General features: G+C 42.5%; 1 protein-coding gene across 6 annotated transcripts; it reads left to right on the top strand.

Moving 5' to 3' along the window:
* Positions 1-46877: 46877 nt before the first annotated feature.
* Positions 46878-120878, top strand: RMDN2 (regulator of microtubule dynamics 2). Of its 6 annotated transcripts, XR_012158182.2 has the most exons (12): positions 46878-47293; positions 48793-49245; positions 55747-55942; positions 58221-58323; positions 60574-60634; positions 80669-80744; positions 83464-83541; positions 89551-89649; positions 98222-98275; positions 98375-98455; positions 110131-110302; positions 117831-120878. XR_012158182.2 is itself a non-coding variant. In XM_073338402.1 (11 exons), exons 2-11 carry the CDS (start codon positions 48803-48805, stop codon positions 117882-117884), a joined length of 1245 nt encoding a protein of 414 aa, XP_073194503.1. In that variant the 5' UTR covers positions 46879-47293; positions 48793-48802; the 3' UTR covers positions 117885-120878. The 6 variants fall into 6 exon arrangements, 4 of the variants coding, with proteins under 4 accessions (XP_073194501.1, XP_073194505.1, XP_073194503.1 ...); XR_012158181.2 differs by lacking the exons at positions 98375-98455; positions 110131-110302; positions 117831-120878 and adding exons at positions 91799-91883; positions 92337-94085; XM_073338402.1 differs by lacking the exon at positions 110131-110302 and having other exon boundaries at positions 46879-47293.
* The last annotated feature ends 23301 nt before the right edge of the window (positions 120879-144179 follow it).

Genomic DNA, 144179 nt, shown 5'->3' with positions numbered 1-144179 from the left:
CTGGGAGTTCATCTTCACCAGTGAAGCATCCATTGTTTCCTCTGTTCCATTAACTTCTTGGCAGGTAGGTCCTTCCACTGTTCTCCTGTCTCCAGCTCTCTAGCCTGGAGACATCAGCAGGTAACTCCTCTGCTGGTCTCCCACCTTCAGTCTTCCCCCAGGAACCACTAACACCTTTCTTCAGGGACCTCCTACAGTTTCCTAGTCTCTGGAAGCTTTCACCTGTCAATTTCTCACTCCCGGGCAGCCTTCATGTGTCTTTTTCCTGACTACTCTTCTGCCATCTCGGTCTCTCCCCCAGTGCCTTCTTTTAAGCCCATTTGGGGTCAGCTGACCACTCTCATGTGAACTAACCTCTCCCTCTTAAAAGGGCCTCTGACATTGTCACCCTCTGACAATGGGCCATCTCATTAAACAAAAAACCCAGCCTAATTAGACAATAGCATTCATGTAACAATAGTGCTTTAAGCACTCTAGATCAGTGTTTCCCAATGACCAGTCTGTGGACCAAGGCCAGTCCCTGAAATCTTCCTGAGACAGTTTAAGAAAGGCAGCAAGCTGGTCTCTGGTATCAAAAAGGTTGAGAAACCTTCTGGATCACAGGCAACACTTTAAGGCCAGTATTAGAAAAGAGGGCCCACAACTGCATTGTGACATCTCTGTAAAAACAAGTGGAATCGCAACAACGGAACCACATATCACACCTTTCTTATACCTAGTAATGCTGTGGTCGTGAGTAGCAATGTCAAGCCTGGCACAAGCAGCATGTCTCTGATTCTAGGCATGTAAAATAATACATGCCAACGGACTACTCAGCAATGTACTGGTAAGTAGAACTGCTTGGGAATTTTTTATATTTATTTATTTATTTATTTATTTATTTTTAAATCAGAAAATGCCATTTTGTCAAACCCAAAACTATTTGTGGGAAAGGGTCGGCTTAGACTAATCTAATTTGAAAAAAGCTATTACATCTTTTTTTAAATGATCACAATGGCACGTTTTGACAATTTCCAAAAGTTTTATTTTTCTAATTTGGAACAACTTTTTGTTTTAAGACTTCATTTATATTGAAAAAGGTTAATTTAAAAATATTCAAGTGGAATGTTTCGATTGACCCAATCCACAAAAAATTTGGATTACTGGCTCATGAAAAATTTTAACTGTTTGTCCCAATTTGGGACAGGAAAAATATTCAAAAACTTTTGCAGTTTGGAAAAACTGTTTTTTGCCCTTTTCTTCTAGTAAACCACATGGTCCCAAATATGGCTGTTCTTTAAGGTATTGGATATTAGCTCAGGTTCTCAAACACATGGGACAGTTCTTCTGCAGATGTAAACTGGTGTTGCTCCATCAAAGCCAAAGTTTGAACATTTTTTGCCTAAACCTCTACAATTATTACATTTAGTAGAAAGTTCACTGAAGTACATTAAGGCTAGAAAAATGGATTTATGCTTTTGGTAACTTAGTATTCCAACTGGCCAAGGACATGTAAAACAGATTCCACCCTGAGGCCCAATTCCCTTCATCAGTATAAGTAAAATTATTTTAATAATCAATTAGTTTTGTAGTTCTCAGCTAAACTATCATTCTGAGGGATAATAGAAGAAAGAATCCCCTAGCAATTGTACCTTTACTAAAGAAGACACGTGCCACTAGATAGACACAGGTGTAGTACACCAACCCATTAAGGCAAATTACACATTCTTTGAAAATGTGAGACCTTTTATTCTTTAGTCCAAACTTTAAAACCAAATGTCAGAAGTACAAGCCAGAGAGTCAAGTAAACCAAAGTCTGCAGAAAAGTTGTTTTGGCAAAATTGGCAAAGAATAATTGGGGGGGGGGGGAAGAGACATAGCTCAGTGGTTTGAGCAGTTGCCTGCTAAACCCAGGGTTGTGAGTTCAATCCTTGAGGGGGCCATTTAGGGATCTGGGGCAAAAATTGGGGATTGGTCCTTCTTTGAGCAGGGGGTTGGACTAGATGACCTCCTGAGGTCCCTTCCAAACCTGATATTCTATGAATACAGAGCAAAATGCAAGGGATGGGGAGGGTATCCTAAGAAATATAAAGGCATTCACAGTAAAGTTTTACTTTTTTAAAACAGGATTTTTACTAAAAAGCACTACATAAACTGAAAACTTATAACCTGAAAGGGCTCAGTGGACAGGGCTTTTGTTTATTAGGTGGGTCTGTGATGTAAGTCCAGGTGGAGGCTATAATGAAAACAGTTACATGATTTCAATTCAGTTTCTTTGAAGGTTAACCAGCATCCCAGCGCTAGTTGGCAAGACTGGACTCAGTTCCATCTAAAAAGCCCTAGATTCTGGAGAGTATGTAAACTTAACTACAAATCACTTGTGGGAGAGCGGCTCAGTAAATGTAACTTAAAATCTTTTGATGATTATTATAATTTGTAAAATATTATGGCCCAAATTTTCAACAACATGCTTACGTCTGTCTTCTATATGGAAAACACTGACTGCATGTGAATGAGTTCAGGGCTTGCACATCCACATACCAAGTGCACACATAACCCTGAGTTGCGAGCAAGCCCTGGGTGTTGTGTACACTCGAGTCAGGGACAATTCTAGACCATTTAAAAGGTAAAACAAATAAAAATTGCTCTTCAGAAATCTATTATAGGGCCAGGGATAAGTCATCTGCAAGGATGACTGAGCCGCGTGCAGAGGGGAGTAAATTCCACTACAGACCGGGAAATCAACCCAAACATCCTTTGAGGTTGGTAGCAGAATTTTCTCAAAGAGCTGATGAGAGGCTCCAAGACCCGCCGCTCCAGCATGTCAAAGAGGTTATGTCTACAGTACAGCTGGAGAAGTGAATGGCAGCCTGTGTAGATGTATTCACAGTAGCTGTACTCTAGCCAGCTCACTAACAATAGAAGCTGCACAAGTGGGTACGTATCCAGGGTGCCAGGTGGACTTGTGTAGCTGGTGCTGAAGCCCATGCCACCACGTCCTCTCTCCTGTTTTTTTGGAGAGCTAGCTAGAGTACAGCTAACATGGGCACATCCACGCGAGCTGCAAATCACAACCCTTACTGCAGTGCAAATGCACCCTGAGTTAGCTTGTACCAGAACACAGGATCCAACTGCCCTGCAACCTGGGAAAGTTTAGCTTGGATCCAAACTTCTGGGTGTGAGGTTATTTCAAATAAAGATATAGGGGGAAGGAGGAATTCTTGGCTGTAGGCTGAAAAAGCGAGTAAGATGAATATATCTCTACTCCACAGAAAGGTAATAAAGTTCTGCCTGCAGCTACTCTGTGAAAACCACACAGGGCAGATCCTCAGTTACTGTCAATCACCGTAGCTCCATTGGTCAGGCTGAGGGACGAACTTAATAGAAAGAGTGCAGGGCAGTCAGAGCGGGGAGGCCCGGGTGAGAGGATGGGTGTGGAAGGCCTCTTCTGGGAGGAGAGGCTGGGTAAGGAAAGGTGAAAAGAGATATAGCTGCAGGAGCTACGGTTACACTGTAGTGGGCCCTGCAACGGGGCAGGACTTGAGGAGAGGAGCCTGTGAATCCGTGTCCTAAGGAAAGGATGGAGAGGCTGAAACCTCAAACCCATCAGGAGAGAGAGAGCCAGGGGTATTTATGTTTTGGATGCTTCCATTGTTTCAGAGGCAGACTGAAAGCAAGTCCCAGAAGGGGCAGAAGACCTTTGGGAGTTTTCTGTTTGCTTTAGTACTGGGGGAAGATGTTATCTGGAACCTGAAGAACATCATTAGCGCTGGAAGAGGCAAGACTCCAGAGGAATCTGGCTGGAGGGCCAGGACCTTAACAGGAAACCATCAGAAAAAGCCACAATGGGTTGCTCAGGGATAGTAAGTCTGCTAAACTAGACTATATTGCCCTCCTGTCATAGGGTAGCTGGTCCTCTGTGGATAGACTAGGCCCAGCTCCCCTGGACCAAAGTAAGTGATTCCAAGGTAGCCAGTTAAAGAGGACTGGGTTACACCTTGGCCTATAAAGGGCTGCTAGGAGGCAGGAACAGTGGGGATTGACTGAGACAACTGGGAGAGGGATAAAATGTGATAGTGGAGTGACGACAACTCCTGCGGTGAGTCCCCTGGAGCAAAGGCGACCAGGTGCTCAGGGAAACGGTCCTGAGGTTGCTGTCCCGAAGCAGGAGCAGAGCTGCCCAGAACTGGGAACCTGCCAGAGGCCTCTGAGAGGGGTGGAGCTGACACCTGCAGATAAGGCCTGAGTTAAGACTGTTTTTCTGTTTACTTGCTTTTATTAAGGAAACAAACCTCCTTGGAAGAGAAGGGGTGTTGCAGCACATACTCAGGTGCTGGGGAGGAGCCCAGCCCAGTGACATTCCACATTTCCAATCTAATGCCATTTGAGGTGGCAAAGGCAGACATACCAAGCAGTACATTTCTGTGTTTGGACCTGATGTTTGGACGCTGGTGAATGTTTGTGGTTTTTATCAAACATTTAAAACTTTTGACAACTGTTGTTTTAAAAAAAAATCCAAATATTTCAACCCGTTCTCTAGTTTTGTAGTGATGGGGGCAGCTCGGTAATAGGAGTGCACCAAAGCAGCGTACCAGCTGCTGGTAGCGTGCTAAGTCTACCAGGGCTCCAAGGCAAGTGCTGGCGATGCTTCAGCAGCTAATCATTGTGGCTGCTGCTAACCCTTGCGGGTTCCAGTGACCGCGCCGGGTGTGTCTACGCGGGAGCTGGAAGTGTGCTTCCTTGCTTGGTTGACAGACATGAGGTAATTCCGCTTGAACTAGCGTGAAAGAACCAGCAGTGCAGCTGGTGCAGTACAGGCAGTGGCTCAGGCTAGCCAGGGGTGTGTGGCTGGGTTTGTAGTCAGGCCAGAAGCCTGTGCAGAGCTAGTACCTGCCTGTCTACCTGAACTGGGAAGCATGCTCACAGCTGCACTGTAGACCCTCAGACACATGGCTAAGGGAAAGGGTTTTTTTCCAGGGATGGCAGGAAAGGGAAAGGTTGCAAATACCTTAGGAACAGAGGTTTAAACAGTTCTAGTTCAACGCAAGCAATGGTGGTAAATGTTTAGGCCCCTGGTGGAAGTCCCGTCAAGAGCTAGGACTCATCAGGCCTAGTGCCTGGGGTTCCCTCTCCAGCCCAATCTCTATTCTAGCAAACAAGAACTTGTTGGTTTTCCAAGACAGACTCAGACAGTGTCTCTTAGTAGGACCCCTCTGCACTGGCTCCCTGCCTACCTGCGGTTGCTCCCGCATCGGTCCACACAGACCTGTACTCATCTGTGATGTGTGGCAGTCCCCCCTGTTCCATACACAGCTCTGCATGTAGTTAGTGGGAATTTTGATCTCTACCTGGCTTCTCTGCAGCTCCTGGCTAGCCATGCAGCCACTGCTTCCAGATGGAGCCAGGCCACTTCCTGGAACAGGCCCTTTCCCTGCCCTGGCCAGGAGGAAGCGGATTGCAGCGGGGAGGAGGCTGATGGGAGTTGTAGTCCCCTGCTTAGCAGATCCATCAATTGTTCAAAAATCGGAAAAATATAATGGAAGTGTCATTGACATTTCTTTATTTACTGAAATTTAGAATTCCTACAAACCCTTTTTTTGGGGGGGGGGGGTGAGGAGAAGGGAACCCTCCACAACTTGTATCAGGGGGTAGCCGTGTTAGTCTGTATCCACAAAAACAACGAGGAGTCTGGTGGCACCTTAAAGACTAACAGATTTATTTGGGCATAAGCTTTCGTGCATAAAAAACACACTTCTTCAGATACAACATTGGAAAATGTTGCCCAGCTGTAATTATATATAAGAATAATGCCCAAAGCCAGTGGACTCTCGCCCTTGCCATGTGACAGAGTTAAAACTTCTTGTAATCATGTCTTTGGTCATGTGATTGGGCCAAGAAATAAAGAGGTTTTGTTTTACCAGCACTTCTGTGCCACCTTCATTACATTGTGGACCTAATTGAGCTGATGTGATTTTGGACTTTGTTCCTTTTTGACACTACAGAAACTGACCAGAAATCCACTGCTTGCCACAGCTTACTGTTTAATTCAAAAAACAAAACAACAACAAAAAACTGTAACTAGAAGAACATACTTCCCTTTATTCAGTCTATTGAAATATAATTTGATAGCCATTAAACAAGCTTCTTGTTTCATAACTGTCCATGTTACGTAGATGTAGTGTTACTGTAGACATTTTGGCCTCAGGATATGAGAGACAAGGTGAGTGAGTTAATATCTTTTATTGGACCAACTTCTATTGGTGAGAGACACAAGCTTGTGTAAGCTCAAAAGCTTGTCTCTCTCACCAACAGAAATTGGTCCAATAAAAGATATTACCTCACCCACCTGGTCTCTAATGTTAGATATAATTGGTTCTGGAATAAATGTGATACATTGTTTTATAAAAATGTATAAGCCTTTCTGTTTTCCCTTGACCTCAGTCTATTTTTAAGGCTATTAGTGTTGAAATGGAAATTAGTCCCTGAATATATACAAGCTACTATTATAAAGCTTCACTTCTCTTCTCATAGGGCCCTACTTTGGCTCACTACAAGCAAACCTATTAAAAATGACCATATCGTCACCTATATTAAAATGAAATTGCTTGGCTGCCAGACCGTTTCTAGAGAGTTTATTGTGCACTTTTCACTCTGTATTAAAAATGTTCCAAATCAGACCATGACATCATCTTGATCTGAATGTTGCCTTACTGCCTTAGGTCATGAATGTTCAACTTACCCCACTTGCCCATGCTTACACTAGTTTGAACTCTTCTAGCAGCTTGTTGGTTCAGAGGCATAATTTTTGACTCACTATTTCCTCCCAAGTCTAAAAGATAGTGTGAGGGAAGGGGGTTATTTGCAAGATTCTGATTCCCCAGAGACCAATTTATTGGCCTGTTTGAAAAGCTGAGGATGTTTTTGTAGCATAAGCGCCAAGCTGACCTTGTTAAAAACCTTTTGGGGGTGCAACACCAGGTTGTTTTCTGCCGTTGGTTAAACCTGAATATTTGGGACTAACTTAAAATGTTGATTGTTTTATTAAAGATTTGCAATTCTCTCTTCTCAAGAGGCTTGTGAACACTAGTTTCTTCCTAGGTATAGCCTGTCAGTAACCCACAGGGAATTAGCCACACTTACACGGTATATTTCACCATATGATCCCGTATATTTCTAGCATGAACCCAAACAAAGGAGAAACTGCTGTGGTAACACTGTCAGAAAACATAACTCTAAAAACCAGATGCAGATTCCAGAACCAATGAAATCAATGGCAGAGAGGGAGGAATACATGTGTTTACAACACGTCCCAAGGAAAATATTAACCCCTTGCCAACAACAGCTGTGGCAGCACCAGCAGCATGAGTGCAGAGAGACATAATCACCTAGTCACAAGGGGCTAAGGCCAGTACCTCAAAGCAAACTAGACGTCTAACTCCCATCCCCAAGATGTTTAAGGACCTAACTCACAATTTCAATAGCAGTTAGGTGCCTAAATACTGTTGAGTATCTGGGCCTAAAAAGTATGAATGTAACAGACAACTTTTTAAATTATTCAAACTATATAAATGCGAACATCTTTGCACTGTATGTGCAAACAGATAACATTGGCTATTTCATTTAATATCATCATAAGAAACAACCTGCTCTGAGTAAAATTGCTTTTTTTCCTCTCCAGTAAACAGCACTAGCACTTCGTGCCTGTAGGAAAAATTATGAGACACTCTTAGGCCTGAAGGAGGGAAAAGACCACCCCGGAGAGCTATTGCTAACCTAGTGTTTCTTTGTTCTGAAGACTCCATATTCCATAGTGCAGTGTCCAGTGTTATAGCTACAGCCAGGGTCTGTCTCAGATGGTGTTAAGTACTGGCAGTGCAGTGTCATTAATTACTGCTGCATTATAGCCTGCCTAAGCTTTGTTTAAAACTAGCAAATGGGGAAATCACTCCGATCGGGTCCCAAGCAATGTATTAAATAATGATTTGCAGGTGATTACAAATAAGCACTGAGAATCAGAATCATGGTGCCCCATGTATGTAGTTAGGCCTTTGCCATGATATTAGAGCTGAAGCTTGTATTAAGGCATGCCAGCACACCACACACCAGTCACTCTGTAACCAGCACTCACCCTAGCTACTCTTGACCTTCTGTGTCTGGCTCCTTTCCTTCAGTGGACAAACATGCTTTGTATCACCAGTGCTAAAGAAATCCTCACCATCAGCCCCATCACTCTTTCTAAATAGTGTTCTTCTATTCACTTGTAAGCTTCCCCAATAGGCTATTTACAATCACTGCCTTGGGTCCTCTCTTAACGCTGTCCTGGATTTCCACAACCTACTTTCCACCCGCTCCACAGAAACTACACCCACCAAGGTCACTAATCACTTCATTGTGGTTAAGCCTGTTGGCCAATACTCCTTTGTCATCCGCCTTGATCTTTCTGTAGCCTTAGATCGTTCCCTCCCCATTGCCATTTTCTCCTCCCTTGGCTTTCATGACCCTGTTTTCTTTCAGCATCCACTTTGGCAGTTCCTCCTCTTTTCTGCACCCCTCACTCCCAATCTCTGCAGGAATCCTTCAAATCCTTCAACACTTTCTCTTTTTCCTCTTACTTGACACCTTATTTCCATGTCTTCAGTCTCTTTGCTGATGACTTCCAAATCTGCCTCTTCTCATCTGTCACCTTCTCTCTCTCTCTCTCTCTCTCTCTCTCTCTCTGTGGCCAGGGTGTGATGTGCTCTGGCTATCCACAGCTGGCGGACAGTCCTTTTGGACTTTGGCAGAAATCATAGGGTGAGGGTCTATGTGCCCTTATATAGAAGATCAGACTAAATAATTATAATGGCCCATTCCGGCCTTAAAATTGATGTATCTGGTGTATGTTGGAACAGCCCACAAGGTGTTCTAACCCGTGCCAGGACTAAGCAGATAACCAAGAAGCTGTAACAGGCTCCCTGATTGTCCCCCACCCTTTCCTGCCTGCTGTATTGAAAGAGGTCTGGCACAGCTGAGAATTTTGGCCATTATTTCTAAACCAACACATTACATTTCTTATACCTCCTACACTGTAATCTCTGAGGCAACGGCTGTCTTTATCTGTCGGCACTAAGATCATCAGTGCTTACAAGTAATAAAAAGTAAATGTTAGCTCAACTCTGGTTCTGTATATCCATGATTACAGATAAAACTTCGTTAGTTTATAAGGTCAGGTTACTACTTAGATTTCAGTTTTTTTCTTCCAGTCTCCAATCATGATTATCATGGAGAGATTAAAATCATACATCAGGCATAACCAAACTCTGCTGTTTCTCCTCCCAATATGTGGAAGAGGATTGCGCACAGATAGATTAATTATATAGAAATATGACAGTTGATCTAAGAAAGCAGAGGCACCGTAGCTCCTGAAGAGAAATTTATATATAAGGAATAATGTCCCTATTCGTTGCAGGAACACTGCTTTGATGACACTAAAAAGACCCTGCAACTTTGAACTATTTTGACTCTGTAATTCAGATTGACCTCATTTGCATCTAGGAGTATGTCTACACTATGAAATTCGGTCGATATTATAGAAGTCAATTTTTATAAATCGATTTTATACAGTCGATTGCATATGTCCCCACTAAGTGCATTAAGTCAGTGGAATGCATCCTCACTACCATGGCTAGCATCAACTTACGGAGTGGTGCACTGTGGGTAGCTATCCCACAGTTCCCGCAGTCTCCACCGCCCATTGGAATTCTGGGTTAAGCTCCCAATGCCTGATGGGGCAAAAATATAGTCGCGTGTGGTTTTGGGTACATGTTGTCAGTGAAAGCAACGGCAGACAATCGTTTCATGCCTTTTTTCCGTGCAGACGCTATACCACGGCAAGCGTGCAGCCCGCTCAACTCAGCTCACCAACACTGCCATTGTTGTATCCTGGGTGCTGCTGGCAGCAGACGGTGCAGTAGGTCTGCTAACCATCATCATCCACTGCTTCCGCTGCAACTCTTCTCTCCTGCAGCTCAGGGGATCCATTCTGGTCCTCCTGGGTGCTGCTACCCATCGTCAGACACCGCTTCCGCTGCAACTCTGCTCTCCTGAATCCACCTCGCAGGTCCTCTCGTTGTTCTGTATAAATATCTATTCTTGTGGCATCCATCTTTAGTCACCGCTTCCACTGCAACTCTGCTCTCCTGCAGACACCATACCACGGCAAGCATGGAGCCCACTGAGATCACCACGGCAGTTATGAGCATTATAAACACCTCGCGCATTATCCTGCAGTATGTGCAGAACCAGAACCTGCAAAAACAGGCGAGGAGGCGACAGCAGTGCGGTGATAGTGATGAGGACATGGATATAGACTTCTCTCAAAGCACGGGCCTCAGCAATTTGGACATCCTGGTGGCAATGGGGCAGGCTCATGCAATGGATTGCTGATTATGGGCCTGGGAAACAAGCACAGACTGGTGGGACCGCATAGTTTTGCGGGTCTGGAATAATTCCCAGTGGCTGCAAAACTTTAGCACGTGTAAGGGCACTTTCATGGAACTTTGTGACTTGCTTCCCCTGCCCTGAAGCACAAGAATACCAAGATGAGAGCAGCCCTCACAGTTGAGAAGCGAGTGGCGATAGCCCCCTGGAAGCTTGCAACGCCAGACAGCTACCGGTCAGTCGGGAATCAATTTGGAGTGGGCAAATCTACATGTGGGCTGCTGTGATTGAAGTAGCCAACACAATCACTGAGCTGCTGCTATCAAGAGTAGTGACTCTGAAAAATGTGCAGGTCATAGTGGATGACTTTGCTGCAATGGTATTCCCTAACTGTGGTGGGGCCATAGATGGAATGCACACCCCTATCTTGGAACCGGACCACCTTGGCAGCAAGGGGTACTTTTCAATGGTGCTGCAAGCACTGGTGGATCACAAGAGACGTTTCACCGACATCAACATGAGATGGCTGGGAAAGGTACATGATGCTCGCATCTTCAGGAACTCTGGTCTGTTTGAAAAGCTGCAGGAAGGGGACTTACTTTCCAGACCAGAAAATAACCATTGGGGACGTTGAAATGCCAATAGTTATCCTCGGGGACCCAGCCTACCCCTTAATGCCATGGCTCATGAAGCCGTACCCAGGCACCCAGAACAGTAGTAAGGAGCTGTTCAGCTATAGGCTGAGCAAATGCAGAATGGTGGTAGAATGTGCTTTTGGATGTTTAAAAGCGCACTGGCACAGTTTACTGACTCGGTTAGACCTCAGCGAACCAATATTTCCATTGTTATGGCTGTTTGCTCCACAATATCTGTGAGAGTAAGGGGGAAGACATTTATGGCTGGATGGGAGGTTGAGGCAAATGGCCTGGCCGCTGATTATGTGCAGCCAGACACCAGCATGATTAGAAGAGCACAGCAGGGCATGCTGTACATCAGAGAAGCTTTGAAAACCAGTTTCATGACTGGCCAGGCTACAATGTGACAGTTCTGTTTGTTTCTCCTTGATGAAAACCCACCCCCTTGGTTCACTCTACTTCCCTGTAAGCCAACCACTGCTTGTAGAGGCAATAAAGTCATGGTTTCAAAATCATGCATTCTTTATTAAATTCATCACACAAATAGGGGGGATAACTGCCAAGGTTGCCCAGGAGGGGAGGGAGAGGAGGGAAGCACTGGGTGGGGTGGTGGATGAGGGGAGGAGGGAAGGACAAGGCCACACTGCACTTCAAAACTTATTGAATGCCAGCCTTCTGTTGCTTGGGCACCTGGGTGAGGAGGCTCTGGAACTTCGGTAGGAGTGCAGGCGGTACACAGGGGTTCCTGCTGCCTTTCCTGAAGCTCCACCAGATGCCAGAGCATATCAGTTTGATCCCCCAGTAGCCTCAGCATTGCATTCGGCCTCCTCTCATCGTGCTCCCCCCACCTCATCTGTGCTCGCATTCATTTTCTGCTTTCCTGGACTGACATTATTTGCCTCCACGCATTCTGCTAAGCTCTTTCAGTGCGGGAGGACTGTATGAGCTCAGAATATTTCATCACGAGTGTAGTTTTTTTCGCCTTCTTATCTGTGTTAGCCTCTGGGATTGAGAGGCTAGCAGGAGCGTTGAAACATTTGCAGCTGCGGGAGGAAAAAAGGGAGAGTAGTATTTAAAAAGACATTTTAGAGAACAATGGGTAGACTCTTTCACGGTGAACCAAGCTGTTAACATTACATAGCAGATGTGCTTTCAGTACAAGGTTGCTTTTTGCCTCTTAAATTGAGGGTCTGCCGGTCTGGTGTGAGAGATCTCACACACACAGTGCCAAGCACCAGAATTCAGCTTGCAGGCAGCCATGGTAAGCCACACTCTCTCTGCTTCTTCAACCTTCATAACATGTGGAAATGGTTTCAAACAGCAGCACCCTTCTTTCCCATACCAAGCACCCGTTGGGTTGGCCATTTGAAAAAGAGGGGCTGTACTGGCCATAAATGCATCCCAAGTCTTCAGGGCAAATCAATCATTTAACACACTTGCTTTTAAACCCTGTATTATATTTACAAATGTACACTCACCAGAGGTGCCTTCTTCAGCTTCATGGTCTGGGAGCCTGCCTTGGGAGGGTATTGGCTCCAGGGTGATAAACAGTTCCTGGCTGTCGGGGAGAATGGTTTCTCCTCTTGCCTGCTGTGTGCTATCCTCATCCTCAAAATCCTCATGCCTGTTGCAGGAGACTCCCCCCCTTGCAGGAGTCCACATACAGGGGTGGGGCAGTGGGAGGGGGACCCCCTAGAATTGCATGCAGCTCATCATAGAAGCAGCATGTCTGGGGCTTTGACCCAGAGCAGCCGTTTCCCTCTTTGGTAGGCTTGCCTGAGCTTCTTAATTTTCATGTGGCACTGCTGCAGGTCCCTGTTGTAGCCTCTGTCCATCATGCCCTTGGAGATTTTGGCAAATATACTGGCATTTTGTCTTTTGGAATGGAGTTCTGCCTGCACAGATTCTTCTCCCCATACAGTGAAGGATCTGGTACCTCCCGTTCGGTCTGTGCTGGAGCTCTTTTGCTATTCTGGGACTGCATGGTCACCTGTGCTCATGAGCTTGCCATGCTGGCCAAACAGGAAATGAAATTCAAAAGTTCCTGGGGCTTTTCCTGTGTACCTGGCTAGTGCATCAGAGTTCAAAGTGCTGTCCAGAGCAGTCACGATGGAGCACTCTGGGATAGCGCCCGGAGGCCAGTACTGTTGAATTGCGTCCACACTACCCCAAATTCGACCAGGTGATGTCAATTTCAGCGCTAATCCCCTCGTTGGGGAGGAGTACAGAAATCGATTTTAAGAGCCCTTTAAGTCGACAGAAATGGCTGTGTCATGTGGACGGGTGCAGGGTTAAATTGATCTAACGCTGCTAAATTCGACCTAAATTTGTCGTGTAGACCAGGGCTAAGTCAGTTAAGTTGATAAACATGAGTTTAAACAACTAAAATATATAATAAAGCAAATATATCAAGAGAATTCACTTTCCTCTCCAGATAGAAAAGACAGACAAGTCTAATGGAAAAAAAGGGTTTTTAATAAATGAAGTATAATGTTACTAACAGGCACCCTTTGTTTGTTAAAAACAATGATCAAGCTGCCTGTAGTATTTCAATAGCTACATGGCATTGAGTGAGCATATCTAATTTTGGATGGGCAACCTTACATTGTTAAAAGTATATTCAGGGCTGGATTAAGGCAAGCCAGGATGCGAGGCACACCATACAGCAAGGCCCCTCATAGCCCCCCCATACCCCATGATCCTGCCTTACACTATGGCTCTTTCTTTCCCACGTTAGGTATGGTAGTGATGAAGGCTTGAGCTGGGTGGAAGTTTTCCAGTGGAATGTTTTTCCCATCAGAAAATGCAGATTCATCCAAAACTGTGGGAATGTGTTGATTTCAACAAAACTTTGGATAGAAACTTGCCTGGTTTCCTGCCACTTCCGCAGCCTACCTCAGCAGCCTTCAGGGCTCCCAAGCTCCTCAGAAGTTTGCCAGGCAGTGTACTAGAGAGCTGGGAGCCCAAGATGATGGGACCAGAAATTTTTGAAATTTCCATTTCAGCTCTCCTGTGAAAGGTTTTTACATAGCTGACCTTTTGTTCCAATTTGGAATGGATGTATTTTTTTAAATGTGAAATTTTCTGCAGGAGAAAAATTCCAGTTCCTGCACAGCTCTCTCACAGATGCATGCGCAAGGGCAGCAGCAAGGGGCATCCTTCTTCATTCCAGGAGCCGCACGAAGTGTACCCTGCTCTTGGGTCCTCTCTCACCCTTGGAGACAGGCAGAAGTGGGGAGTGCACTACTTACTCCAGCAGCAAAGGGTGTCCGCTTAGTTGGGGGACCGGGGCTGCTGTATTTTTAGCCTTCTGGCACACAGTGCTCTGCTGGGCTGGTGTTGATGGACCTCCCCTGACCCCACACTCTGAACAGTGGGTCTTGGAGTTGACAGTCCATTGAGTTACATGGGGCAGTTCACCACATTCAGAGCTGTTATTTCAGGCTGACTGCAGACTGGACACACATAGCTGCATCTATTATGCTCAGATCATGTTTCAAACTTTTCTTCAGTCATGAGTGCTAGATGCTTGCATTTTTTTTTAAATGAAAGCTGAGATTCTGAATTAATCATGACACAAGGAGTTTAGGCCCTATTCCTATATAGTATCTATGCCTCAATCCATCTTTGAGCATATTTATTTTCTTCACAATAAAGACACTGGAATGAATTAGCATGCCAAAGCAGGACAAATGGCAGTTATCTTACAGTAAAGTTTAGTTTTGCCCAAACCCCTGAATCATATAAAATCAGATTCAGCCAAATCCTAAAGTCCTTATTCAGGCCCTGATTCAGCAAACCCCTTAAGCACATGTTTAACCCCCATTGACATAAGTGCTTTGCTGAACTGGGACATCACTTCATACTCAGGAGAAGCTTTTATTCAAGTTAATGGAAATTTTTTCTGGGTGAAAACTGGGTTTCAACTTTTCACCATTGTTTGAAGTTTCAGGAACATTGCACCTGCAAATAAAAAAAACTCATCTCTTTTTATCCCATTTAGCTTTTTTCTTCAATCTACCCCTAATTTATTTTACCACTTATGAGTATTTGTACAAGCATAAGCTGAGCAGTACAGCCTTGTAAGGCATCTGGTCAAGAGGCAGAATTAAACTTGTCATGATTAAGAGATTTGCCATAAAAAGCAAGCAAAGAGCTCATTCCTCTTTCATTGATTCCATTTTAGGTTGTAAACCAAGAAGTGAATATTTTGTTAAAAAACCTGTGTTGTACACAATACCAGAAGGTTAAACATGATTTTTTTTTTTTTTTTAAGCAAGTGCAAGCTTTTGGCTACAACCCAGCAGACGTTTTTCTTTGTCCATTAAGATCTCCTACACAATGTTCCAGGGGAGGATGAAATTCCTTGGGTCATGTTGTTATAAACATTCGTCACTGCAAACACACTCCTAATAGAAAGAACAGGAGACAAAATGTGACAAAAATTCCTCCACTTGACTCCTGCATCTCTTCTTCCTTCACAGCATCCCTCAGCTTAACTATCCCCTTTCAAGATATATCTACACAGTGAGCTGCAGCAAGTCTCAGAGTCTGGGTTGACAGACTGTGATGCTAGAAACCTCAGGGTCCTACCACACTCTGTTCCTGAAAGAAGCAGAAGAAAAGTCCTTCAAGCAGCCTCTAGTGGTTGTGGGGAAGCTGCCAACGAGAGAGGCTGCAGGGAGCAGCCAATCAGGGCCCAGCAGACTCACATAAAAGGAGCTGCAGAGGCAGAGTCAATTAGTGATTGCCTGAATCTGAAGGAATGTGGATGGTGTTTCTGTCTGGTTGAAAATGCAACAGGACCACAGACAGATCAGTTGCTGATAGGGACTCGGGGAGCAAGAGAGAGCTCCTGGCTAGCTGCTAGAACTGAAGATAGAACAGCTAGGGCCAGAAAGGATGAAGAGTCTCCAGGGAGGAAGCCCTGGGAGCATGGCTCTCATACTAGGGTTGAGGGACTATCTGAACTGGATAAAGACTGCAGACTCACCTGACCAGAATGGGGTGCTTATGAGAGGTGGGTGCCATGCTGTTACACAGACTCAGTTGGGCTCGCAGTGTTGGGCTACTCCCCTCCCCCAGGCTTCAGAGCTGTAGCTCTAGTCTGAGCTTCACTGTCTAAACAGCTGTTGATAGCATGGTAGCCTGAGCCCTGTGAGCCTGACCGAGTCTGTCAACCCAGGTTTTGAGACTCACTGCCACAAGCTCTTTAGACATACCCTCAGATGTCTATTCCATTATGTCTCTGTTCTTTCCTCCTGCCACCCTGTAGTGGAATGCTCAACTGTATTATACTGTTCAGCCACTAGGTTTCTCTGGGTGTAACAGCTTAAATAAGGTAACTTCAGCAGTACCTGGGAGAGCATTAAAGGATCTTACAATGAACACATCTGGTGTGTATCTTGCTCAGTAAGAAGCTCTGTGACTAGCTCATATCTGGTACAGGAACATGACCCACCCAGTTCCTCTCTTCTCCATCATTCTGTCTTTGTTCTCTTCTGTTCCAAACCTCTCTTTTCAAACATCTCTTCTCCTTTTTCAATCCTCTTCCTAGAAAAACTAATAATAGCCGAATCAAAAAAATAAAAATACTGTAAGTTGTTCAGTTCAGCAACCAAAACTTTATGCAAAATGTCTAAGCCTGTTAGAACCAAGATTTTAAAAACTGGGTGCCTAACGTTAGACTCCTATGTTCATATTAAAGCACCTAAATAAGTGGACTGATTTTCAAAAGTGCTCAGCACCTCACAGTTTCCAGTGAAGTCAATCAGACATTTCTATCAGTGTCTAACTATGGATTCTGATGTCACATTTTAGGCCTCCCATTCAAACAAACAAAAAAACCCCCAAACCTATCTTAGCCCAGCTCTATAGGCTTTCACTGAGAATCCCACAGAGGCTTTTACGTGAGCCTTCCTGTTTATTGACACAAGAACATGTAGCAAGACCTTGTAGCATTTCAACATTTCCATGCGAAGTCCTAAGTGGTATCATAAAGTACAAAGCAACTGGTGAAAAATTGGGGTTGGGGAAGGGACTACATATTTTTTAATTTTATAAAAGTTCCTTTCAAGAGATGGAGCAAAAGTTCAGCGCAATTCTTATTTTTATGTAAAATGTGCCTTTCCCTAGTTAATATAATTAATAAACTAGAAGAAAGAAATCCTGGAATGTCATATGCACTGAGAAGTGTTTGTGTTGATATGAATCCTAGGTTCCGACTTCCCCGCTAGCCAGGGGGTGCTCAACTCCCCGTCCCCCAGGTCCTGCCCCCACTCCACCCCAGACCACCCCGCCCCACCTCTTCCCACCCCTGTTCTGCCCCTGTCCTACCTGTTTCCCTCCTCTTACCGCCCCCTCCCCTGCGATCGCCCCATCCCCGCTCCTCCCCCTTCCTCCCGGAGCCTCAGGCACACCGTGAAACAGCTGTTCTTCGTGGTGGGCGGGAGGCGCTGGGAGGGAGGGGCAGGAGTAGATCCACGGGGTTGCGGGTGGGCGAGAGGTGCTGGGGAGTTGGGAGGGGAGCTTGGCTGTCGGTGGGTGCTGAACACCCTCTAATTTTTCTCCGTGGGTGCTCCAGCCCCAGAGCACCCACAGAGTCAGAGCCTATGATACGAATAGTGTGCAAGAGAACAGGGCTGAGATGTGCTAGGATAAATGAGGACCTTACACATGCCTCTGTGATCCAGAAGATGCTGTGCAACTCTGGAAAGGCGCCAAAAAATATTGAAGTCAGTGGGAGTAAAAGGGACTCAGGCCCTCACAGGATCAGGCCTGGGGTCAGTCCAAATGTTGGGGACTGCTTTGTTTTAGCACTGATATTCATGAGGAAGAGGGGGGGTACTTTCAGACTCCAACGAGAGATGGCTGAATTGGAATTAATTTGCAAACTGGATACAATTAACTTAGGCTCGAATAGAGACTGGGAGTGGATGTGTCATTACACAAAGTAAAACTATTTCCCCATGTTTATTTCCCCCACCCCCCACTGCTCCTCGGACGTTCCTGTTAACTGCTGGAAATGGCCCACCTTGATTATCACTACAAAAGGTTTTCTCCCCTCCACTCTCCTGCTGGTAATAGCTCATCTTAAGTGATCACTCTCCTTACAGTGTGTATGATAACACCCATTGTTTCATGTTCTGTGTGTATATAAATCTCCTCACTGTATTTTCCACTGAATGCATCCGATGAAGTGAGCTGTAGCTCACGAAAGCTTATGCTCAAATAAATTGGTTAGTCTCTAAGCTGCCACTAGTACTCCTTTTCTTTTTGCGAATACAGACTAACACGGCTGCTACTCTGAAACATCCCTTAAATAGTTATGCTTCATCAATTGCTTTACAGAGATCTGCCTGACAGCAAGTTACATTCTAGCCCCCCCTAGTGGATGATCACAAATATGAGCCTGAGATGACATGAAGGTGATGTAAGGAGACCTAACGGATAACCTAGATTTTTTCTAAAGTTAAAACAAACCCTGTTAATATTAGGAGGGCCCTGGGCCACAGGAACTGAGGGTGACCCTTCCTTCTCCTAGAGTCAGCCCAAGAGCAGCCAAATATCAGACATTTTCATATGTGTGGCTGAAGGTGGAAGAAGTCATAGCTAGCATTTCCAAATGCTCACCTTTTAACCTGCAGGGGATTAACATATGGTGCAGCTGCTTTCAAAAAGTAATGAAGGCCGCCTGCTTGCATTGCAATATCATGCTGGGGATTTTTTTTAAAGGCTTGCTGCTTTATGATGTGATTTTTGTGCCATAATTGTTTCAGTGCTGAATTAGGTACTTCCGATGTCAACTGTGCTTGTCCAGTGCTGTTGGATGTGCCTGTGATCAGTACCTTTTACTTGGACCAAAACCCAACTACAGAGGTTCCATTCCCTTTCCATATCCCCGTTGCCTCACCCAAGGATGTAAAAAAATACTCAGCAGCCTGAACATAAAGTAATGTGAACCACTAAGGTCTGTTGAAGGATGGGTCCAGGAAGGCCATTCACAGGCCAGGGCCAGCTCCGAAAGCAGATTCTTAGTGAGATGACATTCAGCACCTGGTTTTCTGCATCAGAGGAATCAGGAACCCTGGAGAGACCAACCAGAGCTCTTCGTCCTATCAGAAGCAGCTAGGTCATGTAGAGTCAGTGTTACTGGAAGATTTAAAAACAATTGCATTAGGCCAATGATATTGCCTACAAATGTTGCTCTTAATTAAAAACCTTTATTTGTAATTTATATTTAATTTATCGATTCTGGTAATTAAGGTTGTGGCCTGCCCTAAAGGAGGTTCCAGGGAAAGCCATGGCTGGCTAACTTTCTCTTGAAAGGACATGGATACAGCCCTCCAATCAAGAATAGACAGTCAAGCAGTAAATCTTTGAAAACAAAAGTAATATTTATTTAGAAGTGAGTGGTTATAGTAAAAGAGTACAGATAGATAAAATAAGGTTACAATTAAAAAGGGAATGAAGAGGCACGACAAATAAAAACACAACACTACAATAACAATTTCAATTTAACTCTGGCACACAGCTCCTCCTTGCTTAATGTCATCGTTACATTTTTGAAATATGCGACTAAGCAAAATATTGTTAAGAGAATCCAATTTCCCAATAAGAATGAATGTAAACAGGGAGGGTTAGGTTCCAGAGAAATTTTTTTTGCCAGACAAAAGACATTATATACATATACAGTATACGTTTTAAATAACTTTAAACAAACAATTTAATACTGTACTCACCAATGATGATTGTGAAGCTTGGTTGAGGTGGTGAAGTCATAGGGTAGAAGACGGTGGATTGTCTGGCTGCTCCTCTTGCTGAACTTTCCCAACTTGAAAAAACACATCTAGAGATTGTTGTTTTGCTTTCCTTTTTTTTCTTCTTTCTTTATAGCAATTTGTTACATCACCAACTCCCCTAATCACTCTGGAGTTGCGTTTCCTGTTAGGATAGTCATCACTAAGGATTTGCAAGCCAGCTTCAATCATTTGGAAAGCTTCAGAAAGACGTTTAGTAGTCAAAATTCAATGGGTTGGTTCCTCTACTTCTTGGCCCTCTTCTTCCATTGCTCTCATCACCTCTAGTAGTAGCTTTTCTCTGTGTGATTGCAGAAGTTGTGTAACATCGGCTTCTTCCACCTCATCAAAACCCACTTTCTTGGCCAAGCCGAGGATATCTTTTTTCATAGCAGGGACATCTTTAAATCCTTTTAAGTCATTGACACATTCAGGCCACAACTTCCCCCACGCACCATTCATGCCTGCCTGAGTAACTTCAGCCCAGGACTCACCAATGCTATCGATGCATTTGAGGGTGTTGTAGTCACGCCAAAATTGCCAAAATGTAGGCTTGTTTCCCCATTGGTGCCTATGATGACTGAGCTGGCCTAAAGTACTGCATAAGTAATATGCCTTAAATGCAGCGATGGCTCCTTGGTCCATGGGTTGGATGAGTGATGTGGTGTTAGGTGGCAGAAAGACAACTTTGACATTTTCGCACAGGTTGTCCAGGTTGATTGGATGAGCCGGTGCATTATCAATAAGTAATAAAATCTTGAAATCAAGATTTTCCTTGGCACATTATTTCTTCCATGCAGGGACGGCAGAGAGAGTCAGCCATTCTGAAAAAATAGCTCCAGTTATCCATGCCATCTTATTGGATTTCCAAATGACCCAAAGGTGTTCCTTTGAAAATTCCTTGAGCGCTCATGGTGTTTCAGAGTGGTACACTGTCAGGGGTTTCATCTTCATGTCTCCAGCAACATTACAACCTAGAAGCAAGGTTAGGTGGTCTTTAGCTGCTTTAAATCCGGAAGCTGTCTTCTCCTCTCGGGAAAATGAAACTCTGTTCAGGCATTCTTTTCCAGGAGAGGCCTGTTTCATCAACATTGTAGACTTGCTTAGGTGAATAGACGCCTTCCTCGATTATTTTCTTGAGATAGTTGGGGAATGTTTTAGTTACTGCAGTATCGGCACTATTGGCCTCACCGGACATCTTGATGTTATGCAGGTGGAAGCACCTCTTGAACCGATCAAACCATCCCTGACTTGCCATGAACATCCCTGTCTATGATCTTTCACCTTGGTCTCTCTTCAAATTGTCATACAAACTTTTTGCCTTAGCTTGTATCACTAGCAAACTTAGAGGTATGTTCTGCTGGTTGTGGTCCTCTATCCACACTGCGAGAAGATGCTCCATGTTTTCCATCAAACTGCTTCTTGATCAACTTATTTTAGTAGCACTAAGTGGTGTTACACACTGAGCACTAGCCCTGATCTTGTTGGCATTACTCCGAATTGTTCTCACAGTGGTCAGAGTAAGACCTAGAGCGATGCCAATGTCTACTGCACACTCACCTGCATCAAAACACCTTAAAACATCTCATTTAATACCCAAACTAATGGTTTTCCTGGTTTTCTTACTGCTACTGCTAGGCACTCCACTATCACTTGCTGGGCGTTTTTGACTCATGATACTGGGTGATACAATCACAATGGGTTAGAAATGTTCAGGGAATACTGACACAACGTAAACAATGGCTGCCACACTGAAGCAGGAGTGTCGCTTGGCTTACGTCACAAAGTAGTTACCTACTAGCAGGGGGTGGCCAAACTACATTATAACAGAACATTGTATGACTTTAAACGAGTATGTTCTCTAATAGATCAGCGACATAATAACGAAACAACATTAACCAGGATGACGTTAAGTGAGGAGTTACTGTATAACAATATAATCATTAACTTAATATTCTATAACTTATAACAATATAATAATTGAACAGGTAACCATATATTAAACATTCAATATTAAATACTTAAAACTAAGCATCTAGTAAGCACTGGCCTGGCAATTACTAAATGGGTAGGAGAAGAACTCAGACCACAGGCATTCAGCTTTATTTACAGTTGAAACCCATATGCTCTAGGACAGTGGTGGGCACCTGTGGCCCGCGGGCTGCATGTGGCTCATCAGGGTTATCTGACTGTGGGTGGCGAGACATTTTGCTGACATTGACTGTCTGCAGGCACGGTCCCCCGCAGCTCCCAGTGGCCACAGTTCACCGTTTCCAGACAATGGGAGCTGTGGGAGGCGGCGGCCAGCATGTCCCTGCAGCCCGCTGCTTCCCGTGGCTCCCATAGGCTGGGAACAGTGAACTGCAGCCATTGGGAGCTGCGGGGGGCTGTGCCGGTGGATGGTCAACGTCAGCAAAATGTCTCGCCGCCCACAGTCAGATTACCCTGATGAGCCACATGCGGGCCACAGGTTGCCCACCACTGCTCTAGGATGTTAAAATAGAAGAAAATTCAACTTACAAATTCAGAAGTCCCTCTGAACTGTCTTACAAGGTCCTTCTGCTCTGTCTCAATTAGGGATCGTTTGTAAATTTAGGGAGCGCAGGTTCTCTGGTGAGTTCACCGCAAGCTGCTGCTGAGGTAAATGCTGCTCCGTGGTGGCAGGGACTGAAGCCGGTTGGTAGCTGCTGTGGTGGCTGCTGCAGTGGCCTCCTTGGAACCCGGGGAGGGCTGCTGTTACTGCAACGGCAAGAGCTGCTCGGGAACCAGGCTAGCGAGCGTGCGTTGCAGTGCTATTGTGCGGCGTGGCTGGGATGCCAGTGCTGTGGCTTGTGGTGCTGCTGCAGTAGAAGCTGCTTTGTGAGCGATGGCCTCCAGTGAGCATTGTCTGAGGCTAGCGAGCGTTGTGGATGCTTCTGATAGTGGGTAGCTAGCTTCTTTGCTGCTTGCTGTAAGGAAATCGTTAGCTTTCTTCCCCAGCAGGGTTCCGCTGGTGTGGTTGCTGCAGCTCTGTGAGTGTCTTCTTTCTTCCGGGTGTCCTGCAGCGTTCCGCTCTCCTGCAGGTCCCTGTCCCCTAAAAGGGTTTAGCCTGCTGGCTGTCACCTTTATATATGATTTGCAGCTCATTAGCGATAATTTGGCTGAATTACGATAATAATCCGCTTTCAGGGATTTGCATATGCTAATTTATGTCGTGTACCAACATGACACTCAAGCTCAGCCAATCAGCTCCCAGTTAGTCACATGTACTTGTCGGTCCTCCTCCCATAGACTTCTATGGGCTCAATGTATTCCTATTCAGTTTTTCAGTTGACCTGTGGATGAACCCTAGCTACTTCCTGTTTGAAAGTCCTATGTATTCCTATGGGCTACAATGTATCTGTCTGGGATTTTGCTGAGTCATTCCCCACAGGAAGTGGAATTCACCGTTGCATCACAGAAAGTGAAGTTATTACATCATATGCAATGGACCCCTATGTGCCCTAGAAACTACAGTATTCTTAATTTTTATTTAATTAAAGACTTATTCCTAAAACAAATTACTATCCGAAGCATTCCAAAGGGTCCTGATACTATTATCACTCATTTTATGTCCAATTAATCAGTTTATAATTTTTCCGAATTTAAACCCTTTCCGAGGTTTTTCTGCAAATTTCCAATTTAAAGGTTTTTTGCCCACACTACTCCTTTGGAAGGCTATTCCAGAACTCCATTCCTCTGATGGTTAGAAACCTTTGTCTAATTTCAAGCCTAAACTTGTTGAGGGCCAGTTTATGTGCATTTGCTCTTGTGACAGTGTTGCACCTTAACTTAAATAACTCTTCTCCCTCCCTGTTCTTTATTCCTCTGATGTTTTTAGAGAGAACAACTGTATCTTCCCTCATCCTTTGTTCTGTTAGGCTAAACAAGCCAAGCTCCTTAAGTCTCCTCTTGTATGGCAGGTTCTCCATTTCTCTGATCATCCTCGTAGCCCCCCTCTGCACCTGTTCCAGTTTGAATTAATCTTTCTTAAACATAGGATGCCAGAATTGCACACCGTATTCCAGATGAGGTTTCACCAGTATCTTCTACAATGGTAATAATACTTCCCTACCTCTACTGGAAATACTTTGCCTGATGCATCCTAGGATTACATTAGCCCTTTTCATGGTCGCATCACATTGGTGGCTCATAATCATTCTGTGATTCACCAATACATCCAGGTCTTTCTTATCCTTTATCACTTCCACCTGATACAGCCCCAGCTTACAGCAAACATTTTTGTTGTTAGTCCCTAAATGCATGACTTTGCACTATTAAATTTCATCCCATTTCTATTACTCCAGTTTCCAAGGACATCCAAATCTTCTTGTATGATATTCCTGTCCTCCTCTTTAGTGGCCATACCTCCAAACTTTACCTCATCTGTGAATTTTATTAGCACACGCCCACTTTTTGTGAAAATGTTAAATAATACTGGTCCCAAGACCAATCCTTGAGGAACTCCACTAGTGACGTCCCTTCTGCCTGACAGCTCACCTTTCAGCATGACCTATTGTAGTCTCACCTTTAACCAGTTCCTTACTTTCCTTTCAATTCTAGTATTCATCCCCATCTTCTCTAATTTAACTTCTGTTGAAAAAAGAGACAAGCTTCTGAACTCCACAACACTCTTCAGGCTCCCTGAAAGCTTGTCTCTCTCACCAACAGAAATTGGTCCAATAAAATACATTACCTCATTCACCTTGTCTCTTAAGTATATTTCAGATCACTTCGTACTGTCCATAACCACACTGACCTTCACACCTCCTGAGGCACTCTTCATGGCTTTCATTTCTGTTTGGAAATTGTGTCTCTCACTGTGGGTACTATCACAAATGAAATGTGTAATAAAATTTAGGTAGCAGGAACGCAAACTTCTCCATGCCCTAGGTCTTGTTTTCCCCTCTATTCCCTTCTCCTGTTTCTGCCTCCCCAGAATTTGGATGCTCTCTCCAAAGTGCATATCAACTACTGACTCAGCTAACAGTTATGAGAACTATTTCAGACTCTCTTAAACAAAATAATATTTGGTAGTATTTCTTGGCAATTTACTTGAAATAGAGTTAAATCGTAAAATGAAAAAAAGGTGTAAAAATATTCTAGCCTGGCCAAACTCGATGGAAAATGTTACGTACAAAGTATTGAAACATCTTCTTGGACCTAAATTTCTGTGTCATCTTGACCTTTTCTCCCACTCTTGTCAGGAAACACTGCGCCAGCCTCCAAAAGGAAAATTTCTCTTAGAGCCAAATTTAGCCTGGGAGTTAGTAGGTGCAATTCATACTGAAGTCCATGAGAGTTGTGCCTTCTTATTGAAGCAAAGAAAGCCTACCAGATGCTTCACCAGGTATGTGTTTGTCTGCCTCCATTGTGACTGAAGAACCTCTAGATGCCCCATAACCTCAGAACCTGCGCCAGTGAGGTGGTGAGTATCCTCAGCTCGCTGTAATGTCAATGGAAGTTGATATATGCAGTGTTGTAGTACACATGTTGGTCCCAGGATATTAGGGAGACCAACCGAAGTTGGTCCAATAAACGATATTACTTCCCCCACTTTGTCTTTCTGATGGAAGTTGACATTTACCACCTCTCAAGAGGAGCTCATCCCTTTGCAGAATTGGGCCCCAACTGTTAGCATTTGGCAGTGCCACATCTCCAGTCAATGAATGACCATCACTACCCTTTTGTTTTACAAACCTGTTTTCTTTTCATTTATCAGCAAACTCAGTTATAAGACTTCTTGGGCATGAGCAGAGATAATCTGTTCTTCTCCTGTTAATGTCTGTAAAGCTTAGAGCTAATTGAAATTTTTAAAATGTAAAAAGTCCATTGAAAAATGGCCTTTTTAAAAAAAGAAAAATTGTTGCAAAAACACTGTTGACAGGAGTTCCCCTGCATAAGGACCCCAAAGTACAAGAATCCACCCCTTAATTAAGGAGCCAGTAGTCAAGCTCAGGAAACAACCAATGCTTTGTGGGTATGGAGTTGAGCTCCATTTAGTCTTAAATCAGTGGTAACTAAACTTTTCCTGTCATGCCCCCCATTATCAATAATGGAATCTGTCCAACCCCCCTTTCCCCCCCACCATTACTGCATAGTTGGCTCAGCTCAGCAGAGGAGCTTGGGCTGAAGGTGGATCTGGGGGCAGCATTGGGGATGGGGGAGGAGCTGGGGCTAGAAGCAAAGCTGGGCTGGGGGCGGAGAGGGAATGAGGGCAGAGCAGGGACGGAGTGGACCTGCAGCTGGTACCAGAGCCAGGGTGGGGGTGGAGCAGGTGGCGGAGTGGTGCTGTGACTGGGTGGCAGAACAGGGCTGGGTGGCATTCCCTCCCTGCTTCTTGTGGGGCAGGGAGGGACCCTGCTGTGTGCATCCGCAAACATTCTTCCACTCCTTCCTAGGGGGACACACCCCACAACTTGGGGACCACTGCCTTAAGTGTTTTGATCAGACTAGTGCACATTGTACCAAGAAGCCACTTGGAGCTAAATGTCCTGTACAGAAAAACTACATGAAAAGAATGCAAAAAGAAAAGGAGTACTTGTGGCACCTTAGAGACTAACCAATTTATTTGAGCATGAGCTTTCGTGAGCTACAGTCATGCTCAAATAAATTGGTTAATCTCTAAGGTGCCACAAGTACTCCTTTTCTTTTTGCAAATACAGACTAACACGGCTGTTACTCTGAAACATGAAAAGAATGGTAAGGTTGCAAAATGAAGTGTTCAGGTGTTAGGAAAAGAAAAGAGGTAAAGCTGGTCAGGCCACCTGAATCCGGCCCTCTTCCCCATATGTGTTTTGATGCAGTCTTTCATTACACAGAATCTGATTATCCACTATACCCAAGACGGGCAGCTGCAGGGAGCTAGTTATGGCTCCATGGTTCAGAGCTGGCATTCTCTGGTGTCAGTTGTGGCTGCACCGGGGCAGCTGTAAATTATGCCATCAGAGGCTTGAGCATCGCAGAGCTCTCCCACACCACCTCCTCCCTGTTCCACCCATGTCCTGAATCCAGAATGCCCGCAATAGGCCTAGGGTTGCCAATTTGGATTGGATGTTTTCCTGGAGGTTTCATCACATGACATAGTCTTTAATTAAAGATTCATCTTTAATTCCTGGAGACTCCAGGACACTCCTTGAGGGTTGGCAACCCTAAACAGGCCTCTTTTCCACCTTACATCCAGAGTGGAGGGGGTAGGTAGATTTAGGATAGTTTGCCAGATTATTATCAACAGAGAGTTCCCCTGCACAACGGCCATTGTCAGCTTCTTTAAAGTCACTTTGCGCTGCGTATGATATATTGAATAGATTCCCCCACCACATCTAGCCACCCCCACACACGCAGTTACACCTAAATATACACAGACTGTCAGACAGCCAGGCGACTGGTCGTGGCTTTAGCAGGAATAGGAGAAGGCACAGTCTGTCAGAACTACCAGGCAGATGGGACTATCCCCAGCAAGGTAGCAATCAGGGTTGTCCTTACACATATGCAAAGTATGCAGCTGCGTAGGGCACCAGGAAATTTGGGGCACCAAATTTCCTGGTGCCCTGTGTAGCTGTGTGCTGCTCCAGGCCCTGCTCCGGCTCTTCCCCAAGGCCCATGCCCTGCTCCACCTCTGCCCCTTTCCTGCCCCAGCCCTGCCTTTTCCCGCCCTGGCTCCGCTCCCGCCCCACCCCCACTCCCCTGAGCTCTGCAGCAGGGCCGGGCCTGCACTCACCGGCGGCGGCAAGTGCAGCGACCGGGCTTGAGCTGCACCACCGGTGAGTGCTGGGGGGTGGTTCCTCCCTGCCCCCCAAGCCAGCCACCCGTCCCCCCCCTGCGGAGGCCTGCCTCCCCACAGGGGGGCTGCAAAGGCCCCAGAATTGCTAGGGACAGTCCTGGTAGCAATGTTGACCAAGCTGGGGTGACTGCTTTCATTAGGAGCCTATATACCTGCCTCAGAGTGACCTGGTTGGACGCTTGCTTATGGATTGGCTGGACTGTTAGGACTCGCAGGGAGTTACTTCAGATGACTCATCAGGCTCAGAGCACATCAGGCTCACACTCATCACACAGACTATTGTATAATTTAGTAGGAGGGATGCAAATTATAAACCTAAAATTTATCTCAGATCCCATTTAAATATAGCAGCAGTTCTGTCTGCCTCATTGGGAACTACTTGTTTTACTGGTTTTTGTTGTTTCCCTCATGTTGGTTGATTCCAATTCCACAGGTCAAAATGCTGATTTTAAGCTTTGGCAAGTACATTGGGCCACAAACAGGAGATACTCTGGTTTTAATTTAGAATCCGCTCTGCAGAAGCTATCGAACCAAAGAGGACTCAGTTTATTTAAAAAAACAACAGAAAAAATGTATGGGAAAAAATACCTTCATAGTAAACCCTTATATCCCTTCTAGCTGTCCTTACACAACACTTAACTTAGAATTATGTAATGAAGTTGTCTAGAACTGAGTACTTTCTCAGATGGAGAAAGCAGTAACACTCTTCTAATAGCCGGAGGTGACAGAAGCTTTGGGAAGATACTGATATACATTCATTATATTGCTTTTACAGGCTTCAAAATTTCTTCAGGGCATTTCCTGCTCTCAAAGGTGAATTCAATTGAATAATACTGAATCCCTGCTTAAAAAAACACCCCAGACACTCCTTTCCTGTAGAACAATTGGAAATTAAAAGGCCCAGGATTATACAGAAAGGGCACTGGCAGTTATGAATGTAATGCTTTAGGAGATGAGATGGGTTCTCTTGTACAAAATTGAAGAAGAAGTTGCAGCTGGTTGAAAGGCAGGTGGTAGCGTAAAGTAAATGGTAGAGGGGACAGAAATCTACACACACACCGCCCCTTCCTCTGTTCAAAGTACAAACTGATTGAAAGGGGTCCTGTAGTAGCGGTGGGAGAATGAAATCCTTACCCATGAGCTATGTTAAAGAGACGTACTCGAAGTGTATCAGGGGAAAATAAATTACTGGACATTTATTAATATACAGTGTTTGCCATAGAATGCATATAAATTAAATTAATTTAAAAATTATAGGGTGGCTTTAGATTCACAGTGGCAACTTTAAAATATGCAATAATTTTATAACTTTTTGTCCTGTATCAAATATACTGTACATATATTCTGTTTTCTTTTCCCCTTTGTAATCAGGCAAAATTCAGAAACTGTAAATTTCCCCACTCACTCAGAACATGCCAGAGGAAAGAAATGTCTATATATGTGCTAGCTGGTTAACATCGAGTATTGAGCCACTACTCATTAACTCTTACTCAGGATTTGTGTAACTTTCTGGTAATGACAGTATTCTAGGATGGCATTTGTGTAAATTGCTGGATATTATGTAGCGACATTCCCCAGGTGTTATCCAGTCTGGTGGTCTGCTACGTCACTCCAATCCTTGACTCTGGGAGCCACTGCCTCTGGCATGTAAGCTGCTCCTTGGATTGTGCAACCAAGTGACACTAGCCAATATCTCCGGTCCCAGAGGCTACCCTAGGACAGCTTCTGTTATGCTTATGACAACCCTAGGAGCCTCCGCCTTGCAGTGTCCAGGTATGCCCACTGGATACTGCAAGCTTATATGAGTTCGTCAATTTAACAAAGAAATTGATATGCACCAGGCTTGTTATCCCAAGGGGAGTCTCTGACATGCTTCAAACCAAATGCACTGCTTCAGGTAGAATAAACAAACAAATTTATTAACTACAAAGATAGGTAGGCAAAAAGTCAGAGTGGTTACCAAAATAAAATAAAATATAAGCACGCAGTCTAAACTCTCAACCCTATTAGACTGGGCAGCATCTATATTAAGCAGTTTTTGTCACCCCACTGGACATTACAGTCCTTAATATACAGGTTTGTTTCTTAAACCTGGGCCAATCTCCTCTGTTGGAGTCTTGTCTTCTTCTCAGTGTTTTAGGGCTTGTCTACACGGGCAATTTACAGCGCTGCAACTTTCTCGCTTAGGGGTGTGAAACTCCGTCCCCCGAGCGCTGCAAGTTTCAGTGCTGTAAAGTGCCAGTGTAGACAATGCACCAGCATGGGGAGCCATGCTCCCAGCACTAGTAGCTAAACCCCTCATGGAGGTGGTTTCTTTAGAGGGTGGCTTTAGATTCTGCTCTGCTGCGACCACACAAGCCACATTAAAGCGCTGCTGCAGCAGTGCTTTAGCGTTGCCAGTGTAGACTAGCCCTTTGTTGCTTGCAGCAAAGGTGGGGGCAGGAGAAGGGCCCAGTATGTGTCCACTCTGTCTGTTTTATACCCTCAGTCCATGTACGTGGGGAACACAAGTCCAGGCATGTCTGTAGGGCATTGCTGAGCAATTCCTATGGTGTGGCCACATGCAGGTGAGTTATTGCATTGTAGCTCCCTTGCTGGACAATGGCTGCTGATGGGTTTCAGAGTAGCAGCTGTGTTAGTCTGTATCTGCAAAAAGAACAAGGAGGACTTGTGGCACCTTAGAGACTAACAAATTTATTTGAGCATAAGCTTTCGTGGGCTAGAGCCCACTTCATTAGATGCATAGAATGGAACATATAGTAAGAAGATATATATACATACAGAGAACATGAAAAGGTGGAAGTTGCCATACCAACTCTAAGAGGCTAATTAATTACGATGAGCTATTATCAGCAGGAGAGAAAAAAACAAACAAAAAAAAACTTTTGTAGTGATCATCAAGATGGCCCATTTCAGACAGTTGACAAGAAGGTGTGAGGATACTTAACATGGGGAAATAGAGTCAATTTGTGTAATGATCCAGCCACTCCTACATGCCTCCAGCTTCCATCCAGGACACACCACACAATCCATTGTCTACAATCAAGCTCTAAAATACAACTGCATTTGCTCCAATCCCTCAGACAAACACCTACAAGATCTCTATCAAGCATCCTTAAAACTACAATATCCACCTGCTGAAGTGAAAAAACAGATTGACAGAGCCAGAAAAGTACCCAGAAGTCACCTACTACAGGACAGGCCCAACAAAGAAAATAACAGAACGCCACTAGCCATCACATTCAGCCCCCAACTAAAACCTCTCCAGCGCATCATCAAAGATCTGCAACTTATCCTGAAAGATGATCCCTCACTCTCCAGATCTTGGGAGACAGACCAGTTCTCGTTTACAGACAGCCCCCCAACCTGAAGCAAATACTCACCAGCAACCACACACCACACAACAAAATCACTAACCCAGGAACCTATCCTTGCAACAAAGCCCAATGCCAACTCTGTCCACATATGTATTCAAGTGACACCATCATAGGACCTAATCACATCAGCCATGCCATCATGTGCCAGCAATGCCACTCTGCCATGTAAATTGGCCAAACCGGACAGTCTCTACACAAAAGAAGAAATGAACACAAATCTGACATCAGGAATCAAAACATTCAAAAACCAGTCGGAGAACACTTCAACCTCTCTGGTCACTCAGTAACGGACTTAAAGGCGGCAATTTTGCAACAGAAAAGCTTCAGAAACAGACTCCAGCAAGAAACTGCTGAACTGGAATTAATTTGCAAACTAGATACCATTAACTTGGCCTTGAATAGAGACTGGGAGTGGCTGGGTCATTACACAAATTGAATCTATTTCCCCTTGTTAAGTATCCTCACACCTTCTTGTCAACTGTCTGAAATGGGCCATCTTGATTATCACGACAAAAGTTTTTTTTCTCTCCTGCTGATAATAGCTCATCTTAATTAGCCTCTTAGAGTTGGTATGGCAACTTCCACCTTTTCATGTTCTCTGTATGTGTACATATATCTTCTTACTATATGTTCCATTCTATGGATCTGATGAAGTGGGCTGTAGCCCACGAAAGCTTATGCTCAAATAAATTTGTTAGTCTCTAAGGTGCCACAAGTACTCCTGTTCTTTTTGTTGATGGGTTGTTTGACACCCCGCCCAGGCATTGGTTACTTTCCTTGCTGTTGCCTCTGGGGAGCTAGTATCTGGCTGATTCCCCAGTTTACAGCCTGTTTTAGTGACCACCGTACAACACAATTCTCATACCTTCATATGCATTAATGATACACATGTATGGATAGAGAAATGACTTTCAGCAGATCATAACCTTTCCCCTGATACCTTACAAGGCATGCTTTATATGTAAGATCACGATTATATGAAAATGAGGAATATGGGTGTTACAGTACGCTCCCCCAAGGTATGGAATGGCATTTATGTAAATTGCTGGATACTATGTATAAAAGATTTTAAATGTAAACGTACATTGTGTATATTTTCCCCCTTTTTCAGTGGCAGGGAATTAGCTATCCTTTGAAAAACTGGCTTATGACTCCTATTTCTCAATCCTAGAAATAAAATATACTTAAGTCCATCCACTTCGTAGAGTGGTAATTTCAAGAACTTTTGGCATCTCTAAAAATAAGATTTAAATGTCTAGATAAATCAGGTGACACGTGAGAACATTGTGCTTCAAAAGATTACCATACTGTCATGCCAAAGTGTGTAAGATGTTCCTGGCTTGCTGTATGGCACACAAAGTAGCTATTAAACATGCATTATCTTTGAAAAGGCAGAAAGTATTGAGTCAAATGAAAATGATGGATGAAGTGATCTTGATGGGGTACAATTGTAAAAAGTTATGTAGCATTAATACTGTGTAGAACCCAGGAATATCCAGCTCCAATAAAAGAGCACAGTTTCTAAGGTACGTACTTTATATTTGATTCACCCAGTATTGGAGGGCTATATTTGTTATGTTAACCTACTTAGAGGTTGGAATAGATACTTATTTGTAAATACATTGAAATAAAGAAATCAAATCACATGTATCTGTGATCCAGCTATGTAAACATTTCTTTTTTTACTTTTGTTACACAGGGTGATGTTGTCTTGTTGGGAGCTATATTTCTGCAATTTGTCCACCTCAACATAGCAGGTACTAAAATGCTGCTACAAACCTCTACTGCAGACATATTACATTGGTAATTTACTGCACTGTATTACTGGTTTAAGCCCCATTTTAAAATAGTATGGTGTGCCTATATTAGGGTTTTGCACTGGTATAAGTACACTGAGGTATTTACACAATTGCAGATTTCACTAATCTAGATGAGACCGCCCTGAGCCTAATCTTTCTCTTCCAATGTTTTCAAATTCCTGCCTGCATTCAACAGTGCCTCTATTGTGCATGGCAGAGAAGTGCTAGTCGATTGCATCATCTTCACATCTGATACTTAATGCTGTGTGATTATACAATTTATATTAAGCATTACTTGTTACCGATGGAAACAAATTGCAATTTAAGCCCCGATTCAGGCCTCAAATTGAAATTAAGCACATGCTGAAGCACCCTTCCTGCATAGGGACATTTTCCTGAATCAGGGCCTAAGACAGTGGAATTGTTGACATAGCTGTGTCATTTGCTGCACAAAACCACTTGGTGTGTGATATGTTCAGGGACACAGTTGTGAATTCTGTGCACCCCCCAAAGTCCTGTTGATTTCAGTAGGAATTTTGGATGGATAAGGAATAGAGAATGGGAACCCAGGGATTGCTTTACAACTTAAAAATTCTTCTAAATATTAAAAATACAACTTTTTGCAGCCACAGGATCTACTGCATTTAAATGTTTTAATAAAATGTTTTGCATCCTTGAAACAACTGTAAAAAAACAAAACAAAATAAAATTAGAAGTGAGATTTTATTATAGGTAGAAAACAGTTTATATTTTATTAATCCTGAAGCAACTCTAAAACCGAATTCAAAGCCTTCTTCAAAATCTTGAAACAACATTTAAAACACCAGTGGATAAACAATTGCTCTAAAACTCACTACATATTGTGGGAGCAGACATTGTCCCACTGAAATTAATATAATTTTGTCAAATTGCATTGAACAAATTATTATTTTGCAGGCTGGAGGTCTAATCCTGCCATCCTTATCCATGCAGAACTCCAAGTGAAGTCAGTGAGAGTTTGTGTGTGTAATCTTCAGAAATAATCTCTATGATCCTAATTCAGCAATCTATCCCTATTCAGCAAAACACTAAGCATGTTTACTGAACAGAGATGGAATTAAGCATGTGCTTAAACGCTTTCCCAAATTGGGGAGTATGAATACTTTATAATATGTAATCACTATTTAATGTGCCTATTAAAGTGCAAAATAATATATTTGGGTATTTGAAAATTTGACAATATAAATTTGTTACTGATATTCCATTTATTATTGTCAGTAAATTTTCTTTTTGAGGTTGGCATCACTAGTCAATCTTCAGATGTGTCAAAACTGTTGCTTCACTGAGTTGCTGTATAAGGGCACAAGCTAATGAAAACCAAGAAATCATATGGAGAAAAGCTATATAGCTTGTGTTCCTCCCACTTAATTCTAATACTGACCTCTGCACAAGAAAAGTGACCGCTAATATCACAATTGCTATAACATTTGTTCCCACAAGGTGGCATTGATAACACTATTGGGTAAGAAGCATTAGTAAGACTGAGCATCCCATTGAAGGTCAAGAAACTATCTCTACTTTTTTCATCTTCTGGTAAAGAATGGATCAGTTTAATTTGTAGCTGATAGTCACCCATGAAAAATGACACAAGAAGGTAAAACTGGGTGCAAACTGCAGAAGAAAAATAAAAACCTGAATTTACACAGTGTGACCCTAAGCACCACTGTGTTCACGCACTAGTGTAATGATGTTTGTACAAAAGGTGCTTTGTAAGGTAACTTTGAAAACTAACAGCACACTGGTAATTAATATCATTGTAAAATGCATGTGCTAACCTTATACGTGAAGTTATGAATTCCCTCTTTATAATGTTACTAGGCCAGTTTTAAGAGGACAGACTAGCTTAGGTAAAGGTAATAAACAGGTCTGTCCTACCTCAGTTTACATATGAGCCATAAACAAAGCTATTAAGCAAACCAGTGTGGGGGTGGAGAGGCTGTCTTGAGCATGAACTCGAGGGACAGAGATTTAACATGGCACCTGCACCGCAGAGAGACACAAGAGGCTGAATCCCCAGTACACCTTCCTATGTCTAAGAACAAAGAGAGTTCTTTGGGAATATAAGGGACAGAGGGAGATTCCATCTTTTTCTTTCACACCTAAGACAACAAGGGAAACCAACATCTCGTACTTCTGTCGAAGGTCCTGATGGAGAGACAGTCAGCCATGCTGGACCAACAGCAATTGGTGAATAAAACCATCTTAAACAGAAATTGTGCCTTGCCTGATTAAGTTTTAGACTTTTAGATGCGTGTTTTCACTTTTATTTGTTTGTAACCATCTCTAGCTTTATTTCTTTTACCTGGCATCACTTAACCTATGTCCTGCTGTTAATAAATAATCTAAGCCATCCCAGTGCTATTTTTGAATTGAAGTAATTGTTAACTCCATTTAATATGGCTAACTGATGGGTATTGTCTCTTTAAAAGAGCAAACTAATGCTATTATTTCTCTGAGTGGCCTAGAAGAGGGTCAGACACTTCTGGGAAGATGGTTGTGGGGAAATTTGGGATTGGAAGTATTTTTGGGCCATCTTGCCAGGTGTAGCCAAAGTTCATGGAAACCCAGGGCTTCTGTTGTGTTGTGGCAGGCTGCTGGGGTCAGAAGGACTGAACCAGGGCCGCACGTCACATAGACACTTAGGATACTCCACGCTTGTCTGCTGGCTGTGGGCATCCGAGCTGTGAGCCGCAGCAGCAGAGCATTTAAGGCACCGGGGTGACAGGGCAGGTGGTGACACAGCACCTTACTGGTCTGGATTGCACCCCAAAACGTGACACACTGTACATTAGCACACCAGTCAACTGCTTGAAAAATAAAACCCGGGGGGACTTGCAACATCCAAAGGTGTCAGGTGCCGCCTCCTACAAAGCGGAGAGGTTTTACAGAATTCTTTTTGCTAGAAGCAACCTAAATCACAGATAAAAATTATGGTTGTATATAGCAAATATCCTATAACATATTGTGAATGACTTCCTTCCCCTCAATTCTTCTCATTTCACCACTTTTCCTTCTGTATCTTGATACATTAAAAAGCTGTCATTCACAAACAGTGATCTTTTTCAGTGTCTTGTTATTTCCCCCGCAACATTAAAAGCCTCCTGGAGGGGAGGAAGGGCTCTGAAGCTTCTGCCCCCTCATGTCCCACTCACCCCAAGTTTCAGAGCTCCACGCTGAACGACAGCTTCAAAGCACTGTCTGCACAGCTATTTTTAGAGCACTAGTGCAAGTCCTGCTAGCCCAACTCTGTCAACCTGGGCTTGGAGACTTGATCCCGCAGGCTCCAAAATGCTGTGTAGACATAGCCCTAGCCTCCAAGTACTGGACTGTGGCTGCATTAGAGCAGGGCTACAAGAGGGAAGGGAGGAAATTGTTAGCTCAGACCCTTTTCTGCACCAGCACAGGTGACAGCCAGAATTCTGGTGCTTGCACTCCCCGAGTGTTACACAGCTGGGTAAGTGGAGCCAGCAGTCCTCCACACCCTAAATTGGTAGCATGGCCTGCCCCCATTGCTAGTGCTTAAAGGCTATTGCTGGGAGGACTGCATGCTGCTGATGAAACAGTTCGTGAACGCACACCCCAGGACCAGTGGAGGCATTCGGCCTGCCTCAGCACTCCTCACCCAACATCTTTGACAACTGCCGCTTGTGCGGTAGACCTCAGCATCAGCCCTATGAGCTCAGTGAGAATTTAATTCCCTGGATACAGCATTAACTATAGCCCAGGTACATATCAGTCGCTGGAAATTTCAGGAAGAAGTTTTGCAAGCACAGTGGTAAAACATTCCTAACACATGCAGCACACTAGATGGAAGAGTTGTTCAGGACAGGACTACCTAGTGCCCCTAACAAAGTTTGTTGGTGACATCCCTGTGCTTGGGACAATGAAAATATGTGAGCATTTGGTGGTACTCCATCGGAAGAACCTAGAGCCCTTGACAGCCAGTCTCATCATCTCACCAACAGACAATGCTGGAGAACTTGAAATACCTAGATGTATATATTAGAATTATTAATGAAATAGTTAATAGTATTGTCAGTGTTAGACTTCATTTTGATGAATGGGGCAATTCATCCCCCTTGGCAAGTGTTTTAGTTTACCAGAGAATTGATAAGACTGCTTTGGTTTATATTCAGTTCAAATTCTGAAAATCCTCCCTGCAACTGGCTAGAACCATTTGTATTTAAATAAAAGCATACATCCTTCAGGGATTGACAACTACTGCCACTGTCTAGTTGGAGACAGGTTGAAAACTTGGCCCTTAGTGCTTTAGGTGTCATGCCGAAATTTTCATAATTTATTACCTGTAAATCCCAACATTCATTCCTCTAACTTGTTATTAACAACAGATCCAAGCCCTGCCAGCCCTCTAAGAGATATTTGCATCAGAAAGTCACACTTCCTAAGGCAGAGGTGCGCAAACTAAGGCCATGGGCTGAATCTGGCCCTCGAGCTTCCGTTGGGGAGCAGGGTCCAGGGCTTGCCCCGCTCTAGCGCTGATGAGGAAAGGGAGGTTGGAGCAGGGTTGGAAGCTGCTCTGCGTGGCTCCCAGAAGCAGCGGCATGTCCCCACTCCGACTCCTATGCATAGGGGTAGCCAGGAGGCTCCGCTCTGCATGCTGCTCCCTGCAGCTCCCATTGGCCAGCAACCGCGGCCAATGGGAGCTGCATGGGCAGTGCCTGTAGACAGGGCGGTGCACAGCAGAGCTGCCTGGCTACGCCTTCACTTAGGAGCCAGAGGGTGGACATACTGCTACTTCTGGGAGCCGCTTGAGGTAAGCACACCCCAGAGCCTGCACCTCTGAGCCACACCCCCGCCACGCCCCAACCCCATGCCCCAGCCCTAGTCCCCCTCCTGCCCTCCAAACCCCTTGATCCCAGCCCAGAGCACCCTCCCGCATCCTGAACTCATCATTTCTGGCCCCATACTGGAGCCGCACCCCCTCCTGCACCCCAACCCCAATTTCATTAGCATTCATGGCCCGCCATACAATTTCTATAGCCGGATATGGCCCTCGGGCCAAAAAGTTTGCCCACCCCTGTCCTAAGGGGTAGAAGCCAGCCCAGCCCAGATGAGAGGACAAGAGGAAAAGAGGTAGACTAGATCAGACTTGCTTAAGAGAGAGTGGGGTTAATTAGATCAGATGGGTAAGAATGAGTCTGTGGGAGGAGGCAGGCAGGAAAGTGAGACTGTGTCAGCAGGAAACTGTAGTTTGCTACCCAATACCAACGTGAGCAACTGTCCTGTAGAGTCCAAGAAGGCTCACTCGCTTGTGGCTCCTGCAGATGGAAATTGTCACAGCCCTTTTAAATATTCTAAAGTTGCACATCAGGGATAAAGGACAGATGGACATCCCTTGTCTAAGGGCTTGTCTATACTTGAAACGCTATGGTGGTGCTGCGGTAGCACTTCAATGTAAACCCTATGGGAGGAGTTCTCCTGTTAATTCACCTCCCTGAGAGGCGGTAGCTGGGTCAATGGAGGAATTCTTCTGTCGACCTAGCACTATCGACACCGGGGGTTAGGTTGACAATGACGTCGCTCAGGGTAGTGGATTTTTTACACCTGTGAGCAACATAGCTGGGTCGACCTAACTTTTTTGTGTAGACCAGGCAAAAGGGAAAAAGGATTAAATAATGTGAAATTTTAAAGTTATTTCAAAGTTTGAAACCTTGGAAGATTTCCTGTAACATATGTTCATTATAGCATAAAAAGCTTTCTTGGACTTCTGAAGGACTATATAATTCTTATATTTTTAAGCCATTTCTTAAATTTGTCTTCTGAATAAATCTGCTAATTCAGTCATTTGGAATACATCCAAGTATTTGCAGCATGGTTTCTGGGTAAGGGTTATTTCTGTGTAGGAGGAAATTAGACCAGCAGTATAGAATTATCCCTTACATTTTCTGTGCCCTGGCCGGCCTGTTAACTTTTTCTTCTCATTTTGAACACATGCTGTAGAAAGTCTTCTATCTTCTGGACAGACAGCTCTTATCTCCTAGGTCAATGAAAGTTAACCATGCACCTTGGCCCAAAAAGTGAACATGCACTGGGATAATACATTTTGACAAAGATGTCCTTGAGTATCATGACAAGCAGAAGAAATGTATGCAGACAGAAGAACATATTTCAAAATAAATATTGCCATATTATAAATAAAATAAACTTTACAGATAGTTTCCAGTACTCCAATTTGAACTGTCAGTGCAAAAAAAAAAAAAAAAAAAGTGTTAATCTGAAGATCAGTGAGCAATCACCCAGCCCCTTTTAACTTGGAGGCTTTTTTTAAATTAAGAAGTGTGCTTGGTACATATTTAGGGACACTTGCAGCTTAGATGGGTGATGAGTCTAATGGAGAATGCTCCTCGCTTCCCTTTGAGGTATAAAATAAATATTTGGTAATTTGTTAAAGAGGCTTACCTATACACTTAAAGACAGTTGCCAAAACATTAATAGTTGATCAGCTGGCAAGAGCAAGCAGGACAAATGTGCACTTTTGTCAAAAAGTGGGGTCCAGAGGAACACGCGGGAGGGAGGGGAGAGCGGTGACGCAATCCCTGTGCGGGGGGGAGGCAGGGCTTGAGTGAGAAGCAACAGCAGCCCCAGTCTCACGCTGCGGGCAGGCAGGGCTCAGGCAATCAGTGGGGGAGGAGGGGCTTGGGCTAGCCCCACGTGGTGTCCCGTTTTCCCTTTGGGAAATATAGTCACCCTAGTAAACCATCTCCTGTTTGTCACAAAGTGTTAAATTGTCTTGTCGCACACAAAAAGGAGACACTTTGGTCAAGAAAATTAGATAAGTTGCTTCAGTCTGTGCTAAGTAGTTGCTGCTCTTAACATTTACAAAATAATAAAATACAAATAAAATAGAATATTTCAGATATCTTATGTCACAATCTGATATGACTCAATGTGATAGGACACCTCATATTATGCACTGCTACTAGTGACGCTCTCAAACGGATCCTCACAGCTCCTACCACAGTGAGGTAGGCAGGAGAGGCTTGTTATCCTTACTTGACAGGAGAAACTAAGGCTGAGAAAGGTGAAGTGACTTGTCTTAGGTCATGAACTGCTCAGGGACAATTATTGGAGAGAAGCAGCAAGATTAATCAGACACATGATTGGTTATGATTTATTTGCTTGGTCTTAAGTTAAAAGAGAACAAAATGATCTGAGTCTCCTCCGCGTCAACAGCCCCCTGCTCGGCCAATCAGCATTCAGACTCTCGGAGCTGGGAGGCTGAGCAGTCTCAGGAGATGCCCCGAAGGATGGGATCACTCTCAGAGCACTATTCCAGCCCCCCACCCCTCTTTGTGAGGGTAACCTCTTCACCCCACAAAACACAAACATCCTTGGGGGAGGGGGTGAAGAGGGAAAACAGAAGCAAGAGAAGATGAGAAAGGAGGGAGGGAAAGAGTAAAAGGACAAACCCCAATTTCCCCAGTGATTCTACAGGACAAAGTCCAAGCGGGAACGTGGCATGCTCAGGGGAGGAGGTGAGACCAGGGCAGGGATTTGGGGAAGGAGTCCAATAGGGGCTGGGTGGGGGCTGAGTTGGGGCGGCAACTTTGGGGAAGGGGTTGGAATGGGGGAGGGGCAGGGGCAGGAGGGGGCATGGCTGGAAGCTGGGGGTGCGAGCACCCACCCGTGCCAGGAGAAGTTGGCACCTATGCCTACAGCACAGCAGGAAAAAGCCATCCAGCCCTGGTGTTACATAGGGGCTAAGCATAGAACAAACACATGCTTAGGACCTGTGTTATCCAGAGGCACTGAGCAACATGTGGGGGTTAGCAGCTTACAAATGCATTATAATCGTACAGTGTAGACAGGCCTCAACTGTGTCTCAGTCTCTCACCCCATAAAATGGGGATAATAAATGAAACCTTGATTATCTCTATTTTCTAGTTGGGGAAACTGAGGCACACAGAGGTGAAGAGACTTGCTCATAGTCACAAAGCCAGAAACAGAAAACAGCAGGTCGTCTGCTTGCCAGTCCTGGGCCCTAGCTCTGATTATCCTGGCCTCTCTGCTCTAACTTTAGTCTCAGCCCAACTCGAGGGTTTCTTCTTCTCTGTGTCCCTTAACTCCACATCACTACAGAAAAAAGATTTTCTCTTAGCCACCTGGCTCTCATGCCTTTCCAAAAGCCGTGCTTTGGCTCAGTCACGTTATAGGTTTGATGGAGGAACCACTTGGTGACATTGTACGGCCTGTTATACAGGAGGTCAGACAAGAAGGACAGAATGGTCCTTTCTGACCTTAAAATCTGTGAATCTACACATTTTCCTGCTGCTGCTAGTAAGATAACTCTGGTCATATTTTCTATCATTCACTTTCAGTTGGAATAATAAAACAATACTTACAAGCAGGCAATTTATTTATCCAGTATTGGCTCCTAATCCATAACACCAAATTAGCTTTCTTCCTTCTCTTAGCATGTGCTATATCTTGCCTCCTTTCCCACCTCCACCCGCACTCTCTCTTTGAAAAGGAACTACCAGCAGTTTGCAGTAATACAGGGTAGAAGCAGGCAGAGTTATATGAAGAGAGCATGAGAGAGATCGGATGAGTTAGCAGCAGATACACACTGATTATAGCATCATCTGCTTACTTTTTATTAATGAACAACCTCAGAGAGGGGTGCATATAGTTAGCACTGGAAAAGCAATTACATACCGTCTGCATCCATAGAGTAGTGTGCTGTTGTAAGATTTCACAAGATAAGCAGGGTTGGTTGGTGCTTGGATAAGTGACCTCTAAAGAAAACAAAATGTGCTGTTGGGAGTACTGTGGATGTTTTAGTAGGAGGCACGTCTGTTTGAGGCAGTTTGGAATCAATGTCCCAGCAGGGTGCTCTTGGACATGCAGCTTTTTGGCAAAGATGGAAAACGATGCTACTGACCACCACTCTCATGCTCAAAAATCCTAGTCCTAGACAAAAAGAAAAGGAGTACTTGTGGCACCTTAGAGACTAACCAATTTATTTGAGCATAAGCTTTCCTGAGCTACAGCTCACTTCATCGGATGCATACTTTGGAAACTGTAGAAGATCTTTTTATATACACACAAAGCATGAAAAAATACCTCCTCCCACCCCACTCTCCTGCTGGTAATAGCTTATCTAAAGTGATCACTCTCCTTACAATGTGTATGATAATCAAGTTGGGCCATCCCAGACAGTCTCCTGGCCAGATGCCAATATAAGAAGCTACAATCTGCCTACCCAACTCCCCTTTGAATATAGTATGCTTTCCGAAATACGTGTCCTCAACGGTTTTCCCAGAGCTTGCACAATTATCACCTTCCTCCCCAGAGGTAGCTGCATTTCAATACAAGATAAAATGGTTCCTCTTTCATGAATCTGATTCAAAACCCAGCGAAGTCAACGAAGTTGACAGAAAGACTCATAATGAATGTTGGCGCAGGTCCTATTGGCATTAAGGATAGCCTTATTAGATCATAACCTGATCAGACCTTTCCAAGAGTTACTTTGTATAAGAAGAACCTACTATAAAGGTTAATCCTATGGTAAGGAATTCATCAGCCTTCTGAAGATCCCTTAATTATGTCTGGAATGGATTTCAGGGCAGCCAGAGAAGTGAAGGATTCTGGAGATTAGACACCTCTATGATGGGCTTCATTATAAAACAGGAAAGTGAATGTAAAGAATTTTTAAATTTGTTTTATTATAAATTAACTTAAATTTCAAAACAAAGTTGTATCACCTCCAAAAATTAGAACTTCTTTGTTTAGAAAACGTTAAAAGTGATGGGGAGGTCTTTCGATAATTTTGAAAATATTTTTTCAATTTTTTGTTTAGCGGGAAATTTGTCACAACCATTCTTTTTCCATGAACCAGAGTGGATAAAAATCAATGATTTAAAAAAAAATCTGATTTTTAAAATTTAAATAGGATTTTTTTGACAACATGCTTTTTGAGGAAAAAAAACCTATCTAAAGATAGTTTTAATTAAGATACATTATAGCTCAAAGATATCTCATCGTGGAATAAGGATTATAAATTCTAATTCTATAGTATGAGACAATATATTCATGTAACATTTAAGAAAAAGTTTTCTAAATGAGTTCCAATCATTCATGGATTAGGGACCCAATCTTATGGGGTTCCAGGGGCTTTTGTATAGATTATTTAGGTCTTATATAGAATCTTTCTATCTACCCAATGGGACTCAGTGCTCAGTCTAGAAGATACCATCAGAGATGCTTAGTTTTGCAGTTCTTAGACTGTGGATTTGTGTCTCCAGAGGTAACATGCTTGTTAACAGCAAAAATGTTTTAAATAAATAAATAATATATAGAGGTGAGAAATAACAGACCTCAACACTATTATCTCTCTGCAAATTTGTGTACACACAGTCAATCCCTTACCTCTCTATAAAAGTGCAAAGTTTCAAAAAGTTCAGTGAATAGAAGATTGTTGGGCGCGGAATAGATCTGGACAAGGACAAGAAATCTCAAGATAAATGTGAGAAGCGAGGGACATATGCTTCTTTTGTTAAAATATTATATGTTTGCTGCTGAAGAAAAAAATCCAGAATACTTAACGTGGTTTTAGTTAAATAAAACAATTTAAATGTCTGTCTGGTGATGTTCTCCTCCTAATACAGCATGGCAAGAAAATCCTCCAAATATTAATGATTAACCTGTTGAATTGGAGATAGTTCACCTCCCAATGACTTCATAAATATCTGCTTCAATTATCTTTGGTAAATGAAATAACCAAACAATCATTCATTTTCTGATATAGCTGTAAAACTAATCTGAAAAGTTTTCAAAATAAATCACTGTTTAAAAATGTATAGTGTGTACCTTCTAAAAATGAAACCTACATCTATTTCTGAGTTGTGAAGAATATGTATTAAGTTTATAACAACCAGCAAGAATGCACTTTTATGTAGAAAACCATGATTAAATCGAGTATTCCTAACTAGTGATTTAAATAATGATTTAAATCAAATCCACCCTGCCATGAACAGTTTCGGTTTGAACAAATCAGCATTTTCCAATGAAAGCACCTTTCAGGAAGAAATTCCCATCCTGCTCTAGATCTGAGGGTTAGCCCCATTGTTGCTGTGAAGCTCCAAGTAGCCATGACATGAAAACTATGAGCTCAACTATGAGCTCCAAGGTGACTTCTGGCTTCTTGCTTAATTCAATCCAACTAAAATGCTAGAATGCTGGATTCAGACACTGCCAGTCTCTCCTGTTGGAGCTGTTCCACTTGGTATAAATATTCATTGAGCCAGAAACAAAGACTGACTCTATAACCGGGTGAGTAGGAATCTGAGGACCAAGTCCCTGCGCTGGCTGATTCAGTTCAGGGACTTAAGCTGGGGACTCCCACATCCGAGAAAACTGTCCCAACTACTGGTATTCTGGGGTCTCTTTCTCCCTTGGTTTTTTTGACAACAGATTTCAAGAGGCCTCATTTTCCTTCTGCATTGGAATGTAAATGAACTTCAAAACCTTGCAAATTTTTGCAAAATAGAATTGTTGTTTTCCAGTCAGTTCCAGGTACTGCCCCAATGCACTTTGTGGGTCATGGAGAAAAATAAATACATATTCTATGGCAGCCACTTCTAATGCCTGACTGCCTCGCGGTGGGTAGCTCATCATGAGATAACGGGTAGAGGGTTGGGCAGGGCACCACGCAGCCTCACAGTTCAATTCTTTATGAGCAAAATCGTAAAATACCTTTTCCTCTTCAACAGGAAGAACAGTTCCCACTGAAGTTAACAGAAGCACTGGACAATCACCCCCATTAAAATTCTTGGAAGTACTTTTGAAAATCAGACCACTTATCTAGATGCCTCATTTTAGGCACCTACTTTTGAAAATCTTAGCCCACTGAAACAAAAAATTAACTGGTTGCTGCATCTGTAATCTTTTATTTCAACTTTGTGTTGCATCTGTCATGTGCTAGTAAATTCACCTTTGGTAATCCTTTCTAGCTTTATTTAGCTTGCATGAATATATTTGGCATAGTACTTAAAAATTAAAATATAAATAAAGGTTTGCAAGCAAGGTTTTTGCTACACTTGTTCCTGAACATCAACACCTGAAACACAATTAGCTAGAAGACTGGCACCATCCTATTGTCTAAAAATAGAAGCTGTATTATGTAACTTAAAATTATAACTCTCACTATACTAAAATCCAATCCTTTGGAAATAATATAGCTAATATTTTCATGAAGTTTCCAAGTTACGTAAGATTTTTTAAACTGATTTTCTAAACTGCTGAGCACTCACAATTCCTACTACTGTTGGTGCAAGTTGCGGGTGCTCAGACCTCTGAGACTACGTTAAGATTTGACTGAGTACGGACAGCTCCCATCAACTGGAATTGTTAGTGTTCAGAAATTTTGAAAATCAGATAATCTCAATAGAGTTTAAGTATCTCAGTTCCCACTTGTAAAATGAGAATAATAATAATAATTCTTTGTATCAGAGGTGTACTGAGGATAAGAACATAAGAATGGCCATACTGGGTCAGACCAAAGGTCCATCCAGCCCAATATACTGTCTCCCGACAGTGGCCAATGCAGCCCCAGAGGGAGTGAACCTAACAGGTAATGATCTAGTGATCTCTCTCCTGCCATCCATCTCCACCCTCTGACACACACAGGCTAGGGACACCATTCCTTACCCATCCTGGCAAATAGCCATTAATGAACTTCACCTCCATGAATTTATCCAGTTCTCTTTTAAACCCTGTTATAGTTCTAGCCTTCACAACCTCCTCAGGCAAGAAGTTCCACAAGTTGACTGTGCGCTGTGTGAAGAAGAACTTCCTTTTATTTGTTTTAAACCTGCTGCCCATTAATTTCATTTGGTGGCCCCTAGTTCTTATATTATGGGAACAAGTAAATAACTTTTCCTTATTCACTTTCTCCACACCACTCATGATTTTATATACCTCTATCATCTCCCCCCTTAGTCTCCTTTTAAAATAAAATAAATTTATTAATGTATTAGAAGTGTCTGAGTGTCTTTAAAATAAAATAAATTTATTAATGTATTAGAAGTGCTCAGATAAGGGTGTGCTGGGAGCCATAAAAGTACCCTGATAAAGCCATTCCTTGTAATAAGTGTGTCAAATGTATCAATCTCAGACCAAACTGTAAAGGACTTGGCTTCAGTCTTACATCGTGCTCCATTAGGGTCTGCACCCATGTGAAACCTCAGTGGGCCACTGTGTGGGCACAGAGATCAAGGCATTGAAGTCTAAGACCCTGATCCTGCAAACACTTTCTCACATGCTTAACTTTACCTCTGTGAATCATCCTGTTGAAATCAAAGTGTGAGTGTTTTACATGATTTGGGCCTTACAGAGCTCTTATATGAGGGTGCAATGTAAAAGCCTGTGTGAGATATGGCACCCCTTTCTCTGTTGCACCATAAGCTACTTGTCTTCACTTTCAAGGCCCTTCATGACCTATCCCCACCACACCTATCATCTGTCATTTTCCACCACTGCCTTCATTGCCCACATGTTAAACTTTCAAGCACCTTGTGCTTTCTCTCATGCCACTTCTCATGCCTGGGAGGTGCTGCCTGTAAACATCTGCAAAACTATCTCATTATCTTTCTTCAAAACCCTCCTTTATTGTGATGCCTACAAAAACTTTACAGTGACTAAGCTTCTGGCACAACTAGACCACTGCCTGTCATTCTGACTAATACTGTTTCATTGTCTTTTGTCCTCCCCATCAATCTGTCCAAATCTGTCTGTCTCCTGTCTTATACTCAGATTGTAAGCTCCCTGGGGCAGGGACCTGCTTTATGTTCTGCTCACACAGCCCCTAGCACAATGTAATCTTGCTCCACACCTGCGGCTCCCCTAGGCACTACGGGAACACGAATAATCAAAAATATATCCCAGGTGATGGCAGGACCTTGCTGCAGAAATCCCTGCCCCGCTTTGGCTTCTTTTCTCTCCAGCCACCTGTAAAACAGCGCTGCTCCGAAGGGCGTTACCCGCCTGGCACTGCTCCGCCAGGGGGCTGCCCAGGGCAGCGTTAGCGTCGCCGCCCTGGGTCACCGACCCAGCCCGGCTGCCCCAGGAGCCCCGCTGGGATGGGCGCACCCGGGGGAAGCCCCCTGAAGTCACGGGGGGTTGCAGGAGGCTTCCGCGGGGCCGGGATTTCACCCCGGGCCCTTGTCCCCGCCGCCGGGGAAGCTGGCTCCGCACTGCTGGCTTGCAGCCGTCAGGCTCCCGCCGCCAAGCAGGAGCCGCCCCACGGCGGACGGGCTCCGAGCGGGCCGCAGTCCTCGGAGTCTCCAGCCCCGGAGCGGCCCCGCTCGCTCGGCCCACCTGTATCCGGGTCTCGGCAGCCCCTGGGCGGCCCCCTGCGCTGCGCCCGCCCCCTCCGTCCTCCCAGGCGGAGCCGCGTCTCCTCTCCGAGCCGGAGCCCCGCTGCCCGGTACGTAACCTTGGCTGAATGGGCCCCCGGGGTCCCGCTACCGCCCTCCGGCTGCAGGCCGCCCGCCAGCACCCAGCCTCCCACCAGGCAGGAGGCGGCGCCTGGGGCTCCGCACGCCGCAGAGGGGTGCAGCCCGGCCGCCCGGGGTATGGGCTGTGGAGCTGCCCTCCCCGCCGCGCCCTGAGCTCAGAAACCCGGCCGGGCGAGTCGCCCCGCGCCGCCTGCTGAGAAGGCGCCAGCTCGGCAGAGGCACCTGACCCCGCAGGCAGGGTCCAGCTCCTGTCCCCCGGGGAGAAGGGGCCTGAGGGGTCAGTCACGGGCCCCGGGTCCCTGACGCCGCCGACCGGGATGGCCTTGGACTGTGCTCTCTGCTCCCCAGTTAACATGTCCTGGCTGGGGTGCGAGAGAGAGCCGCAGTGAACGCTCCAGTGCCGGGGCAGGTGTATCTTCCTCTGCTCCTCTAACCCGTCCCTCTTTTCACTCACTTGTGCTTTAATAAAATATCCCCCCTTTGGGCTGAACGTGCCCTGCTTGGGGGTCAGCTGGCAGGGGAAGACTTTTGTGAAGTCTGAAGACCATCTGTCCCTTTTGGCTCTTTTTTGATCAAGGGGGTGAGGGGAAGATAGTGCTTCTACCTCTTAAAAAATTGTTACGACTACTTTTGTGCATGGAAATCTCTAAGCCAACTTTCAAACGCCAAGGTAATCCTTGAGTGTCTTTGAAAACAATTTAAAAATTATGAAGATACAAGCCATTTTTTAAAAGGCTCCATGCACGCACAATAGACATTTTATTAAACTATGTCAGTGCCTGCTGTAGAACAGGCTGTGCCACTCCATAGAGCCATAGCTAGGTATTTTGTGTATGTGCAAACTAAGGCAGCCCCCTTTGACTTTCATGGTTTCTTTGGGGGCATTGCAGGAGGGCAGATCCACATGCAGAATCTGACCCTGATCTTGCAAACCTCTATGCATGTACATAATTTTTAAGCGCATGCAGGCAGGATCATATCTGAAGTTACACAAAAAAAGTCTGTAAAATCAGGGCTTAAATTTGTAAAGTGCTGTGAAAATATAAATCCCAAAGTAAATGTTAAGTGTTGTTAGAAAATTTTGTAGTTTAAAAACCACAGAATTTTATAAAACCAAACTACACAGGTTTCTTCTTTTAAAATAGAAACGCCCAAGAACATTAACTACAATATTAAAGTTACAAATGAAGGCCCCAGTCCTGTACACACGTAAGTGTGTTTGCAGAACGGAGGTCCTTGAACACAAAAAAACTGGGAAGTACATAAGTTAAGGTCGTCATTGCAACATTGTCGCCCTCATTGCATGTATGTAGTATTTTATTACTACTGAGGCTAATAAATGTATGATATATAAATATATACCGTATCTGCTGGCTGGTATAGATTTAGATTTATATATTTAAAGGTAAGAGTATTCTGACAGAGTGAAAAAGTAGATTTCATTCTCTCCCCCTTCCTTCATTTTCAGATAAACAGAAATGTCTCACTCTGAAAACAAAGGGCTGATTTTGGGCATAATGGCAGGGGCTGCAGGAATAAGCTTGGTACTGGTTTGGTATCACAAGATCCGAAAACCTGGGGCAACTGCATTACTAGATTTACGCAACAGATTTCATTATGTAGATTTGCAAAATGAAATGCATAACGAGCAAGGAACAGTGATGGCTTTACAAAGAAGACAGCTTCAGATACTGGAAAAATTGAATGGCTTACTATTGAATGTGGAAGAACTGAAGAGAGAGGTGAAGTTTCTTAAAGAAGCTGTTCCAAAGCTGGAAGAGCTTGTTCGAGATGAGCTTCAAGGGAAGGCTGATGTTCGTCGGATTAGCCCTTCACACAGAGCCACCAGAAAAAGAAGAGCTGAGACAGCTTATGGAGCAACTGAAACTACCAGTTCTGAGGAGGCAGATAGTGAAGGCGGGTGAGTCTAAAATATTTCATGCACAGTACACTTTAAAATTGGCATGCAAACATTTCATATATGTGGAATTATGTTCTGTAAACAGCAGTCCAATTTATTTATGTTTCACATGTACTTATTATTCTATATCTCAGCATCTGATAAAGCTTTCCAAATCAGTAGGGCCAGATCCTGTACGCTGCTGTGGCTGATTTGCACAGGTCTTCTAGGAATGTCTCAATTTTGATTGAAAAAACAAATAAAAATAAAGCATTTTGGAACAAATGGGATGGGGTGGTTCAATATTTTGTTTCAACGTGACTTTTAATATTGAAATTTAGATTTTCTATTATAATATAAAATTTTAGAGGTCAACATCAGAACAAACTGTTTCAATTTTATCAAAATTTAACAGTTTGATTTGAAATAATTTTTTCTAAAATACTTATTTTGCCTGAAATTTTAAGTTTTTTGGGTTTGTTCCTATTCAGAATGAAAACAGATTTTGAAATCTTGAAATTTCCTGCATAACATAATTTCTGGCTCCTGCATAGCTCTGCTCCTGACCTTCTCATGGAGGCATCCCATATCGCCACAACTTCAGATGAGATGTTTAAAAAGAAACTCCTGGATCATTTTTTAAGGGTCCCGGTTGTGTCTAACAGTTATTTAGTGCTTTCTCTTCAAAGTGCGTTATACTCATTACTAATTGTGTTCAATGCTCCCTATTGCCTGAGAAGTGAGTATACTGTTTTCTTAGTGCTGTCATCATTTGCTGGCCTGGAGACACAGAATCTAAGCTTCAGTTTCGGTTCTCACTTTCTGTAAATTTAAACAGGTACAACATGGGCAGTGGCAATACAGATTTCACAATATTGCCCTGATAATGCATCTAAATCCTGACCTGGAGGGCCCACTTTTCGGGTCAAGAGGTCTCCGTACCATTCAGTCCTTGGCCTTTTTTCTCGGGCTGCTAATAAATGCCAGTTGTCATGGTGGGTTATGTGGAATTTTATTAATGGGTTACTTTTATAATTAATTTTCCCTTTTAAGGGAAGGAAAGAAATATGAGCAGTTTGCCCCAACTGTGTGTTCTCAACTCTTCAGTGCATATATTGACAAATCTGCTACACCACTTAAAGACTGTTCTGAAGAGAGCTCTCTTTATGTCCATGCAAATATCCTCATGGAATGACTGCACTCAACTCTAAACATACTGTAGAATTGTAAAGGCCTGCATTTAGTAACAGTCTAAGATAGGGGTATGCAACCTATGGCACGCGTGCCAAAGACGGCACGTGAGCTGATTTTCAGTGGCACTCACACTGCCCAGGTTCTGGCCACCAGTCTGGGGGCTCTGCATTTTAATTTAATTTTAAATGAAGCTTCTTAAACATTTTAAAAACATTATTTACTTTATTGTTTAGTTATATATTATAGACTTATAGAAAGAGACCTTCTAAAAATGTTAAAATGTATTACTGGCATGCAAAACCTTAAATTAGAGTGAATAAATGAAGACTCAGCGCACCACTTCTGAAAGGTTGCCAGCCCCTGGTCTAAGTCATTATAGATAGCCAGCTTCTATGATCGGTCTTTAATGTGATGAAGGCAAAAGTTCTGGGATCATGCTTTTGGTTTAATTGTGTTTTAGTAGGTAAATTCCCCAGAGAGAGCCTCTGTCTCTCTCCTTTGACATACTAAAGGTGTGATACCATCAGAGAAATACAGAACGGCTCTTTTTCGGTTTTATGCCTTTTCTTTTATTTCTGACTTCTAGTAGCTTTAAAGGTAGTTATTGAATGGTTCTATAAACAGGTGTTGCATATTATGGTAACCTGTTGTGTCTGAATGTTACATATGTGTAGAGTAGACTGCATCTAACATGAATACTGAATGCATCCGATGAAGTGAGCTGTAGCTCACGAAAGCTTATGCTCTAATAAATGTGTTAGTCTCTAAGGTGCCACAGGTACTCCTTTTCTTTTTACGAATACAGACTAACACGGCTGCTACTCTGAAAACTGAAAATTAGTAAATCTAACTAATCAAATATATTTGACCAACAATAATCATTTTGTATAAGTTGTTGTTAGACTTCAGCAGTAAGATATTCCCCAGATGTATTTGAAGTTATATGTAGGGTGTCTTTTAAATCAGATCAGATTAATGTAATAATAAACTATGATATTCTTGGATTATTAGTTTGATTGTCATAGGAAAATGTTTTAATAACATACAGACTTACCTGAGGCTGAAATAATCAGTAGCAATTTTTTTCATACTAAGGTAACCTGTAAAGGTGAAAGAACAACACTTTTCTACTGAAATATATTTTATTTTGAGCCTGAGTGGATACTCTACACCTTACCATCATAGTTCTTTGCAGTAGTCTTTCCTTTACAAATGCTTAATAACTTTACTTAAATTTCAAAGCATATACACAATATAACAAAACACCAAAGTGCAAAGCTGCCCCTCTTGTCATTGAAATTGTTCCTTAAGATTCACTTTTTCTTTGTTACCAATAAGAATCACAATTATAATAAAAAAACCCCCTAAACACTACCTTTTACTTGAATTGTGAAGCTGTGCACATGCCTAACCTGAGTCTGAAACATATTGCTCTGAAATCTAAGCTTGCTCATAATAGTGCTCTCCACCTTTTTGTTACTCTCACTCACTGGATCATTTCTAAGTTTAGGTTCTGATCCTGCAAACACTTACGTATGAGCCTAACATTATGTACATGAGAAATTAGATTACACACATGGGTCAGTGCTTGCAAGGTTGGCCTTAGATTGCAAGTTCTTTAGGGCTCGAATTCATTAAGGTACTTAAGCACATACATATGTAATCCCATTGACTTCAGTGGAAGTACTGATGTGATTAAAATTAGTCCTGATTAAAATGTGCAGGGTGTTTTCCAATCTTTACGCATAACTTTTAGAACCAGGGTGATATAAAAGGCTGCTAGCTTGTTCTGGTGAAACCAGTCATTGGGCTCCCTTTAGCATTTTTCACATCAGTAATTTTTAATATTGTCTTACTTTGTCATTTAACAATTGGAAGAATTCTCTACTTTGAGGTAAAACAGCCTCTGATTCCAACTGATAAACTGCATATAATCCTTGCTTTAAATCAGAAGATACCTTTGTTGATTAGTTGTCTTAATATCTGTGTTCCCTTCTTAGTATGTAATGCTTTCATACTGAAAATATTTAAAATATGTTATAAAGGTGTAGGGGAGAGAATAGTGAGTAAATCCATAGGTCAAAGACACTCAAAATGTATTTGTTCCCTGATCCTGCAAACAGTTAAGCAGATGCTTAAATTATGTACTTGAGTATTCTCATTGCTCTGTGTCAGTAGGGCTACTAAAGTGTGAAGTTATGCATGTGTTACTATTTGCAGGATCAGAGCCATAGATTGTACTCTCTTTGGATGTTTTGCTGTGGGGACAAGTAGTTTTCAACTTATCTGAAAAAGGGTGAAAAGGTCAAGATAGGAGAAGATTTTAAAAATTGCTGTACTACATCTGGGCTATCAGCATCCATCACTGCTAGTTTTTTTTGGTGCCCAGTTCCCTGGTGGACTAATTGAGTGTCTTGTGACTCTTTTCAGGAAGAATGGAGTTGTAGTATAATACATTATAGCTCTCAGAAACCAGTGGTTTTGCCTTAATAATGTAAAATTGTTTCAGCATGTTTCATTTAATAATATACCGAGCATTTTTCCTTTGTCAGAAATGATTTGAGATACTTAAAAAAAAAAAAAAAAAAAGAGAAAACAATATCAAAATGAACAATGTCATTTATCTTTATCAAGGGAACAGATTGTCTCCTCCACATGTTTCTGTGAGGATTCACAAGCATGGGGGTGAGGAAGTGCTACATATGAATATTAATACAGACTAGGAGAGGTTTTTTTTTTAAATGCACTTCCATGGGATCAGAGGGGGATGATGTGCAACCACCTGCCCATTCCTGTTCCAACTCACCTTATCTCCTCCCTCGTCCCCCGCACAGGCTGTGGACTGGAAAAGGAGTTCTTCTCTCTTGTTCTGGGAAGTGAGGAAAGGCACATTATGTGGATTGATGGGGATATGATCTGGCCATAGAACATTATTACTTCCCTGATATTTTTATGTTTTGTTATTGATGAAGCTTATTCACTTGTTATAATTTCCAAAACAAAATATTGCTCAGCTGTGACCTGCTTACAGATTTTCCAAGTGAAGTTGCTGAAAAATAGTATTTTATGATCTGGCTGTCTGGAGCTGATGCTTGGTATTGTCAGGTTGACATGAGACCCTTTGGAGTTCTCTGATGAGCTTGCTTTTGAGTGCTTCTCAGCATAAACTTGACCTTGGCATTTTTTGCTTATATGGGAACATCTTGCAGTAATCATATTAGTCTGTTTTTCAGCCTTGGACAGACAATGTTTTTACAGGGGGAAAAAGAAACAAATGGGGGAGGAGATGTTATTTCTGCTAGTTATCGTTAATGATCATTGATAACACTGAGACCTTGATTCCCATGAGCAAAATCAAACACTTTAAACCTTAAAGAGTGTTTGACGTGGTTCGGAAAAGCTTTTAACTCTACACTTTTACAGTTAGTGTCGTACCGGAACATGTAGTTCCATTTACAATGACTATTTAATCATTGCTACTTTACACTATCTAACCAAGCTTTTTCAATTCGTAGTTAAACAAAACAGCCCTTTTGACCTGAGTAAGATTTCCAACTGATTTGAGAGAAGGAGTTCAGCACTGATGCATGCATTACCGCCAAAGAAGCATTTAAAAATGTACTGCTTTTTTGGTGGTTTATATAGTCATTATATACACAACACTTACATATGCAATAGCTTTACAACCAGTTCAAAATAATAATGAAATAGCAACATATTGCACTTTTAAATATGTTTTAGCAGACTACAGTAAATATTTAACAACTTTCAAATCCTGACTCTAATGAAGTCAAGGGAACTTTTGCCATTGGACTTCAGTGGTGTGAGGATTCAGCTCTAAATAAATAAACTAAATATATAAAAATCTGTTCTGAATATTTCACTTCTTTGGTCCATCATACTTCGCTTTTCAATTTTTCACTAAGAAGCTTGTGTTCCTCTTCTTTCCCTTACCAGTGGGGTAATTTAGGTTTAGAAACTACTGTGCTAAATCTGGCAATTCTGTTATTCAGTAAGCAGCTGCATACGTACTTTAACTTGTCCAAGCAAGACGTAAATGCACAGTGTCATTTTAATTCTGGTAGTTTTCTTAGAATGATTTATTGAAGACAGGATTATTTAAATAAGCCTATCAAAAATCATGTAGCTCTATATTTCCAACACACTATAGTGATCATATTTCTATAAAATCATTTGTGTGTTTTGGTTGCTCTGAGCAAATTTGAGGGAATTATTTATTGCTTAAGGTGTGAAATAAATATTAAAAATATGCAATTTGTATTTTATTCTGGTCATGATAACTTTGAGTGCTTTGTGCTTGGTAGAAAATAATTTCTAAAGAGTACTGCAAAGAGATTGTTCCATAAGAACATGATTTTCAAAAAATGGATGTCAACAGTTACTTACTTTTTTTTTTTTTTTTCTTTTGGGTATGTGCACCTAAATAGATGGCCAGAACTTCAAATGTCTTTTGGAGTTAGTGGAAATTGTTGGCTGGTCAGCTCTTTGGAAAATAAGGCCACTTATTTATCTCTGCGTGGCAATTTATAAAATAGGATTCTTTCCTTAGTTGTATTTTCCCATAACTCAGTCAGTGAAGTTAGTGAACTACTTTAGTTTTTCCAGTGTGGGATATTAATCTTCTGAATGTACAAAATATATTGATGTAATTGATCATGCTTAACATGTAAATAGCATTTGACATCGTTAAAGCATTTTAAAAATGCTGTGTCATTGATTTTTGCAGCATTCTTATGCAGTTGGCTCGTATTTACACCTGCATTTCACAGATGGGGAAAATGAGGCACAGAGGTCAAGTGAGTTTTTCAAGGCTACTGTAATGGAATGTTAAACTGTATTGTACGGTTCAGGCACTAGATGTCTCTGTGCATAAAATACCATACTTAAGCTAACCTCAGCCACACCTGGCAGTGCCTTAAAGGATCTTATGATGAACACACCTGCTATGTATCTTGCTCAGAAGCAAGCTCTGTAGCCAGCCCATATCTGGTAACGGGATCATGTAACAACTACTGAGACAGTGTCAGAAACAGAATAAGAACTCTCTGTATTCCTGTGCTCTAACCACTAGGCAATGCCTCTGACAATCACGTTTTGCAGACTTTGGCAGAGTGCATCAAGATTATTTGCCTAATATGCTAGTGATAATGAATCTATTCTCCAGTTCAGAGTAGGGATACTGTAAAATGAATGTGAAATTATCAGGAACTGAGCTAACTTTTTTAAAGTTGGGGAACTGGCACAAATTGTTATAGAATGTTTTGTCAATATTTTTAGAATATATAATTATTGTTTCTATAATTTTAGCTATATTACAGCTCACACTGATACTGAAGGAGAATCCGAAGAAGAAAGGCGATGGATTAGTTTACCTGCAGAATCTGCGAGACCAGAAAAGGAAACAGAATTATTTAATCTTCTGCAGCAGGTGGACAGTTTGCGTTGTGGTTCAGATGATGATAAAAAGGAGAGCTTCAGACTGTTACTTGAGAAAGAGGAAAAGGTACTAAGGGATAAATGTACAATTATTTTCATGGTCCTGGCTCTAGGTTCACTACTGTATATGTCATCCTTCTTAACTCTTTGAAATATTAGAACTATAGTACAGAAGAATAGAAGGTTTTGTACAACAATTGACATTAAAAACAAAAATTCTTTCAAAGTATCATCACATCAGTATTTTTATTAGGGTAGCTGTAAAGGTTCAATTGTTTTGTTTTGCACTAAAGTTAAAATATATCAAGTTCCAGTTTGTTACAGCTTCTTAAGGAACAGACATGGCATGGACTTTTTTAGACCATAGTTTTTTCCAGCTCTTAAATTTGTCTATATGGAAAAGTCCTATGGAATTAAATAGTGAAGAAACCAATAGGGGTCTAAAGAAATTTAACAAGTGTTTATCGAAATTACACTAAAAACCAATAGAGGAGAGATCCACTGAAGCCAATGGAGCTATGACAGTTTACATCACCTGAGGATCTGCCCCATAAAATCAAATAGAGTGATCATTAGTGTGTAGTTTTTTTAAGTGTCCTATAGGAGGGTATGATGGCACACTCACCTCGAGTGCCTTCTAGTGGCTGGATGTGGTATTGTGGGCCTTTCTTGCACCTGTCTGTAGGTTGTCAACCGCTCTTGGTGGGTCTTCTGTGGCTGAGCTCTCCAGCCACGTCTCACAGTCCGTATGAATGAATGAACCCCTTTTGGGGTAACAAGGTTCCAACAAGGACTACCAGTTTGTCCTTATTAGTGTCTTCAGCAATGTCTCTGGACCCTTGAGTCTAGCCTCTTTATTGGGCTTTTAGTAAAGAGCTCCACCAGGAATGTTGGTCTACCCTCATCTGGGCCCTGTTTCTTGGCCCTTTAAATCTAGTCCCTTTTCTTGGACTTTTAAACTAGCTGTGTCCCTTTCCAGGGCTTAGGCCACTCCAGCACTTGCTGGTGGGGGACCCAGGTCCATCTACTACTCCAGGTACCAACACACAGCAGCCACTTACTGCTCCCTCCAGTTTGCTGCTGCTATTCCTTGGGCCTTTTCTCATACTTCAGAGGTGAAGTTCTCAGAGCCTCTTCCTCCTGTCTGAATGCAAATACCACAGAACCCTTCTGCTTCCCTCTGGAGCTCCTGTGACCAGAGAGGAGCACCCTTCCCTGCTTCTCTGGTCACAACCAGCAACTGACCTGCTCAGGTCTTGCAGCTTCTTTTATCTGAGTCTACTGGGCTCTGCTTGGCTCCTTCCATATAGCCTGTCTAGGCAGGCCTATAGGACCCACCTTTGCTGCTCTTTTCCAATGGCAGGGTGTAGTAGGACCACAGGACCTCCAGCAGGGGGCCACAAAGGCCCAGTACACCCCATTACAGAGGGATATAATTCTCTATTAAATTCTAAAGAATGATTTGAAAAACGAGTAGAAAGTTACAATTGTCTGGTATATTCTCTAGGACAGGGATAGTAAATTATTATTTGCCAAAGTCCAAATTTCTTGGTCAAGGTATAGTCAAGGTCCAGACTTCAGAGAAAATAATAATAATAAAAAAACCCAATAATGATGATAAGTAAAAAAAAAAAAAAAAAGATTTCAGGGTCTGTTAAAAAGTGTCTGTTAATCCGAATTTGGCCCGCAGTCTGCCTATTTACTATCCCTGCTCCAGGACTTTTCCTTTAAGGTGAGCTTGACCTTTCAGCACTTACGCTCTCATTGAAATCACAGGGAGTTTTAGGTGCAGGAATCAATACAGTGCTCACTCTTCATACATTTCTTCTGGTTAGGCATATATTAGTGCTTCTGGTAGTGTTCCTCATTTAATAAGTGTAGAAAATAGCTGTCAGACTGGTAGATATGATACTTACTGTGAGTGTATGATGAGACTTTTATTTCATGCACAAAGAAAACATTGTAATTGCTTACTGCATGATATTTGTATAATGGATTACCTTTTTAATTGTAATAATGAACAGTTATAGAAAGTCCTTTGGTAATGAAAAGAGGAAAAAAAACCTGAACAGACCTAATACATGGGTTCCAGCTAAGTGTCCCAATATTTATCTTCTCTTCCTAGAGGAAAAATTCATCTATCTTGCTCTCCAAACATAATAAACATAGTGTGGCAGGAATAAAAATAGCCCAAGATTCACCATCTTTCAATGAGGGGAACGAGGGGAGAGAATAAATATGTGTTAAATTATTTTAACTATTATTCAAGGAAACTGTATAAAATTAAATTTACATTTTGGTCAATTTAATGGTCTAATATATCTGCTTCTTTCTTCTTCTTTCAGTATGGAAACCATGAAGGGTTTCTTTGGAGACTTGCACGAGCTTATGGAGATATGTTTGAGATGACTACAGATATTGAAGAAAAGAAGAAATATGTTGCTAATGGTAGGGGGAGCAAAAAACTGGCTAGATAAAATGACACCTGATTATTGTAGAAAGGCTCATACTGTGAACTTTTAGTGGTACTTTTCCCTGAAATGTCATAGTCCAAGCAATTTGTAATCTGGTTTTATAAGGATAGCATTTAGACTTCGATGAAAATGTTTTGCATGATAAAACTGCCAAGCGTTTTGGCATCAAGCACTTAGTTTCACTCTACTCAAAAGAGGTCCAGGACTGGATTAGAGGGGGTTTTGCCAGCCAGAATTGGCTCCAATCAGTGCTTTTAATCCTTAAATGTGAGCCAGACTGACACAGAACTAAAATAAAAAGACTCATGAGCCTGATGACAGCTAAATAAATGCCAAGGCTGAGACAATTTTTTTCCTAGGGCAAAGGTGGGGGTCCAGGGTTTCCTCTCTGCTCACCCTCCCCTGGCCCCACAGTTTAGTAACCCCATCTCAGGTGAGGAGGGCTGAGTATGGCTCTTTCGGGAGCCTGGGAATACTGTGGACTAGAAGCAGTGCTAAAGAATGAAAAGCAGAACATGCTGCATCCACTGCACCTAGCCTGTGTATCCAACATCTCTTCCTAGATGTCCTGTTGTCAGCTTAATCTCAAACTGGTCCAAACTAAATTCCTGATTTTTTTTCCCCTCTCACTACCTCCATTTTTCCTCTGCAACTTTCCAAAGCACCACCATCCTGGCCATCACTCGGGTTCATAACTGGGAGGTCATCATTTGCTTTCTCTCCCTGGTCCTGCACATTTAAGCTGTATCTAAATCCTGCCACCTCTTCCTTTTCAGTACCTCTAGCATCTTCCTTTCTCAATGAGAAATTCTCACCCAGGCTGTCTTGACCTCGACTACTGCAAAATTCTTCTCTTGCCTCTCTGACATCCCCATTGCCCCCTCCCTGTCCATACAACACACTGCCACCAAAATAATCCTCTTTGCCCATATCTTTGATTACATCACTCCCTCTGTACCTCATCCACTGGCTCCCCCTGCATCAAATTTAACTTCTCGTTATTGCCTTCAGAACCCTACATAATCCTGCCTCTCCATACTTATCTCTTTGTCTTGTTCTGAGTTTTCATTAACCCACTCTGTTCCTCCAGGGATGCCAGCCTGGACCACTCATTTGACAGCTTCTCTCTCACACACACACACACCTCTCCATGCCTTCTTTCTCGCTATCCTTACACATGTAGTGTCCTTCCTGAGCTGCTCTGCAGGGTACCTACTCTGTCTGCCATCACATCTCTTGTGAAGACTCATCTCTGTCTTGATTCCTATAAGAAACTTGCTAACTGACATTGTCTTGCTTCATGACTAACTTGGATATAACTTACAAGCTCGGTATGTGTTTAATATTAACACAAGTATATCTTTGTTACTCCCTTCCCCTTACTCACTGTCCATTTGTTTACATGTCTGTCTGTACGGTGAGCTCCTTTGGGCAGGGATGTTCCCTTCTTTGTTTGGAAAGTGCTCAGCACACTGGAGCTACCAAAAATAAATAATAAAATAATAATAAAAATATACTTTGATCTCACATAATTTGCTGCTGCTTGTGATTAATTTTAGCACCTGTTGATGGGAGAAATGAGAAGCAATGGTGGTATGTGAAATGGGTCAGAGGTATTCATGTGATCAGCAGTGCGGCATCACAGCCTGTTCAGATATTTATCCTGCAATGGCTGGGTGTTCTGAGTTCTGAAGTCTCTTGCAGCATTTCTTAATTATTTTTAGTTTGGGAAGAGGCTCAGAGAGAACTTTTTCTAAAGCGGACTTGGCACAGTAACTTATTTTTAATTCCACCAGGACAGAGGATTGTTTGCTTTACCTCTTGCTTTTAAAGTTTATTTTTAATAATAATAATAATAATAATAATAAAAAGTGTGGCTTAATTGGTTACAGCTAAGGCTTTAGAAACAGCAAGCTCATCATCTGGACTCCTACTCAAAATGTGAATTTGGCCAAGTCGTTTAATTTCTTCATTCCTGAGTCAAAAGCAGAACATCACTGAAAACCAGTTGGTTGCATCTGAATTGAACTATCCTAAGTAAACAAAAGGATAAAAAATACATTTGTGTATGTATTGTGAATCCATAATGTTACAATATCCCTCTCAGTGTTTAAATGGAAAATCAGATTGGTTTCTTTTATATCTAAAATATATTATCTCATAATGTAGTTCCTGGCTTAATCTAAGATGGAGAGATGCTTTAGTATATCTTTTTCTTTTACAGGAAAAATTGTAGCTGAAAAAGCTATTCAGCTGGATACCATGAGCGCTGACAGCCACCAATGGTAAGTTTGAATAATGGAGAAATATTGTCTGTATTTTGGTTTTCTGCAAAGTCAGAAAGCTGAAATTGTCTATAAACAATTTCCACAACAAGTCCTATAAGAGTTACAGGCTTCATACTTTATCATTGTAGATTATTGGTTGGATATCAGTTTTGCAAGTTAGCTATTTATAACTTTATATGGTTTTATTTACCCAGCATAATGCAGTTACATCTAATAATTACATTAAAATATTTTGAGAAAAGCTTGCTATAGTACATGAAACCTCATTTTTTTTGGTGAAACACTAAACAGTTTTCCAGTAAGTATGATGAAATGCAGGAATGAGTATTTGATTATACCAGTATCTCATAACATTCATGCAAACTACTATTTTCCATTTTCTTTCTTTTCCTAAACTATTCAAAACAGTTGTTTAACATGATTTTCTTTTTCATGTTATTTTTCTTATGTCATTCAAATGCACCCATCCAAAGCTCTAGATGAACTTACAGTCTGTAGCAATGAAAGTTAAACAATAGGGCCAAATTCTGGTATGTATAGAGTAGTATCTTTCTATGTAAGTATTCCCTCTGGAATCCAGAGTTTTAGACAGATGCATTGTAATAATAAATTAAATGTACACTATATTCATAGGAATACTTTAGGAATAGCTAATTATGAAAAAAGACAAAACGAAAAGTAAACAATGTAATGGAAGAGAGAGACAAATGGAAAATTATGGCTTGTGTGAACATTTGGAGATATGGGTATATCTGGATACTAATTTCTGCATTTTATCATGTTGCTTACTGAAATGGTGTTGGTTTGAGACCTCAAGATATTGGCCCATTGTCCATCCAAAATTGAAAATCCTCCCACATCCCCAGAATTGAGACTTTTCCATCATTCTTCCCAAATTAATTCCTCCTCCACACAACAAGAAGGAAACTGTGAGGGTAGTTAATGACTTGCAGCATTAATTGGAGACCAACAAATTTGGTTCTGGTGGACCAATAGGGAAAGGAAGCTCCAAAATCATATCTTCAGCCCCCTGTTATAAACAAGGGAGTTATTTGCTGCAGCCTTCAGCTAATCTCCTAATATATTGTGAGGAGTAGGTGATTTATGAGATGTTCAGGCCTTTCCTGGTTAACTCCAATAATATAAATTACACCTAGAAATGAATTGGTGGCCAGTGCAGATCATAAAGATCAAATGTGATGTGCTCTCTGTGAGGAACATTACATAGGAAATAAACCACTGCTTTCTACACTAGCAGAACTATTTTTACTGACTTACGTTTGAAAATTAATATATATTTTTTTCCTGTAGCTTAATGTAAAAATTAGGAACATGAACAAAATGACATATGAAAAGTTGGTAATAGAATTGGGCAAAATTTAGAATTTCTTTTGCATGAGAAATTCCAACATTTCAAAATTGTCTTTAGTCCCAAATTGGAACTGAAAAGTCAAAATTTCCTGAAAAAAGAAGTGTGACAGGGTTGGGCCAGATGGCTATAGGAGAGTAATAAGAAGGCAGATATACTAGCCCCAGGCTAAGTAGGTCCCTTTTCCCTGGGTAAGGTAACAGGGAAGGTTCCAGAACCATCAGAAACCTTCTGGAGACAAGACAGGCTGATTGGCTTCAGGTGTTCTAATCAAGAAGCTGCTAGAATCAATTAAGGCAGGCTAATCAGGGCACCTGGGTTTTAAAAAGGAGCTCACTTCAGTTTGTGGTGTGCCTGTGAGGAGCTGAGAGCGAGAACGTGGACTGTTGGAGGACTGAGGTGTACAAGCATTATCAGACACCAGGAGGAAGGTTCTATGGTGAGGATAAAGAAGGTGTCGGGAGGAGGCCATGGGGAAGTAGCCCAGGGAGTTGTAGCTGTCACACAGCTGTTCCAGGAGGCACTCTAGACAGCTGCATTCCACAGGGCTCTGGGCTGGAACCCGGAGTAGAGGGCGGGCCCGGGTTCCCCCCAAATCCTCCCAACTCCTGGTCAGACACAGGAGGAGTTGACCTGGACTGTGAATTCAGAAAAACGGCCAAGCTGAGGGCTGCCTTGAAGCTCCAAGGCGAGCTAATCCGCCAATAAGCGCAAGACCCACCAAGGTAGAGCAGGAACTTTGTCACAAAAGTTTTTAAAAATTTAGTTTTGGCGATATCAAAATGACCTCATTAAGGCACTTTGCTTTAGTTGAAACAAATTGTTTTTCCCTTATTAAAATAAAGCACTTATCAAAGTCTGTATGTTCCCATGAAATGTTCCAAGTTTGGCAAATCAGCATTTCTGACAGAAACATATTCCATCAAAAAAATTTCTGCTAGCTTTAGCTGGGGTCTCCTCAGTGCTGCTATTTTATTTATTGTTTACTTTTCTCCTTTCTGATGAAAGTTTTGTTTCTGTTTCTTTCATTCCAGTGTTAGTTTATTAATTATTTGCTAATTATTGCATCAGTTTAGTCTGTCTGCTGCTATGCTGAGATCCGCACTTTGTGTTGTTCCTGCACAGGGGTTCCTGAGAGAGTTGCTATGCTTTTAAAATGGTGTATTTCCCCTTTCTTTGATGTTAATCTCACCTCTCCTTGATCCAGCTCTGCTTTCTGGCTCTAGGCCATTAAAGAGGCATACTATGGAAGGGGAGTTTAGTCTGTGCTAGAGGACATTACCCCTTGAGACTTTTAATTTATCCCCTCCTCCTTGCCAACTGTGTCATAGTTGAGAAGTAAAATACTGTAATGACAGGCCCCGCTAGCAGGGAAAAATAAGTACAAAAGTAAGGAAAGAAAAGGTGTCCCAAAATTAGATAGATCAAAAAACTTGTTCTAGAGGTTGAAGTGTGGAAGGAAATCCCATGGTGTCTTATTGCAAAAAAAAATTATATACGTTCTACAATTTCATCCTTGTATTTCTGTCCTTAGTAAGTGTGAACTTTTCTTTTACTATGCAACCAGAGGTATGGTGGCTTTCCAAAAGTATAATGGCATTGTAGGTTTCGTTCGTTTGGAATGATCAAGTGTTCAGCATTGGTGGCGATTTTAAGGATTAATATGGTATAGACTCTAAAGTAGTTTATAATCCCACTTTGTTTATGAAGAATATTGTAATATTTGATATTATTCCCCTGACTAGTACTGGATAAGGGTTATCTCTAATTCACTTTGCAAATGTGATATAGACGGGCTGCAATAATAAAAGCAATAATATTATAGTATAATTCCTAGCAGGCAGCTAAGTCTACTTATCTGCTTTTATTAAGGCCATGTCTACACTTGCACTTACGTCGGCAAAATTTTTGTTGCCTGAGCGATAGAAATTTTGCCAGCGTAAGCGCTCGTGTGCACAGCGTTATGTTGGCGGAAGATGCTCTCCCACTGACATAGCTACCGGTGCTCATTGAGCTGGTTTTATTATGTTGATGGGAGAGGTCTCTCGTGGCTACACAAGTGCTGCTGTAAGTGGAGACATGGCCTTAGTTCGTACAGTTCTTTCTCTTTCTTGATTACACAGACACTTGTAATCTAATAATTTGGGGAGAAATGAACTTTAATTAGACAACTCTGAAATTGTATATCAAATTGTTATTCCTTCCTTTTGTGGGAGAAAATTTGTTTTATAAATTGGCACTAATGTTTCCCTGGATTTTATTCTGTTTGTCTATTGGGAACATAAAATATATGTCTCAGAGGATTAGGATAATAGGCTTCTTTGAAAGCTTTTCTTAGGAGCTTATCTCTAATAATTAGGAGCTCTAATTAGAACATAAATTTCTATATGTACAAGTGAAGGAAGTTCAGCAACTGTGAAGTATAATTGATTGAGGGGAAATTGCTAATTCTGCCCTTCTTTTACCACCCATACAGATTTTTTTTAGATTTATTTGACCTGGTAACCATATTTTATATGTTATATGTCAACTTGGTGACTTCATTTAGTCTGTTCAGAGAAGTCCTATGATCTGAGAACAAGTGATGGGCTTTCTGGGCAAAGACAAATATGCCGTTCAACAAAAAAATACCTTCATGTCTACCTATCTCTATACTTAAAAGTTTTTTAGCATAACGTGTTGGTTAGGAGTATGAAAAAAATCACACGCACTCCTACTAGCATAGCTGTGCTGGCAAAAGCCCTATTGTATACACAGTAATATCAGCAAAAAAGTCCTATTGCCAGTATATCTTTTTTAGTTTGCGGAACTGGTATAAGTTATTTATTTGGGCAGAAGCACTCTTTTGCTGGTATAAGTAATGTCTTCATTAGGAGGGTTTGCTGATATAGCTAAGGTCGTTTTTTAAGTACTTTCCACATCTGCCTCCAAAAAATGCCTGGAATTGGGCCCACTGCCTGTCTGTGTTTAGTTGTGTGATCTGTCAGTGCAGAAGATAATCTTTTTGCCAAAAAGATATCAGTACCAGAGGTAATCAGTGTTTTTACCAGCAGCGTGCCAGGTACTCAATATTCATCTTCAAATTAAATTTAATCAGTGGGATAAATATAAAAAGTACTGACCAAAACGTCTTTTATCAATCAGTCAGCCTTGGCAATTGATTTTTTTTTCAGCTGCTAATAATCTCAAAATTAATAGATGCATCCAGACTTCAGCTGTTGAGTGGTCATACTTTATTTTATGGTTCCTGGATATATCATGAAGCCCTTAGATTGTTTGTTTGATTAGAGATATTTTAAACTGTTACTTCCAAGAAAACTGTTGACAATGAAAATCAGCTGTAATTTTCATGTCTAATCAGTCCAGTAGCCTGTGAAGAGGGATTAGAACGATAGTAAGATTTTAGCGAAGGATATAAATGTGCACTCAAATGTTTGAACACCTTGCAGCATTTTAACTTGTGCAACTTGTTGCAAGTTCCATGGGAGTGGAATGCAAAAATTGGCGTTTCAGTTAACCAGCTTTTTAAAAAAAAAAAAAAAAAAGCAAACCCAGCAACCTCAAACAGAATCTTGTTTGTGATTGTTTTATGACCAAATTCATGGTCCATTTTGGTCAATTTCATGGCGGGGGTATAAAATTAGTCAGCTTCATGTTCTCAGATGTTTAGATCTGAAATTTCACTGGGTTGTAACTGTGGGGGTCCTGACCCAAAAGGCAGTCAGGGTTGTGGGGGGGTTGCAAGGCTATTGTAACAGGGTCATGGAATTGCCACTCTTACTTCTGCCTTGCTGCTGGCAGGGGTGCTGTCTTCAGAGCTGGGCAGTTATAGACGAAGGCTGCTGGCCAGACGCCCAGCTTGAAAGCCAGCACCACTGCCAGCAGCAGCTCAGAAGTCATGGTCGGAGGTATGTGGGGTTGATTACCGTATGGTTTTCCTGGCAGTCTACCGCCCAAGTGTGGGGCTGACAGCCGGAGCCGCAGCTTCCCTGTGCAGATGGGTGGGGGTGACAGCTAGAGCCGCTGAGTTTCCTGCAGCCGGGGGAGGTTCCCAGAGGTAGGTCTGCCCCGTCTTGAGAGTGGCACCTGCGGGGGAAGAGCAAGTCCCGTCCCTCCCCGTACCCGGCCGGGAGTAGAAACTGGAGCCCTGCACAGGGTAGGGGCTCCTAGCTGGGCACCAGATTTCACAGGGGAGAACAGATTTCATGGACTGTGATGCGTTTTTCACGACCATGAATTTGGTAGGGCCCTATTTATGTCAGATGTTTTCAACCTTTTTTCATTTGCGTACTCCTAAAAAATTCTGAAAGGAGATGAGGACTACTTTGGAAATCTTAGACATAGTTTGCGGACCCTAGTTTGAAAAACACTGTTCTATTACCTTAATAAATACTAGGAGCTCTTAGAATATAACAGGTACATTTTTTATTTCAGCTACAGCATTATTTACGAAAACATCCATTCTGCTGTTTTTTCTAAGCCACTTTTCTAGAACAATTGATAAAACTAAATAAATGTTTTTCTGTGAGTAGCAAAATCTTTCACACTTTTTTCTCTTTACGCTTTTCATATGCCACTGCTCAATCCACCGTACCCACTTTTTGGAAGAGGAAGGTTGGTTACAAGCTCTGCAAAGAGCAGAAAGATTTCTAAATATTATCTCTTTTGACTGACATTTGTTTACACAGAACATTTTCTATACTTTACAGGGCCGATGTATATGTTAGCCACAAAACTAACTGCGGCAGTAAGTTAATTATTTCTATGCGTTTGTAGGATGTTGCTGATTACAGAACGTCTGAGAGCGCGCGCACACACTATTTAATACAAATGACTTTTCAAAGTGAAATCTGCACACAGTACAACCACACCCACCAGTCTTCTTCCCCATGTATGTTAAGCAAAAGCTCAGGGTCTGTCAGATCAGCAGGGGAAGTGAATTCTATAGTTGACCATGCTGAGCCAGCTGGGGCGGGATATTCTGGTATGATGGTGACTATTGACTGTCGTTGGCGGCTCCCTGCATAGTGTGCTGGTTTTGTGGATTGCATTCTCAGGCATCTGTCTCTCCCCATGTATTGTATAGGGAGCTTAGGCTTTTAACTCAGGCTTTGTGGGTCCCATTATTGTTCCAGGGATTTTCTAGGCACGTAAAAGTTAGGTGTTGCAACACGCAGTTACACCTCGGTCCTTTGGTGGATCTGGGCCTCTGAGGCTAACACTGCCAACTAGGAAGTCATTTGTATGCTCTACTACAGAGGTGGGCAAACTATGGCCTGTGGGCCATATCCGGCCCGCGGGACTGTCCTGCCCGGCCCCTGAGTTCCCGGCCGGGGAGGCTTCCCCTCTCCTGCAGTGATGCCGCCGTGCAGGCAGTGCTCTGGCCTGCTGCTCCTACTGGGCAGTGCAGGGAGCGCAGCTGGCTTCGGCCGGGCGGCACGCTCCTGCTGCTCTGAGCAGCATGGTAAGGGGACAGGAGGTCCTGGGGGGGGGGCAGTCAGGGAGCAGAGGGCGGTTGAATGGGGTGGAGGTTCTGTGGGGCAGTCAGGGGATGGGGAACAGGGAGGGTTGGGAGTGGGAGTCCCAGGGGGCCTGTCAGGAGGGGGTATGGATAGGGTTTGGGGCAGTCAGGGGACAGGGAGCGGAGGGGGGTGGATAGGGGGTGTGAGTCCCAGGGGGCCTGTCAGGGTGGGGGTGTGGATAGGAGTCAGGGGGGCAGTCAGAGAACAGGGAGCGGGGGGGTTGGATAAGGGAGTGAGATCTCGGGGGGCAGTTAGGGGTGGGGGGGTCCCAGAAGAGGGCAGTCAGGGGATGAGGAGCAGAGGGCGGTTGGTTAGAGGGTGGGAGTCCCAGGGGGGCTGTCAGGGGGTGGGGGTGTGGATAGGGGACAGGGAGCAGGGGGTGTTGGAGAGGGGGTGGGATTCCAGGGGGCGGTTAGGGGCAGATTTCCGGGGAGGGGGGCGGTCAGGGGACAAGGAGCAGGGAGGGTTAGATGGGTCGGGGGTTCTGAGGGGGGCAGTCAGGGAGCGGCAAGTGGGAGGGGGCGGATAGGGGGTGGGGGCCAGGCTGTTTGAGGAGGCACAGCCTTCCCTACTCGGCCCTCGGTACAGTTTTGCAACCCCGATGTGACCGTCGGGCCAAAAAGTTTGCCCACCCCTGCTCTACTAGCTTAAACTTCAGTGTGACATTAAGGGTAGTTGTTCTGTGTTATGTTTATTTTGTAAAGAGCAAAAGTCCAATGTAGAGTACATTGTAATTTCCGGACTGGCTTATTGCAAAGTCATGGAGATGTCTGGCTATGTAAATGTGTAAATGCCCAGCCAGAAGGTGCTTTCGGCTTCCTATCACCCCTGAGAATCCAAAAATAGTCAGGTATCTGAATGCACTCTCAAACTGTGAATTTCCTGAACTAAAGGGGAACAGCTCCCTCAGGAGTAGGGACATGCATTATAACCATTCCCATTATAATTTGGGAATCTTACTCATCATTTTGACTTTACCAGGATTAAGCTTCACCCAACTCACAGCTGGTGTTATGCTCCCAGTTCTAGCAGAAATTACTACTGCATGTGCATGAAACCAAGTCTGTAAATGCCTTAACTTGGTGGTTATACATCTGTGCACATGTGTGACTAACAAAAGCATCTAGTCCTCAGGGCTAGGCAACTTGGACATTTCAAATTTTAAAGTATTTGAGTTGTGTGAGGACAGGAGAGGGCTAGGGAAGGGAGCTATTTATATGGGGGGAAAATCTTTTATTTAACCCTCATCTAATACAGGGCTGAAGGGATTTTACAGAAAGTTCCCAGCAAAATAGAGAATGCTGACAGGCCCCCACAATAGAAGAAATGTTCTAGATAATGTCCGGGTTTGAAGGGGGAATGGCTGTAAAATGTTTCCCTAGGGAAACAAAATTCATCAAGTGTGACAGACCCAGACCAGTGGGGTACAGGAGTCTGATAGAAGGCAAATATACTGGCCAAAGGATGAATAGTTTTCTGTTCCCTGAGTGACCAGAGCAGGGGCTGACCTAGAGCAATAAGGAACCTGCTAGAACCAATGGACAGGCAAGCTAATTAAGACACCTGGAGCCAATTAAGAACATACAAGAATCAATTATGGCAGGCAGACGAATCAGGACACCTGGTTTAAAAAGGACCTCCCATCAGTTAGTGGGGGGTGTGCAAGGAGCAGGGAGTGAGAAGGTGTGCTGCTGGAGGACTGAGGAGTACAAGCGTGATCAGGCTTCAGGAGGAAGATACTGCAGTGAGGATAAAGAAGGTGCTGGGGGGAGGCCATGGGGAAGTAGCCCAGGGAGCTTTAGCTGTCTCCCAGCTGATACAGGAGACGTAGAGAGCTGCTATCCACAGCGCCCTGGGCTGGAACCCAGTGTAGTGGGTGGGCTCAGGTTCCCCTCATTCCCGCAACTCCTGATTGGACACAGGAAGAGCTGGTCTGTGAGCAACACCAGAAGGGAGGGTCTAATTTGGAAAGGGTTCTGGCCTGTCCCTGACCCACTAGGTGGGACAACAGAGACTGCGGAGATTGTTCTCTGTTTTCCCCCATTCTGGCCAGTGATGAGGTCAGCTGAGTGAACTGCAGGTTTAAGCCTCTAGCAGAAGCGGCCAAACTGAGGGCTGCTGTGAACCTCTGAGATGAGCAAATCCACCAAAAAGTGCAGGACCTGCCAAGGCAGAGGAGGAACTTTGTCACACAAGACAGAAATATGTGTGAGGATAATAATTTACAGCTAAGGAAACTTTCAAACTTGGAAGTAATATTTTTACACACTTTTATAGCTAAGGTTCATAACACTTTTCTCCTTGAATTACACATATATTTTTATATTATAGCTGAGCCAGATAGCGCCACTGTGCCTAAGGTGAGCAGCTGTTTCCATTATAAATTCTTCATTTTTTAAAGGATTGACACTTCGGTCAGAAAACTTGCCCTCAGCTGAAACTTGGCATAACGATGTCTCAGGTTGGGGAAAGATTTTTTCCCATGTTTGATTTATGAGGAGACACAAATAACGTGTGTGTGTGTATGGATCTATGCTTTTTTATGTTTTTTAATTATGTTTAGTGTCGACACATTGTATACACTAATCACTTATTATTTTGACAGAAGTAATGTAAAACTTCAAATATATAGGCCCAGATGCAGAAGAGATGTTTCAGGAGCTGCAAATTGCTGGTTGGTAAATGGGCCTAAGGGAGACCTTATATAATTTACTCTATATTTCTAGCCTCTAAGCGGGTAAATTATGCACATTTAGACAACTGGTAGAGAGCTACAGCAGTAAGATTACTTAATTGCTGAAGCTAGTGATTAGAGTTGATTTAAAATTTTCTGCAGGAAAAAAATTACAGGCTATTTATTTATTTATTTTGCAGAAAACAGAAATATTTTTATTCGAAAATGCTAGTGTAGAGTCTCCTGGGAGTTGTAATTCAGGTGGCTCATGCTCCCAGACTCCTTTATAATATGGGCTCCCTGGTCAGATTACATCTTCCATGATTAAGGCTGTGAGTCTGTCGTGGAAGTCATGGATTCTGTGACTTCTGCAGCAGCTGGTGCTGGCTCAGGGGCTGCCCAAGGCATGCAGCCCCTGGGTCAGCAGTTTGGGTATGTGGGAGGGGGCTAGGGGCATGGGGTGCTGGGGGGTTCTTAACTCAGGGTGGGGGACTCCCGGGCTCCCACTGGCATGGCCCTGCAGCTCCTATGCGGCAGCGGGGAGGGGGCTCTACGCTGCATGCTGCCTGCCCCTGCAGGCCCCGCCCCCATAGCTCCCGTTGGCTGTGGTTCCCAGCCAATGGGAACTGTGGCAGCCGGCACTTGTGGTGGGAGTAGCAGAGCCCCTGCCCTGGTCCCTCCGCCGCCTAGGATTGCAGGAATGTGGAGGCGGGTAGGAAGCCCCCCCCTCACCCCCAAACATCCCCTAGTCATGGGGCTATTTTTAGTAAAAGTCATGGGCAGGTCACAGGCCCATGAATTTTTGTTTACGGCCCATGACCTGCCCATGACTTTTACTAAAAATACCTGTGACTAAAACATAGCCTTGATAAACCGTGGTCTCCTTCTTGGTGAAGGGGAACGGTGAATCATGGGAGATAGAACCCAGCTTATAGAGAGGTATGAGGCACCTTCTGCAGCAAGGTCCTTTGATTAGTGACACTCTGGTGGAAATTCTGCAGCAATTCACTGCAGGTGAATGGGACATAGTTTGGGATTGTGGCATAAACACACCAGTTGGATGTTTCTGTTAAAATAGTCAGTAAAGGAAATAACGACAATTAAATTATGATAGGTTTCAGAATGAACACCCAGTTGAGGTTAACAGAGCTATTCACACCTCTGAGAGCTATTGTTTCACACAGTGCAGATTCATGAAGATATGACTGTTGATTTATGCTCTGTTTATATTTTCAGAGTTATATCTGCAGCCATACGAGATAAGAACAAATATTTTAAAAATTAAAGTTTAGTTTCTAGGGGACAGTTCTGCTACAAATTCCATGGCCACAGAAATGCAGAAGGCCCATAATATTCTGTTAATGTTGTTTTGGGTACAACAAATTAATCTGCATTGAATACTAGTCTAAAATGTGTGCCTTTGGATTCCTCTTTGTGTATTGCTGTGTCCTTTACAATGTTTTACTATATGGAAAATTCTCAAATTTAGTTTGCATTCGTGTGGGTATTTTTTTAAATCTGTTGGTTTTTTCCCAGTGTGTTTGCTTGTGTTAGCTGCACGTGTCATGTGCACCTGACATTTCCATGGAGCTCAGCTTTATTACTTTTATGAGATCTTACAACAAAAACTACTGTCCCTGCCAGCCTGGATTAACCAATGTGTACTCTTGGAACTTGCACAGGGCCCCTATCTCACGGGGACCATCCGATGACCAGGGGTAGGATGGGGGAACCCTGAGCAGCACTGCATTTCAATGCCACTTGCTCAAATTTGGCCTGGCTGCCCGCCACCCATGCAGAACAAGCAGAACTGGGCGACCAGGACCAGGAGAAGCTGCCCTAGCCCAGGATGGCACTGATGAATGGCCAGCAAGGTTGCGGGGATGGTGGGTGAGTTGATGGTGGGCTATGGGTTTAGTGAAGTGAGCAGTTGGGGATGTTGATGGTGGCAGGGTTGGAGACTTGGATGTTGGGAGCTGTGCCCGGTGGGGCTGAGGTGCTGAGGGCTGTGTGAACAGGATGTATGTCTGGGTTGCTGGAATGTGTGGGAGGGCTGTCAGGTTAAGTGGAGGCTTGTTAGAGAATATGTGGAGTAGGAGGGGCACTCGGGGGTCTGTGGGGAGAGTGGGGAATTGGTAGTATGTGTGTGGGGTGGGGCATGTAGGAGGTGGGGGTGCTTTGCTGTCTATTTTATGAAAGGTTCAGAGCAGGCAATTTCCACAGTGCACAAGGCCCAAAAATTCTTTCTTCCAGGCCTGGTTCCTGCCAGAGTCTACAGTGTAGGCTCTGTTGCATTGCAAGTAAGGAAAAACTCAGGACTTCGCTTTGCATCTTGGCGGGCTTGCAGATTCCTAACCCCAACCCCACACTTTCACCAACATAAGTAAATGAGCATCCCACTGATGCTTTCCGTGTGCCCTGAGACTAATCAGATGCATTTTTATAACTAAAACACTCTATAAATAGTGGTAAGAAAAGCTATAACTTCAGGTACAAACCCATGATATCTGTAGTGTAAAATCACAGAGCTGAGAGCAACTCTATAAGGCTTTAACATCTCATTCAAAGCCAGACTTAGAAAGGAAGCCTAGGAGGCTAGTTGCACTACCACAGAAGCAATCCGTGTGTGTCTGAGGCTGTGTAAGCAGCACATACAGCCGCGAGAGGGGGGGAGAGTGTGCTGCTCTTCTGGCTGATACAGGGAACTCTGCAGACGGACTCGGGGGGGAGGGGGGAAAAAGGTCCAGTGGTGGGATGATAATTGTGAGACAGGACCTCTGAGAGGAGCAGTGAAAGGGAAAAGGGAGGGGATGAATGAGGCTCCCATGGCCGGGGGGGTGGGGGAGGGGGAAGGAGAATTAGGATCAGCATTGATAACTGTGTGAAAATGAACCCTTCTTTTCCTGGGCTTTGCATGTATTTGAACATTACCCTTCAAATAAAAAGGATGGAATGGATGGAAAATTGCCTGGCATTCACAAATGGCGCTAACCCTTTCCCCGTTTTCCAAATTATAGAGCTTTGATTACAGTATATCTAGCGAGCCCACGCCTATGGAAATGAGAATGTTTAAAACCTTCCTAGGAGACCTCAAAGCTCTTCCCCTGTGGGGGAATAGTGGGTGGGTTTCCAGTCTAGGGTCCATCTGGGAGGAAAGGGAAGGAGAGCAGGAACTGGGGTGGACTGAGGGAGGTGGGGGTAGGTCAGGAGCAGGTCTAGAGGGTTGCATATCATTTCCCTGGCTCTGAACTCATGGAACTTATCTGGAAAAAGTAACAGCCTTTGCTGTGGATCCACCTCCTGGGGACCCATGCAGGAGGCTATGTTGCCAGAGACCACCCCTGGCTGCTAGCACCCACCCATTTAGAGATGCCAATACAGAAGGTGAAAGTCATGAATTTAGGAGTGTCTCAATCTGATGCATGCATTACATGTCCTAGGCATGAGGCACTCTTTCGGAATGGACCTTTTAAAGTCGGACGCACTGCAGTATGAACAAGGAGACCACCAGGGTCCAGAGTAATAACGGGATATGAGACTTCTGTAGTGATGACTCTGCCTTTCCATCAGCCCTCAGGGATCTTTAGGCAAACCCCAGCCTCTTCTCTCTCCTCCCCCTTCCATCAATGGCATGGGGTGGAGTAATCGCTGTGAAAGTATCCTCACAGAGATTTCCACTGAAAATATGCCCTCCCTCTGCTTTTCATGCTTGTGCAGAGATGATCTGTATCATTAATGTTTAGCAGATCATTAGAGTTTGCCTCTGTAGGAAAAATTAACAATAAAGATTCTGGAAATTCTTGGATTTTATCTTCTGAATGGAATGCCAAACTCACAAAACCCTTTTGGCTTTGTTCACGAGATCACATCATAAATCTCATGGATGTGCAGCAAGCAGTCACATGTCAAATGTTACTTCCCCTGAGTGAATGGGGCAGAGGGATGGTGGTATTAGCTATATGTACCGATGAAGCAGCAATATGCTTCAAGCATTCCTAGCAAGGCTAGCAGCAGAATTGCTACTAATTATTGTTGAATTGCATTTTCAAAATTAATCATACCATGCAAAATAACTCTTGAGTCATTTAATCAACATGACTATATTTAGAGATACTTCACACAGAACTATTACAGGACATTTTCTGAACAGTACGCCTCAACTTGTTTATAAAAGTGTGATGACGCAAGATCCATTTATTACCGAGAAGGATGGGTTTATAGAAGTTAGAAGAGGGTCCCAGGACTGACTACGTGCTAAGATCTTGGTCTCCCTGTAGAGTTTTTCATATTTGACACACTGTTGTAATACACATGAAGACAAAACTCAGATTTGTCTTGTAGGTTTTAATAGTTTGTATTACTAAAGCAGACTAGTTGGAGCTATTTCATTTACAACTTCAGAAACAACCTATACATTCTTCTTCAGCTGTGCTGATTTGGATGGCCTCCTAAGTCACTTAGATGCTTTGGCAAATATTTTAAACTACATCTTGTTTTATTACTGCAGGAGAATAACTTAGGCCACTAGCATATCTGCTGAGAATCATGTTTCTTCTGTCAAGATTTAGGGGATAGACTAGGTAGAACAAATGTTCATCCATAAATTTCCTTGTTTTTAAGACAGATATAAATCCTAGAACCATCTACATTTTCTGTTAACATTTGGGCTGTTTATGAACATGCAAGGTAAAATGGGCTGAATGAACTTGCTGTACTTCTGACTGTAACAGGTATGCCCTAATATGTCTTAGTTTTGACTGAATGCCAATAGACCACCTGGAGCACCATCAGAGGAAAGGTTAATTCATTGTATGCTGATCTTCAAGGAGCTTCATGTAGGCAGACCCATCCACCTGCATAGAGCTTCATTTCAACAGGTCTCCATGTGGGCACTGGGATCCATCCAGCCAAAGCTCATTTCAAGATCAGATCCTTGGTGACTGCTGAAAGCTAGCTGATTTTTATTGTGTGTGTTTGTGCAAAAACAAAAAAACAAAAACGTTAACTGCAGGAGAATAATTCTTTTTTTTCTTCCAGAAATCTAGACATTTTATCTTCATTTCCATTTTTCTTGGTTTGTCTGTTTCTGTTTGCTTTTTTTCAGTGTCTCTCATACAGTGATTGTACTAAAGCATATTTCCAAGTTCATAATTTGATTTAACTTTAACAAACAATGTTTGCTCATACAAAAGTAATTATAACTGTATCCATTATGTTTGTTTAATGAGCATGTTTGAATGTATGGGTATTTGATATTAGTTAAGTACCAACATTAACTCAAAAAGAAAAGGAGTACTTGTGGCACCTTAGAGACTAACAAATTTATTTGAGCAAAAGCTTTCGTGAGTTACAGCTCACTTCATGGGATGCATCAGATGACTGAATGCATCTGATGAAGTGAGCTGTAGCTCATGAAAGCTTTTGCTCAAATAAATTTGTTAGTCTCTAAGGTGCCTCAAGTACTTCTTTTCTTTTTGCAAATACAGACTAACACAGCCGCTACTCTGAAACCTAACATTAACTCAGTCGTGGTGTCACTGTTGTAGGTCCCTAGTCTTTAAAGATTTGCTCTTTATTTTTCCAGACCTAGATGTTATAAAGTTTTATTCTTTTTATACAGTATTTGAACATTTTATTTTTCACAAATTTTATAATACCGTAGTGGAATTACATTGTCATACCAAGAATTACTAAATACTCCCCGCTTTAAAGGTGTCTGCTGGTTCCTAATTGAACCACTAGGTGGGGCAAGTGACTGTGGAGTGGTATACTCTTAAGAGGGAAGTTCCCTAGCAGTGCGCAGCTCTGAACCCTGAACATGCAGATAAATGATGAATTTGGATAAAAGGAGGTTAATATTTCAATATGTGTAATAAAAGCAATGTTCCAGTTTTATTTCTTTTGCTAGCTTTGCTAATAAATATGCCAGAAGTCCGTACAGGGATCTTTATGCAGCGAAGACTCTTTCATCTCGCTGTTGATTGTTTAATTCCCCTTGATTTATTTTCTCTAGTGAAACATTTTACCAGGTGTGAAAGTATTATTTGTCATAAAGTAACATCCAAAATGTTGGGCAGGACAATGATTAGCACATGTTTTGTTAGTCCCATGCTCTGGTTTAGTGTTAAGGTGCTCCTGTAACTAGCCACAGGTGTCCAGATTGGTTAATCCATTTAACAGATTATCAATTTACAAATAAGGATAAAATTTCACCTTCCCCACCCTCTTTTTTTTGTACTCAAATGCATCCACACCTGGAAATCTGAAAAGTTATGAATTCTGTCTTTAACCAACCACTATCCACAAATGATTGTCCAACGTGCTTTGCAATTTTAACACTACATAATTAAGTAATTTGTACACACAAGTTGCCAGCATTACTGTTTGTTCAGATAGAAAAGTGTAAAGTAGAACAATGAAGCAAGTATGTGAGAGATTTCCTTATTTTTAGAAAAGGGAATGTATTTAAAATTGATATTTTGGCTTGTTTGTTTTTCATTTTGTGTGTATTTTGTTGGGATCTCTTCATATTAGAGATAATCGCTATAAATAAAAGTACTGCTCTGAAGTGGTTTAAGCTAGGGCCCTTTTTCCCTTGTCACGCACAGACAGGAAAATACTGCAAGATGCGGGATTAACTTGTTCGCTTTTCATTGTTTTCTTTTCCAGCAGCAATCCGTTTAGCTATGGTATGCTGAGTTTATCTGATTAGCACCTAATGAGTAAAGGGGGTAGGAGACATGTTGCCTAGATTTGAGTAATTTATGCCAAATAACATTTTTAGTACCTTTCCCCTCTCTCTAAATACCTGAACTTTCTTGACCTTCCTAGTTTCGTTCTTCCTCACCAGCTCTTTCCCATATGAAATCATGCTGTTTAAGTTGACTCCGTACCAGCGTGATTAGCCAGATTCTGCTCAGTGTACATCTTGCTCAACAATGTTTGACAATCTGTCTGAGAGTCCCATGAATTCAACAACTGTTGTTATGCCCACTTTAATGCCCTACCAGGAAACATTGGCAGTATCAGAAATCAACAGTTCATAACATGATTACTTTTATCATTGATTTTTATAGTAAAAGCATTGGATTTATTTATAAGCAGTAAAATGATATTTTAGTACTTGTGTCAACAATTCCAGTATATACATTTAAAAAGGATTCACTAGTAGTTCGAACTGTTAAATTTTGTAAAGAAGCCAATAAAGCTGAGATTTAATAATGCTTAAAATAAATGAATACTAACATAGACTGTTCTTCTTTTACTGTCATTTACTTGCTAAGTTTTTTGCATAATTCTCACTTTAACTCGATACTTCAGCTTATTTTTTCTCTTTTAGATTACTCTTTATTTTGATTTGATAATGCATTGTGAAATCTTAAATGTCTTAGCCGAACTCTACAAGATTTAAGAAACCATATTTATGAGTTTATGCTGCTTTAATACTTCTATACAGTGGTGTAAAGTGGCCTTAGGGCAAATTAAAATCAGGCCTAGGGGGGTCTGTTTTCCCCTCTGTATGCATGCATGATTCCATTATAATTGAAGTAATATGTGCACATCAGTAAGCATGCATAAGCTCCTGGAGTTTCAAGAAGATGAGAATATTGTTCAGATAATACAAACCTAGAGAGGGAGTCCATTTAAAATTATTTCTAAAACAGCATATTTTCCCCAATTGTAACTGTTTTTGAGGGACCCTAAATTTCCTTTTGAAATGCTAATGTCTCCATACCTAGTAATTTTATTATAATTTGAAAAGTCTTGTAATTATAGACAGTTTGGAATGAAGGCCTTGATCCTCCAAGCACTTAATGTACATGCTTAACTTTATGCCCGTGAGTCATCCCATAGAAATCGATGTATATAAAAGATAAACATTCCAGAATTGGGGCCTAAACAAATAGCTCAACTGGGACCTCATGGCTGCCCTATTAAAATGCTGCTTGCCTCCAACAATTGATCATGGGCTCATATAGAAACAGGGAGGAGGAAAAAAACCAAGATATAATAGGGTGTTTTTTTTTAAAAAAAAAATAGGCGTGAATTTTCTCTGTGAAATTATTATTTTTAAATAATTAAGGTAACAGGTCCTAAGATGCACTGAGAGGGGAGGAATGTGATAGAAGTCAGTAGGTGACTAGGCTTGGAATCATGGAAAGAGCAGCATTGTGTGGTTTGCTGTAACAGAACACACATTTTAGGAAATTTAAAAAATAACTGGACAAAGAATATTAGAAATGCCAGAACAACTAACGAACATGGAGGAATGGGTAAAAGGGAGATGAGACATTCTGAAAAGTGACTAAGATATTTGAAGAACTTCTAAAAAGCTAGGCAGCAGCAAAGAGTGAAAACATTGCTTAACTCAGTTACAGCAGAAAAAGCCATAAATAAAATACATAAGATTTGAAGTGTCTGTTTATATTCTGATTGTTCACTCGTGAACAAAGAGCCCCACCTTTAGCTGAGAATACTCTGGTTATAGCCAGTGCTACATCATTGAGTACAGTGTAATCTATTTATATACATTTCCATAACAGAATCTACCTCAAGAGAAAGTTAAGGTAGCATTCACAAGTCAAGAAATGGGAGTTAAGATTGTGCACACTCTTAACACTCTTCTCCCTTGTACATAAGAACGGCCATACTGGGTCAGACCAATGGTCCATCTAGCCCAGTATCGTGTCTTCTGACAGTGGCCCATGCCAGGTGCTTCAGAGGGAATGAACAGAACAGGCAATCATTGAGTGATCCATCTCTTGTCATCCACTCACAGTTTCTGGCATACAGAGGCTAGGGACACTCAGAGCATGGTGTTGCATCCCTGACTGTCCTGGCTAATAGCCATTGATGGACCTTCCTTCATGAATATGCAGTCTGGTACAGTCTTTAATTACATGATCACATACAGTTTCTCAAATACAATGTCATAGACTAGTCTCTGTGTAGCTGCATCTTCTACTTCTGTGTGCTTTCCTGCATATGACAGACAAACAGAATCTGCAAAAGTTATTTATACAGAAGATGTACGTACAAGATCTTCTGTGAGTTCTGCATGCCATGAACGATCAGTTTTATCCTTTGCTTTCGCTCATATTTCTAACATCCCTATCAAACCTCTCCTGCACCATGTAACTGATGTGACAATCATTGCATTCTTGTAATAATTAATAAATGATTTCTGTGAACCTTGCTAGCCTATAAATACATGAATGATGCAACCATGTGATTTGAGAGCCAATCTTGTACTCTTTCAGTCATAGCTGCCAATTGCTGCAGTTACATTCCTATCAAATGTCTGTGGTCCTGCTGGCCTTTTTCGCCTCTCAGGTATATTATCAGTAGCAGCTTGATGTGAGGATACGTGTTTGCAGATGGGGATGGTGTTAATATCTCATGGTCAATTCGTGCAGTTAAAATAATTGCAACTCATGCTGGCTGCCCACCTTGCCCTAAGTCCATGCCCCTGAACACACCTTGGAATTATCACAAGCTCAGTATTTCCATGCTATCTATTAGGTGAGTATTTGTCTTTGCTTGTGGACATCGTGGGTTTCCTTCCTGGGCGCTGTCCGGGGCCTGTCTTGTCACCCCCACTGGCATTCTTGACATATCACTGACACAACATAGTGTTCAGCTAATCTACTTGGTGCTGCTTAGTTGTGGTACTGTGTGTACTGATTGCTCCACCATTGAGGTGAAATGATTTGCTCCAGCAGATTCACTGCTGGCTCCAGGTTCTGAAAGACAGGATATGATAATGCTGTTTTCTATGTATAGCGAGCTGGGCTCCTTTTTCAAGCTCGACAACCTCATCTGTGGCAACTTTCACCCTTCTCTGTATGCCAGGATATATGTGTGCTGCTTATGTAATCCATATTAAGAGAGTGTGGATCTTTCTCCACCTCTCATGGCTGGTCCACATAAGGTTAATTAGTTTGGGTTCTAGCTGTCAGCTATAATAAAGGGTAAAAATGTTCAGAAGTGCCTAATTCCAATTGGGAGGGTGGGGGGGAAGTGATCTAGGCACTCAGGAGAAAGTCAATGGATTTAGGCTCCTAAGTGCCTAGGTCACTTTTGTAATTGGCACTTTGGTGCCTGAGTCACTTGGTACTTTTAAAAATGTTATCCTTAGTCCTTTGACTTAAGTAGTGGAAACTCATACTTTCAGTTCTGAAGGAGGGTCCCTGGTTCAAACCCCATTGATGGACTATATCAGTTATACTTTCTCAGTGTCTGGCAACTTTTTTGCTGCCAGTTTATCATGTTTTTCTATTTTCCAAATATGCACAACTCGCATTAAATTTTGGGCCAGCCATACATTGCTAGACTATTCCTGAAGATTTACTGAAGTAATTATGGAAATATTTTATAATTTGGTTTAAAGGGGTTTGACTAAAATGATCATAAATGTGTGAACTTTATTTTTGCTGCTTTGTTTCCCCCTTTCTTCCCCACTCCAGGTTTGCAATTATGTGTGGCTATATGTCTGAGTTTGACAGTATACAAAACAAAATCAAGAATGGCTGTCTCTTTAAGGTATGTTTTTTGGTAGTTTCATTAGCAACTCTTCTTAATTTACTTTCCCCGATAGTATAAAAGAGAGGTTTTTCCAGCAAACTAACTTAGCCTCAGGGTATGTTGCAATGCCAGTGTTATGGTTAAGAAATTATTTGTATGTGCTCCTACCACATATTGTCCATTAGCTTTCAAACTACAAAGATTTAAATATGACTTCATATGTCAATGCCAAGATTTTTTTGCTTTATTCCTTGTCCTAAGTAAAGTGGGGAAAAGTGATTCTGCTGTTGTAATTAAAGAAAAAAAAATAGAAAATTGAAACAAGTTTAACACTAAATGCTGCAGTTTCCTACAGTGATTGGTGTTGCTTCATGTCACCCTGGGGAAGTGATAATTTTGTTTAATGTTTTCCATTTGCAGATACATGTATATTTCACATTCAGAAATTTGGGCCATGTCACTTAGCATTATAACATGGGGGAAGGTCTTGCTGGGGGCTTTGTCCATATCCTCCTTTTCTAGCTTTACATCTTTCCCAGGGATTCTCATACACACACATGGCTTCAATTATCATCTTTACATGGGTGACTCATAAATCTGCCTTTTTCTCCTGACTCATCTCTGCTCCCCCAAGCCTGTATTTCAACCTCTTTCCAGCATCTCCTCTACAGCAGCAGATTACACCCCCCCAGAGACCCTCAGCCTGCTTCTTGAAATCCTGGCCCCTAGGATACTGGCAAGAGAATGCCGTGGCTAGCATCCCTGCTTCTATTAGCTACACCAACCAGTGCCCAGTGTCTTTGTGTTATTTTCTCTGTAGCTCCAGTTTTTAAGGTTTCGTCTGATGTTTAATTTTTATCTATTACATGGCACCATGGATGTGCATCACACTTTATAAAACAAAAAGAAGGAACTAAGTCTCTGCCACAGAAAGCTTAAAATTTTAGTTGTAACTTAAAGGTGTCTAAGGAGAGGTTTTGCCGTCTGCTGTTGTATTGTACATGTTATTTATTGAGGCCCACACGCACCTATACAATCCATGTTGCATACCGCCTTGCTGCACAAGTAGTCCCAATGAATGAATGAGACCCAGAAATAGAAGGCTGATAAACTTGTGTTGCTATTCAACAAGAGCAAGGGTAGCAGAATTGTCTCTTATATAGCACTATTCAGCGGTATCAGGGCATTTTACATTACACAGTAAATAACAAAAAGAAAAGGGGGAAAAAAAAGCACAACTAATAAACACCTATGCCAAATAAGGCAGTTTATATCAATGAAAATGCTTCCATAATTAAGTAAAATTGTTAGCAATTGTCTAAATTGTAAGGTGTAATTTAAGTCGGGATGTAAAAAAGCATATTGTATACTATCAATAGAGTATACATCTCATCTTAAAGAGCATTCCACCCTAACAGTACCAAGTGAGTGAAGCCTAGAATATCTGGACACACAGCAAAGGGCAAGAACTGAGGAAAATGGATCGATCATGAGCCAGATATAATGTCAAGAGGTCATATATTTAAGAAGCAATTTTTGCAGTTATAAAAGGAATGAGTTTAAGAAGTGTCTCAAATGTTAACTGTACAATTTTCAGTAAGATTCTCCTCTTCAGAGGTAACTTCTGAAATCACATGAATAGTATAGAAACATGGGAATGACAGGGAAAAATAGATTGAAAGAGTAGTATATATGTGAATAGTTTGCCAAAAAAAAATGAAATAGGGAGCTCTCAGATCTGCAAGAAAAGATCATTTGAGTGGTTCAGATGAGAAGTTATAATACCACTATTTTAGTGATTGGCTTAGTTAAAAAAAATAGAGATGTAGGAAAAGTGAAACCTAAAGTATCTGACAATTGAGTTCTGTTGAGAGGCAAATGATAAATCAGGGTTGGAAAAAATTCCTTATTCTTTATTCTTGAAATACTGATTATGCAGAAATAATTTGCCTCAAAAATGAGACCTGAAAATGGAGGGAGGAGGGGAAAGGTGGGTTTGGAAGAAAACATCTCATTTGATTTTTATTATCCTTTGTATTGTTTAATTCAGACCCATTTTATCTCCAGAACTGCGGGGTGCGGGCACAGGAGCTGTACTTCAAGTCACATTTCAATTGAAAAGTTAGGTCTGTGGTTCAATTCCTGTCCTATGTCCAATTAATTCTAGGTTTCTGACTACCTGCCGTGGATGTATTTTCACACTATCTACCTCTCAGAAAACCAGGTCCTGCTTCTAAATACAAAAGGTTATGTGGTGCCATGTTCCACACCAGAGAAGGTTACACTTCAGTGGTTGATCATTAGTTCAAGCATACGTTATCTAGGAAGCAAAATAGGAGTGTTCGCATGGGGTTGATGCATTATACTTTTCTAATACCCGATAGGGATAAAACCAAAGTTTAGTAGGTTTGGAGTACGTCAGTCTCTTGTTTGTTTGTTTTTAAAGCTCTTTCAGCTGTTTGTTTGAACTTCAGAGTTGTTAGGTCATATTCTAAATGCAATGTTATGGTACGTTATGTGCAGAGTTGTTAAATAATTGTGTTTGTGGTTTTCTTCTGTAAGCAAGGCTATTGCCAGGTAAAATATTTACAGATCATTTGAACTGTAGCAAAAGCAGTCACAAAAGAGAATTTAAATAAATTTGCACTGATTTTGCAATGCAGTTTTAAAGTTTGAAGGCAACTCCCAACCAGAAATGAATATCCCGTTTTCTTTCTTTTGAACTTATTTCTGACAGGAGCATCTAGATAAAGCAATTGAACTTAAGCCTCAAGATCCCTTTTTATATTACCTAAATGGAAGATGGTGCTATTCAGTAAGTTGTTTTCTATGCCTAACAGTTGACTTGAATGTGCTGAAAAATGATAATGTGTTTACAATGGAATAGTGTAACTGAAATCTGAGAGAAATGACACGTTTATTGAAGTGGAAACTTTGAAACTGTAAACAAAGCATTGCTATGTACTTGTCATGAAATCATTTCTACGTGCCTGGTTATTAATACAGACTGTCCTTGTTACCCATCATTCTCCCATGTGTTAACTATACCACATACTGCTATTCAAAGCCCCTTGTTTTGCATTTTGTTTTATTATTTACACATATCAATGGTAACTAAGATTTGGAGAGGAAGCATGGGTGGTTAGGTGTTAGGTACAAGCTCCTTTCTGCAAGCCCCTCTATTGTTTTTTTTTTTTTTTCCCCTTTAGTCTGGTGGTACTTCTATAGCACAACTTTCCTAGCTTGGCCCCTGTTTTAGGCTTACCTCCCTTTTCAAAGTCCTCACCCAGTCCTGCCCTTCTCTTTGGCCTACAATCCAGGAGTGTTCCCTTCTCCTGCTCCCTACTTTTCTTCCCAGCCTTCTCCTAGTCTGGCTAGGATCCCAGGGCTTCCTCCTCCCCACCTCTCTATTTTCAGAGACTGATTATAGATTCTCCCTGCAGCCCCCTTTCTGCTTTTAACTTCCTGACTTTTAGTAAACACACAGCTCCTTCCCAGCTGGCACTCATGTTTCATTAAATCTGGCTCTTCCTCCCGGTGCATCCAAGTACATAACTGGCCTTCCCAGCCCACATTAGCTCTTTCAGGCCCCAGGTGGGGCAGACATCCCATCTTAGTACTGTAGCTTTGTTAAATTTTCTTGAAAGTTATACAAACAAATACATGGCTTTTTTTATAATAAAGTTTTTCATTGCTCCAGTTAATGTAAAGGAGCTGTAATCCTGACCTAAGTATCTGGCTGAGATGGAGTTATGGCTGCTTTGTATCACAGGAGTGATGCAGAACAGCCAAAACATACCAGTGAAGCTGTACCAAGGCCTCTAATAAAGGCCACTTAAATGTTAAAAGTCGACTCTCTTGAGTTTTCTTTTTGCAGATTACTCACAATTGCCAGACTCACCGTTGGTGTAACTCAAATGATTTCAGTGATGTTACACAAGGAATCAATTTGACCCAATTACTTATACCATATTCTTTGTAATTCTCTTCCTCTCATTCAGTGGTAAGTGAAAAGCCTAAGGAGTTTGTGCTGGATAAATGGGTAGGTACATATGCAGACTATTATGGCATTTCTCAACTCTTACATGGCAAACATGAAAGTATTTGCATTGGAAGCTGATAGTTTACAACAAGGCTGCTGTCCAGTTACTTAATTTCTGCCAAAAGTCCTGAGACATTATACAATTACTTAATTCAATTCCATCTTAATATACTTAAAAACAAAAAGAATCTCTCATGATATTTAAGTAGGTGACAGTAATATTTTTGCTAAAATTGGATGGATTGGAAGGTTTTATTGAGAACAATTGTTTTGTGTGTTTTAGTTAGCTATTACCAAGGAAGCACTGAGGGAGGGAATTCTTTAGGGATGCAAGTCTCTTCCAGGCTGAATTTTCAGATTGAATGGGTTTGTGTCCTTGGTAGAAGATTCCTGGTATTTGAAAAAGACTTTGAATGGACACAGTTTGCATTTTGTTAATTAGCTGATAGCAATAAGTTCTGGTACTGCTGGATCCTGGGAGAAAGGGAGGCTGCTAGGAACTTCTCATGTAGCCTTAAAATCTCCAGTAGAGAATTGAAGTCTGCTCCCCATCCTCCAATAGCAGGATTTTGTATGAGATTTTTGGCAGCCACTGCCTCTGGCAGCAGCCTTTGGGTAGCTTTCTTTCCTCCCTGGCAGCAACAGAAAGACTCAGCTGCCAGTCCCCTTCCCCCTCCATGGTTTCTGGAGGTGTCATCTGATTGTTCCCCTCTTTTGGCAGTAGGTGGGATATCTTGGTGACCTCTCCCCCGTCAACATTAGTAGGGTTAATCTGGGAGTTGATGACTCCTTGGGCTCTCTCCTCTAAGTACCTTTTTCAAGCAGGGCAAACAAAAAGAAGCATGGGAAAGGGAAAAGACCAAACCCCCCTCATCCTCAGATGTTGGAGAACGGTCGTCGTCTTCAGACTCCCAGGAGTATGACAGACTCCAGTGGGGAAAGCAGGCTTTTTTAAGACAGGCACCCTCCAAAAGCTAATTGTTCATCCTTCAAATTTGATCCTGATGGTGGTATGGATTCTATTCCTCCAAGGGACATCAGGAAACAATAAAATTCTGGGATGATGCCTTGTTTTCAATATCTGATTTCCAGAAAGTATAATGGACTCTGAATGGAAAGACCCCACAAAAAGAGGGGCATCTTCCGATTATGCCAGAAGGTGTATAAAGTTCAAAGAGGGAGAGCATCAAAATTCTCCAGAGATCTCAAAGGGGATTCCCCCATTTGTAAGATGCTAATAAACCCACTGTCCCAGTAGAAGGGACAGGCACCCTCAAGGATCCCGGTGACAAGAACCTAATGTTTCTTCTGAAATGAGGCCATAACGCTTCCTCCCTTGCCCTTTGCAATGCCATCAGGGTAGCTTCAAGCTATTAAGTTAGAGCCATGGGCTAGCTTCAAAAATACTAACCTAAGGAAGGTTCAAAAGTCAATCAGAGGCCAGGCTTGTTCTTCCTTTACTGTGTTCCTGTGATATCAGCCACATCCTGCTCTGCTCTCCACTCCCAGGAGGAACCTGTGGTTCTGAGCCCAGGAAGCAGATAGTGGGTGAAATCCTGGCCCAGCTGAAGTCAAGGGAATTTTGCCACGGACATTGAGAGGGTCCGCATTTCACCTAGTCTTTCTGAAACCCCTCTTGTACAGGCCTCCGCAGCTATCTCACACTCTTTGGGATAACCCTGAACATCGTAATTAAAGGGTTTTTTTAAACTGGAATACATTTGAGTTCAACAGCTCCAATACAATTCTTTCTTGGCATCATTATAGCCCTGAAACACCTTTTAAAAAATAATACACATTCTGGGCCAACATTGTCCCTTCTATTTTTGCACCACTTCCATGACCCAAAGGGGATGGAGAGCAGCTCCAGTAGGATGGGTGGGGATTCTCTTTGCATAGGGGAAGCAGTTAGAGTATAAATGAATATGAGTATAAATGAGTCTGAATGCTTAAAGCTCTGTAGAAGCCAGTAGGATGCTTATGTATTATCCATAATAATAGTACCAAACCCTGAGCACCCTAAATATTATTAAAAACTGAAATATTGCCCATGCATACTTCTAAAATGAAGATAACTGTGTTGCTTTAAATTGGTGTTTCTTTTTAATATAAAAAATGCAGAGCAAAGCTATTTATTTTAGTCTGAGCAGTGCAAACGCACACCCAAGTCAGCCAAAATATAAAACCAGACCCCAGTAAAGTAATTCTGATTAAATCTAGTAAGAAAACAAGACAACTGCCAGACAGAACTTGTATTTAAATTTCAGGTTGCAGAATTAAAGCAGCTAATTATAAATTGCACCGTGGAAAAATTTGGAAGTCCCTTCGCTATTGAATCATATTAGGGGAGTGTGTGTGTAGTGATTGTATCTATGTAGTGTGTCTGTGTGTATAACTCTAGAATTTTGGGTGGTCCAGAGAGGTTCAATATGAGCAGTTTCTCTCCCTTACTTTTTCTCTCCTACCCTACTAATGGGTTCACTGCACCTGGATCAGATGGACCTAAAGATATCAGTAATAACTTCCTCCCATTCCAAGAGAGCAAAGATCATTGCAGCAATGGATTGGCCTGAAGAAAGCAATATATTCTTTTAAACTCTGCTGCAACTTCCCTGTCCCACGCAATGAGCTTTAGAAAATAAAGAGCAGGTGAAAAGTGCAGCATGAGGAGGAGGAATCATTTTATCTACACACTAACTTACATTTGTATGTTTTAACTCACAGGCTGCACTTAGTAGCACAATATTGGCACTATGCATTGTGGGGGTGAAACAAGTTTTAATGAACAGGAAACAGTGAGCTTGTCAAAGAGTATGTCTCTCGAAACCAGGTCTTTGAAAGAGGCATTGGGAGGGAGAAAGATAATGAACATAGCTAAAGTTACTTCTTAATATTGTTTATCTTCAGAATATTATTTTTAGTGGTTTCAAGTGAAAGACTCACTGATGAAGTCATTCCTCAGGAACTGGCTTTTGCCAGAAGACCAGCAAGATTTGGCCAGGTTGCTTTGTCTCCATGCAGTGCTACTCAAACTTGGCCAAAATGATTGAGGTCAGACAAGAAAATAGTCTGTATACACTTTACTGTTGTATGCTGGCTAAATTAATACTTTGCAATGGCATATTTTACAGAACAGTTTATAATAAGAAATATTAAAAAATTCACATCCCGTGAAAATTAAAAAATTGTAGTGGATGGCAGTGGCTAGGCATATGTTATGATAGTTAGTTCTGGATAGATTCTTTTTTTTAATGGAAAGCTATCAGCTTTCAAAATCTGGTGGATAATCGGTAACTGCAGCAGCAAAGAGCAGAGGAGCAACTAAGTAAGGGTTTGAGGGTTCTGAAGCTCTCCATCCCCTTCTCATTCACCACCAGTCATCAGTACTGTGGCAGAAGAGATATGAATTTTAAAGGCCCAAGTCTTTGGTTACAATGTGACGCTCTGTCTAAGCTGAGACTGGGTTGGCTCACCACATTTTCCAGCTCCTGGTTCTCACATGAATTCTTCACATCTCTTCATTCGTTGGCTGCATCCCCTCCTCTCTGGCCCCTCTATTTAGGTCATGCCAGCAGTTGCCAAGGAATCATAGTGCCTAACTTCTTGGGCATATGTCTTGTGAGTCCTAGTCAATTTCAGTAAGCATCAGGTGTACGGTTAAAGTACAGATGTGCAGGAGAATCATCCTGCTTTTCCTCTCCAGAAGCACTAGTTTTCCTCCAAACATTAGTTGGGGGAAAACAGATAGTTCCTCCACTCAGTGAAGTGGCATTACATTTGAGAAAACCAGGGGAAAACTCGGGGGGGGTCACAAGGTTATTACATGGCGAGTCGTGAGCTGTCAGCCTCCACCCCAAACCCCGCTTTGCCTCCACCGTTTATAATGGTGTTAAATATATTTAAAAGTGTTTAATAGATAAGGGGGGGTTGCACTCAGAGACTTGCTATGTGAAAGGGGTCACCAGTACAAAAGTTCAAGAACCACTGCTGTATTGTTATCTCTTTGCTGTTCCTGCTTTGATTAGGGATTTGGAGTCTCTGGTTCATTGGGTTAGGTGGTGGAACTAAAAATATTATGGCAGTAACCCACTCACTCTCAAGAATCCTTTCATGTGACTGCTGGAGTATGCCTAGATATATATGGGAAGGAAATGGCATACAGTATATACTGTAGTGTGACAATGGCAACACAGAATGAAGAAAACTCCAGAAGGTCCCTTTACACCAGCCTGTAATCCTGGGAAGTTAGAGGCTCCTTGGCATGTGCTATTGGTGAGAATTCAAGCGGATAGCTGGGCACCTATTTAGTGATATCTGTGTCACACCACTGCACAAAAAATGAACTTGTCTTAGAAGAGCATTAGCTACCCACATAATGACCATATCAACAACTGCCTCTAATGGTCAGAAACGTTCAGTAGATGGGCTATCAAGCTATATCATCTATTTCTCTATACCCTCTAACTCAGACATTATAAAACTGATGTGGGTAGTGATAATCGCATGTCGGTTTAACCAGTATTTTGCACTGAATTTCTCATGATGTGTGTAGTGTATTTTTATAGTAAAAAGGGATTTATTAAAAAACCCTTTAAATTATGTCAAATATTCAGTGTGTGTATACTCTTTGGGGTAGTGAAGCAAATATATTTTATTAAAGACTCCTTTGGGTGTTCCTTTGCACACCAAATTGTATAACTATACAGTAATACAAGGCAATATTTTGCTCCACAACTGAAAAATAAGCCTTAAGTGTATTTTCCTTCTCTGATTTTATTATAGGTAGCACAGTTGTCTTGGATTGAGAAGAAAGTAGCTGCTACTCTTTTTGGGACTCCACCAACTTCAACAGTACAGGAAGCTTTGCAGAATTTCCTTAAGGTAGATCCTATCCAACAGTTTTTCTGAGTAGCTATTTACCAAATACTCTGTGTGACTGTTTTCAAGAGATCAGCGTAGCAGCTATAAATTCAAGGTTCTATCACATTTCTGCAATACTTTTTTTTTTTTTAAAGTTAGTGTGGGGTAGAGTGAGTAGCACCACTTATTTATTCTCTTTTTAAAAATTTCAGTAACCTCCCAGGTTAATTGCTATCAGATTTCATGTCAAAGCTACAGATGCCTTTGAGACAAAAGTAATCGTAGTGAATAACTTTTATGTTAAGCCCATTTTTTAAGGGACTTGCATAAGTGAGGATGATTTTTATGCAATTTCAATGGAAAACTCTGACACTGTGGCAGTTTCCTCTTTCTAATCTAAACTTTGCATTCTGTAGCTTTCAGTGGTACATTCTTCCTTGTGTGGGAGATGAGTAAATACTGAGTACACGTAATATGAAGCAAAATGGATGGTTCCATCACATAGAAGCATGTTCCTGTGCATTTGTCTTTGAATTCACAATTTTAAGAAAACTGTGTGTGCATGCGTTAAAGCTGCCATTGGGCAACTTTTATCAGTTACTGCTATTTCTGCAGTTGATAAGTATAAACCAGTTAACAAATTCAAAAGGGTAAATTTTCATAAATGTGATTCCTTAGAATCATAGATTAGGTTGGAAGAGACCTCAGGAGGTCATCTAGTCCAACCCCCTCCTCAAAGCAGGACCAACCCCAATTCAATCATCTCAGCCAGGGCTTTATCAAGCCAGGACTTAAAAACCTCTAAGGATGGAGATTCCACCACCTCCCTAGGTAACCCTTCCCGTGCTTTGCCACCCTCCTACTGAAATAATGTTTCCTAATATCCAACCGAGACCTTCCTCACTGCAACTTGAGACCGTTGCTCCTTGTTCTGTCATCTGCCACCACTGAGAACAGCATAGCTCCATCCTCTTTGGAACCCTCTTTCAGGTAGTTGAAGGCTGCTATCAAATTCCCCCCTCATTCTTCTCTTCTGCAGACTAAATAACCCCAGTTCCCTCAGCCTCTCCACGTAAGTCATGTGTCCCAGCCCCCTAATTTTCGTTGCCTTCTGCTGGACTCTCTCCAATTTGTCTGCATCCTTTCTGTAGTGGGAGACCAAAAACTGGACGCAGTACTCCAGATGTGGCCTCACCAATGCTGAATACAGGGGAGTAATCACTTCCCTCGATCTGCTGGCAATGCTCCTACTAATGCAGCCCAATATGCCATTAGCCTGCTTGGAAACAAGGGCACACTGACTCATATACAGCTTCTCGTCCACTGTAATTCCCAGGCCTGGTCTACAGTACGCGGTTATTTCAGAATTAGCCGAGTTACTTCAAAATAAAACTGATTCCGTTCACACGAGCAAACCAATTTTTTTTGATTTAAAGGGCTCTTTAATCCGATTTCTGTACTCCACCTCAGCACGTGGAGTAGCGCTAAAATCGAGATCGCAGTTCCGGGTTACAGGTACTGTGGTCGCAATTCGACATTATTGGCCTCCGGGAGCTATCCCAGAATGCTCCCTTGTGACCGCTCTGGACAACACTCTCAACTCCGATGCACTAGCCAGGTAGGCAGTAAAAGCCCCAGGAACTTTTGAATTTCCTGTTTGGTCACCACCAGCACAGGCGACCGTGCAGAGTCCACTAGCACAGGCGACCACGCAGTCCCAGATTCGCAAACAAGCTCCAGCATGGTCCGAATGGGAGGTACTAGATCTCATCGCATGTTGGGGAGACAAATCTGTTATGGCAGAACTATGTTCCAAAAAAAGGAATGCAAATACGTACACTAAAGTCTCCAGGACCATGACGGAAAGAGGCTACTCCAGGGACACAGGGCTACTCCAGGGACACAGAGCAGTGTCGTACAAAAATCAAGGAGCTCAGGCAAGAGTACCAAAAAGCCAGGGAGGTGAACAGGCGCTCTGGGTTACAGCCCTATACATGCTGCTTCTACCGTGAGCTGCATACAATTATGGGGGGTGACGCCACCACTACTCCACCACTGTTCGTGGACACCTGCAAGGGGTGAGTAGCACGGAGCGAGGAGGATGAGTTTTTGGAGGAGGAGGAGGACAGTGCACAGGTGGCAAGTGGGAAATCCGTTTCCCCCCCTCCAGGAACTATTCTTAACGCTGGAGACAATAGCCTTCTCTCACTCCCAAGGCATGCTCCCGGACCATGACCCTGGAGAAGACACTTCTGGTGAGTGAGAGCTTGATTGGAGCCATGGGGTGGGGGGAAACCCAGCTGCGCTGGGGTGTTCGTGTTTAGTTTAAAGGGCTTGCTCATCCCTGCTCAGAGCCTCATCGGAGCCACATGGCGGGGGGGGGGGGGGAAGGGGGAGAAGGGTGTTGTGTGAAGCGATCATCCCAGAGAGCCTGGCAGTTTGAAAGCATTGAAATGAATGTGGAAGAAGCAGAACCCTGTGTGCCCCTAAGCCAGGGCTTACCATGGCTGCCTGCAAGCTGAATTCTGTTGCCCGGTCGCATGTGATGGCTTACTCACACCAGAGTGGCAGTCACTTCAGTATAAGAGTGTGCAGAAAGAACATGTGTTGTGTACTATGAATTGCCTGTTTCACTGAGAAAGAGTGTCCTCTTTGTTCTCTAAAATGTATCTTTTAAAATACTATCTTCCCTTTTTCTCCTCTTGCAGGTGCAAATGTTTCAACGTGGCCCCTATCTACTCCGTCCCAGAGGCTGGTCCAGATTAGAAGGCGGAAAAAACGAACTTGGGACAACATGTTTGCCGAGCTCATGCAGTCCCCCCCACACTGATAGGGCCCAGCTGAAAGCGTGGAGGCAAACAATTAATATGAAGAGAGGAGGGACTCACGCGATGAGAGCAGGCAGGATGCTATGGTCAAGCTCATGGGGGAGCAAACTGACATGCTCTGCTGTATGGTGGATCTAATGCAGGAAAGGCAGCAAGGCCACAGACTGCCGCTGCAGCCCCTGTATAACTGCCCTCCCTCCTCCCCAAGTTCCATAGCCTCCTCACCCAGACACCCAAGAACATGGGGTGGAGGGAAGGTTACGGGGACCCACACAGTCAACCCCGGGGGATTGCACAAGCAGCAGAAAGCTGGCATATCTGAAATTTGGTTTCTGGACTTGTCCTTCCCTCCTCTTCCACCCCCCTAACCTAATACTCCCTCCCACTCCCCAGTCTAGCTCGGGGGCAGGTAACTTTGAGAAACAAACACAACTGTCACACCGTAGCCTGGCCAGTCATGAAACTGGTTTTCAAAGCTTCTCTGATGTGCAGCATGCCCTGCTGCGCTCTTCTAATAGCCCTGTTGACTGGCTGTGCAAAACTGGCCACCAGGCAAGTTGCCTCAACCTCCCACCCTGCCAGAAACGTCTCCCCCTTACTCTCACAGATATTGTGGAGCACACAACAAGCAGCAATTACAATGGGAATAATGGTTGTGCTGAGATCTAAACCGAGTCAGTAAACTGCTCCAGCGCGCTTTCAAACGTCCAAACGCACATTCTGCACTTGCTCAGCCTATAGTTGAACTGCTCCTTACTACTGTCCAGGCTGCCTGTGTACGGCTTCATAAGCCATGGCATTAAGGGCTGGGTCCCCGAGGATGACTATAGGCATTTCAACATCCCCAATGGTTATTTTCTGGTCTGGGAAGTAAGTCCCTTCCTGCAGCTGTTCAAACAGACCAGAGTTCCTGAAGATGTGAGCGTCATGCACCTTTCCTGGCCATCCCACGCTGATGTTGGTGAAACGTCCCTTGTGATCCATCAGTGCTTGCAGCACCATTGAGAAGTACCCCTTGCAGTTTACGTACTGGCTGCCAAGTTGGTCCGGTCCCAAGATAGGGATATGCGTTCCATCTATCGCCTCACCACAGTTAGGGGACCCCATTGCAGCAAAGCCATCCACTATGACCTGCACATTTCCCAGAGTCACTACCCTTGATAGCAGCTGGTCCATGATTGTGTTAACTACTTGGATCACAGCAGCCCCCACAGTAGATTTCCCCACTCCAAACTGATTCCCAACTGACGGGTAGCTGTCGGTTGTTGCAAGCTTCCGCAGGGCTATGGCCACTCGCTCCTCAGCTGTGAGGGCTGCTCTCATTTTGGTGTCTTTGCGCTTCAGGGCAGGGGACAGCAAGTCACAAAGTTCCATGAAAGTGGCCCTACACATACGAAAATTTCACAGCCACTGGGAATCATCCCATACCAGTCTGTGCTTGTTTCCCGGGCCCAGAATCGGTGTTCCATGGCATGAACCTGGCCCAACACCACCATGATCTCCCAATTGCCACATGCCATGCTTCTAGGAACATCTGTGTCCATGTCCTCATCAGTATAGTAATCGCGCTGTCATCACTTCCTCGCCCGATTTTGCAGGCACTGCACATATTGCTGGATAATGCGCAAGGTATTTACAATGGTCAAAACTGCAGCAGAGATCTGAGCGGGCTCCATGGCTATGGCACCTGCATGGGTAATCTTGGAAAAAGGGTGCGAAATGTAGGAGAGCAGAGTGGCAGCAGAACAGGTGCTGTTCGGTTCACGATAGCCATAAAAAGGTGGGAAAAGGTTGTCTTCTGTAGCTTTCACGGACGCGGGAGCCCAGGACAGACAACATGGAGAAGCTTGGTAGCGCGGCAAGAGCGGGAGAGCAGAGTTGGCGGCGGAAGCTGTGCTGCTCGGTTCACGATGGCCGAGCAGAGTTGGCAGCGGAAGTGTTCGATGAGGAAGAGAACGAGTAGATACTAGAGATTACGAGAGGAAATGCGAGGTGGATTCATAGTAGCAGGAGAGCAGCGGTGCACCGTCTGCTGAAAGCAGTATGGCATCTGCATGCCAAAAAGGTGCAAAACGATTGTCTGCCATAGCTTTCACGAAGGGAGGAGCGACTGATGACACACACCCAGAAACACCTGAGAGAATGTTTTTGCCCCTTCATGCACTGGGAGCTTAACCCAGAATTCCAATGGGCGGCGGGGACGGCGGGAACTGTGGGATAGCTACCCACAGTGCACCACTCCGACATTCGATGCTAGCCTCGATACTGTGGACGCACTCCGCCCAATTCACGGGCTTTAGTGGGGACACAGAAGACTGAATGTATAAAATCGCTTCCAAAAATTTGAATAGAATAAATTTGAAATAATTTTGTACTGTAGAAGTGCATGGATTCTTCCGTCCTAAGTGCAGGACTCTGCACTTGTCTTGTTGAACCTCATCAGATTTCTTTTGGCCCAATCCTCCAATTTGTCTAGGTCACTCTGATCCCTATCCCTACCCTCCAGGAGGTTCTACCTCTCCCCCAGCTTAGTGTCATCCATGAACTTCCTGAAGGTGCAATCCATCTCATCATCCAGATCATTAATGAAGATGTGGAACAAAATTGACCCCAGGGCAGTCTGCTTGATACCGGCTGCCAGCTAGACATCAAGCCATTGATCACTACCCATTGAGCCTGACGATCTAGCCAGCTTTCTATCCACCTTATAGTCCATTCATCCAAACCGTACTTCTTTAACTTGCTGGCAAGAATACTGTGGGACACCGTATCAAAAGCTTTGCTAAAGTCAAGGAATCAACTTTCCCCATATCCACAGAGCCAGTTATCTCATCATAGAAGGCAATCAGGTTGGTCAGGCATGACTTGCCCTTTGGTGAATCCATGTTGACTGTAGCTGATCACTTTCCTCTCCTCCAAGTGCTTCAAAATGGATTTCTTGAGGACCTGCACTATCATATTTCCAGGAACTGATGTGAGGCTGACCGGTCTGTAGTTCCCTGGATTCTTCTTCTTCCCTTTTTTAAAGATGGGCACTATATTTGCCCTTTTCCAATCGTCTGGGACCTCCCCTGATCACCAGGAGTTTTTAAAGATAATGGCCAATAGCTATGCAATCACATCAGCCAACTCCCTCTGCACCCTTGGATGCATTGCATCAGGCCCCATGGACTTGTGCCTGTCCAGCTTTTCTAAATAGTCCTTAACCTGTTCTTTCACCACTGAGGGCTGCTCACCTCCTCCACATACTGTGTTGCGCAGTGCATCAGTCTGGGAGCTGACCTTGTCTGTGAAGACAGAGGCAAAAAAAGCATGGAGTACTTCAGCTTTTTCCACATCATCTGTCACTAGGTTGCTCCCCCATTCAGTAAGGGTCCCACACTTTCCCTGACCACCTTCTTGTTGCTAGCATACCTGTAGAAACTCTTCTTGTTACCCTTCACATCCCTTGCTAGCTGCAACTCCAATTGTGCTTTGGCCTTCTTGGTTACACCCCTGCATGTTCAAGCAATATTTTTATACTCCTCCTAGTCATCTGTCCAAGTTTCCACTTCTTGTAAGCTTCCTTTGTGTGTTTAAGTTCACCAAAGAGTTCTCTGTTAAGCCAAGCTGGTCACCTGCCATATTTGTTATTCTTTCTGCACATTGGGGTGGTTTGTTCCTTTGCCCTCAATAAGGCTTCTTTAAAATACAGCCAGCTCTCCTGGGTTCCTTTCCCCCTCATGTTAGCCTCCCAGAGGATCCTGCCCATTAGTTCCCTGAGGGAGTCAGTCTGCTTTTCTGAAGTCCAGGGTCCATTTTCTGCTGCTCTCCTTTCTTCCTTTTGTCAGGATCCTGAACTCGACTATCTCATGGTCACTGCTGCCCAGGTTGCCACCTTCTTCTACTTCCCCTACTAATTCTTCCCTGTTTATGAGCAGCAGGTCAAGAGGAGTATGGTCCCTAGTTGGTTCCTCCAGTACTTGCACCAGGAAGGTGTCCCCAACACTCTCCAAAAACTTCCTGGATTGTCTGCACTGCTGTATTGCTCTCCCAGCAGATGTCCAGATGATTGAAGTCCCCCATGAGAACCAGGGCCTGTGATCTGGAAACTTCTGTTAGGTAGTTGTCCAAAGAAAGCCTCATCTACCTCATCCTCTTGCTCTGGTGGTCTATAGCAGATGCCCACCACAACATCACCCTTGTTGCACTCACCTCTAAACTTAACCCAAAGAGACTCAACGGGCTTTTCTCCAGTTTCATACTGGAGCTCTGAGCAATCAGACTGCTCTCTTATATACAGTGCAACTCCTCCACCTTTTCTCCCCCGCCTGTCCTTCCTGAACAGTTTATACCCATCCATGACAGTGCTCCAGTCATGTGAGTTACCCCACCAAGTCTCTGTTGTTCCAATCCCATCCTAGTTCCTTGACTGTGCCAGGACTTCCAATTCTTCATGCTGGTTTCCCAGGCTTTTTGTGTTTGTGTACAGGCACCTAAGGTAACTAGCTGATTGCCCTACTTTCTCAGTATGAATCAGGAGACCTCCCCTGTTGCATCCTCCTCCTTGTGTTCCTCCCTGTATCCCACTTACCTCAGGACTTAGGTCTCCATCCCCTTCTTGAGCTATTTTTCAGATTTATTGGACAAACACATTTTTCCTCAATATCAAGCTTGCTTTTTTCATGTCCCTACTTTGTTTAAAAATAAACACAAATTCCTGTATTGTTGGACAATACATATCTACATCTACACTACCACCCTGCCTATATAACCAATGTTTATTCTATTTAAGGGTCACTTTCCACTAAGTCAGTGGAAAAACTCCCATTGACATCAGTGGACTTTGGCTCAGGCTCCAGTGCTGTAAAGTAACTGTAGTTTTAAGTGATCTTCTGCACCTGTCTAAAGCCTGATGATAAATGTTTGTGCATTTTTTTTCCACAGTACCACCAATAACAGCGAATGTTTTGGCCTAAGAAATAGCAGCAATAGTAAATTCCGCTGAGATACTTCATAACTACTGTCCTTATGGTTACCAATTATTTTGTAAAGTGTTCAATCATCATTAAGATTTGCACATCTCTTGTATATTCAAAAAGGGGTAATATCTGTGGCTCGTGCCGAGATAAGATTTTTTGAATACATGTATCCAACTCTGCAGGGCATCAGAGGAGTCTATCCAGAGCTCTTACAACAAAGTTAGCATTAGGGGAGTCAGATGCTCCCAAATATATTTTAAAGACATCTTGAACCTTCCCGGAGAGAGGGTGAAGAAGAGGGTGGAGACACAGATAAAAGAGAGAAGGAGAAGAGGGGAAGGGTGAAAAAAATCGTTAAAGCAACTATGCATAGTTCTTGCTCACTTGCCTAGAGTGAGCAATGGTTTCTTGGTTATTTGACAGCAGAGTAAAATACCACTTTTTAAAAAAAATTATCTTCCACCTGGTATGAATGGGTGAACGCTGTTAATTTTGTATCTGGGGTGATGCATTTTCTTGATCCTTTTACAAGCGTTTAAGAGACAGAAGCCCCAGGACTTGAGCAAAGTCTCAAAAAACTACTTTTCCAGCTTTTGCGTGTTAACCATAAGAATGTTACATGTATATATTTTTTAAACAGTGATAAAGGAATTATGGAGCATTGGTATGAGATGATTCAGACAGAAGGGACCCAGTCTAAATCTTTGAGGAAGCTTTGTGCTTTATTGGAAATTGAATCTTGATCACATTAGTCTCATCACGCTATATTTGTATTTCTGTTGTTTCCTGTATTTTATTATCCAGGCTGAAGAAATGCATCCTGGATATTCCAAATACAATTATGTGTTTTTGGCAAAGGTAACTAAAACAGTTTACTTTAAAAAAATATATGTATAATTCATAGAGTCTGGTATTATAGATGGCCTGGTTAGTTTTTACACAGTTTTTTTCTTTCAGTGCTACAAAGATCTTGGCCATAGAAGCAATGCACTGAAATACTGTGATTTTGCATCATCAGTGTTACCAGTTACCAATGAGGTAAGTACCGAAAGTGACAACAAGTTTCTGTTGTAATTGTTGTCCTCTCTTTGGCACTCATCACTGTTGTGTCCAAATGCACTATGGTAATAAAGCTACACCACTTTACCTCTTGAAGGTGAAACCCTCCTCCTTTCTTTTTAAGCCAGTTTATTACAATAGTTGATTGCATCTGTGTGAAATATCTTACAAAATGGTTGTTTGGGAAGCTTCCTAAAGCTTGCTCTGAAGAGTCTGGTTTACGCCAAAGAGTTGACCCATTTGTAATTCATCTATTTGTATTAAACTAACTTAAGCTCAAACTGTTCTGTGTGTCCACACTAGCCATTCTTGTTACCCAAACAGTCCAGGGCACCCCAACTTTACCCTTCTGTGGGCTCAAGGCGTAACCCAGTTAATTTAGGCACCCTCACCCTTTCACAATTCCTAGGCACCTATCCTTACCCAGTTCCTAGAGCTCAGGGCCACCCATAGAGCTCAGGGCATAACTTGCTTAATTTAAGTACCCACCCTAAGGCTTAGAGTGGGTTTGCAGGGCCTGATACCGGTGAAAGAGCCTTACAGAGTAATATCCTTAACCTCTATTTATTAACAGTTACCAAAACAGAATACACACGCTAAGCATACAATGCTCATCACTCCCAATAAGGCAGATAAACTTTTCTTAGTGGCCAGTCAGGGATCAGGTCATCCGGGGCTCCTCCACCTTCTGCACGATATATAGCTGACAGGCTGTTGAAGTCTGGCAGCTCTGATCTTGGACTATGTCCTGGAGTTAATTTCCAAAGAACTTCCTTTTGGACCCCCGTTTATATAGTTAAACTTGAGTCCTGCTTAGCTGTACCATAATCAAAGTGCTACAAAACAGTATTTTCCACCAATCCTAGCCCATTACAAAACAGTTCTTTAACCAATCAGACCCCACCACCTTAATGGATATAAATCTTGCAAAATTAGTTATGTAACAGACAGAAACCATACAGCTAAACAATAGAGAAGTGGGGACCATAAAGGCAAAACAATAAAGAAGTATAGATTTCACAGTCACATCTGTTGATGAGTGATTCCTTGCCAGACAGAATGCTATCAAACAAAGTTTTCTTTAACCATCTTAAGATCTGTTTCTTTATCTGGTGATGGTCAGCACTTACGACAGGAGCGCCGCCTTAACAGCCCAATGTTACATTGTTTTGATGCGATTTACATGGAATGTGGGGATGTGACTTTCTGCTTCTTAGCTCATGGTTGCTGCTGTCCTAATGTGGCTGCAGAAAAAGGCCTCAGACCTTACATGCTGCAAAGTTTTGCCCCACGTCCACATTTGCACTGCCCTAAATAATGTCGGTCTCAGTGACTCTGGATTGTGGATTTCTGGTTCTGCTTCTAAAAGCAGTGTACTCTGGAACCCGGTGATTCTGCAAGACCACCAGCGCATTGTGGGTCAGTAGCAGAAGGAGGATAAGTTTCAACTTGTCTTCAGCCACAGTACTATTAAACTAGTACAGTCTGAACCTGTTACACCTGCTGAAGAAAGTCTGTTCTAACTGACTATTAGATCCTTTGTTGACCATTTGGAGTGCTTTGGTATGTGGACACAACATGTTCTATAACTACCCTAGAGACTTCAACTGGTTTAATTTCTCCAGTGTAGACCAGGTTGTGGCAATAAAATCCATACATATTCTCTGATCTCCTGTAGAAGCAAGTTCCACAGTTACAGACCTTCCACTGAAAATGCCTTAATGTCCTAGAGCATCACAAGTTCAAACCTGAGCTTTGTCAGCCTAAGACCCCACTGTGAGCATAGCAGATGTGGTGGGACAGGAGAGAGATATGAGGTGGTTCCTGAGAGGAAATGGCCGTATCCCATTCAGTTCTTGAAGTTAAGGAAATAAGACCTTTAAGTGGCCCCATAGTTTGATTGATAACTGTGTCAAATGTTCCTGCTCAGAAGACAGACCACTGCCTGCTGCACCAAGAGCAGCTTCTGGGTGGGCCTTAGTATCAGCCAAAGTTAGGGTATATTATAATATAATATATTAAATATAATAAATCAACCATGACATTTTCTGGTAATATATATTGGTACAAATATTAATATTAATCTCCTTAGCAGTGTTTCATTCTTTACTTAATGCTAAGATATGCCTTGAGTTTATCTTTTTTTTATACTAAAGTTAAGAGGATCTGTCATCAGTTAGCAGAACACAGTAGTACACAGTAGATCTGTCATCAGTTAGCATTACACAGTAGATTGTAGAAAAATCAAGACCACAGGCTTTGGGGAACAGTTTGTAACTGAACTGGTTTAAGCAGAGACAGTTTAGCATGTCTACATTAGTCATAGAATCATAAGACTGGAAGGGACCTTGAGAGGTCATCTAGTCCAGTCCCCTGCACTCATGGCAGGACTAAGTATGCTGAATGGTTTTGCCCCCATGTTCACCCTTGTGCTATCCACATGATGTTGCAATGAGCTCTGGGTGAAAAAGTAGAGGAAATAATTTCAGATATTACACAGTAAAAATGCATCAAAATAGAACAGACAGATCCCAGAAGGTTATGGTGGGCACACGATCCCTCAAATACAGCAAGCCAAAAGGATCAATTCTCTTCAAGATATATGTGAAAACTGGTTAAAGAAAGCTTGAGGCAAACAGCACTATGTTAAAATGCACTAGAGAACATTTGAACACCAGCAACGTCTACATGGACCAACTAATGCTCAGCACGTTATTGTGCTTTAGAAATCACACCCTGTAGAGCGCAGCACCCCACTGTGTAGACAAGCCTAAGAGTGGGGACCAATTGAGCCCCTCTTAGCAACAAAATACTTGTTCAACTAAAACACTTAAATGATTCACCCTTTTCTGTTTTGCATGATTTTAAAGATATCACAACATTCTGTCCCTGGATTGTTGTTTGCGTGACTTGGCTTTGTTTACATGTGAAATGTTTTGGATTAGATTTAGAAGAAAGTCCAGGAAAAAGAGACATTGGGGTCACAGTGAGTAATGCAGTAAAACCAATGTGTGTGATCAAACAACAAGCAAAGTCTGTGAAACAAGTAAATATAATGTAGAGATTTGAAAGATGAATTGTGCCAAATGTCAGCTCTAATTACATCTGAATTAGAATATTGTGGATTATTCTGTTTATTGAATAAGGGAAGGACTATTATTGAAATTGGAAAAAATGTGATGGAAAAGCTCCTGAAATGATTCAGGGTTTGGAGATTAAGGCGGGAAGAATATCTAGTCAGATTACTTTGGGGAGGGAAGACGTACTGAGAATGCAGAGGCTCATGGAAAGAAAATAGTAAATAGATACCAGTAAAGTTTCTAAAGTGGAAACAGATCTGAAAATAAGGAGGTCATAGATTGAAGATGGAGAGGAGGAGAAGGAATTCAGGCAGAATGTATTCAATGTGAAGGTTACTTCAGTATAATTGTGCAGTCTCAAAGTTCATCATATGACACATGGCTTAAGATGCTGTCACAGTCATGCTAGAAATCTGTCATTTCCGTCTGTAACCCTCTTCTCAAGTGGTTTAAAATGTCAATTCAGCAGGGGAATTCTTTGATTATACTTTTTTTAAAGATTGGTTCTTGAGAAATATGTACATTTATATAAAAAGCAGAAGCATAATATAATAATACTGTGGACAACACTATCATTCTACCTGTCACTCAGGCCCGTAACCTGGGTATCATCTTTGCTTTGAACCTCTTTCTAAGTCCTCATTTCCAGGCTGTGTCTAAGTCTTGAAGATTCTTTCTGTGTAACATCTCTAAAATATGACCTTTTGATTGATTGATCCATCCATCCATCCAGCTAAAACCTTTGTCCAGGCTCTCATCTCGTGTCTTGATTCCTGTGACATCCTTTTCTCTGCTCTAGGGCCTACAACAAGCTTGACTGCAGTTAGACAGCTGGTGTGCTGAGACCACTGCCTGTTGTGCTGATAAATATTATTGTCTCATTGTTTCCCAATGCTTCCCCCCCGCCTGTTGATATCCACCTGTTTGTCTCTTGTCTTGTAATTAGATTGTGAGCTCTTTGGAGAAGGGACTGTCTCCTTGTTCTGTGTTTGTACAACACCTAGCACAATGGAGGTCTTGGTCCATGACTGAGATTCTTAGGTTCTATAATAATACAAATAATAATAGACTAAGGGCTAGATCCACAAAGGGGACTTAGTCTCAGCATTGCAATGTCTAACATTTAAGTCTCCTGCCACCTAATGGAATTCATTCTCAAGTTAGGCAGCTAGGCTCCTATACAAAGCATGGGGAGAGTTAGAAGCCTAATGGGAGTTACAAAGGCCACTATGTGGACAAGGAGCTGCTTAAACTAGCCTGTAGGAAATACTGAGGAGGGAGATGTGTCCTAAGCCCCAGCCCTCAAAGGGACTTAGGCGCTTAATACTGGGCCAGAAGGAGGTGCCTCATGTACTCGGGATTCACAGCCATGAACCCGCTCCTGGAGTTAGGTGCCTAAGCCGCGTCATCCTCTTTCTCACAAAAAATGGAGGAGGTGGTAATAGTGGCCTTCTATTCAATATCCCAGTGGCTAGAGCGCTCACCCAGGGTACGGGAGACCCCGATTCAAATCCCCACTCTGTCTAATTTGTATCAGGGATTTGAACCCAGGTCTCCACCATCTCAGATGAGTTCCTAACTACTGCTTTCTGAGGTGGGAATCTATCCTGTGGAAACTGTTCCACTTTGTACGAAATAGTTAGATATTCACTGGACCAGGGACTGGAACCATCAGGTGAGTGCCCTAACCATTGGGCGAGAGAGCTGTTCTCTCTCTGTTTAAGTATTTCCTACAAATTGGAACAGCTTCAAAAGCAAGAAAGAGTGACCCACCCCAGAACACCCTAAAGCCCAGTGGTTAGGCGCACACCTGGGAAGGGAAAGAGATCTTGCTCCACATCAGGCAGAGTAGGAACTTGAACCCTGGTTTCCTAGATCTTGGGTGAATTCTCTAACTTCTGACTATGAGGGTGCCGCTGTTGCCATCACCACCTCTTTTTCCTGGGCTGCGTTTTTGGTGGATGGGTGGGGGCAATCTGATAGGTGGCTTCTGAGGATGCCTACCGGATTGGGCCTTGCAGGTGAGATAGGTAGAAGAACACCTACTTTGTGTATAGTCACCAAGCTGTTTGGCGTCATCAGGAGACGTTACCAGAGGAAACTTAGGTGCCTACCGGGTTAAGCAGCAATTTAGTGGGTATTTTGAGGATCTAAATTTTGGGCTTAGGTACCTAAAGTGGCAGTTAGGTGCCTAGATCCCTTTGTGGATCCAGCCCTAAATGACAAATTTCTGGAGTGGTGCAACAATGGGTTTTAAGTAATAAGCACTTAAAGCTGTTTGTGGTGCAATTTATGCTGCTGCATAAACACTAGAAATAATAGTCAGTGATGGCCTGATTTCTCAGAGCTGCTGAGCACTCACAGCTTGCACTGAGTTCTGTGCGGGCTACAGGTACTAAGCATCTCTGAAAATCAGGCCATTCTCATATTCACGTTCGTCCCTAATGAATTTTGATCCTAGAAAACATAGGCCCAGATCTTCAGCTGGTTTAAATGAACATAGATCCAGGACAGTAGTCACATCCAAATATCCTCTTTTTCTCTGCTCTCCCTGCTACCGAATATGCACTTATTCCCAGGGGGCCACTTCCAAGTTGGGAGCATCTCTAAGTAGACAGGTTTCAAAGTAGCAGCCGTGTTAGTCTGTATTCGCAAAAAGAAAAGGCATACTTGTGGCACCTTAGAGACTAACACATTTATTTGAGCATAAGCTTTCGTGAGCTACAGCTCACTTCATCGGATGCACGAAAGCTTATACTCAAATAAATTTGTTAGTCTCTGAGGTGCCATAAGTACGCCTTTTCTTTTTTCTAAGTAGACAATATCCCTCATGAAGGAAAAAAAAATTCAGTGGGCCAGTTTCAAACTGGGAGTAATTCTTCAAAGGGGGCACAAAAGAAGTCTTCAAGTAAAATGACAAGCTACTTCTCAAAGAGAATTTATTATCCTTCATGTTCATTGTTCCTATAAGTCCCTATATCTTGAGGTTTTGGAAATGGGCAACTTGGCATCTCTGAACAGGGGGCCACAATCATATACACAGTTTTTTTTAAAAACAAGGGAATACACGAGTAATGTCACAAACTAGATTTGGGGGTTAAATTGGTGGTACAGCCCTATTTTAGATTTCTTTGCCTTTATCCCCTGTACTAAACAGAAGGCTTTGATGAATCGTATGGTCTTCCATAAATCTCATATTGTAAAGTTAGAAGTGCATGAGACATTACGTTGTCCTGCTTGTCTCTGGTAGCTCTCCAGGTGGATAACCTCAGGGTCCTGGGAAACATTTGCCCTCTCAATAAAACAGGTCCTAATGTGCAAGACTGTTTGTGAACTATAGTTGAATGCATAATGGCTGCTCTGTTTAGCCAGTGGTCATTACGCTACCATTACTTTGAAATGTGCTCTGAGGAACTGAGTGTGTGAAAGGCATTATATAAATTCTGTCCAAAGCAGATGTGGTGAACTACCTAAATGAAAACAATACTTTTTGAAATCTTGGGAGAAAAATGTGATGATTTAATTTGAAAATATGAACAGTCATTTGAAATTTAAAAAGGAGGTGTGAGTTTGTATATGCATATAGTATTAAAAATACAGTTCTCAGCAAGCAAAGGAGGCCTAGTGTTGCAGAACTGAAAGCACCGATTCCTTGTTTTTAACAAAGAATCTTGTATATTGTCAGTGGTGAAACTTGTAGCAGCAAGAACCTAAAAATATAGTTTTAATATGTCCAAGTATAAAAAGCAAAACAAGAAAAATAACTTGCTTTTATATCCTCCATGTGGGCCACAGTGAAGATACCATGCTTGTCTATTGGGAACAATGAATTAATCGCTAAGCAGTATAATAAAAGATTTAGTAGCATGTTACCCGAAAAAATTAGAAGGTTCCAATCATCCATGGCCCCATATAAAAATAAACGTGAGGAACTGTGGTTATAAACGCCTGCCTCCCCTATCCCCCAAAAAAGAGTTGTCATTTCAGAAGAGCTGAAAACAGCAAAGCAGGAAGCGCTATCCATTTACACTGGAAGATGTATCCAATCCAGACAAAAATTATATTAAACTGGAGTTAAGATGGAGACTATATATAAGTATATTAATGGTGGTACAATGTATTGGCATACTGTAGTTATCAAAAAACTACTACTAAAAACACAAGAAATTCAGAATTAAGGTTAAACATCAAAGAAACAAGGAGGGTGAGGTAATATCTTTTATTGGACCAACTTCTGTTGGTGAGAAAGACAAGCTTTCAAGCTACGCCTGAAGAAGAGCTCTTGTGTCGCTTGGAAGCTTGTCTCTCTCACCAACAGAAGCTGGTCCAATAAAAGATATTACCTCATTTATAATCTCTCTTAATTCCTGGGACCAACATGGCTACAATAACCCTGCAGACATTAAAGAAACACACATTTGAATGTTATAGAAATGCACAATGAAGATATTGTCAGGAGACCGGGTCTGAGGCATTCATGCCTAGTGGTCAGAGTCCAAATGCCAGAGCCCTGGCTCAAGACAAGGCCAGAACCAGGGTCGAAGGTCAGAACTGGAGTCAGAAGCCAAATGACAGAGCCAATGGTAAAGACCGAGTCAGAATCAGGAATCAGAGCTGAGGATCAAAACTGGATTACCGGGGTGTCCGGGAAGAACATAAGAATGGCCATACTGGGTCAGACCCAAGGTCCATCCAGCTCAGTATCCTATCTACTGACAGTGGCCAATGCCAGGTTTCCCAGAGGGAGTGAACCTAACAGGTAATGATCAAGTGATCTCTCTCCTGCCATCCATCTCCACCCTCTGACAAACAGAGTCTAGGAACACCATTCCTTACCCATCCTGGCTAATAGCCATTAATGGACTTCACCTCCATGAATTTATCCAATTCTCTTTTAAACCCTGTTATAGTTCTAGCCTTCACAACCTTCTCAGGCAAGGAGTTCCACAGGTTGACTGTGCACTGTGTGAAGAAGGACTTCCTTTTATTTGTTTTAAACCTGCTGCCCATTAATTTCATTTGGTGGCCCCTAGTTCTTATATTATGGGAACAAGTAAATAACTTTTCCTTATTCACTTTCTCCACACCACTCATGATTTTATATACCTCTATCATATCCCCCCTTAGTCTCCTCTTTTCCAAGCTGAAAAGTCCTAGCCTCTTTAATCTGTCCTCATATGGGACCCGTTCCAAACCCCTAATCATCTTAGTTGCCCTTCTCTGAACCTTTTCTAATGCCAGTATATATTTTTTGAGATGAGACCACATCTGTACGCAATATTCAAGAGGTGGGCATACCATGGATTTATATAAGGGCAATAAGATATTCTCCGTCTTATTCTCTATCCCTTTTTTAATTATTCCTAACATCCTGTTTGCTTTTTTGACTGCCGTTGCACACTGCATGAACGTCTTCAGAGAACTATCCATGATGACTCCAAGATCTCTTTCCTGATTAGTTGTAGCTAAATTAACCCCCATCATATTGTATGTATAGTTAGGGTTATTTTTTTTCAATGTGGATTACTTTACATTTATCCACATTAAATTTCATTTGCCATTTTGTTGCCTAATCACTTAGTTTTGTGAGATCTTTTTGAAGTTCTTCACAGTCTGCTTTGGTCTTAACTATCTTGAGCAGTGTAGTATCATCTGCAAACTTTGCCACCTCACTGATTACCCCTTTCTCCAGATCATTTATGAATAAGTTGAATAGGATTGGTCCTAGGACTGACCCTTGAGGAACACCACTGGTTACCCCTCTCCATACTGAAAATTTACCATTTATTCCTACCCTTTGTTCCCTGTCTTTTAACCAGTTCTCAATCCATGAAAGGATCTTCCCTCTTATCCCATGACAACTTAATTTACATAAGAGCCTTTGGTGAGGGACTTCGTCGAAGGCTTTCTGGAAATCTAAGTACACTATGTCTACTGGATCCCCGTTGTCCACATGTTTGTTGACCTCTTCAAAGAACTCTAATAGATTAGTAAGACATGATTTCCCTTTACAGAAACCATGCTGATTTTTGCCCAACAATTTATGTTCTTCTATGTGTCTGACAATTTTATTCTTTACTATTGTCTCAACTAATTTAGCAAGAATTTTTAATGACTCTGTAAACTGAGGGGTTGTACTGTATGATTGAAGAATTGCTAACATAGTTCCTATTTTTAAGAAAGGGGAAAAAAAAAGTCATCCGGGTAATTATAGGCCTGTTAGTTTGACATCTGTGGTATGCAAGGTCTTGGAAAAAATTTTGAAGGAGAAGGTAGTTAAGGACATTGAAGTCAATGGTAAATGGGACAAAATACAACATAGTTTTACAAAAGGTAGATCGTGCCAAACCAACCTGATCTCCTTCTTTGAGAAAGTAACAGATTTTTTAGACAAAGAAAACGCAGTGGATCGATTTTAGTAAAGCATTTGATACCGTGCCACATGGGGAATTATGAGTTAAATTGGATAAGATGGGGCTCAATGGGAAAATTGAAAGGTGGATAAGGAACTGGTTAAAGGGGAGACTACAACGGGTCCTACTGAAAGGTGAACTGTCAGGCTGGAGGGAGGTTACCAGTGGAGTTCCTCAAGGATCGGTTTTGGGACCAGTCTTATTTAATCTTTTTATTACTGACCTTGGCACAAAAAGTGGGAGTGTGCTAATAAAGTTTGCGGATGATACAAAGCTGGGAGGTATTGCCAATTTAGAGGAGGACAGGGATACCCTACAGGAGGATCTGGATGACGTTGTAAACTGGAGTAATAGTAATAGGATGAAATTTAATAGTGAGAAGTGTAAGGGCATGCATTTAGGGATTAATAACAAGAATTTTAGTTATAAGCTAGGGACGCATCAATTAGAAGTAACGGAGGAGGAAAAGGACCTTGGAGTATTGGTTGATCATAAGATGACTATGAGCCGCCAGTGTGATATGGCTGTGAAAAAAGCTAATGCGGTCTTGGGATGCATCAGAAGAGGTATTTCCAGTAGGGATAAGGAGGTTTTAGTACCGTTATACAAGGCACTGGTGAGACCTCACCTGGAATACTGTGTGCAGTTCTGGTCTCCCATGTTTAAGAAGGATGAATTCAGATTGGAACAGGTACAGAGAAGGGCTACTAGGATGATCCGAGGAATGGAAAACTTGTCTTATGAAAGGAGACTCAAGGAGCTTGGCTTGTTTAGCCTAACTAAAAGAAGGTTGAGGGGAGATATGATTGCTCTCTATAAATATATCAGAGGGATAAATACCGGAGAGGGAGAGGAATTAGTTAAGCTCCGTACCAATGTGGACACAAGAACAAATGGATATAAACTGGCCACTAGGAAATTTAGACTAGAAATTAGACGAAGGTTTTTAACCATCAGAGGAGTGAAGTTTTGGAATAGCCTTCCAAGGGAAGCAGTGGGGGCAAAAGATCTATCTGGCTTTAAGATTAAACTCGATAAGTTTATGGAGGAGATGGTATGATGGGATAACATGGTTTTGGTAATTATATATTCATGGTAAATAGGCCTAATGGCCTGTGATGGGCTATTAGATGGGGTGGGATCTGAGTTACCCAGGAAAGAATTTTCTGTAGTATCTGGCTGATGAGTCTTGCCCATATGCTCAGGATTTAGCTGACTGCCATATTTGGGGTTGGGAAGGAATTTTCCTCCAGAGCAGATTGGAAGAGGCCCTGGAGGTTTTTCACCTTCTTCTTTAGCATGGGGCACGGGTCACTTGCTGGAGGATTCTCTGTTCCTTGAAGTCTTTAAACTACGATTTGAGGACTTCAATAGTACAGATATAGGTGTGAGGTTTTTTTTGTAGGAGTGGTGGGTGAAATTCTTTGGCCTGCGTTGTGCAGGAGGTCAGGCTAGATGATCATAATGGTCCCTTCTGACCTAAATATCTATGAATCTATGAATTTGCCCGGTACAGACGTTAGACCTACCGGTCTGTAATTGCCGGGATCACCTCAAGAGCCCTTCTTAAATATTGGCGTTACATTAGCTATCTTCCAGTCATTGAATACAGAAGTGGATTTAAAGGACAGGTGACAAACCATAGTTAATAGTTCCGCAATTTCACATTTGAGTTCTTTCAGAACTCTTGCGTGAATGCCATCTGGTCCCAGTGACTTGTTACTGTTAAGTTTCTCAATTAATTCCAAAATCACCTCTAGTGACACTTCAATCTGTGACAATTCCTCAGATTTGTCATCTACGAAAGACAGCTCAGGTTTGGGACTCTCCCTTACATCCTCAGCTGTGAAGGAATTCATTTAGCAAAGAATTCATTTAGTTTCGCTGCAATGACTTTATCATCTTTAAGTGCTCCTTTTGTATCTCGATCGTCCAGGGGCCCCACTGGTTGTTTAGCAGGCTTCCTGCTTCTGATGTACTTAAAAAACATTTTATTATCTTTTGAGTTTTTGGCTAGCTGTTTTTCAAACTCCTTTTTGGCTTTTCTTATTACATTTAATTTGACAATGTTTATGCTCCTTTCTATTTACCTCAATAGGATTTGACTTCCACTTTTTAAAAGATGTCTTTTTATCTCTCACTGCTTCTTTTAACACTTTAGCACGTAAATAGTGTGGCACTGATCCTGAACATGCTATGTTCAAATACAGCTGTCTGACCAGTCACCAAAACATCAACTATGACTACAGCTATGACATCCAAGAGTGCTATATGACCCATTTTGCCACCAGATGGATTAAATGATGTGTTGCTACAGTAAAAATGTTATTAAAGTAAGTTTTAGTTAAGAGAATACTTTACCATTTCATTTTACAGTTTGTTACAAAATTAGATTTTGCTTTAAGATAACTTTCTCTGAATATTAGGATCTATGTCACAATAGTAAAAGACTAAGAGCTAAATATATACAGCTTGACTGAGTGATCATTAATACCCTGATCCTCCATATAGGCAGCCCATTGGGCTGACATAGAGCCCCACTGATGTCGATGAGGTCTGCCTATGAACAGCTCCATTAAAGGATCAGGGTGTAAGGTGGCACATGATAACCATTCAAGAGTATTTGAAAGTACAAATAATTTCTCCCTTCTCAGTGTTAAGACTAAGGTAGTATAACAAGTAGTAATGGAGTAAAACTAAGACGAGCATTAAGACTATTGGCAGGAGCAGGTCTGGTTCTGAGGTAAGAGCAGGGCTGGGACAGGATGGGAACAAGACGAGATGCAGGGCACGATCTGGGCTGGAGCTGTAGAGGAGCAGGGTTTGGTGAGAGGTAAGCACAAGAAAGCAGGGAGGGCGTGGGTGTATTTAAGAACTGGCCTGCTAGCTTCCTGAGCTAATCAGGCAGGGCAGTCCATCAGGCAGCCTAGGTGACTCATTAGGGCATCAGGAATACTGCAGCTGCAGGGCCTTACTCCTGACCGGCATCCATTGCCTGATGACCGTAGTAGGTTAGCAGGAGCCAGGGATTTACTAAGGATTACAGCAGCTCTTGAAAATATTAAAAAGTCCATGAGGAGGAGGCAGATGGACTGGAAACAAGGATTAAGATCTGGAACTTGTGGGATCAAGAGTAGAGGGCAGATGAGTCAAGGTACTTAGCTGGGAAATGTGAAAATCTGAAGAATCCCTTGATATTGGACAAGAATGCAGCAACAGGGGAAGAACTCAGCCTGTGCAGGTTTTTTTGTGTATATAAATAACCATGACAGACCTCCCTAGTGATAGATTCACATTTTCAACAGTTTGCATAGGAAAGGGCTAAAGACACTCACATGTATATTTTTGCACTATATATATGTGCATGTGTATATATAGAGAGAAAGTATGTGTGTGTATACACACACACACACACACACACACACACACAAAATAAATGAGTGTGTATATGAGAGAAAGAGAGAGAATTGCAGTCTCCATCAGTCATTTGACCCCTTTGAAAGTTTGCTGTACCTGCGCAGGGGTGGCAGGTGTGTAGAAATTTTGGTGGTGCCCACAACCCACCCACGCCAAACTCCGCCCCCCACCTGCCTAAGGCTCTGGGAGGGAGTTTGGGTGGGGGAGGGGGTCTGGGGTGCATGCTCTGGGATGGAGTTTGGGTGCTGGGTGTAGGCTCCGGGCTGGGGCAGGGGGTGGGGGTGCAGGAGGGGATGAGGGGTGCAGGCTCTGGGAGGGAGTTTGGGGGTGCAAGGGTAAGGGCTGTGGGGCTGAGGATGAGAGGTTTGTGGTGTGGGAGGGGGCTCAGGGCTGGGGCAGAGGATTAAGGTGCGGGGGGATGAGGGCTGGGGATGAGAGGTTTGGGGTGTGGGAGGGCAGGATAAGAATAGGGGGCACTAGGACCCTGCGGCAGCAGTTGATGCGGGGAGCTGGCAGAGCAGAGTCAGCATGAGCTTCAGGCTCCGGGGTGGAGGAGGTGAGCAGGGGCGGCAAGTGGGGGCCTGGGGACATTCGGGGGAGGGGCGGCAGGCGGGGCCGGGGGAGAGACCTGGCCCCAAACATTGGTGGAACCGGGCCCTGAATATTGCTGGAGCCCAGGCACCACGAGTGTATATAACTCACCGCCCCACAGGTTATTTTGATGTTTGAAACACTCTTGCATCATCTTAAATGTGCTTTTCCCAATCTCACGAACTGTTCACCCTTACTAGGTCTTGCCAAGATACTTCAAATAAACCTAATCTGAAATTTCTGTGACAAGTTGGTTTGTAGATATGGCATGGGAGTACAAAAGTACCAAATTTTAAGGGGAAATTACCTTTATTGAGTATTTGGGATTGGGGAGGAATCAGGATTTTTCGTCAAAAATAAGTCTCAAACTCAACCATAGAGAGGCTGCCTCTTTTCCATAATCCTGCCATGGGAAGAGAGCTAGAAATCTTGGTAAACCACCATGGTTGTATGATTGGAGCAGAGAAGGGCATGGGTTATATTCTGTTTGTGGAGAAATTGATACCAAAGGCATTAGATATTGATTTGGTTGGGGATTCCCTTTGCACTGAATGTGACTGTTTGAATTTCAGTAAAGGGCCCAGCCAGAATAGGCAATCTTTGGGGCACCATAATTTACTCTTACAGACTAACAACTGAAACATGCTGCTTAAAAACAGACTATATGTTAAGGTACTAAATTTATAAAACAGAAGATTAACACCTTCTATATTCTCCTTTTCTTTTTTTTACCTCTCTCTCATACATTATAATCTACATGGTTTTTAAGTTATTGCCAAAAGGCTTGACTTTTTCTATTGCTTACATTTTTTTCACAGTCCAAAAAAGTATATGGGGAGATGACCTGGATATTTGCATTTTTTTGATTGGGGGCACACTTGTGTGGTAATTTTTATACATATTAATAAACTATCCTACCTCTATGTATTGAGTTTAACATGTTATGATGAAACTGATGATTAGTTTATTACTAAGCAGTCATGGCAGCATACTCTCAAATGTAAGTAGGGTGACCAGACATTCCGACATTATCAGGACCGTTCCTATATTAGGGGCTTTGTCTTATATATGCAATATACCTAATGCCCTGGGGAGAAAAAAAAATGGTCATCCCGATTTTTCATACTTGCTATCCAGTCACCCTAAATGTTTGAACATAGGTGTCAGTGTAATAAAAATGTGATTGATTGATTGCAGTGTGGGCCATGTTGGTGCTTCAAGGACTAGTTACGGACATGTAGGAGAAATATAAATTGAGATGGTAGCACATGCCAGGATTGAAAGGAGGTGCAATTAGTTTCATTTTCCTGAAGGGAGGCTCAGCTTTCAAAAATTTGGGATATGCTGCTGCTAACTGTGCTAAAATGAAACCAAATTAAGTGGTGAAATTTGGTTTTCAAGGTTGGACAAAGAGCCAGTCAGGATATAAAACTTTACATAACTGATGATCAGTATAAATTGAACCTCAAGTCATCTGTCGAAGACATACCTCTGCAACACAAATCCTAGAAATAGCTGAAATATGAGTTTTCAGTCATTTTGATAATTTTTTAAATAAAGTGTCATTAGAACATGCAGCATTGCAAACAGTCAACTGCATGTTTTTCATTTTGGTGGCATTGATAATTAGAAGTCTTGAGAAATCATGGCTCATTTCCAGAGGAAGACATTAGAAATATGTGAGACAGTAAAACGCCCTGTCTTGTGACATACAGTAACAACACAGAAAATTGCAAGTGGGTGACTGCAGTGATTTATTGAAATATCTAAGGAGGAAAGCAATATTATGAAATTATATTTAAACTGATGACTACTGCAGTTATGCTTATTATATATGAAGTGCCTGCGGTAGTTATTAAATTGGGAACAGGCAGCAGGTTAGTTTATATAACTAAATATATTGTCCACAAGAGATTTTACTCTAATTGGCCACCATTGTGTGTGATTGGGTCTCTCTCGTAGTGTACTTGAGGGTGTCTCATGGACCTGTACAGGAATTATATAGCTATAACCAGAAGTTATGAGAGTGGTTCTCAAAACATGGTAACATCAATGCTGTCCATTTAATGAATATTAGAGTATAGTTTTGGACCCTGATGGCCAAACTCTGAACTGATGAAACAAGCCTTGTAGCCCCATTGACTTCAGTGAAGTCATACCTGATGGATAGCAGTCTAGAATTTGGCCCCAATAGCACAAAGTTATGTTCTGGTTTGCTGGTGCACCCATTTTGCAATGTTGCCATGATGTGTCGACTCCCAGTGATGCACAGTTGGGGCTTTATCACCAAACACACGTTAAGTATCCATTGTGCTGAATGTTTCATGCATAAGGAAATAGCTGAGAGATGGGAGGTAAAAATAAAGATTTTTATCTTTCTCCCATATTTTTATTTGCAGTTAAAGAAAAACATTCAGAAATTAGCTGCAAAACACCCGCAGATTAAGGCTAGCAAACCTCTCTCCCCAACAACCTCTTCTCCCTTTCCTGTTCTCAACAACCTCCCTTTCCTCTTTGTCCCCTTTCTCAGCTGCCTCTCTTTACTTTTTCTATCTCTAATCCCTCAGATCTTTCTCTCCGTTGCTAAATTCCCTGAAGTTGATGGACAAAAGAGAGACATCTAAACAGGAAGAGAAGGGAGCGGGGGGTGGATGAGCCCATAACCTTAAATGTCCTTTAGGGAGCAGTTTATGGCCCACAGAACATATGGAACTCACATTTGATTGTAAAAATATATTAGAAGCGTTTAACCAATGTGTGTTTTTCAGTAGAAAGTCAAAGTTGAAAATGGCAATTGGTCCTACCTACTCAGCTAGAGCCAATCTTCAACCTAGGAGTGAACAACTGGGTCTCTTGCCAACAAACTGCTTTCCTGGTCTCCAGAAGGAGATCAAGGCCTTCCCATCCTCCCAGCTACAAATGAATCAATATGATTGTTCATCCCTAGAAGATGAGACCCAGTGAATTTCTAAAATGCCTTAAGGGAGAAAGCTGTGCAGGACCAGTGATCCTCTACTCCCACAATAATCAGTGATCTCCTTTACCTCCACACTGCACCTCCGCATGCCAGGTTGACAGCCCTGGAATCTGAGCTCTTCCTCCATAAAGCACGGTCACAGTCAACAGCAGTGCAAGCTTTTCTTCCCTGCCAGTGTGCTACAACCCTCACCTGGAGGGACCTGTTTCTATTCAGTGTTTGGTTTCTTTGTTGGTATTGCCAGCAAAAATTCCAGTAGTTGTGCTTTTTGCAATGTGGTCTCTTCTCTCTGGATAGAACAATTCACATAGGCCATTAAGCAGGCTCCATGCTATTACCAATCTCTTCTTTCAAGTAGTTTTTAGAGCAGCCACATTTTGGTTTCTTTCTCTAATTTCTTTTCTTAGCAGCAGAGGCAGATGCAGGAAAGATTGCCCAACCTTTAGCTCTGGGTGTGTTGCAACTGTCTGAAAAGATTGCCCAATGTATTAGTCTTGTTTTTCTTCTAAGGAAAGAGAGAAATATGCACGGCTATTTTGGAGATGATTTTTAAAAGGGATAATTTGTGGTGTGAATAAGGAACTCAATCCGTCTTTGAAATACTGAATAAAATTCCCTAGGATATGACAGAACCTGAGAGAAGTATTTATACCTTTTGGCTGAGAGAAGTGTGAAAAGACTAGAACTATTTTTTTTTCCCTAACTGTAGCAAGAGTGCCTGTTCAGTTACTTCTGCGTTTAGCCCTGAAAATCATTTCTGAATTCCACTGAATGAACAGTCGTAAATTTGTAAACCTATTATACTTCTGAACCAAGATTGTGGCAGTTTCTTGATGCGAGGATTGTGTGTTTTCCAACTCTGTATTAAGAGCCAATGGCTATGGCTACACTGGCACTTGACAGCACTGTAACTTTCTCGCTCAGGGGTGTGAAAAAACACCCCCTCGCACGCAGCAAGTTACAGCGCTGCAAAGCGCCAGTGTGAACAGTGCCCCAGCGCTCTAAGCTAATCCCCTCGTGGAGGTGGACTACCAGGAGCGCTGGGAGAGCTCTCCCCCAGCGCTGGAGCATGACCATGCTCTCACTTCAGAGCACTGCCACGGGAGCGCTTTGAAGTTTTGAGTGTAGCCATACTCTTAGACCAGACACTCTGCGGGGGTGCAGTGGCATGAAATTTAAGAGGTGTGGGATATAATGTGATATTTCTTCCCGTTACCAAGAGTATTCTGGCAAGAGTGTACAGGCTGTACGATATGTGCCTTTCAAGACTCTGATAAATGATTAGGTGGATAGTATAGCCTATTGTTGCCAGTGAGAGCACATATTCAAAGGACTTATACAGCTAACGTATTTATGCCTTAATCCGGCCTGATAGTATAATATCATTTGACATTTCTTGCATATGTTTTCTATCAGTTTCAAATATTTCTCTTTATTCCACCATGTCATTATAGACAACTAACCAAAATAAAGAGGAGCAGGAGTTTATTCACCCATAAACTATATTTTAAAATGTTCTGTATTTTGTTCCAGTTCTTTGATTGAATAACACAGTGATCCTGAAATTAAGTGATTGCTTCACTGTCTTGGTCTGCAGAATTTTCTTTTAGAAAATTTCCTTTGCAGCATTACCTTGGCGGTTGAAGAAACCACGGCTTCTAATTTTGGAAATACTAGTACAGAACACCTGTTGTGTGCATGCCTATGCTTTGGTGCATGTGAACCCCGAACTTGTGTGTGTGAATCAGGTGTTTTCACCCCTACTTCTTTGTGTGCATCATGTACAGACTTTTAAAAATGTAGCTTTATCTGAATTGATACTGGCTTTGTGAGATGGAAGTTTGTGCATGGGCAGGGAGAAGTAACACACAGGTGGCAATTTTCAGGAGAAATGCTTCAATGACTAGATCATCATATTTTAGAGCTGATATTTTGTATAAATACAAAAATACCTTTGGATAATGGATTATATTTAATGGCCAAAACGTAATCATTTATGACCTTCAAAAGAATTCGGTTGGCCAGGTTTTGCCTTTAGGCACGGCCTTGTGTAAGCTGTTTACCTGTATACTGCCCTAGGAGGAGCCCAAAGTTATTTTCCTGCTCCCCGCTTATTTCCAAGTGAGAGTAACCTGCCGTACTATAGCAGTAGCAGATTACTACCTTTGCCCCCATGATGCCTCAACTCTACTGGCTGTAGTATGTGTAAGGGGGGGAGGAGGGCTGGGGGTGGAGCCAAAACTGTATCACCCCTCCACTCCTCACCCACATGTACAGGGGAGGGGGAACTACCAGGCATGCAGCCCCTTCTCTTCCACTGCATGCCTGGAACTGGGAGGAGGGGAGGGAAGGGTATATCGACACATAGGGTTAGGGCAGGATCTGGCCCTAAATCATTAGGTATGTTTCTCATATTTTCTTGATAATTGGATGATAGAGTTCCAAAGAAGAGTCAGAGATGCATCCTCTTAGACACAGTATATTCACAGCATACAAACTTCCACACAGAATAGAAGCCAAATGTCTGTTGACCCACACTGTACCCATAAAAGTGTGGGCCTCGCACCAATGCTTCCACACTAAGGATATTACTGGTAAGGTGGAAGTGCTTTGTCAGAGCTGTGTGAAGAAGACTGCCATGGGCTCTACTTCCCCCTCTTCCCCCCCCCCCCCGTTTTACTTGTACGATCACTGAAAAAGAAAAAGTAACTAGTTCAACGATTTGTAGTTGTGGACATTCCATGGCTATTAATTTTACGTAATATCTTTTGTTAATAGAGAAACGTGCGTGAGCACATATTAGCATGATAAAAACAAACTGCAACACACGGGGCATCCCACATCTCATCGCATGTTTGTTTGTTTTCTTGTCTTAGGATAAAGAAGCCCAGAAAGATTTAGAAGCTTTACTTCTAACGTTGCAGCTGTGACGAAAAGCACTTTTAGCTCTTCATGCCATGATGATCTTGTAGAAGAACCATAGAGAATAGTCCCTGGGAGTCTGATCCAAAGCTCATGGAAGCTAGTAGAAAGACTACCTTTGACTTCAGTCATTTTTGGATCAGGCCCTGTAAGTGGATGGCAATTGGGATATGAAATTGATGCATTCTATCTTTTTGATTCATAGCTTTATTTTTAATTTTTGGATCTACGGTTTGTTTTAAATTATTTTTGCTGGAAGTATAATCTCTCATTATAAAGTCCACTGCTGGCAATGGACACCACATAGGCAAGAACACCAAATGCATTAACTGTGTTCTTGGAATGATTAATCAACTAAACTGCAATGCTAGCACAGAATTGTATGGAGCAATTTCTTTGTTTCTACATTAAATTATGTTTCTACGAATTTATCTATATAAATGTATATGAAGGTACATCATAAACCTATGTATGTGTGTTCCTCTGCTTTTACTCACAAGAAATGTGTAAGACTGATGGAAGTTAAGGAAAAAGGGATAGTCTTAAAAAAAACTATTTTGACTTTAGCCTATTTTTAATTTTAGATGGAAGTGTGAACACTTTATAAATCATGTTTTAAAGTCCTATTTTATGTTACTTGAAGGGAAAATATTAAAAATTGGACCAATGAAATGAAATATTGTGGTTAAATCTGTTAGAAGTGTGATACTTGAGCCCCACCAGGTAGATGAATCCTGGTCATTTGTCTTTGAATAATAAATAGCCTGTTGCGGTATTGTCAGTCTGGCTTTGAGAGCCCCTTCCCCCATGTGTAACATTTGTTGATCTTTCATGTCATTTGTGTAATGTGGCTTATGTATACATATGTAATAACTGAGACCAGTTTCTTCTGCTTAATCAAACCAAGAGTTTATGGAACAGAAGGAGTTTAAATGTTAGAGGAAAGGCAGAGAAATCGTTTTGTTTGCTCAGGGCCTGATCCAAAATCCACTGAAGTCAGTGAAAAAACTCCGACTGCCCTTAATGAATTATGGGTCATGATCTTAATCTGGATTAAAGTATGTGGCCAGAACAAGAAAATGTTCCCATAAATGAAACATAAAAACAGGTGAATATATAAGCAAGAGCCAGTGAATATATGAGCAAGAGCAAGCATCATTTCAGACAAAGGGCCATATATTTTCCTTTATGTTTAAAACATCCAGGAGAGGAGCACTCACTTCCCTAGTTTCATGCAATTTTGTTATAGCCATGTTGGTCCGAGGATATCAGAGAGACAAGGTGGGTGAGGTAACATCTTTTATTGGACCAACTTCTGTTGGTGAAAGACCTGAAGGAGAGCTCTGTGTATCTCAAAAGCTTGTCTCTTTCACCAGCAGAAGTTCGACCAGTGAAAGATATTTCCTCACCCACCTTGGTTCCCTAGTTTCATCACCTTTAGGGAGCTACTGATTGACTTCATTAACTTCTTGGAACCTTTAGGCAGCGTGGAAGAGACCGAGCTACTACCAATATATAGCTGTGACCTCTGCTTATCATGCTGACTAGTATTATTGTTTTCTTATGCTCTCCCAATCTGCTTGAATCTCTGTCTCTTTTCTTATGCTTAGATTGTAAGCTCTCTGGGACAATGATTTTTTTGTACCGTGTTGTATAGGGCTAAGTGCAGTGCTTTACTGCAATAAAAGTAATACTCTCAGATATTGCTTGCTGATCTCCATCCTAGTCATGGATCAGGATTACATTGCAGCAGGCACGTACATTCACATAGTAAGAGACAGTCCCTGCCTCAAAGAGCTTACAGTCTCAATCATGTTTTGTAATATTAATTTAGTAGGTCGTATATCAACAGTAATTATGTCATAATGAAAATTTTACATTTAGAGAGCTACCATCTTTCATTCTGCAGAATCCCAAAGTTCTTTACCAAGCTTCACTAAATTCGCTAAACCACCATCTCTCAAAGCAATATAGAAGCTGTTCAAAAGCACTAGGTGACCAAATAGTTTAGTAAAAAAAGTGAAAACTCCTCTATCCAATTATTTTTTAAAACTCTTATAATATTTAAAGCATCTCCAAAAATATGGAAAGGAAGCTACCAGGGGAATGTAGGTAGACATGGATTTACTATCTATCTACCTATTTCTGTCTCTATATAGATCTTTGCATTCTTACTTCTGCCCCTCACGATTGTATCTGAACATCTTCCATGTAAAGTTGTTAGCACCTGTGAAGTCCCTAGTGAACTCCAGGGAATTTGGGGGATTTACCTACAAAGGAATGTATGTGGTCCTCCAGTTTTTTTAATGAGCACAAGAAGTCACAACCTATACTTTAAATCTTATCCAAAACACAGCAACTCCTGTGGTACAGTGACCACCAGCCATCCTAGTTTTCCGTGATATAAAAGCCCAAAATTCTCCAATAAAAACACACAAAAATGCACGTTTTTTTCTGTGATTAAAATGAAAGCTGACAGCCGGAGCCCCACTGCCTGGGGCTGACAGCCAGAGCCCAGCCGCCCGAGGCTGAAGTGTCAATTTCCCATATTCCTGTGCATGCACTAGTGGTATGCGGTTCTATTGTATATGGCTTTTTTTTTTCCACAAAATGTAAAAACTAAATATTCTTTGTAAAAATGCAAATTCCACATTTTTCCATGGGAAATGGATCCCTCGTGACCATGAATACTATGCTCCAACATTTATTCAATACAAATTCAGAGGAGAGAGCAGTACCTGCTTAATCACCAACATCACTTCCTGCAGCACCTGGATTTTCCTTTATACCTAAAGTTATGCTGTGATTTTTAGTGCTTTATGTACCACAGATCCTCTCAAGTAGACCTTGAAACAAATCAAACTGACTGTGAGATCATTCCTGGCAGTGTATAAAAAGCAAGCTTTTCTGATCCATTGTATGTCTGTGTAACCCCTGCATTATGTCACTGGTAAACAAAATACTAGAATGAAAATGAGAACAGGTTTCTGTTTCCTTAAAATGTTAACCCTTTTCAATAAAACGTTTTACTAAATTTCAGTAAACAGGCAGAGATTTTAGAACTGTATTAAGAGGGCTAGAGCAATAGACTGGGACTCAGGAGCTCTGGGTTTCAGTCCTGGTTCTGTCAGTGATCTGCTGGGTGAGCTTAGACAAGTCACCTCACCTCTGTTTCCTTTCCCATCCCATGTCTTCCTAGACTGTAAGCTGTCTGAGAGGGACTGTCTGCTACTCTGTGTTTGTACAGCACCTAGCCCAAATGAGGCACTGCTGTCATATAAATGATTTTCACTGGGTACCAATGGGGCTCTGATAGAAAAAACATATTTAAAGGCTGTCAGCTGTGAATGGGGATAAACTTTTCCAGCCTAACAAGTAAAGAGAACTGGAGTTATGGTTTCTAGTTTATAGAAAGAGATGACCAGTGTGGCAGATAGAATTTCAACAGCTGGATATGTCCGAAAGAGTCATTCTTCTTTGAATAGTGTCCCTACGGATAGAATCATAGAACTGAACCTCGAGAAGTCATCTAGTTCAGTCCCCTGCACTCAAGGCAGGACTAAGTATTATCTAGACCATCCCTGACAGGTGTTTGTCCAACCCACTCTTAAAAATCCCCAATGATGGAGTTTCCACCACTTCCCTAGGCAGTTTATTCCAGTGCTTAACCATCCTGACAAATAGAAAACTTTTCTTAATGTCCAACCTAAACCTGTCTTGCTGCAATTTAAGCCCGTTGCTTCTTCTCCTATCCTCAGAGGTTAAGAAAAACAATTTTTGTTCCTTCTCCTTGTAACCACCTTTTACATAATTGAAAACTGTTATCATGTCCCCCCTCAGTCTTCTCTTCTCCAGACTAAACAAACCCAGCTTTTTCAATCTTCCCTCATAGGTCATTTTTTCTAGAACTTTAATCAGTTTTGTTGCTCTTCTCTGGATTTTCTCCAATTTGTCCACATCTTTCCTGAAATGTGGTGCCCTGAACTGGGCACAATACTCCAGCTGAAGCCTAATCATCACGGAGTAGAGCAGAAGAATTACTTCTCGTGTCTTGCTTACAATACTGCCAGTACATCCCAGAATGCTGTTTGCTTCTTTTGCAACAGCGTTACACTGTTGACTTATATTTAGCTTGTGGTCCACACCACCAGATCCCTTCCCACAGTACTCCCTCCTAGGCTGTCATTTCCCATTGTGTAGGTGTGCAACTGATTGTTCCTTCCTAAGTGGAGTTCTTTCGATTTGTCTTTATTGAATTTCATCCTGTTTACTTCAGACCATTTCTCAAGTTTGTCCAGATCATTTTGAATTTTAATCCTCTCCTCCAAAGCACTTGCAACCCCTCTCAGCTTTGTGTCATCCGCAGACTTTATAAGTGTACTCTCTATGCCATTATCTAAATCATTGATGAAGATATTGAACAGAACTGTACCCCGAATCGATCCCTGTGGGATCCCACTCATTATGCCCTTCCAGCATGACTGGGAACCACTGATAACTACTCTCTGGAACGATTTTCCAACCAGTTATGCACCCACCTTATAGTAGATCCATCTAGGTTGTATTTCCCTGGTTTGTTTATGAGACGATAATGCGAGACAGTATCAAAAGCCTTACGAAAGTCAAGATATACCACATCTACCGCTTACCCCCATCCACAAGGCTTGTTACCCTGTCAAAGAAAGCTATCAGGTTGGTTTGACACAATTTGTTCTTGACAAATCCATGCTGATTGTTGTTTATCACCTTATTATCTTCTGGTGTTTGGAAATTGATTGCTTCATTATTTGCTCCATTATCTTTCGGGGTACAGAAGTTAAGCTGACTGGTCTGTAATTCCCCGGGTTGTCCTTATTTCCCTTTTAATAAATGGGCACTATATTTGCCCTTTTCCAAGATGCTCCACTTCAGGTGCATGTATGCATCTTGAGCCCTTGATCAGAGATTTTTAGCTAGCAGTGCCCATTTGGCCCACACGTGCTCCCCATGCCTCCTTGTGGCGGACAGCAAGACTATATAGGGACATATGGGTGAACCACCCTCAGTTCTTTCTCTCCCTCTTCAGCCCAAGACAGAACACTAGTGTGTCCACCTATTCATATCCTAATGAATAGGTGTAAGGGGGCTCCCATTTCTGCCCAAAGACTTTCAAAATGGATATTGGGTCAAGTCTGCAGGTGCTCAGACCCCTGCTGGTGGTGAGAGCACATTCAACCAGATCAGAAGTGCCGTCTACTGCTTTTTTGAAGAATACCCTGGTATCTGAGATAGGTAGCGCCGCTACCAGGTCTTCAGTCCATCGTTTTCAAAACATTACACCCTGTTCCGTGCCATCAGATCTGATGTGGTACTTGGCTCTGCAGTACTATCTTCAGTTCTGGATCCTGTTCTGAAGCTCCTTTCTCCTTCTGGGGATACTGTTTGGAAATCACCCGACGTGGAGCACCGCTAGGGATGCTACTCGAAGAAGGAGGAAATGTTACTCACCCTGTACAGTAACTATAGTTCTTCAAGATGTGTCCCCCTATGGGTGCTCCAGTACCCATCCTGCTTCCCCTCTGCTTCAGTCGTTCCCTAGGGGATGACTGAGAGGAAAAGGAACTGGGGGTGGTTCACCCACACACCCCTATATAGCCCCGGTCTTGGTGTCTGCCACTAGGAGGCATAGGACACCTGTGTGGGCCAAATGGGCACTGCTAGCTAGAAATTTCTGATCAAGGTTTCAGGAGGCGCATGTGCACCTGAAGTGGAACACCCGTCCGAAGAAAGAATTGCAGTTACTTCACAGGGTAACATTTCCTTTACAATGTTGAGGAGTCAAATAAGGGCCAGGATAGCAAAGTTGCTGCAAGTTGTTTCCCAAGTTTAGGAACTCAGACGTTCATTTTTTCATCTTGCTGATGCTGGAGAGAATCTTCTAGGGAGAAATAAAAATCTTCTGTAAGACTCCTGATTGTGTCTTGTTATCTAGCGTGGGTAGTTTCCAAAACACTGGGTAAAATCTTATAATGTCTCTCCTCCTTCGGTTCACAATATAAAGTAATGTATTAAGTTTTAAAGCAATACCTAAGGTTATCAGATCTTCAAAATAAAAAAACAGGATGCTTTCGTGGGAACATTTTTAGTGTGACAAAATATTCATACAAAAGAACATTTAAGAATGCGTGTTGGTATCACTGTATGCCAGCTTCTGACTCAGCAGAACATGTGCTCTTTGCTCCGGAGTGGAGAATGTGTTCTGCTTAATGTTCTGAATGAGTTTATCATGTAACCCTGCACAATCATAATGAACATTCAGTTAAGAGTAGTTTGAGGAGTGTCTACACTCATTTGACTTTTCTGTTTGCTCAACACACTGTGGATCACACTAAACACTGGTTGTACTGGACTGTTTATTCCTGGCAAAGGCCCCACTGAAATCAATGGCAAAACTCCCTTTGACTTCAGTGGGGTCAGGATTGCACCCTGAGAGTGAGATTTTCAAAAGCAGCCAGCTGACTTTCAGTGGGATTTGTTGCTCCTTAGCAGTTAGGCACTTTTGAAAATCTCACCCAGAGTAAATTCTACTCATTATAGAAAAGCCTTGAACAAATGTTTTGCAGTTATTATATAACTAATTTTTTTATTGGTTAAATGAAAAACTGAGACTTTTCCGGTGTCTTGAAAGAAGTTCCTGGGATAATGGGACATCATATGAAAAACCAGGACAAATGGTCATTTCAGCAATAGCTTAAATCAATAGTCCATCAGCAGTGGTTTTCTTAAAACCCATTAGTTCTATATTTTTTATTACGATTAATAGATTTTAAGGCCAGAAGGGACTGTTATGAGCATCTAATCTGACCTCCTATATAACACAGGCTATAGTTTTTCACCCTGTTATTACACTGTTTATGCTGCCTTGAAGGCGTGTCTAATTACATCACTTAGGGTGGGGTTCACAAAGGTACTTAGATACTTAAGTCCTGTTTTTAGGTGCCAGTGTGATTCACAAAAATTCCTATTCATCTGGAACCTAACCATGTAGGTGCCTAAAGTATTCTGGTGCCTATATTTTTTGCAGTAAAAGTTCTGAAGACATCTGTGTTTCTGCCTCTGAGCAAGTGTGCTGCTGGCTCACTCTAGGCATCTGGGTATCTATCTCCCACCTAAGCCCCAGAGTGATCCACAAACCAGAAGAAAGATTGACATGTGGCTGGCTGAGTCACAAGTGGGGCCTTATCCATTAGTAAGGCTATGGTTTAATCATGGGTATTTTTAGTAAAAGTCATGGACAGGTCACGGGCAAGAAACAAAATCATGACTCATGACCTGTCCATGACTTATACCATAAATACCTCTGACTGAATCTTAGGAGAGGAGCGCTGCTGGAGGAGGAGGGGAGCCTTTGGCACCCAGGACAGGGGCTCCCGCAGCCCCTGTGACCACTGCTCAGGCGGTCCCCGGGGCCAGCTGCATCAGCCGCTGCTCAGGCGGTCCCTGGGGCCAGCTGCATTGGCTGCTGCTCGGGCGGTCCCCTGGGCCAGCTGCCCGGGACCGTCTGAGCAGCAGCCGGGACTGGGGCTGCTCCAGCAGCACAAGTCAGCTCACTGTGGGGCTGCCCAGGCGGCTGGCTGCAGAGCCATTTCAGAAGCAGCCATTGGGGGCTCCCCCAGGGCCTCCTGAGCAGCTGGCCGCAGGGTCAGCCACGCTGGCCGCTGCAGAAGTCACAGAAAGTCACGGAATCCATAACCTCTGTGACAAACCTGGACCCCTATCCATTAGGTGTATGCAAAGGTTGCCTAACTCTACAAAACAGCCAAGGGGACGGCCCCCTCTCTTGTAAACTTTAGCCCACTGGCTAGGGCACTCACTTGTGTTGTGAGAAACTGCTAATTCAATTCCTCCCCCTGCCTGAAGAAGAGGAAGTTATCTGCTACCTCTGAGGTGAGTGCCTAACCGCTAGGCTATAGAATGACTGTCTATCCCAGTGGTTAGATCACTTACCTGAGGGGTGGCAGAGCCTTGTTTAAATCCCTTGTCCTTATTAGGCAGAAGGAGGGACATGAACTAGGGGTCTCCCACCTCCTGGGTGAGTTACACCAGCCACTAGGCTAAAGGCTAGAACAGAAGTCAGCCTCAGCCTCTTCTTCCTACCCCGCTGGTGGTTTTGTAGTGGTAGGTGCATTTCTGTTTCAATTCGAGTCTCTTTTTGTTCTGGAGAAATTGATTTTTAAAACTGTGGCAAATGAGAATGGAAGTATTTGTAGCACACACAGTGCTGCAGGCATTGTAGCCAATGCTGTCAAATTTGGGTGCCTAAAGTTGTCCCCCAAAGTCTGTGTCTGAATCCTGATGTAAACCTGTGTCCTGAAGCACTAGAGATGGGAGTTCGCTATTGACATCTGTTGGTGAAATGGGAGAAGAGCAGCCCAGAGCTGCTTGAGAGCTCATGCACAGGGACAGAGGCTCCACAGGGGAGGGAGCTTTGCCAGCATTTGTTGGTGAACAACAGGGAATGACTGAATGGGCCAGGCCCTATTTGCATTTCAGTTGTGACAGTTTGGGGGCATTTTGGTTAACAAACAGTTAACGTTCTACATTTGGGGGCAATAAAATGGTTCCTGTTGGGAAATTAAGGGACAAGAGAACTGCACTACCTGTGTCTGGAGTGAGGGGTCACCCTAACCTTTACCACAGTTGGGTGGGGCAGCTTTAAGAGAGAGCGAGAAAGAACGTGAGTGTGGGAAAGAAAAAGGTTCTATCCTCTGAGGGGAGGGTGTCTCCTAGTAAGGATTCTGTTATAGGTCCTGCGTACTGTAGAGCCCTCTCCAAAGACCTGAGCTGAGCTAGCTACAAAACAGTGACTAGCACACAGCTGAGACAGTGGGTGGATGTTCTAGAGGTGAGGTGGCTTTGAGGTAGTGGATAGTGCAGAGTTGAGGTGTCTTGGGCTGAAGTTGCAGCAGCCTATTTGAAAGACTCTGGTGCAGGCCTTCCTATGCAGCAATCAAAGCTGACCTCACTCCAGCTGGGTCAGGTTGTAAAGCCTCTGGAGCTTCACTGACCTTCCAGAATGCTTGGATACCACGCACCCAGGACAACAAACTGTGAGTGGGGAAGCTGGGCAGGAGGGAAGTGGGTAGAATGTATGAGCCACTCCCGAGAGCAAGTGGAGGTCTGAGGTTGGGACTACTGTTAAAACAAAACAGCCTGTGGGGGTGGGAGTCTTGCCTAACAGATCTTGTTCATGTAGTAATTGCTGCCTTTCCCAAGTTCATTCTGTTGTTCCCCTCTTCCCTCCCTCTAAAGTTCTCTGTTTTAAACTCCTACACTCGGTGCTTGTGAGTAGGGAAATATTGCTTATCAAGGGCGCCTAGGGTGATTGTATGTAGTTTCCTAGGTTTCTGGGTGGGGGCTCAAGCTGGAGATATTTGTTTTCAGAAGGAACCTCCAGAAAATTGAACGTGGCCCTTTTTGCTGTTGACAACACCTGGAAGACGGGTTACCCTTAAGTAGGTAAATTATATTTTTGGGGGGCTAACAAAGAGGAAGACAGAAATTAGAGTCATAGACTTTAAGGTCAGAAGGGACCATTATGATCATCTAGTCTGACCTCCTGCACGATGCAGGCCACAGAATCTCACCCACCTACTCCTGTAATAAACCCCTAACCTATGTCTGAGCTATTGAAGTCCTCAAATCATGATTTAAAGACTTCAAGGTGCATAGAATCCTCCAGCAAGTGACCCGTGCCCCACACTGCAGAGGAAGGCAAAAAACCCCTACAGCCTCTGCCAATCTGCCCCAACCCCAAATATGGTGATCAGCTAAACCCTGAGCATGTGGGCAACGCTCACCAGCCAGATACCCAGGAAAGAGTTCTCTGTGGTAACTCAGATCCCACCCCATCTAACATTCCATCACAAGCCATTGAGCATATTTACCACTAATATTCAAAGATAAATTAATTGCCACAATTAGGCTATCCCATCATACCATCCCCTCCATAAACTTATCAAGCTTAGTCTTGAAGCCAGATAGGTCTTTTGCCCCCACTACTCCCCTTGGAAGGCTGTTCCAGAACTTTACTCTTCTGATGGTTAGAAATCTTAATCTAATTTCAAGTCTAAACTTCCCGATGGCCGGTTCATATCCATTTATTCTTGTGTCCACATTGGTACTGAGCTTAAATAATTCCTCTCCCTCCCTGGTATTTATCCCTCTGATATATTTATAGAGAGCAATCATATCTCCCTTCAGCCTTCTTTTGGTTAGGCTAAACAAGCCAAGCTCTTTGAGTCTCCTTTCATAAGACAGGTTTTCCATTCCTTGGATCATCCTAGTAGCCCTTCTCAGTACCTGTTACAGTTGGAATTCATCCTTCTTAAACACAGGAGACCAGAACTGCAGTGCCTTGTATAACGGTACTAACACCTGCTTATCTCTACTGGAAACACCTTGCCTGATGCACCCCAAGACCGCATTAGCTTTTTTCACGGCCATATCACATTGGCGGCTCATAGTCATCCTGTGATCAACCAATACTCCGAGGTCCTTCTCCGCCTCTGTTACTTCCAACTGATGAGTTCCCAGCTTATAACAAAAATTATTGTTATTAATCCCTAAATGCATGACCTTGCACTTTTCACTATTAAATTTCATCCTATTGCTATTACTCCAGTTTACAAGGTCATCCAGATCTTCCTGTATGATATCCCGGTCCTTCTCTGTATTGGCAATACCTACAAGCTTTGTGTTATCCGCACACTTTATTAGCACACTCCCACTTTTTGTGCCAAGGTCAGTAATAAAAAGATTAAATAAGATTAGCCCCAAAACTGATCCCTGAGGAACTCCACTAGTAACCTCCCTCCAGCCTGACAGTTCACCTTTCAGTATGACCCGTTGTAGTCTCTCCTTTAACCAGTTCCTTATCCACCTTTCAATTTTCATATAGATCCCCATCTTTTCCAATTTATCTAATCATTCCCCATGTGGAACCGTATCAAATGCCTTTCTGAAATCGAGGTAAATTAGATCCACTGCATTTCCTTTATCTAAAAAATCTGTTACCTTCTCAAAAAAGGAGATCAGGTTGGTTTGGCACGATCTACCTTTTGTAAAACCAAGTTGTATTTTGTCCCAATTACCATTGACCTCAATGTCCTTAACTACTTTCTCCTTCAACATTTTTTTGAAGACCTTGCATACTACAGATGTCAAACTAACAGGCCTGTAGTTACCCGGATCACTTTTTTGTCCTTTCTTAAAAATAGGAACTATGTTAGCAATTCTCCAGTCATACGGTACAACCCCTGAGTTTACAGATTCATTAAAAATTCTTGCTAATGGGCTTGCAATTTCATGTGCCAGTTCCTTTAATATTCTTGGATGAAGATTATCTGGGACCCCCCATTTAGTCCCAGTAAGGTGTTCGAGTTTGGCTTCTCCCTCGAATGTGGTAATATCTACCTCCATATCGTCATTCCCATTTGTCATCCTGCCATTATCCCTAAGCTCCTCATTAGCCTCATTAAAGACTGAGGCAAAGTATTTGTTTAGATATTGGGCCATGCCTAGATTATCCTTAACCGCCACTCCATCCTCAGTGTCTAGCGGTCCCACTTCTTCTTTCTTTGTTTTCTTCTTATTTATATGGCTATAGAACCTTTTACTATTGGTTTTAATTCCCTTTGCAAGGTCCAGCTCCACATGGCTTTTCGCCTTTGTCACTTTATCCCTACATGTTCTGACCTTATTAACGTAGTTTTGCTTGCTGATCCCTCCCATCTTCCACTTCTTGTAGGCTTTCTGCTTTTTCTTAATGACCTCTCTGAGATGCTTGCTCATCCAGCTTGGTCTACAACTCCTGCCCATGAATTTTTTCCCCTTTCTTGGGATGCAGGTTTCTAATAGTTTCTGCAACTTTGACTTGCAGTAATTCTAGGCCTCTTCCGCCTTTAGATCCACAAGTTCTTCAGTCCAATCCACTTCCCTAACTAATTTCCTTAATTTTTTAAAGTTAGCCCTTTTGAAATCAAAAACCCTAGTCACAGATCTATTTTTGTTTATCCTTCCATTTAGTCTGAACTGAATTAGCTCATGATTGCTCGAACCAAGGTTGTCCCCTACAGCCATTTCTTCTATGAGATCTTCACTACACACCAAAACCAAATCTAAAATGGCATCCCCTCTTGTTGGTTCAGCAACTACTTGATGAAGGAATCCATCAACTATCTCATCCAGGAAAATCTGAGCCCTATTATTATTACTAGCACTTGTCCTCCAGTCTATATCCAGGAAGTTAAGTCTTCCATGATCACCCAATTCCTATTAGTATTTACTTCATTAAAAACATTAAAGAGGTCTCTATCTTTATCTAAATCAGATCCCGGTGGTCTGTAGCACACCCCAAGCACTATCCCAGGGGAGGCTCTAGTAGCTTTCTTCCCCAATGTGATTTTTGCCCAGACTCTGTCATATCCATTCCATCACTTCTTATTTCTTTACAGTCTACCTCATCATTGATATACGCTACTCCAACACCTTTGCCTTTATTTCTGTCTTTCCTAAACAGCACATACTCTTCAATACCTGTATGCCAGCCATGACTACTATTCCATCATGTTTCTGTTATCCCTATAATATCTGGTTTCACTTCCTGCACTGTTGGTAGGGATGTTACCCATAGGCATGATAGTATTTATTTTATGAAATCCCTTATGTCCTGAAAAGGAGGACTTCAAGGCCCTGATCCTGCAGTTTTGTTCCATGCAGGAAGACAAATGCCTATGTGGAGCCTGTTGACTTCAATTAGGTCCCTGTGGCTTCAATGGCATTCCCAGAGGGCACAAGAGCCTACCTGTGTTGAACCAGTTACAGCATTGGGGCCCTAGTTACTAAAACAAGCCATGTCCTACGTGGATTATTTGTGCTCTCTCTCTGCACCTAGCATTCATGTTTATATGCATTGGTAAGTAGGATAACAGAATGAAGGGTTTGAAAAAATGTTGAACACCTTGATTTTTCTGATCATTGTTTGTTGCATATAATTAGAAATTTTCAGCACTTTAATTTTTAGCAGAATTTCATGCACACTAAAAGTCTTTTAAAATACAACACAAGGAAAAGACCTTTAATAGTGTAAATATGTTTGCCACTTGTTGCCTTGTCTGAGAACAGTTAATTAACATAAAACAAATATTTATGTGGGTTGAGCTCCAAAATGCTAATGTGACTATTTTTTATTTGATTTGTATTGTTTTATTTTATCTCTTCTTACTCTGGTTAATTACAGTCTTCACTACTGGACCTTTATAAAAGTACTGTACCCATTGCAGGTCAGCTCCTCAGCTGATGTAAATCAGTATAGCTCCTTTATGTAGCTCTGTTAGCAATGAGCTATGCCAGTTTAGACAGGGAGAGGAGGGTCTGGCTCATTTGCCTCAATTAAGCTATACTGATTTATACCAGCTGAGGACCTGGTTTGCAGTTCTAAGTGAAGACTACTCTGTGAGAAGCTTTGAAACAGATGATCAATCTGTTGATGTATTTAAAAAAATCCAGAGTAGTAGAAACTTGTTGAGTGAGGGAATGTTTCTCCTGATGAAGAACAGTGTGCAGTTGAACAATAGCATACAGTAAGGTCTTATTTACATTGTGTGTTGAGTATTATTGGATAAAAACCATGGGGCTTGACTGATTTCATTGGAAACCAGTGTAACTCCATTGGCTTCTGTGAAAATATTTCTGATTTGCATTGGTGTAAATCAGATCAGATTCAAGTTCTTAATCTCTGCCTTACCTTTGAATACTGAAATGAATGCATAGATATGAAAAATGGATGAGGACTACATTTTTCTCTAAACACCATAAAACAGTGGAGTTGTGAAGTTTGATTCGTGCAGTAGTTCATCTTAGAGTTAGGCAAAAATTACTTGGCCTTCTTGTGTTTAGGCATTTAGGTGGGTTCACAGAGTGTTTTCCCAAGAGACAGGATAAGACAGGGCATAGTATAGGCCATGTCCAGTGTTGGGTAGGGAGAGAGTTAAAACCCATCCTATAAAAAGAGAAGAAATTGCAGCTGACTACCTTAAGTTCAGCAACTCCAATGGAACTCAGCCGTGGGATGGGGTCTAGGTGGAGATAATTACTCTATCAGAGGAAGATATGAGCAGCTGTGGACTTTTTATTAGAGAGGGAGAAAGTGCTAGCTAATAGTCACACAATGCACACTGATTTTGGTGTTGGCCAGTCAGTTTCTGTCACTGGCCACTCATCCCCTTTTTCAGGGAGGGACAGAAGAAGGGTAAATGCTGTTGCAAATCAATGTGTTGACCTTCCTTTGCTAGGGACCTGAGTTCAGATCCTAATCTGAGTCCATAAAAGAGAAAAATTCTTCTTTTCCAAGGTTGTAATCCAAAGCCCACTAAAGTCAATGGGAAGACTCTCATTGACTTCAGTGGACTTTGGCTCAATTCTCTAGTTCTTAGCAGACGTATATCACTAAACCACCACACAATTCAGCATGAATATAAAAAGTCTCTACTTAAAGGGGGTCTGGCACTTGCACAGCAAATGTACTGTAGCAGAGTACTGAGCTGCGGTAGGAGAAATGCTTGAGGAAAGCTTACTCAGCACTTGCCTGGCTTCCTTCATCATCTTGAGCTCTGAATTCACTCTCAAATCTTTTTTTAAAAGAAAATGGGTACAAAAAATATAGTGCAGAGGGTATGGATCCAAAACCAATTGAAGACCCTGAAGCATAGAAAATTACTAAAACAGCTGTCCTCCAGAATATCCTTTTGGAACTCTTAATTTACACTCTTTGGAAGGATAAGGTGGCTTGAAAAAAAAGTGTTTTGTACTCTTGAGAAAATTCAAATGCCTCTTGAATATTCCCATCTTGCATACAAGGGCATGAAAGTGCCAGTGTGTTTCGTTAATTTTAGTTCCCTTTTTTTGCTGAATTGTCTTCCTTGCAGGAGATTATTTCTAATTGGTTAAACATGGCTGTTATGCATTAGGGGTTGCAGCCTAGGTAGGGCTCTGATCAAATTGCAGTCTGTGCTCTCAGGGCCGTGCAAAGAGTCCCTCACTACTTCGCCAGTGGTGCATGGATCTCAGGAAGGGAGTAGGTGAAACCATGGCTCTGACCCCTGCCACATGCTAGCCAGCAGACCAGGCTAGCAGGGGGGAGTATACCAAATCACATGAAGGGGTGTAGCATTGTGCAGGCTTCCTCTGTGCACTAGGGAGCTCTGGGAGCAGTCTTCTAGTGTTCCTCTGCCTGCCTTTTTGTGGCAGAGCCACACTGCCCAAATTTCCTAAATCAAAAGCCAGGCTGTAGTATCTGCCCAGTATAGGATTACTAGAATGTGCATCTGTATCCCTCCTCCTCTCTAAAGAGCTAAAAATCTCAAGATTGTAATCAGCAAACCACCCACCAATGCTGCATTAAATCCACTCCAGTTTTCTTGCCAAACCCAATGGTATTTTCAGTCGAGTTCCAAGTCAGAAAGAGCCAAAATGTAACCTTAAGCCAATGAGCTTAGAGCCAGGATTTCAAGGCTTGTTAAGTTGATTCTGCACCAAGCAGATGGGCGGGCCATTCAACACCAACCACAAGCCTGTCAATAGGTTTGACATGAGACAGATGAGCCTGTGCCCAGAAAGAAATATGTCCATAAAAATAAAATCCTGGGCAGAACTGTGTAAAACTTGATGGTTTTAGTTTGCAGGAATTCTGGCAAACTCCTGTATGTTGTTGTCTGTTTGCATAGTTCCCACCCCCTGAAGTTTGGCTTTGATTTTTCCCTGATTCCCCTGACACACTAAACAGTCAGAAAACACAGAAGTGAAGAGTCTCAAAGTAAAATTTGCTCTCCCACAGCCACATGCAGAGTAGTTTTGATTACTAGTTAGGCTACTTAATTTATTTTGTATTTAATACATACAGCATGTTCAATGCAAGGGAGGAGGTGATGCACTAACTGATGTTATTTCTGTATCTGTTTCAATCCTTAATCTTGCACTAGCAGAACTGGGTTGGATTTTGGTCAGAAGGTGTTTGACCTGGAGTCATGTCATCTCTTCTCTCCCCTTCCCCCCTCCCATGACCTGTCAGGTAGTGTTTTCATGAGAATAGGTTGTATTTTTTTTGTGTGTGTCCACTGTCTGAATGCAGACTGGTCTTATTGTAAGTGACATAAATGTAATTTAGCCACAAACTAACATGAGATGATATTGAACAATCTGTCCCCTCTCTGCCTTTCCCAAAACTGGGAAGATACAGTGAAACTGTAGCAGCCGAAGAAATCAGACAAGGCAACTGGAAAGAACAGGCTTTTCCACTCGAGGATCCCAGCCCTTGGTGGTTTCTGCATAACTTTCTTCCTGGTATTTCAGCCCAAACCAGGAAGTACAGAAGCACCTGAAAGGTTTAAAACAAGAAAGATTAGGGAAAGTTAACCCAAACATGCCAGCCCCCTTATTCACTCAACCCTTATATGAGTGAACAGTGTCACACTCTTGCAAAAAAAGCAAACATTCTGGGATGTATAATTAGCAGGAGTGTTGTAAGCAAGACACGAGAAGTAATTCTGCTCATCTCCATGCTGATTAGGCCTCAACTGGAGTATTGTGTCCAGTTCTGGGCTCCAAGTTTCAGGAAAGATGTGGACAAACTGGAGAAAGTCCAGAGAAGAGCAACAAAAATGATTAAAGATCTAGAAAACATGACCTATGAGGGAAGATTGAAAAAACAGGATTCTTTTAGTATGGAGAAAAGACGACTGAGAGGGGACATAACAGTTTTCAAGTGCATAAAAGGCTGTTACAAGGAGGAGGGAGAAAAAAATTAAGACGCAATGGGCTTAAATTGCAGTAAGGGTGGTTTCGGTTGGACATGAGGAAAAACTTCCTAACTGTCAGGATGGTTAAGCACTGGAATAAATTGCTCAAAGTTGTGGAATCTCCATCATTTGAGATTAAGAGCAGGTTAGACAAACACCTGTCAGGGATGGTCTAAATAATACTTAGTCCTGCCATGAGTGTAGGGGACCGGAATAGAAGATCTCTCGAGTCCTTCAATCTATGAAGGTCCCTTCCAGTCCTTCAATTCTATGATTATAAGCTGTTTCCCCTCTGGTTAGCAAGAGAAACTAAGTCTGCATTACAAGACCAATATTTCTTTACAGTGAAAACCATCACATTGACAAATACTATTTCTCTGCCTGTCACCATCTGAAACTAGACAGTTCTCACTCATTTGACATTTGGTAAAAATAAAATTTTCATTAAGGTCCTGATCCAAAGACCACTGAAGCCAATGGAAAGACTCCCATTGCCTTGAGTGGGTTTTGCATCATTTCCATTTGTTATCTGCCTTGGTCAGTTAATCACTTTGTTTAATTGAAGTATGTGTCTGTCCTTTTTAATTATCCATCAAAGATATTTTGGCAGTTATAGCAACAAGAAAAGCACTGGGAGAACAATAAGATATATTTAAGGCCTAATTCAGGAAAGCACTCCATTTTCAGGAAGTCAAGAGGACTGAAGCACGTCAGTCCTGAATCAGGGCTTTGGTATTTTGCTTCTGTTTTGTCCCATAGTCTCATTTCCCAACTCACAGTCTAGCTCAATGGGTTCTTCTGCCTTGAGCCTCCTTTGCCTGATAAGATTTATGGAGAGGCAAAAGCAGCTCAGTGAAAAATTTTATTTCTGCCCACTTTGTTTCATTTCCTGTTTAATCTGGGACAAGGTGGCAGACCTTATTAAAGACATGGTCCAAAGTCTACTGAAGTCTCTGGAGGTCTTTCCTTCAACAGACTTCAACAGACATTGCCTTCAACAGACTTTGGATTAGGCCCCAGCAGTGTCTCTTGTGATGAGCAAAAGGAAATAAAAATAGATTTGATGAAAGAAAGCCCTGTGAAATTACTTGTGACGGGTTGGATCACATAAACCTTCTTGGGGCTGCCAACTGATGTGCCAAGACTACTTCTGCCCTTGCTTTCCCTGCCAGCTTGGGACTCCAGCGCCAGCTTGCTGAGCCAGAAACGCCAGTCTGCTCCAACACAGACCCAGGGTCTGATCCACGGGCCCCAAAGCTGCAGACTTAACTGAAAGCAATTTAAGAAGTGTGTCTGTCTTTTACACTCAGATGCCCAACTCCCATTGGGGTCCAAACCCCAAATAAATTGGTTTTACCCTGTATAAAGCTCATAACTTGTTCGCCCTCTATAGCACTGACAGAGAGATACGCACAGCTGTTTGACCCCCCCCCCACACCCAGTTATTTAATACATACTCTGGGTTAATTAATAAGTAAAAAGTGATTTTATTAAATACAGAAAGTAGGATTTAAATGGTTCCAAGTAGTAACAGACAGAACAAAGTGAATTACCAAGCAAAATAAATAAAACATGCAAGTCTAAGTCTAGTACAGTAATAAAAACTGAATACAGAAAATCTCACCCTTAGAGATGCTACAATAAGTTTTTTTTTCACAGACTAGACACCTTCCTAGTCTGGGCACAATCCTTTCCCGTGGTACAGCCCTTGTTCCAGCTCAGGTGGTATCTAGGGGATTACTCATGATGGCTGCCTCCCTTTGTTCTGTTCCACCCACTTATATATCTTTTGCATAAGGTGGGAATCCGTTTTCCCTCTCTGGGTTCCCACCCCCTCCTTCTCAATGGAAAGCACCAGGTTAAAGATGGATTCCAGTTCAGGTGACATGATCACATGTCACTGTAAGACTTCATTACCCACTTGCCAGCACACACACATACAGGAAGACTTACAAGTAAAACAGAACTATCTACAGACAACTGTCCTGATTAATGGGAGCCATCAAGATTCCAAACCACCATTAAAGGCCCACACTTTGCATAATTACAATAGGCCCTCAGAGTTATATTTCATATTTCTAGTTTCAGATACAAGAATGATACATTTATACAAATAGGATGACCACACTCAATGGATGATAAGCTTTGTAATGATACCTTACAAGAGACCTTTTGCATGAAGCATATTCCAGTTACATTATATTCATATTGATTAGCATATTTTTACAAAATCCTATAGACTGCAACATCCCATTACTCACCCACTCATTCATGGAGAGTAACTTTTTAAATGAGTGTGTAGTATTTCATTCATTATTTCATAATCATCATGGTAAAAGGTGGGCTTGTATCTGTGGGTTTCTTTTCCTATTTTGTGAGGTGGTTTTAATCCATGCAACGTATATGTTTTAAAAAACCCAATAACTACCAGAACAAGACACTCCACTGCACCCATTTCTCTGGGGAGAGGATGAGAGAACGGACAACACTTGACGGGTGTTAAGTCATGTTGCTTAATGCACCAGTGGAAGGTGCTCAGACTACAGTGATGAGTGCCATATGAGACCAAATATAGAATGGACTAGACTTCATGAAGCCCTTTAGGGACTTTGCTATTGATTTTCTATGGAAGGCACTCAGATACCATGGTGATGGACATCCATATATAATTCTAAGGTGGAGAAACAGATTAAGAATCCAAATGCAACTTAGAAAAACTACTGAGCTAAATAGGAACTGAAGTGAATGCACAGGGCAGAGAGAACCTGGGCTTCCCTTCCATCCCCCGGCAGGCTGATAAGTGAGGACAGACTCACACAATGAAGCACAAATCAGAACACTTTCTCATTGGCTGAATTTACTCTGAGGGCATAGTGCTGTTTGTAGCAGCTTCTGAAAGCTTCAGTTTCCAAATTAACCCTTTCATGGGCATCACATACGCCACAAAATTGACCTAATATATGTCCCTGGAATAGGAAGAAAATAACGGATTCCTGAGGTTTTGCCTGCCCATGATCTCAGAAGCAATAAAAAATAAAGATGAAAAATCCCTCCAGTTTAATCACCATATGTCTCCAGAAATTAACTGTGAACTATTTTTGCTACTCCATCCAAAGGTTTGCTGTACTGAAAGTGGTTTTAGAGATTTTTTTTTTCCTATCTGTGCCTTTTGCCATATTTCTCCCCATGTTAATGTGCAGGGAAGCATGTCTGAGAAACATGAAATCCAGTACTAGAGTGGTTTTCCTAGGAACAGTGACCACATGAAAGCGCCTAGTTCTACCCCAACATGTGGAACTATTTAGCTATTCTGATAGTATTGATAGAAAAAAGAAATGAAAATATAGAAAGATGGTGTGATGGCAACAGTGATATTGTGCTGCTTGCGCAGCTGCTGAGCGGTGAGGCAGGAAAGCTGACATAAAATGAACCATGTATATCACCTCTTATGTTCCTTGCTAAGCATATAGGTAAGGGCCCCAATTCAGGGAGGTGCTTAAGCTCATGCCTAATGTAACATGTTTAATCATGGTTCACTGATATGATGGTAGACATAGTTTGTTCTGGTCTACACTAAACCGTGTTGCAAATCTCATCAGCTAATACGCTTGTTGACCCCAATCCCAGGGAAGGGTGGTCCTGTGGGTTTAGAGTGCTCACTGGGGACTGGTGAAACCTGACTTTGCTTCCTCTCTCTGCTAAACTTTCTGTGTCTGACTTTTGGCAACTCACTTGGGGTGTGATCCACAAAGGTACTTAGGTGCCCAAGTCCTATTTTTAGACGTCACTGTAATCCACAAAACTCCCACTTGGCAGCTTCCTGACCCTACAGGTGCCTAAATTCACTCGGCACTTAAATTTTTGCAGTAAAAATTCCCTAGGCTCCTATGTGTCTGTCTGGGGATGTACACTGCTTCCTCCCTCTAGGCATCTGGGCACTATCTGCCATCTAAGCCCCAGAGTGATGCACAGGCCAGAGAAGAAAGTCCTTTGGCCACCCGAGTTGTGTGTGGGGAGAGGGAGAGGGGCAGAAATCTGGTATGTGTGCTCAGAGGCTGCTCTACCAGATGCAGCCCCTCAGGTGAGTTCACACTGAGTGGGGGAAAGAGGGAGGAGCTCTCTCGTAACATTTAGTCTCATGGATCGGTACTCACCCAGAATGTGGGAGACTCCTAGTTCAAGTCCCGCCTCCTCTAGGGGAGAAGGGATTTGAACAGATACTGGCCACCCCTCAGATGACTGTCCTAACTACGAGACTATGAAGTCATTCTAATTAATAGTTAATTAACTATTTTGTACAATTAAAGTGGAACAACTTCAATAGGAGAGATTGAGGGAGACCCACATCAGAATATTCCATAGCTTAGTTAAAAGGAAACCGCTAACTATACCAGTTGCACATGTCTCTTTTTCTGTGCAAATACTCAAATGTAGTTAGCAGTGTTTCTGCTGCCAGTTTGTGTGGAGATTATGTAGGGTTTTGGTGGTTTGTTTTCAATTTTCATGTAACGATTAAGGGTGACACCTTCATAAATGCCAAAGAAGCATGAAAATCAGCATGTGGTCTTAAGTCACTTAGCTGCCTTTGAAAGTCCCTCTTTAATGTTAAGTATCAGGGGGTAGCCATGTTAGTCTGTATCCACAAAAACAACAAGGAGTCCAGTGACACCTTAAAGACTTGACAGATTTATTTGAGCATAAGCTTTTGTGGGTAAAAACCCCTCTTCTTCAGCTGCTCAAATAAATCTGTTAGTCTTTAAGGTGCTACCGGACTCCTCTTTAACGTTATAACATATGAACACCATAGTACATATTGGCCCACTCATCTACCAACAGTATTATATTTCTGTTTCAACTGATTCCCATATACTAGAAACAGATGACTCACATTGTGCTAGGTTCTCATTCTGTGTGTTGAGAGTTTTGTTCTTTTAATGTAACAGATTTTCAGTTCCCCATCAGGTTGGGGAAATCAGTTGTGAATTGCCTTGGCCACAAGTAAATGGAATATTTTCCATTCGCTGTCACCTGAGTAGCTACCTGCTTAGGACTCTATTTCTAAACCTTTACAGCTAAAGTGGAGCCATCACTGAATAATTTAAATCTGTATGTAATCTATTGCATGTGAACAATGGTTAGTCCCATTTCAAAGAGACCAGAGAGGGTACCCGCTAAGGTAATTCTTACAAGCACATCAGTGGAGTGTGAAATGGAACATAAAATATGCCTCCTAATTTGGTGTGAGTTTTATAGAAAGATGGAAAAATGCACTTTTCCTGTGTGGATAAAAGAAAAAAGAAGTAATAAAGTTTTTTTTTTTTTTTTAAAAAACCAATGTAGACAAGTAAATAGTCTGTGACTCCAAAACAGGTGCAGTCAGAAAGTGTTTCCAGCTGTGGCATATAAAGTATGTGCATGTTCTTAAAATCTACCCCCACAAAGCAAACAGCAGACTCTTTTAGTTCCAAGAGACATTAGTAATTTACAAACCACCAAAGTACAAATTGCTGTTGTTGACGGTGGCAAATCCTCACCTTTGTGCCCGGCCTGGGCGCAGGGCAGATGTGTGTGGGGAGGTGAGGAATCCCCCTCACCAGAGCCCCTTAGTCAACTCTGCTATACATTGGTGGGACCCCCTCCCTGTACCTTACTTGCCCTTCGCAAGGGATCCCCAGAGAGTGGGTCTTTTCATCGCACAAGGGCTGCGCACCCTCTGCGTGACCCATTCAAATTGTACCTCCCTTTCTACAACAGAACAGCTCTCGCTAACAAGGGCAAGGTTTGTCTGTGCTCAAACCATCTCCAGTTTGCAGTGTTGACAGTATGTTAAATGGCTTTTTACTTGGAATTGAACTCTTTGGCTCTGGTAGCATATGGGAGGCTCCGGCCGCAGAACCCCTCTCTACCACGTTCACAGCATTGCTTTTCTGAGGAGAGTTGCACTTTCACAGCTAGATAAGATAAGCAACCCATGAATTCTAATGTCCCAGCTCATGTGGTAAGACCCATATTTCAGCAGTTTTCATTTCGAATGACGAACTGTGATATCTTGGAGCTTAGGTGAAGAGGTGCTGTGCTGCGAGCCAGAAGACCTTGAGTTCAAATCTTCTCTTCCACTGCCTGCTTACCCACAATAGATGTGGTTAGTACTGAATTAAAGCAATTCAAAGCCAAAAGAACAACATAACATGGGGCTCCTAATGACACCAACCCTGCAGCCTTGCTCACATGCTATGGTCCCACCCCTCCTTTGGAGTAGCATAGAAGTGGGGTCCCCTTCCATGCAGGTATTGGCATAAGACCCCTGAGGAGCAGCATTAAAGGTAGTAGCAGGGATCCACTCTCTGCCTCCTTTTCCCCACCCCCCAAAGCAGAGTCTTCAGCAGGAGGCACCCTCTTTACTTACCTGAGCAGTTGTCATGTATCTACTTGGGTGGGGGAGCCAAGCCCTCTGTACTCATCTCTTCCTGCCACACACACTGTCTTCTGGGTTTGTGTGGTGGTTCCTGGAGCTCACGTTCCAGTGAGATAAATGGAGCAGTTCACATCTCCTGGAGCTGATACCTTAGGCTCTCAGTATACTCAGACAGGGATCACTCCAATAGTTACACTTGGTTCATGTTTTCTGACTTTTCTTCATAACCCTGAGGTCAAGAAACTTACATTTTTTTCAAAAATGAAAATTTAGCTTGATGTAATCACATTCAGGAGCTGGGTGTTAAATTTTCTATCACTTGGTGTTTCTAAGTTAAGACCAGATGGCTCTCTTAAGGAGAACAAAAGTTTGACAGATTATTGATGTCAGTGCAGGAATAAATGCGTGAAATTCTATGAGCTGTAGTATTCATGAGATTAGAGACTATCATAATGTTCCCTAGACCTTAAAATCTGTGCATCCGTGTTATGCCATGAGAGAAATCCTCAACCGGTACAACTGGAGGGTGACTAGGGCAGGGATCTGCCTACTGGTATTCATGTTCAGGCTTCCCAGTGTTCATGCAGTTTAGACGTGCTCGAACATGCAATCGTCCATGGTGAAAATCCTCCTGTGCAGACAACATGCACCAGGCTTACGTGCTACTTATGTCATATTTAAAATCTATTATGAAGATTTCAGTGTGACTTAAATGGCACATAGACCTTGTGTAGTCCCTCTGAATGGGATACATTTCTTCATATTTTTTTGTATCTTGTCTTCAAATGTCAGGAACAGTAGGTACAAAACCAGATGTTTTTATGCATATTGCTTTTGCAGTATGCTCGGAACACTTTGGTTTTTGAGTATGTGATAATCATATCTTATTATGACTTTAGCAGAGCTGTCCAATTTCCCTGTACTCAAGAACAAGCATTATTCTCATCCTGTTTTAGATTAATCATTTTATAAGCTAAAAACATACTAGGTTGCAAAGAGCTGAAGGTAGCCTGGAGTCAGGTACCTGAGGCCAATTCTTGCAAGAATGAGTTAGCTGCCTGCCTAACACCACACAAAATGGCCAGAGGAGGCAGCAGCTTCCTTTATAACTTGTTAGCCCAGTGGATAAGGTACTCACCTGGGATATGGAAGACCCTGGTTCAGTTCAGTTCCCCCTCTGCCTGATGAGGAGATGGGATTTGAACATGAGTTCCCCACTTCTCAGGTGAGTGCCCTAGCCCTGAGCTATAGTCCTTCTCACTTTTCTCTGGCTCATTTAATATTTAATTATTTAACACACAGTGGAACAGCTAAAACAACAGAGCTGGAGAGAGAGCCACAGCAGAATAGTCCATAGCTCAGTGATTAGGGCACTTACCGGAGATGTGAGAAACCCCTGTTTAGATCTTTTGTGCTCATCAGGGAGAGGGAGGTATTATACCAGGTCCTCACACATCATAAATGAGTGCCCCAACCTCTAGGATAAAGGTTATAAATGAGGCAACCTCCTCTTCCCCCTCCCCAGTCTTCCAAATTTTGTGTTGAGGGGACATTGGTAAGAATTTGCATAGGCCGTTGTTTTGATTCTTAGTATGACTACTGTCATAAATATAAAGGGAAGGCTAACCACCTTTCTGTATACAAAACTATAAAATCCCTCCTGGCCAGAGGCAAAACCCTTTCACCTGTAAAGGGTTAAGAAGCTAGGATAACCTTGCTGGCACCTGACCAAAATGACCAATGAGGAGACAAGTTACTTTCAAAGCTGGGGGGTGTGTGTGTGAGGGAACAAAGAGTCGGTAGGTCTGTCTGTCTGTGTGATGCTTTTGCCGGGAACAGAACAGGAATGGAGTATTAGAACTTGTTAGTAAGTAATCTAGCTTGAAATGCGTTAGATTTCCTTTTGTTTAAATGGCTGGTAAATAAGCTGTGCTGAATGGAATGTATATTCCTGTTTTTGTGTCTTTTTGTAACTTAAGGTTTTGCCTAGAGGGATTCTCTATGTTTTGAATCTGATTACCCTGTAAGGTATTTACCATCCTGATTTTACAGAGGTGATTCTTTTACTTTTTCTTGAATTAAAATTCTTCTTTTAAAATCCTGATTGCTTTTTCATTGTTCATAGAATCATAGAATATCAGGGTTGGAAGGGACCTCAGGAGGTCATCTAGTCCAACCCCCTGCTCAAAGCAGGACCAATCCCCAATTAAATCATCCCAGCCAGGGCTTTGTCAAGCCTGACCTTAAAAACTTCTAAGGAAGAAGATTCTACCACCTCCCTAGGTAACGCATTCCAGTGTTTCACCACCCTCCTAGTGAAAAAGTTTTTCCTAATATCCAACCTAAACCTCCCCCACTGCAACTTGAGACCATTACTCCTTGTCCTGTCCTCTTCTACCACTGAGAATAGTCTAGAACCATCGTCTCTGGAACCACCTCTCAGGTAGTTGAAAGCAGCTATCAAATCCCCCCTCATTCTTCTCTTCTGCAGACTAAACAATCCCAGTTCCCTCAGCCTCTCCTCATAAGTCATGTGTTCCAGACCCCTAATAATTTTTGTTGCCCTTCGCTGGACTCTTTCCAATTTATCCACATCCTTCTTGTAGTGTGGGGCCCAAAACTGGACACAGTACTCCAGATGAGGCCTCACCAATGTCGAATAGAGGGGAACGATCACGTCCCTCGATCTGCTCGCTATGCCCCTACTTATACATCCCAAAATGCCATTGGCCTTCTTGGCAACAAGGGCACACTGCTGACTCATATCCAGCTTCTCGTCCACTGTCACCCCTAGGTCCTTTTCCGCAGAACTGCTGCCTAGCCATTCGGTCCCTAGTCTGTAGCTGTGCATTGGGTTCTTCCGTCCTAAGTGCAGGACTCTGCACTTATCCTTATTGAACCTCATCAGATTTCTTTTGGCCCAATCCTCCAATTTGTCTAGGTCCCTCTGTATCCTATCCCTGCCCTCCAGCGTATCTACCACTCCTCTCAGCAAATTTGTGGATGATACTAAACTGGGAGTGCAATCCACACCATCCTCCAGATCATTTATG

This window comes from Lepidochelys kempii, chromosome 3 (genome assembly GCF_965140285.1).
Source record: "Lepidochelys kempii isolate rLepKem1 chromosome 3, rLepKem1.hap1, whole genome shotgun sequence".
Taxonomy (NCBI): domain Eukaryota; kingdom Metazoa; phylum Chordata; order Testudines; family Cheloniidae; genus Lepidochelys; species Lepidochelys kempii.
Note: the sequence above shows the minus strand (reverse complement) of the source record. Positions and strands in the feature narration are given on the sequence as shown.

Coding starts and splice junctions, on each gene's coding strand:
- RMDN2 (XM_073338400.2), top strand. CDS start 48,803: ATGTCTCACTCTGAAAACAAAGGGCTGATTTTGGGCATAATGGCAGGG. Junction 49,246..55,746: donor GAGGCAGATAGTGAAGGCGG/GTGAGTCTAAAA, acceptor CTATAATTTTAG/CTATATTACAGCTCACACTG. Junction 60,635..80,668: donor AGCGCTGACAGCCACCAATG/GTAAGTTTGAAT, acceptor TCCCCACTCCAG/GTTTGCAATTATGTGTGGCT.